Source organism: Folsomia candida, unplaced genomic scaffold (genome assembly GCF_002217175.1).
Source record: "Folsomia candida strain VU population unplaced genomic scaffold, ASM221717v1 Fcan01_Sc019, whole genome shotgun sequence".
NCBI classification, from domain to species: Eukaryota; Metazoa; Arthropoda; class Collembola; order Entomobryomorpha; family Isotomidae; genus Folsomia; species Folsomia candida.
Window position 1 is genome coordinate 84293 of NW_019091211.1, and position 135878 is coordinate 220170.

The 135878-nt window shown below is 37.8% G+C and overlaps 28 protein-coding genes and 4 long non-coding RNA genes across 37 annotated transcripts in view; 16 read left to right on the plus strand and 16 right to left on the minus strand.

The window, feature by feature from the left end:
• Nucleotides 1-6131: 6131 nt before the first annotated feature.
• LOC110857614 lies at nt 6132-7842 on the minus strand. 2 transcript variants are annotated; one of them, XM_035858190.1, is made up of 3 exons: nt 7169-7842; nt 6563-7111; nt 6132-6485 (listed from the first exon to the last, which is right to left on the minus strand). In XM_035858190.1, exons 1-3 carry the CDS (start codon nt 7442-7444, stop codon nt 6384-6386), a joined length of 927 nt encoding a protein of 308 aa, XP_035714083.1. In that variant the 5' UTR covers nt 7445-7842; the 3' UTR covers nt 6132-6383. The 2 variants fall into 2 exon arrangements, with proteins under 2 accessions (XP_035714083.1, XP_021961904.1); XM_022106212.2 differs by having other exon boundaries at nt 6563-7841.
• Nucleotides 7843-9285: 1443 nt separating this feature from the next.
• On the plus strand, nt 9286-12131 carry LOC110857548 (85/88 kDa calcium-independent phospholipase A2). The gene is made up of 9 exons (XM_022106135.2): nt 9286-9515; nt 9608-9652; nt 9711-10159; nt 10240-10359; nt 10421-10517; nt 10575-10810; nt 10893-11169; nt 11255-11410; nt 11480-12131. Exons 1-9 carry the CDS (start codon nt 9438-9440, stop codon nt 11681-11683), a joined length of 1662 nt encoding a protein of 553 aa, XP_021961827.1. The 5' UTR covers nt 9286-9437; the 3' UTR covers nt 11684-12131.
• LOC118438193 lies at nt 12107-13398 on the minus strand. The gene is made up of 4 exons (XM_035858055.1): nt 12895-13398; nt 12644-12803; nt 12493-12584; nt 12107-12403 (listed from the first exon to the last, which is right to left on the minus strand). The coding sequence occupies exons 1-4, from the start codon at nt 13147-13149 to the stop codon at nt 12140-12142; spliced, it is 771 nt and encodes a 256-aa protein (XP_035713948.1). The 5' UTR covers nt 13150-13398; the 3' UTR covers nt 12107-12139.
• Nucleotides 13399-13666: 268 nt separating this feature from the next.
• On the plus strand, nt 13667-14320 carry LOC110857697. The gene is made up of 2 exons (XR_002548698.2): nt 13667-13930; nt 13994-14320. It is a non-coding gene; the product is annotated as an uncharacterized LOC110857697 (long non-coding RNA).
• A 180-nt stretch (nt 14321-14500) lies between these two features.
• LOC110857687 lies at nt 14501-27332 on the plus strand. Its single transcript, XM_022106294.2, has 9 exons — nt 14501-14686; nt 14765-15182; nt 15258-16512; nt 16612-16794; nt 16873-16974; nt 17046-17460; nt 17530-26411; nt 26486-26691; nt 26761-27332. The coding sequence occupies exons 1-9, from the start codon at nt 14661-14663 to the stop codon at nt 26830-26832; spliced, it is 11559 nt and encodes a 3852-aa protein (XP_021961986.2). The 5' UTR covers nt 14501-14660; the 3' UTR covers nt 26833-27332.
• A 5508-nt stretch (nt 27333-32840) lies between these two features.
• On the plus strand, nt 32841-34167 carry LOC118438273 (oleosin-B6-like). The gene is made up of 3 exons (XM_035858208.1): nt 32841-32863; nt 32917-33971; nt 34054-34167. Exons 1-3 carry the CDS (start codon nt 32841-32843, stop codon nt 34098-34100), a joined length of 1125 nt encoding a protein of 374 aa, XP_035714101.1. The 3' UTR covers nt 34101-34167.
• A 2653-nt stretch (nt 34168-36820) lies between these two features.
• On the minus strand, nt 36821-38478 carry LOC118438274. Its single transcript, XM_035858209.1, has 4 exons — nt 38406-38478; nt 38204-38332; nt 37973-38119; nt 36821-37788 (listed from the first exon to the last, which is right to left on the minus strand). The coding sequence occupies exons 1-4, from the start codon at nt 38476-38478 to the stop codon at nt 37424-37426; spliced, it is 714 nt and encodes a 237-aa protein (XP_035714102.1). The 3' UTR covers nt 36821-37423.
• Nucleotides 38479-39037: 559 nt separating this feature from the next.
• Nucleotides 39038-40857, minus strand: LOC118438340. The gene is made up of 3 exons (XM_035858323.1): nt 40396-40857; nt 40118-40327; nt 39038-39948 (listed from the first exon to the last, which is right to left on the minus strand). Exons 1-3 carry the CDS (start codon nt 40651-40653, stop codon nt 39178-39180), a joined length of 1239 nt encoding a protein of 412 aa, XP_035714216.1. The 5' UTR covers nt 40654-40857; the 3' UTR covers nt 39038-39177.
• Nucleotides 40858-41570: 713 nt separating this feature from the next.
• On the plus strand, nt 41571-44432 carry LOC110857802 (sodium-coupled monocarboxylate transporter 1). The gene is made up of 13 exons (XM_035858210.1): nt 41571-41823; nt 41895-42048; nt 42113-42178; nt 42264-42315; nt 42381-42448; nt 42526-42680; nt 42744-42884; nt 42945-43053; nt 43130-43239; nt 43310-43499; nt 43584-43670; nt 43735-44002; nt 44185-44432. Exons 1-13 carry the CDS (start codon nt 41609-41611, stop codon nt 44409-44411), a joined length of 1842 nt encoding a protein of 613 aa, XP_035714103.1. The 5' UTR covers nt 41571-41608; the 3' UTR covers nt 44412-44432.
• On the minus strand, nt 44409-45907 carry LOC118438343. Its single transcript, XM_035858329.1, has 2 exons — nt 45507-45907; nt 44409-45121 (listed from the first exon to the last, which is right to left on the minus strand). The coding sequence occupies exons 1-2, from the start codon at nt 45579-45581 to the stop codon at nt 44699-44701; spliced, it is 498 nt and encodes a 165-aa protein (XP_035714222.1). The 5' UTR covers nt 45582-45907; the 3' UTR covers nt 44409-44698.
• A 682-nt stretch (nt 45908-46589) lies between these two features.
• On the minus strand, nt 46590-48416 carry LOC110857728 (bacillopeptidase F). The gene is made up of 3 exons (XM_022106339.2): nt 48048-48416; nt 47302-47976; nt 46590-47236 (listed from the first exon to the last, which is right to left on the minus strand). The coding sequence occupies exons 1-3, from the start codon at nt 48123-48125 to the stop codon at nt 46649-46651; spliced, it is 1341 nt and encodes a 446-aa protein (XP_021962031.1). The 5' UTR covers nt 48126-48416; the 3' UTR covers nt 46590-46648.
• Nucleotides 48417-49753: 1337 nt separating this feature from the next.
• On the plus strand, nt 49754-50731 carry LOC110857579 (MOXD1 homolog 1). Its single transcript, XM_022106168.2, has 3 exons — nt 49754-50233; nt 50309-50470; nt 50539-50731. Exons 1-3 carry the CDS (start codon nt 49955-49957, stop codon nt 50647-50649), a joined length of 552 nt encoding a protein of 183 aa, XP_021961860.1. The 5' UTR covers nt 49754-49954; the 3' UTR covers nt 50650-50731.
• A 1341-nt stretch (nt 50732-52072) lies between these two features.
• Nucleotides 52073-52994, plus strand: LOC110857578 (MOXD1 homolog 1). The gene is made up of 3 exons (XM_022106167.2): nt 52073-52403; nt 52480-52641; nt 52709-52994. The coding sequence occupies exons 1-3, from the start codon at nt 52125-52127 to the stop codon at nt 52817-52819; spliced, it is 552 nt and encodes a 183-aa protein (XP_021961859.1). The 5' UTR covers nt 52073-52124; the 3' UTR covers nt 52820-52994.
• Nucleotides 52995-53903: 909 nt separating this feature from the next.
• On the plus strand, nt 53904-56813 carry LOC118438327 (pancreatic lipase-related protein 2-like). The gene is made up of 2 exons (XM_035858298.1): nt 53904-54419; nt 55527-56813. The coding sequence occupies exons 1-2, from the start codon at nt 54072-54074 to the stop codon at nt 55764-55766; spliced, it is 588 nt and encodes a 195-aa protein (XP_035714191.1). The 5' UTR covers nt 53904-54071; the 3' UTR covers nt 55767-56813.
• Nucleotides 56814-56986: 173 nt separating this feature from the next.
• Nucleotides 56987-59341, plus strand: LOC110857532. Of its 2 annotated transcripts, XM_035858103.1 has the most exons (6): nt 56987-57215; nt 57314-57531; nt 57669-57963; nt 58063-58286; nt 58374-58588; nt 59073-59341. In XM_035858103.1, the coding sequence occupies exons 1-5, from the start codon at nt 57098-57100 to the stop codon at nt 58566-58568; spliced, it is 1050 nt and encodes a 349-aa protein (XP_035713996.1). In that variant the 5' UTR covers nt 56987-57097; the 3' UTR covers nt 58569-58588; nt 59073-59341. The 2 variants fall into 2 exon arrangements, with proteins under 2 accessions (XP_035713996.1, XP_021961814.1); XM_022106122.2 differs by having other exon boundaries at nt 58374-59117.
• Nucleotides 59342-59858: 517 nt separating this feature from the next.
• Nucleotides 59859-61160, minus strand: LOC110857533. Of its 3 annotated transcripts, none has more exons than XM_035858105.1 (3): nt 60754-61160; nt 60394-60677; nt 59859-60322 (listed from the first exon to the last, which is right to left on the minus strand). In XM_035858105.1, the coding sequence occupies exons 2-3, from the start codon at nt 60570-60572 to the stop codon at nt 60037-60039; spliced, it is 465 nt and encodes a 154-aa protein (XP_035713998.1). In that variant the 5' UTR covers nt 60573-60677; nt 60754-61160; the 3' UTR covers nt 59859-60036. The 3 variants fall into 3 exon arrangements, with proteins under 3 accessions (XP_035713998.1, XP_021961815.1, XP_035713997.1); XM_022106123.2 differs by having other exon boundaries at nt 60394-60647; nt 60712-61160; XM_035858104.1 differs by having other exon boundaries at nt 60394-61160.
• Nucleotides 61161-62589: 1429 nt separating this feature from the next.
• Nucleotides 62590-63078, minus strand: LOC118438270. Its single transcript, XR_004836683.1, has 3 exons — nt 63000-63078; nt 62797-62926; nt 62590-62731 (listed from the first exon to the last, which is right to left on the minus strand). It is a non-coding gene; the product is annotated as an uncharacterized LOC118438270 (long non-coding RNA).
• Nucleotides 63079-66689: 3611 nt separating this feature from the next.
• Nucleotides 66690-67149, minus strand: LOC118438338. Its single transcript, XR_004836697.1, has 2 exons — nt 67034-67149; nt 66690-66966 (listed from the first exon to the last, which is right to left on the minus strand). It is a non-coding gene; the product is annotated as an uncharacterized LOC118438338 (long non-coding RNA).
• A 1103-nt stretch (nt 67150-68252) lies between these two features.
• On the minus strand, nt 68253-70169 carry LOC110857534 (alpha-L-fucosidase). The gene is made up of 6 exons (XM_022106124.2): nt 69882-70169; nt 69513-69812; nt 69290-69447; nt 69088-69221; nt 68816-69021; nt 68253-68745 (listed from the first exon to the last, which is right to left on the minus strand). The coding sequence occupies exons 1-6, from the start codon at nt 70111-70113 to the stop codon at nt 68330-68332; spliced, it is 1446 nt and encodes a 481-aa protein (XP_021961816.1). The 5' UTR covers nt 70114-70169; the 3' UTR covers nt 68253-68329.
• A 552-nt stretch (nt 70170-70721) lies between these two features.
• On the plus strand, nt 70722-72688 carry LOC110857535. Its single transcript, XM_022106125.2, has 4 exons — nt 70722-71164; nt 71362-71633; nt 71709-71962; nt 72036-72688. Exons 1-4 carry the CDS (start codon nt 70780-70782, stop codon nt 72334-72336), a joined length of 1212 nt encoding a protein of 403 aa, XP_021961817.1. The 5' UTR covers nt 70722-70779; the 3' UTR covers nt 72337-72688.
• A 3491-nt stretch (nt 72689-76179) lies between these two features.
• Nucleotides 76180-78170, plus strand: LOC110857638 (SEC14-like protein 4). Its single transcript, XM_022106239.2, has 7 exons — nt 76180-76461; nt 76526-76601; nt 76684-76727; nt 76789-76903; nt 76981-77184; nt 77251-77331; nt 77401-78170. The coding sequence occupies exons 1-7, from the start codon at nt 76333-76335 to the stop codon at nt 77628-77630; spliced, it is 879 nt and encodes a 292-aa protein (XP_021961931.1). The 5' UTR covers nt 76180-76332; the 3' UTR covers nt 77631-78170.
• A 1373-nt stretch (nt 78171-79543) lies between these two features.
• LOC110857582 lies at nt 79544-81951 on the plus strand. 2 transcript variants are annotated; one of them, XM_022106176.2, is made up of 3 exons: nt 79544-80254; nt 80312-80860; nt 80931-81951. In XM_022106176.2, exons 1-3 carry the CDS (start codon nt 79976-79978, stop codon nt 81066-81068), a joined length of 966 nt encoding a protein of 321 aa, XP_021961868.1. In that variant the 5' UTR covers nt 79544-79975; the 3' UTR covers nt 81069-81951. The 2 variants fall into 2 exon arrangements, with proteins under 2 accessions (XP_021961868.1, XP_021961867.1); XM_022106175.2 differs by having other exon boundaries at nt 79597-80860.
• A 3302-nt stretch (nt 81952-85253) lies between these two features.
• Nucleotides 85254-90564, minus strand: LOC110857804. The gene is made up of 3 exons (XM_022106415.1): nt 88016-90564; nt 86775-87951; nt 85254-85985 (listed from the first exon to the last, which is right to left on the minus strand). The coding sequence occupies exons 1-3, from the start codon at nt 90562-90564 to the stop codon at nt 85254-85256; spliced, it is 4458 nt and encodes a 1485-aa protein (XP_021962107.1).
• A 3303-nt stretch (nt 90565-93867) lies between these two features.
• Nucleotides 93868-99754, minus strand: LOC110857524. The gene is made up of 6 exons (XM_022106113.2): nt 99091-99754; nt 98538-99020; nt 98253-98453; nt 97798-98163; nt 97407-97718; nt 93868-97319 (listed from the first exon to the last, which is right to left on the minus strand). Exons 1-6 carry the CDS (start codon nt 99579-99581, stop codon nt 94148-94150), a joined length of 5025 nt encoding a protein of 1674 aa, XP_021961805.1. The 5' UTR covers nt 99582-99754; the 3' UTR covers nt 93868-94147.
• A 2207-nt stretch (nt 99755-101961) lies between these two features.
• Nucleotides 101962-102980, minus strand: LOC110857727. Its single transcript, XM_022106338.2, has 2 exons — nt 102767-102980; nt 101962-102693 (listed from the first exon to the last, which is right to left on the minus strand). Exons 1-2 carry the CDS (start codon nt 102953-102955, stop codon nt 102010-102012), a joined length of 873 nt encoding a protein of 290 aa, XP_021962030.2. The 5' UTR covers nt 102956-102980; the 3' UTR covers nt 101962-102009.
• A 221-nt stretch (nt 102981-103201) lies between these two features.
• On the plus strand, nt 103202-103830 carry LOC110857805 (astacin-like metalloprotease toxin 1). The gene is made up of 2 exons (XM_022106416.2): nt 103202-103436; nt 103496-103830. The coding sequence occupies exons 1-2, from the start codon at nt 103235-103237 to the stop codon at nt 103795-103797; spliced, it is 504 nt and encodes a 167-aa protein (XP_021962108.1). The 5' UTR covers nt 103202-103234; the 3' UTR covers nt 103798-103830.
• Nucleotides 103831-104271: 441 nt separating this feature from the next.
• Nucleotides 104272-105840, plus strand: LOC110857742 (astacin-like metalloprotease toxin 5). Its single transcript, XM_022106353.2, has 4 exons — nt 104272-104516; nt 104610-104750; nt 105033-105326; nt 105396-105840. The coding sequence occupies exons 1-4, from the start codon at nt 104420-104422 to the stop codon at nt 105614-105616; spliced, it is 753 nt and encodes a 250-aa protein (XP_021962045.2). The 5' UTR covers nt 104272-104419; the 3' UTR covers nt 105617-105840.
• Nucleotides 105841-106082: 242 nt separating this feature from the next.
• LOC110857601 lies at nt 106083-108537 on the plus strand. The gene is made up of 7 exons (XM_022106199.2): nt 106083-106240; nt 106318-106434; nt 106508-106757; nt 106832-106902; nt 107019-107269; nt 107331-107558; nt 107632-108537. The coding sequence occupies exons 1-7, from the start codon at nt 106150-106152 to the stop codon at nt 107839-107841; spliced, it is 1218 nt and encodes a 405-aa protein (XP_021961891.1). The 5' UTR covers nt 106083-106149; the 3' UTR covers nt 107842-108537.
• Nucleotides 108538-109784: 1247 nt separating this feature from the next.
• LOC110857599 (esterase LipQ) lies at nt 109785-110935 on the minus strand. The gene is made up of 2 exons (XM_022106198.2): nt 110737-110935; nt 109785-110654 (listed from the first exon to the last, which is right to left on the minus strand). Exons 1-2 carry the CDS (start codon nt 110813-110815, stop codon nt 109888-109890), a joined length of 846 nt encoding a protein of 281 aa, XP_021961890.1. The 5' UTR covers nt 110816-110935; the 3' UTR covers nt 109785-109887.
• Nucleotides 110936-128979: 18044 nt separating this feature from the next.
• LOC118438260 lies at nt 128980-129992 on the minus strand. The gene is made up of 2 exons (XR_004836672.1): nt 129679-129992; nt 128980-129371 (listed from the first exon to the last, which is right to left on the minus strand). It is a non-coding gene; the product is annotated as an uncharacterized LOC118438260 (long non-coding RNA).
• A 163-nt stretch (nt 129993-130155) lies between these two features.
• Nucleotides 130156-132662, plus strand: LOC118438259. Its single transcript, XM_035858176.1, has 2 exons — nt 130156-131505; nt 131768-132662. Exons 1-2 carry the CDS (start codon nt 130827-130829, stop codon nt 132091-132093), a joined length of 1005 nt encoding a protein of 334 aa, XP_035714069.1. The 5' UTR covers nt 130156-130826; the 3' UTR covers nt 132094-132662.
• Nucleotides 132663-134903: 2241 nt separating this feature from the next.
• LOC118438258 overlaps nt 134904-135878 on the minus strand; it is a 2074-nt gene continuing 1099 nt past the window's right edge. The window contains exon 2 of the mRNA XM_035858175.1: nt 134904-135878. This exon is cut by the window's right edge and continues 920 nt beyond it. Within this exon, the coding sequence (XP_035714068.1) occupies nt 134928-135878 (951 nt within the window). The 3' untranslated portion in view covers nt 134904-134927.

Genomic DNA, 135878 nt, shown 5'->3' on the forward strand with positions numbered 1-135878 from the left:
TAGGTGAGGCGTTGCTAAAAGTGAAAAACAAGATTTATGGCCTTATCTTTTAAATATCTCGTCCCCTCATCATTGTAACAGGAGATGGTGGCTTTGCATCACCGTGAGGCCAGTTATTTTAGCCATATAACATATCACGCCGTTTATTACATACCGCAACGATAACAAAAATTGCATTTGCCACTAAAAAATTAATTAAAACCTTGCTAATTAAAATATATATTGATGCATAAACAGATTATTTTCGAAAGGCTTATAAACTTAAGTTTATAAGAACTATTTCGGAGGGTGAATATGATTAGATTAGCAAATAATTTATTTCACAAGCTAACCAGTACTTCAGGCAGCCAATATAATTTATGGATGGCCCGTAACAGAATTTAATTGGCTTGTACAATTTTCTGCATGTGTTATACAAACTACTTCAACCACCTTTGCTGAATTTTAAAAATGCCCCGTTCGAAAATTTAAGGGTAGAATTTTCTTCCTTAAATAATTTATAAACAATTGACCAAGCCAGCGGCGGTAGTACGTTAAAGGCTAATTGTATTTACTAGCACAACTAGTTCCCAATACGAACGAGAAAGTAACACATGATAATTTTGAGAAATTCGTGAACCTAGACTATCTTCCAGCGAGTTGCGGATTATTGTGAATATATTCTTTATTGACAGAAGCTTAGCCTAAAATGACAGGCCTCACGGTGATGCAAAGCCACCATCTCCTGTTAAAATGATGAGGGGACGAGATATTTAAAAGATAAGGCCATAAATCTTGTTTTTCACTTTTAGCAGCGCCTCACCTAAGGAAGCTTTTTTAAAGTTATTTTATTTCGTGGATTTTAGGTGATTCATATTTTCAGACAATTAATTCCACTTGTCAAAATTTTTAATCTATTCTTCAAATATTGTGAGCTCTTTGAAACAGGCTATGCGATTTGATTATTCTTTCGATGCAAAATTACTGTTCAGCCACTATTAATAGTCTCAATTCCTTGGAAATTTTTCTGAGAGGTTATTTGGTTTTCGGAAAATAATATAAATTATCTGCCAGGAAACCTTTCAGATTTTTTTCAGACTATTAATATCGGCTTAACAGTAGTTGAAAATACCTATATTAGGTAGTAATTTTTTACCAGGATTAATTAATTTTTGAGAACAACCTGGATTTGGGATTAAGATTAAATAATCTGGATTACTTTTTTTTGATTAAAGATTGGATTTTAAATTGCAAAATGACCAAATAAACATTTAAAATCAAAGTATGTGTAGGACATTCAAATATAAAATGCAAATACCCATGGTGGCGTATATAGCAATAAAACGGACAGTAAATTTGACAAAATAATCTAATTATTAAATTTAAAATTTTCAATAGAATTTACAATTATCCCTAGTCCGGATTAATAATCACCAATCTGATATTTCCTAACTTTGACCAACAAGGGCGTGTCTAAATGTTTTATACCAGAAATTTCTTAAAGACAACTACTCTTATTTTTAGTAAATTGCTATATTGGCTGCTAGTAGCAACCAGCTACATTGCAATTTTGATGAAGAATGCTTAGCAACATGAAAAGTTTCAGATGCCTCCATCAAAACTCTTTCAGTTTTGAACCGATCTCAATCGGATTTGTTTTAAATGATACATAACCGATTTTTACACAATAAAATCAGGTTTTATGCATATATTCCTTTGACACAAGTGTCTCAAATTTTGATTGTAAAGTTTCAAATTGAAATTTGGGGGCTCAAAATGCAACTTTTCCATCGGGAAAGCTGTAAAACCGCATCTCCTCAATCTCCTCTGCACGATTGCTCTTTACACCATTTGCGTAGGATTAACCGTTTAGGCTCTAGCCTTGTCGACAGTTTCAAAGGGTGTATACGAAAGCATACTTAGGCTTCGCCGTAACCATGGTGATGCTTTTTTTTGCGGGCACCCATTGTTACTTTTGCCTCACCTAAGAAAAACATTTTGTAATCTGTGCTACACATACTCCAAAATTTCCGCACGAATAATTTTAGTCGCACATAATATATGTACATAACTCTTAATATTACAACGAGAAAAACCTCTCTCCTAATCTTTATCCCTTCCATATCCCGCTGATCGTGTAAACTGCAACAAAATAATGAGATACGTCGATATTACCGAAAAGAAACTCAACATCGTCGACGTTTTGATGAACACGAAATTACCACACTTGAACCCAAACTCGACGCAACTCTTGACCCGAAGCCGCAACAATTTAAAGTATTTCTCATGTTCCACAACCAACCTTAAAGCGTCCCTCGAATACGCAAGTTCCCTCAGCCAAGCTATTTTAAACGACTTTGAAGCATCGTAAACAGACCCCATTTCGGGAAAAACGCGGCAAAATATGAAAATCACTGCTATAAAGAGAAAAACATAGCCTAACAGTCCCAGCGGGGAGGTTGAATTCCAGTAATGAATTGGCAGAAATGCGACAATGCAACACAACACGGAGTAACCCCCCATTTGCAGTGCTATCAACCATGCATATATTTTATTCGCTCCATCCATCAGTTCACCGAGTCTTTTATTGTATCCCAACGCGTCATCCATTTCCAGTAGAAGTTCGAATCCGGATTTGTCTTTATCGGGTGACACCATAAGAGTGAGACAGGATTCAAATATTCGGCAAATGTTCATACATCCTGCGACCAGTTGAACCGTGAAGAAGAGGTCGTAAACCATGATCGCGGCATGGAAAGCGACAGAGCATCCGAGCAGGACCCAGTTTTCAAAGTGTGACGGTAGCAGGGAGTAAAGGAAGACGGGCGACCTCGGTTCCTGCAAGTGCTTCATGCCGATGACAGCACTGGCAATGATGCTGAAGACGAAAATGTTTCTCCTGATGCGATGAAATTCACGGGTGTGTCGGACAACATAGGTTGACACATGGTTTCCATGGTTTCTGTATTTTTCTAGGGTTTTGAGAGAAAAGCGTAATCAATAAATTCAGCACCATTATCAAAAATATAGAAGCAATCATTTTCAAGACGAGTGTCTCAAAATTTTGGAAAAGTAACTTTTCACAATACAAATAAATAGTTCGGGACAGTAAAATACCGTAAATTTCTTCCTCCAACGCATTAATATCCGTCATCCAAGCACAAATCGAATCCCTGTCCTTGTAATGTTTAAGTGCCACGAGTAATCCAAGCATGGAAGTTCCACACCATGCCACTAAACTCATAATTGTTCCGAAATCCTCCTTTAAGATGACGAGGTTCCAGAACAATTGGAACGCTTGGAACAAAGAGTGCATGCAGTGGGTGAAAAGAACTAGTTTGCACAGAAGGACAAATTTTCCAGAAGGCTCGGCGTATATTTTACGGAGGGGAAGTACTCCATCGAAGCCTTTGGGGACTGGGTGGAATTCGAAAGAGCACGGAAAAACGCCCACATATTTGAGAAACTTGTAGAGTGGGACGCAAATACTGGTCCCTGTGGGTTGGGCCTGTTTTAACTTTTCCATTTTTACGAGCATTTTATAAGACAAAGTGTGATTTTTTTGCATGGATATCTTAACTCTTCCTTATCTGTAGCGTTCCGTTGTGCAAATGTTGTACATTTTTTGAATATTTCTACTACATTAGTATTTAGACACGTACATATATCTGTGTGCTTACATATTTCCAAAGAATCAGACAAATGTGTTTTATTTGACAAGATTTATTAAGCAATTCATTTCATGGATAAATGCAGTGAATTTATTATCAAGAAAACATAAGGCTGGATTTAATTCACCCTTAGGTTTCGTAGTTAACAGCGCATAGCTAATGGAAACCACCTTTGTGTTTTCATTGTATATAAATATGCATTTATGTATGTACGTATAAATACGCCATGCTACAAGAAAATCGATTCATCTATAAATCACTCATCCTTTATCTGATGTATGTATGTCCCACGTGTATTAAGATACTTACCTATATTAATCCATGTTAAAACACTAAGGATAAGTGTTGCAGTTAGCCGATTCAGAAAAAAATACCCTACATAGTTTATGTACATATGTACTTACAAGTTATGGACTAAATATGCAGATTATATATAATCAAAAAGCATTAAGGACCAGTACACATATATCTAATTGTGGTACAAGTATACTATGTAAATTGGCGTGTATGTATGTATGAAATTAAAATTCAGTTAAATGAATCGTTGTCGCAGAGGCAAAGGTAAAACATATGTACACAAACGTATTTAATTACATTACGGTATTATTTTTCTGATCGTTTCGTTAATTCTGGATGTAAAAGGTTACCCCCGCTTGGAAATTTAATCTATGTTTAAAATCTAGATCAAGTGACTTGTTGTTGTATACATATTACTGTAATATGTTATCATGGCAGAATATGAAACCTATTATACGTCCATAATTATTAGATATGCGTATTTATAATGCATCCAAAAAAAGCATCTATGTCAAAATGGCAAGGTAAAGCTCGCTAATTACTAGTATTGACCGCTGCTATGCAGCCCGCTTCTCTAGTCATTTATAGAATGTCGAGGGTTTATGAATTTGTTGAGTTTATTTGAGCACGCATAAACAGCTACAAATCTCACTAATGTAACTACTGCACCTTCATTACCTTGTGCTTCTTTAAGTTCTCTAAAATTGTTCTCTGGATATATTGACATTATAGTATCGACAACATGGCTACACGACAGCAATGGGTTATTGTGAACAAATTTTACACAGTGTTTTCTAAAGTTTCGTTCCTTCTAAGATTTCACGTGAACATTAAAGAACGCAGAATTCAGAAACTCCACGGACGAACTAGACTTAATAAATGTCATATAGCGGCCTCCAAATTAACTCCCATTCTCTCTTTCGCCATAGTTGCCACATTTTATTATCAAATGTGGGAAATAATTTTAGGAAAAGAATCAGTAGGTCATAATTTCTGGGATTATTTGCGAAAGGCGATTGTTATATACGCTGCAATGCAATGCTCTGCATTAATTTCGATGATGTGGATGATGGCATTTCATCCAAGGGTTCTCATAAATGCCATAAATCCGTTGGGGGCCATGGCCAAAATGGTTGAAGGTAATTGCTCAAAACCTCATGCAAAATTTGTCCTTGTGCCAAAAATATTTAAAAGAGAATATAATATTTCAGTAATTTTAGCAATCTCAGGTGACCATATAAAGAATGAAACCGTGCACTACTGGAGTACCCTGCTCGCCGAAATTGTCCTCGTCTTTCCAACCGCATTTATTCCTTTGGGGGTTATTGTCGGTGTAATTCTAGATATCGACCCTACTCGAAAATTTTGCGAACTTTCCCTGCCAAATATTGTACTAGATCATCCATGGGGTTTCGTAGTCTTGTGCATATGGAGATGTATCGTGCTATGCTGCACAGAATACCAATTCTTAGCCGTTGGACATGCGTCAGTTATATTTTTGACAATTCCGCAGCACCAAGTTTGCAAATATATTGACCTCCTAGATGCATCGATTAAAAGGGTAAAGATTACGCAAGTTAAGTCTGACCCTAGACGTAAATTGGCACTTGGACACGCCAAGATGCGATTTTACAGACAATTGCAAATCTATTTTCTCCGTGTAGACATGACGTTGAGTCAACCGGTAGTAGGACCTGGCTTATTTTTCGCCTTACTTTCACAAATTGTTGGAAATTTCTATATCGTCCGACTCTTTGGTAAAATACCGTTGTTGATTCACATTCTTGCATGTGCTTATGTGACAACCATGGCAATCATGATTACGGTCATGTTGCAATTAGCAAATGAATCGTCTCGCGTGTCAACATTGTTTTTGGGAAATATGAGAAAGGAACTGATGTCAAAATACTCGCTAAAGATATTGCGATCCATTCAACCGTTAACTGTTGGTATTGGAAACTTAACCAAAGTTCATGCAAATACTAACTTGATCATTTTAAAGATTGTGGCGGATTACACGTTCACGTTACTTCTTGCGTTTTAAAATCTTGGGCACAGTTAGTTGCTCGGATCTTGTAAAATTTGTGAATACTGAAATTGCTTTTGAATGCAAGATATGTAATTTTCATGGACAGGTTGAGAAAGCAAAATATGCATTCATTAAAGAATTTGTGTGTACATATGTGCATAGGTAGGAAAAATTGTTTACTATTTATTTTTAAAAAAATATGATTTAAGCACTTTAAAGTTCCAGTCTTAATTATGCATAATTGTTACTTAAAATTAAGTAAAATGTGTTTTTAAATGTATCTTATATTTAAAATATATATTTTAAATTATAACAAGGAATAGAAGTTGTGCACAGCTTCCCAAATTCGACAAAATCCGGTTTAAATAAATATAACGTCCGTAGCTGATTTTTTACTACGGTGTAGGTCACGAAACCTTGCCCCCACCTCTGGGAATATGCTTGTCTTCAGCTTGGAATTGTGTGAAATCAAATACAATCACGTCGAACAATTCCGTTTTACGCTCAACCTGTAATAAAATTGAGAATCATAAAATGTTACATATGTACAACCCGCAATTGAGCTTTTTCTAAATAAATCCGCTACCTGTCTACTTATCGGATCCCCAAATTTGCAATACGTTGCAAAGTGTTCACAATTATTTCTAAACAGGTGGAACTCAAACATATGTCCCAAAAATGATTCCGCCATGGCAACAACGTCACTCCTCTTCTTTGCTTTGACGCCTTTCCTCTCAACCCACTCTTCCAAATTATTTACGCGACACATATCCAAATATTTTTCAAATGCACAAATTTGTGCCAAATTTTCCCTCACGATTTTATAGTTCCAAATTGTTCGCTCCCCGACATGGATGCAGTCTCCGTCACCCACGTAAACCGCCCAGTGTCTGTAGAAACCTGAGCTTCTCTTGATTTCGATCAGGTCACCGGGCACAGCAACTTTTGCAACGTCCTCGTAATGCTGATAACCCCAGGGATTGAGGTCACAAAAGTAGTCTTCGACGCTTTGACGTCGTTCCGCATCCTCCTCATCGACGGATGACCACAGCGGTTTGTCATACTTGACGACACTCATCAGCATTTGGCGTCGTTGGCTGGGATGCTTTGGATATCGCAGGTCAAATTTTTCAACCTGCGTTAAATCATGGATCATTTCATCACTCATGTTTCTTAACTTGGCGTTGTTTACAGTGGCGAGTTTTCCCAAGTTGTTGACACGACATGGAGATTCGGAAAAGTTGAAAATATCGGTGAATTTATCCACGGAAAATTTTACTTTGTCTGAAAAATCCTCTTCAATTAAGTGCAGGACAAAGTCATCTCGAATAAATAAAACCCAATTGTTGTTGTGTGGTCGTCTCAATTTGTCTTGAATTTCGATCAAGTCGCCAAATTTTACTAGTTTTAATAACAATTCGGGATTGTGAAATGTGTGATTTTCAGAAAAATCTGTTAATCCTTCCATTTCTGATATGTTTGCTGTAGCGTTAATTACTGTTCATATTTCGCTTTATGTACGTACTTATATATGTACTTATATATGTACGTGCAAGTCACTAACAATTTGTCAATACAACACCTCCGGCGATCACTTGCGGAGACAATGATATTGCAAAATCATTACCATGCCCAACAAATTATGTATTTATTTACATAACTGTTGAACTTTGTCCAACCACTGGGTTATTTTTACTTTTACTTATTTCCCAGCTGAAAAAAACCGTTAATGCGTTGTCGTTTGAATGTGACTGGTTTGCTTGAGTGGTGTGGTTATGGTTGAACAAGGCGTACACGTCGTGGAAAAGTAGAAATTATATAAATCAATGAATGAAATCCACTCTAACTTGTCTGATTGATATTTGTAGTAAGTATGCACTCGAATTCATCAGAGTCTGATGATAAGACTCTTCAAATCGAATACAATGTATATGAAATGCATATTAGATATGTATATTATGCATAACAAACCAGTCTTTTGGGTATGTTTTGTAAATAAATTGATGTGTACATACACACCTCCGTATCGCGAGATAATATAGTCAATGAGTTGTATTGATGCGTACATAATACGCATATGCATGGATGCATTTATATACTACCAAGCTTAACATGCATAGTATTAAAACATTAAGTGATTGACACTGATTATAATTATTATGTACTTTTTGTCCGAATTTCTGCTCCGTCATACACAATCTAACCAAAACATTCAAAGTCATCTCAAGTACATGCCTATCCCCCCCACCATAGGCTGTTATTATTCACAAGTGTGTGTATATATATATAGTCAGTCGGACATATAGTTAAGATATCATACATATAGTATACATGTGGTCATGGTATCTACATCTGTACATGTAGACGCCATGATCAAACATTGCATATTTATAAAATACTGGATTTCTTCATTCTTGTGAGAAATAAGAGGATGGTCGATAGTTTTCGAAAATTACATGAAAGCCATCTGTACCACTACTGCATGTTAGTAATTCTGTATATTATAAGCTGGAAATGTTTGTCTGCAACGGAAGTGAAAGTAATTTTCCGTGACGGAAGTAAAAATGGAGAAAGTTTCACTTCCCTCGCCAACAGGCATTTCTAGCTAATTATATAGAAAAAAATCATTCGCAGGAATTTTAAACAATCCGACTTAATTTTCACGAAAATCAAATAAGCTCTCGCCCGGAGGGAGACGGGCTTATACACTTGTTCTGTATATTGAAGTACTAACACAATATTTCAAATATTGTATTATAAAATTGAATAAGTCAAATTACAAATGCAATTGTGGAGAGAAACTGCGCATATGAATATATTGTTCTAAATATATATTTACTATAAGCGAAGTAAATATGCACTTTTACTTGCATGTAATAAAATTTCACAGAGTAAAAGAAGTTTACTAACGATGATAACGCGTCGTGAATATTCTCACTACAAATTTTTGCAAAGTGATTTTTAGCCATTGAGAGAAAAAAAGTATGAAAAGTGCATTTTCCCATGTACATAAGGGATACCATGTGACTGAAGTAATTTTTTAATTAAATGCCACCTTTAATATGCCGAGATAAGTAGAAGAATAATAATTTTCATGGAAATCTGTTGTATGCAATGGAGAGAAAGTTCGTATGTACATACATCACGCGATGAGAAATGTAGCTTTGTATCCATATATAACTGATCGTGTGTATAGTACATACATAAGTATTTAATCCTCGCTTTGTACATGATGTATGTATGTATGTAAATGACGAAGGAGCACAAATGTACACATAATGCTGCTAAAAAATGTACCTTGTCAGATCAGTTAAATATATGTACATATACATATTCCACATCGCAGCTGATTCATCTGCAATGCAATCTGTCCATGATTTTACCAATAATTGCATTACATAATCTTATTCGTTAAACAAATTAAAGTATTACATAAATTACGCAAGAAATACATTTCTAAAATGGACAATCAACCCGTGGTACAAATTTCTGCAAAGTTCAAAGCAGCTATACAAACTTTTAGCTTACAAGACTTAAAGGTTCATATAATTACACAAACAATTCGATTATTGTACAAATGTATAAATATGTAGAAACGTTACAATTTGTAAATTTTCTCAAATTCTCAAAGTCCCTGCTGGAATCATACCTGCATTTTATCAAGGATGAATCTAACGTAAGTTGCTTCGATTATTACTTACAACTAGAAACTGCAACTAAAAATATATTTCCAGTGGTTTTACGACGAATCTAGTCCCCAAAACGGCGGCCCCCTACATTGGGTACTTGCGTCCCAAGAAACACGACGTCCTAACACCTTCGTTGTGAAGGAAATGCTCACCATCCTCTTGGAGAAAGGCTGTCCCACCGATTTCAGAGACCTTTACGGGTCAACTCCCCTCCACTCCGCGGTCACGAAAGGCTCCTTACCACTCGTCGTTACTCTCTTAAGTCACATGGCCGACCCGAATTTAACCACCCACCGAAAAAAGACGACCCCTCTTCACCTCGTGGCACGGTCAAATGACAGCTCTCTGGACATCTTAAAAGCTCTCATCGTCTTCAATGCCGACCTAAATCTGCGGGATGCTAAGGGAATGAGTGCGCTTCATTTGTTAGGAGAAAATACTGCACCCTGGGCAAGGGAGGGCATCGCAGTAATGCATGCTGTCAAAGCAGCTCGGTATGTAGAATGTGTGCTAATTCTGACCAAATTTTGGTGTCGGATTCAGACTAATGTATCTCTTTGTACTTGTTCTTAAGATGTCCGGAATTTAATCCCGCTCTCTGCTCAAGGGATTGCAAATATGAAGAACCTGACGAAAATGACGAAGCTGGGGACAACGTTGCCAATAATTTAGTAAAAATGCTGAAATGTGACAGGTATTTATGTACTTGCATAAATGTAAAGTTTCGTAAGTTTTAATATCAAATTTTGACTTAGGAAGTCAACCGGAAAAAGAAAGTATCATTTGTTATGCCTGGACGGGGGTGGAATACGAGGCGTTGTACTCACGCAGATGCTCACATGTTTCGAAAAGGTGTTTTAAGTTGGAACAATTATTTTGTCTCAGTTCTTTACCACAATTTAACTCCAGATCATGAACCAAACTACGCAAGAGTACTTTAACTGCATCGCTGGAACGAGTACCGGTGGCATCCTGGGTTTGGGTTTAGCGTCGGGAAAGTCTGTGATGGAATGCCAGGGTCTGTATTTCCAACTGAAGGACAGTGTTTTTAAGGGAGCGAAAGCCTACGGAGTCACCCCACTGGAAAACTTTCTTAAGAAAATGTTTGGGGAAAATAGAAGACTTGATAGTTTGACCGGAATGAGGTGCAAGTGCAAATAATACATTTTGCGACAAAATGCAGTATGTACTTAATATGTATGTGCTCACCGAGCATCTCTCATTCAGAGTAATGGTGACAGCAACGAATGTCACTCAACTGCCCCCAGAACTTCATCTCTTTCGAAATTATCCTACCACCGGACAAACAGACGCGTACGAGGAGACCGATGAAGATACGCTTATCTGGAAAGCGGCCAAGTTAACGGGCGCAGCCCCATTTTACTTTCAGATGGAACACCATTCGTTAGTTGATGGAGGTTTTGTCGCTAATAATCCGACGCTGGATGCATTAGCAGAATTGTCACGGTGTCAACGAAATTTATTCGAAGATGACCATGATTTGGTAAAAGTTATAACATTCTATGTAAATACATATAATATTTATACATAGACCATAATTTTTAAAAAATTCCATGAAAATGAAACAGCTCCCTACTGTCGTCGTGTCACTGGGAACCTCAATTTGTTTGACAGATTGTGGGAGCCAAGGGTTGGGCTTGAACCCTTCGGTATGGAACTTCTTTACTGATCCAATCGGTTTAATAACGAAAGTTCCAGGGTTTTCGAAACTACTATTGGAGCAGGTTTGGGAATATAATATTTGTGCATATTTAGCTTAAATCCTACAATAAATTCTCTATAATCTGGATTAGGTTACGGCCTCTAATGGGCCAATCATTCAGAGAGGTATGGAAATGTGCAATCTTATCGGGTCAAATTACATACGATTAAATCCACAAGTTTCGACCTTGATTGAGTTGGACGAGACTGATGATGCCAAATTAATCAATTTAATATTTGAGACAAGGGTGTACACTTTGAGCATTGCAGACCAATTGAGAACGATTTGCAGCTAATCAAAGACGTATAAGTGAACAAATTATGTTTCGAAACAAATGCATATGTTAAGTGATTAAATGTAAATATGTGATGTCAATCCTTAAACATTTCGTATTAAGTTGTAATACTTAAGTTTTCATTAATTTTTGTCCATGATAGTTTTGAATTTCGACTAAAGAAAAAATATAGGATAGGATATTTTATATTTTTCATAATTCAATTGTTATTTAATAAATCAATTATAAATTATAATCATGTCGGACGTAACTATTCAGGTACTTTAGAATCTCAAGTTTACATAATTAAGCGTCCAACTGCACGTTTCTTGGTATCTTCATAACAGAATTTTTAGAAAGTTCACAGTAATTGTGCAGAATAAGTGAATATTTAAATATGCAAAAATGTTTGCAAACTTTTGCTAAAAATAAAGCCACATTTAAATTTTTAATTGCAGCTAATAATTAATATCCTCCTTAAAGTTTGTCCTCTTCTTTCTCAACTCCAACAATCTCTTGACCACCGGCAGCATCAAGTGCATCAAGTGCAACGTCCAACTCCTTCGTGTAAAAGGCAACCACAATGACGGAGATACACCGAAAGATAAAATTTCCCCAGGTCACGAACTGCTGTTCCGCTCTGTCAACGCGAACAAGTATGGCGAGCAGGAACACTAAGAATATTGTTATCATGATCCGATAACATCTCGTCTTCTTCATTGCATCAACGGGTTCAACGCCCTAAAAATGGAGTCCATTTTATTATTTTTAATTAATTTCACGAAATTTATAAAAAAATCTTTTGAAATATCATCTCCCTACACATGTACCTCGCTCGTGGCGCCCAGAAATCTCGCCGCTGCCAAAATAGTAATCAATTCCACGAAGATGACAACTCCGTAAAATATCTGCTGCTTGGTTACTGAAAACAATTACATTTTTTGTGTCAGCTAATTTGAACTGCATTTATGAAATATGTACCTTCATCACTCTCCACTCTTTCCCAAAGGATATCCAAATCCCTTGTTGAAGGGTCCTTCGCACGCCGCTCCGCAATCTCACGTTTCATATCCTCGTCTCCATACAAGCTTAGACAAATCACTGCCAAAACGGTCACCAATAGGGAGAAAGTGCTCAATATCTTAAAAAAACAATGTAAGCATATCTTCCGTAGTATTATGTACCTATTTATGTACCATGATAGCAATGTACAATTCGATATGAAACCTTACCAAATCAACTATAGCAACAATTTTGGAGGGTTTCCTCCACTTGGAAGGAGCCAGTGGCATTTTTAATGCACCCCAAATACGAGAAATACTGAGATTTGTTACAATTTTACATGTTAATCTCGCAGTTTTCGTCTTTCTCTCTGCTGCAGCTGCATTTATTTTTATTGATCTCGGCATGTATATAGCGTCCCATAACAAAGATGCAGTCGCATTACCACATTTCACTTTCTCCTCGCTGTAGAAATCGCATATCATGGTAATAAAGCCATTGCTATACCCGGGGCGTCTGGAAGTCGGGCAGTCGGTTTCATGGCTTTTACTCAGCTCGCTACTTTCTCCGCATTGTGAGAGAAAGCCTCTGACCGCCAGGGATATTGATCTATCGACAGATGCATAATTCTAAAAATTTTCGTACTTAGCTGAAGTTTTACATTGTTTAAAGAATTTCTACATAAATTAAAATCACATTTCGCAACACGCAACGCGCAGAAAACTGAAACTTGACAAGTTTTCATGCAAGTTTGTATTTGCAAAGGACTTACACGACAAGCTAAATTCACTTGCATATGTAGAATTATATGGATGCATGGAAATCTGCAAATATGCATAAAGTAAATATTTGTTACATAGGTAGGATGTCGGTTAGCTGGATCACAAAAACAACTCGACTGGGATGCAGTTTCATCTTCTATATAGTTACTAAACTATGTTATGTTTAACAAATCACAGATATGTACGTATGTATCTTACATAATGTAAGTATTACTGAGGATGCTTTTAGCAGGACGATTCCAATCATACATATGTATGTAACTTCGCTCTCAATTTTCTATATTCATTTCACGAAATCGTACAAGTTTTCAATACATAAGAACGTAAGCGTCGATAAATACAAAAGTATTGTTTTGGGTTTTGATTAAGTAATTATTAACCCATATTTTATTCGCTGTAGTATTATTAATTTGTTAAGGACGATCTATAATCAAATAGAATATCATCATCCCCCATCGGAATCCACAACACTTGGAAACGAAAAGTATACTTCTACATGAATCTGTCCTTAAGTAGGAAACTCCTAACTTTTTCATTTCTATTTAAGGTGATAAATAATCATGCCTGATCAAGGAGGAACAGGAGGACTTATTGCACTTGCAATAGTTCTCGTCGTCAGTATTTTTACTGTTATATTTACTGGGACACGGGATGAAAACGCAGGATATGAAAATAATCAACGAAGACGTCGGGACTAATTCAAATTACTAGCCTTATTCATTTTGACGAGTCAATCAATTTGTCAGACGCCGCCCAAAATTTTTTCATCGATCGGTTACATACGTAAATATGTGGTATAAGAAGTTGTTATGGATTTATTCATGAATTTTTTCTGCTCAATAAATTACGTGAATACGTTTTCCATTAAATAAAATAGCCTGGTTATATAACATTCATTCCTTTCCTATCTTGCATGTAGAAAAGTTGTCCATATTGTTAGCACAAAAGACCATGTGCATATGAACATACTTCAGTACTGTGTATATACATACGTATATGTACATACTTACATCACATCTTCTAATACTGCACATTATACCCAGCGAAAGTTTACCATCGACCAAATGCAAATCAGACACTAAAACAAACTGAAAACATCCAAATCCCATGGAAAACGTTTACAATTAGCAATTATTAATTCGCAAGTGATACTCCATTCAGTGCAATTCCATGTAGAAAAGCTCGTATGAAAAAGTGAGAAAAGTACATAATTAATGGAAAAGAGGCGAAAATGTAACAGGTGGGTGAATTATTCATAAAAATGGGAGCAAAACTTTTGTAGCATTAAAACTAAATTAATCGTCAATTTGTTTCACAGCACGTCTTACTTGTCATCACGACAAAATCTAGGTGCTACTGATATGGATTGCAAACCGAGCACATCTGCAGCAGCCGGAAAGACAATGGACACTTTCTCCAGCCAATTGACACCATACACTCAGCGCTTTGACGACTTGGAACTAATTTTATGTCCTCAATCATGTTCCTCATGGACGGAATCTTTTTTGATTGGAATTTTTCAAAAACTATCTCGTGCATATGGAGATGATGACGTTTTGGACGTTTCGCATTTTCAGAAACTGTACAAATTATCGGATTCTGACATAAGTGAATTGGTCCAGAGTGCCGATAATTTCCTGACCACTAATAACGGCTCATCATTTCCTACTGTAATTAGTAAAATTTGTGGAACTACTCCTCCAATCAGAATCTACATCAAAACCGTGACTGAGGAAGTAATTTAAAATTAAATTCAGCACTTAACCTTTGATTTATATTCTATTTATATTTAATTTGATATTTATTTTTAGGGATTCCACATCCCGAAGGAAGTCGACAACCCAGGCGCCACGATTTTGACCAAGATAACCATCCTAGATAAAACTATCTATCGCCTCCTAATCCACAAAAGGGAAACTTTCTCTAGCGAACAATCTTACGTGGACGATCTTCTCACAAGGCTGGAAAACAAAGGATTAGAAATCCAGAGCTATTATGAAAATCATGTCAGCCATCTCACCGTTTCCGAGCTTAAAGAATTCCAGTCTAAAATGTGGCACAAGTTGGAACAAGATTCGAACAACGAACCAATTACCACCGTGATTATGAACTTAATTATCTCCCTTGACAATCAAGCGCTTCAAGAGTCAATAAAGATGCTCAAAATCCTGTCCCAATACGAAAGCCAAGGTGACTTTCGTGACCTTGTAGCAGCTCGAGTATCAGAACATTTCTCAGGAATAATTTCCAAGGCTGTGATGGACAGAAGCATTCTACTACTGCATAATTTAGCCAAAGAGAAGCATAACCTGGCCGAGCTGAGGGAATTTTGTTGCACAGAAATTGATCGGCTTGAAAACCAAGGCGGTCAAGAAGATCAATTACTCTGGCAGCGCTTAACATTGAAACTGATTGACTTTAAGCCAAGACTGAAACACGTCATCTACCAAGATAAGACACGTGATAAGATTTTATCCATCTGTGATAAGCTACGTCATCGAGACACAATTCAAACAGGAGTTGACCAACTTCTCGTGATATCGGAAATTAGAGACTCTCAACTTTCTACAAGCTTAAAGGATTCACTTTCAGAGCATGATTTGTACACTATTATTGAAATACTTGAAACCCAAGCCAACCGATTAGTAATTAACAGCCACCCAGAATCAGGCATCCTAAAAATTACCGCGACATGGTTATCGCTCTGCAACGTGGTGACCATTGTCAACAATTATTTGCAAAATAGTTCCAACCCAAAGCTGCACCGGGTTGAGGTATACGTGACAAAGGAGACGCATTTTAACGTAGATTTACCCAAGAAAGTTTTCAATGGGGTCAATCTGATTATTTGCACGAATACTTTGTCCCTCATCGGAAATCAAATTACAATCGACACTTCCGGAAAGGATGGGCTTGTTCCGACACAGGAATTTCAAAAACTTCGACCCGGAAGGGATGGAAGTCCTGGAGCCGACGGAAATCCGGGAGATAATGCAGGCAGCGTTTTCATTCAGTGCGAAAGTGCTGAAGCTGAAGTTGACTTTGTACTCTACATCCATGCAAAAGGTGGTTATTGCAAAATTAATGAAATTATTTGCAACTCGATTTTAGATAATTTATTCATTATTTAAAAAATTGTGAACTTGAATTTTGCCTTTTTTGTAGGTGGGAATGGCTCTGACGGTCTTCATGGTCAAGATGGTATGCCTGGTACGAAGGGTAAAAATGGTGTCGACGGAAATCCCAGCACCGCAAAAGCTCCCGAATGGAGGGAAGTGGAATCCGGGACGCCTGGTGAGAGGGGAATGAAGGGAGGAGATGGCGGCGATGGGGGCCTCGCAGGCGCAGGTGCGTTGATTATCATAAATCAATGATGGGGTTTGTCTAAATATCTTAAATAAATGTACATCATGATCTGTGGCGCAGGTGGAAAAGGTGGCGAGATTACTTTGAAAGGACTTGACAATATCAGAGTGATATGTGACAGCAAAGATGAGAAAAATGGTAAAGATGGCATTCCAGGAGAAGGTATGACAAGAGTTAAAGATTCGACAAGGTATTGACCACCATAAAAAATTAACAAAACATTGTAAACATAGCTGGTCGTGGTGGTGCTGGCGGTGACGGCGGCGCTGTAGATGGTGCTGAAGCTTGGCACTTTCTCAAGGCACCAGAACCAACTATGGCCATATTTCGATTTGGTGTAGGCCGAAAGCCTATCCTACAATTAGGAGAGTTAAGATTGTTCAAAGTTTTTAACGTTGTCTCAAAAGTGGCAAGAATATTCGGCACCAGTGACGGGCGACTGCTTGGATATGACGTCGAAGTGAAACGGTCCCTTCAGGAAATAAAAGCATATCAACACGGTCCTGGTGACAAAGGGAAGGATGGAAGAAAAATAAAGCAGAAAGTTCAACAATCTGAAAATATCGATAAAAAAGTCAACTTGAATCTAGTGAACGAAACATGGACTGCAATTTTAAAGTCAGAAAAGCAAGGCGAAACTTTGGATAGGTTTGTGTTAGAAATAAATATGCAAATAAATATTAACTATGTAAATTAAATGTATTTTCTCCTCAATAGAGAAGCCTTGCATAAAACCATTCACCAGTCAAGAAGTCAACGCGGAGTGCTGAAAACTATGCAGAAAAAAATCAAATTTGCAAACAATTATGTGGGCGAGTATTTCAATCGTGCAAAATCTGCAGTCTGCACCTCTCGAGTCGCTAATTTTTTTGGTGCACAAACTCCTGAGCATAATCAACTTGCTCAAATCCTTCCATCATCAATCTTGCATCGCGACAATGACAGTGATCAAATCTTGACAGAGTTTTGGAATCTGTTGACAATCAATCAAGATGAGACCAAGCTTATCAGCATGCGATCCTTATTACCACACTGGTGCGAAACTCTGTCATACTTGTCCACCAATCAGGATAAGCATCCCTCTGAATTCAATCAAATCAAGAACTACCTGCTACGTCCACTACTAAAAAAACTAGCTTCAAAATCAGACGATGTAAACTCCAAACCTGATGAAGCATATCAAATCCACTACGTCACGAGTGGACGACTCTGTGAAAACGTCAAATTTCTCTTACATCACAAACCAAAGACGTTAAAGCTTGTCGAATTATTGGGTGAAAATATAAACAAAATCGTAGGTCGCTTTTCTAACATTCCACATCTCTTCTCACTCCTTACACTGTGTGATAAGCCATGCAATTTGGATATTCCGATCGACTCGGAAGACTCACTTCTTCACGAATTGACCGAATTGACTTGGGACAAAAAATTATTTTTCCAAGTATTCAACAAACTTTTTACAACTTTTCGGAACGATGTGTCCAGCACGGTGATCGGATGTCAGAAAATGATCAATAGCCTAAACAATAACGATATCAACCTCACCCGCAAGGAATTTTACCTTTTAACTAGACTAGATAAAGGCGTTGAAACTAACTTAACTCTCGATAAGAAAACTTTCCTTGTCGTCATGGCAGCTAAGTGCGTCGATCTGGAACTCAAATATACATCCGGAACAACTGCGGAAAATGAAATGAAAGCATTTTATTTTCCTAAGAATAATAGTGGAAATGTTTACATAGGCGCAGGCGTTGAAGCAAATCGTCTCAATTTCATACTTCCCTTCGTAACCTGTTCAACTGAAGAATTGCAGGCGGTCAAAGATTGGGCGATTTCCAACCAGGAATTATTATCAACAAAGTCATGTTCAAGCTTGATAGCTACGACAGACACAATGTACACCGCACAAACTACTCAAGCTTTCATTACGACAATGCATGAATTCAACATGGATCCGGTATTTATTTCTAAAATTGTACAACTTGATGAAAATCCTCTCATCCAATTGAATTATATCCAAAAGAAAGAAATCTACAACGACTTGATTTCACAGTTTACCACGACAAATTATGACTTTTACGCCATCACATTTTCAAAAATACTTGCACAAATCGGAAGTGAGGCAGACGAGTGGGAACATATTACTAGCGAGGAGGAACACATTTCAGAACCAGTACCAATTATAAACCCTATGAAATTATCATTTGCACTTATGCAATGCAAGACTTCGCTTCAATCTGACCCACATTTTGCTCACAATTTTTTAGAAACCTCACAAAAGTACGCCACCATTATCAAGGATCTATTTGCCTCTCTCGAAACTTACGTTGTGAATGGTCAAATCAGCCTTATTCACCTCAGCTCATGCTACAACGAAATCATTATGGACTATGTTACGAAAGTGAAAACCAACAAGCTCCAAGATCTCGACAAATTCCAAGAAAAATTGAGTCTCGGGATTGATTGGTTTGCAAGCTCGGAAATTATGATGATTGGACAGCCCCCAATTTCAACCCTTCTCCCATCTCATCTACACGACGAGGCAATTCTACGTCAAAGAATTATTGAATACTTCAAATTTCACCTGTTTGCCCTAACACCAACTTTTTTGGAGGATACGCTCACAATTTTCAAAGTTCCTCAGCCCATGGATTCAAATCTTACAAGAAGTATTTCAATAAGCTCCATGGACAATTATGTCTACAACATGCTTAGGTTCGAGCTACAACCAAAATGTTGGGATTTCCTATTGAAATCGTTATCTGGATTGGAAGATAATGACGACATTTCTGCATTCATGGTCAAAATTCAAGAATTTTTCGCAACAAATGTCAATCAGCGAGATGTAAGAAGTGTCCTAGACTTCGTTGGAGTCGTCATTTCATCGCTTACTTTAAATTTTCAATTTTTGAATGAAAATTACATCGTGATACCAACCACAATTCAACTCTTGGAAATCTGCAGCACTCAACTTATCATCGAGTGGACAAGATACTCTGCGCAATTTGGCGTCATGGAGAACTCGAGCACTGACAACCTGAAAAATTTACACAAAATTGTCTCCGATAAGGGAACACAGTTATTGAAGCGGATTTACAAATTCAAGCAAACCATCAACTCATCATCGGAGTTGATAAATTTCTCTTTGCAACGATTGGAAAATATTGTCCGTCTCACCATTGATGGAAATGCGTATGAGAAAATGCAATTTTTGAAGGGTCACATTCTAATAAAAGTCAATAACTTTGGGCAACGGATTTCTAAAGAGTTTTCAAATTTGAAAAAGTTTATGAAAATCTTGCTAGAATCGTGGACAATTTTTAAAACATCAGTCAGTAATGAACACCAAGAACAGGAGGTGATTTTACTTTCAAAATTTCATGAAAAAATTTGGACATTTATTTCAACCTTTGATTCACATCTTACCCAAACTGAAGATAATTATTACATTGAGGAAAAAGTTGTTTCAAAATTCCGAGCCTTATTCGACGACCTTATTCCTAACTTGGAACATCAAAATTCATATGGAAATGAAGTTAATAAGTTTTTTGGTACGTTAGAACTCAACAGAAGGCATCCCACCATGAATGATTTCCGGAAATTCAATCATGTCCCAAACCAATTAGACCAGCTACGTATGGGAATCCGAATTATTATGAATCATTTTTCACTGCAAGATGTTGTCACGTCGTTGCCATGGGAACTGACAGATTCTTGGATTTCAGCAGAAAATCCTACGCCAAAATTGCTCTCATCACTTTTTGCCAACATGAAAAATCAAAGTCCAATTGAGACAGCCAGGAAGGAAGTCATAATTCTAAATTTGATATCAAAATTGGACCCTCGGGACGCCAGGATTTTCGAATTCTTTGAATTTATTCCAAAACTAGACTACAGGAAAACAGTTCTGGATCGCTTATTAAATTGGAAACCAATTACTGCATTGACACTGGACGATATCATAAATCAAATCTATCTGAAAAATTGTAACTTTTGGTGGGATATTTTCACTCAAATCTATTCCTCCTCGTTGATCGCAGCATACCAAAATGGCAAAATTTTGGAGGGGATAGTTTCAAAATTTCTGGAACAAACTGAACCAAATGTTGACCTGTGTAACATAAAATCTTTCCCGGAAGACGAGTTTCTTAACTTGTTACAATTTATCCTGAAACGCTTAATTCTGGATCCACTCACTGACCAGAATTTTGCAACAGTTTTTCCCATTTTGTCCGCCATATTACAGTGCAATCATCAAGATGAGAAATTCATCAATCAACTAACTCTTGCGTTAAACACTACATTTACCAAGGAATGGGTCCAAGTTTTACTTCAAGTAGCCTATGATTCATATTTGAAACGTCATGGACAACAAGAGGGCAAATATTTTAGCGATAACTTAACCGAATTAATAAAATGTTCCAAAGAAGAAAATTCCTTACTTCTCAACATTCTGGGACAAAAGGTTTTCGAAGAACTACAACTTGACGAGCGGAATACTTTAGTCACCCCACCAAAGCAGTTTAATCACATAATTATTTCGTTAACTTCGTACATCAAGGAAACATCTCAAGAAAATATTTCTCTGCTTGGAGAGGACATGATAAAAACTCCAATAACGCTTTGGCCCGAAGTCATTCAGAAATATGTCACCATGTCAAAATGGAAATGTGATAAAGAAACAGCCAAGATTATAACTGACCTAAAAAATAGTTATGATCCACAATTCATAGAAAATCGTCTCCTGCCATTGTTTTGCAAAGAAAGTTTGACTTCAGATGAATCTGAAGTGCTAAGAGACTTATTGAGCCAGGACGGGTCAGAACTTATCTTGTCCGAAGAAGGAGTTGGAAAAGCAACGGAAAAAATTAACACAGAATTGAAACTACGCGATGGACATCGCCTGCCTGACTCGAAAAGGATGGAAAGTATTCGAGATGGTTTTAAAAATGAAAATTCTACCAGTGAAATTGACGTGGAAACAGTGTTCAACATGATGGACATCTCTGTAAATAATGCAGACATCCGGGAAAAGTTACTAGACAATCACAAGCTTCTCGATATGTATAACCAAGTTACAGCTTTCCGGGAAACTTGTGATTCTTGGAATGAGCAACAAATTAAGAACTGGATTCGAGAAAATGGATTCACGTCAAATGCGGAACCACTTCCATCCATCACGGCTAAACTAACCGAGTGCGTCGCCGTTTTGTATCGCGGCGTCGAACTCGTCCTCACATGTGGATCTGCTCCCAACCACCCCATGACCCTCCGCCCCACACAGGTCCTAGCAATTCTAATCTATCTCGAACAAACCCTAAATCGTGGGAGGAGCATTATCGGTGAAATTCCCACCGGCGAAGGCAAATCCGTGGTGGGCGCCGTAATCGCAGTCATCCTAAGTTTGGCTGGTCTTAACACCGATGTCATCACGAGCAGCGCGGTCCTGGCGAAGGAAACATTGGATCAAGTTGCCAAACTTTATGAGCTTTTTGAAATCCGGGCAGCTCAAATTTGCATGGGGGACGTTAGAAATAATACAGCTTTGAGGTCTGCGTGTTACCAACATTGTCAAGTAATTTACTCCGACTTGGCCACTTTGCATAAAGACTTTCTCTCTTCGAAAGGGACAACGTCCATTCTCTGTGGTCGCACTGCAGACCGCGTCATTATCGATGAAGTCGACAGCCTTCTTTTGGACCGAGCCGAAAATGTGACCTACCTCGGACACACCATTCCCGACATGAGATACATGAATTCACTCTATATTCAAATTTACTTGGCAGTTCAGCGGGTGCTGAAGAAGGATGAAGAGTTTCTAACCCAGGAGGACAAATCTGCAAAAGTTAGCTCCATCATTAATGGGCAGTTGAGCCAAGGAATAATCCCGATGCCCAAATACATGACCGAGTTCGTTCGATTAGGTCTCCCCACCTGGATTTCGTTAGCCTTTCAATCCCTCAAACTTATCCTCAACGACAAATTCGTCTTCGCCAAGAGACCCCTTTACCGAGACAAGATCACCGTGATGGATAACAGCGTTGGGGTGGAGCAGCCAGATTTAACGTGGACTCATTTACACCAATTTTTACAACTTTGTCACGGTGAACGGCTGACCCAAACAATGCTAAAGGCCGACTTTATCTCAAATTTGGGCTACTTTGCACAATTTGAGAACCACTTAATCGGAATGACGGGAACTTTGGGGTCCCATGCGGAGCGTAATCTACTCCAGATTTGTTACAAATTGGAATTTTTCTCAATGCCGAGATCTTACCGGAGGAAGATTTCAATTCAAACTCCAATCCTCTGTGACACACGGGATTCTCAACTTGACGAAATCATCGCCGAAATTAAGAAATGTTTAGAAAACGACGGGAGCATTTTAGCCTTGTGTGACACTGTCCTTTTCACACTGGAATTGGGCAGCCGAGTCCAAGCAGAGTTTGGTTGGGACGAATCAATCCGAATTGTCCTGTACACGAGCTCCTATCAAGAACAGCTTTATCAAGATGAGCTCAAATGTGTCGAGAGGAGACGGATAATAATCGCGAGCAACATCGCTGCACGAGGGACGGACGTCGGTATCAGTGGCCAACTTCGGGAGATTGGTGGACTTTATTTGATCATGACAAATCTTCCCATGAGCAAAAGGACCCGAGTGCAGGGGGAGGGCAGAGTAGCGCGTGGGAAAGACCCCGGGAGTTTGCGGTACATTTTATTGAAGGAGAGTGAAGATTCTTCGCCAGACATGGTGACCCAGTTCATCCGACTTGTCGACCAGAAAAATATAGAGGACGCGACCCATCTGAATACTTTTAGACTTCACGTTCTGCAAAAGTTGCTAAAGGAGGAGAACCTTTACGAAAAATATGTCTCTTTCCGAACCCAAGTGAACGACGAATTGAGCCAAAAGTACAATCAGTTCCCAGAATTTGTCGATATTCAACTCGAATTCCTGAAAAATAGGTGGGCATTCTGGTTAGAAGAGATGGACTACAAACCTAACCTTACAGAGAAGCAGGTATTGGAACAGTTTTCAAAGTTCGAGACTGCAATATGTACTACAATTCGTACCGCGAGTCTTATGACGATTGGACTAGCTCAGGGACCCTCCGAGCTGTTAAGACTTGCCAACTATTATCAAAACGTACGGAGTGAGGAATCATATTCTCAAGCAATGACCTGTTTTCAAAGAATCATAAACGAGGATGGGCCAATTGCAGAGATGGCGCTCTACTACCAAGCAACATTACTTCTTCAGCCGAATCCCGACAAATTGCTGACCCGTCGGGTGGCTCTCCATTTATTAAAACAGTCCAAGGCTCTGATATCCCAGCGTGTAAAGGACTCTTGGAATCAGATCAAGTCAATGGAGCACGCGCAATCCTTAGAGTCCCAATCAGGCAGGGGGACTTACAGTAAAGATGACAATTTGAACAAGATCAGACAAGAAATGGAAGTTTGGTCGAGACTTGAACGATCAGTGGATTGCATGATCGGATTCGAGGTAGACTGGGAATATTTGAAGAATGCTACGATAGCAGGTGCGCACCTGGAAAATAACTCACTTAGTCCCGAAGACACCAAACGTCTTGAGCAATCCGTCTCCCAAGTATTTGATAAAATTAGACAAGAATTCAGATCAGACCAAATCTGTCCATTTAAACCTATCCGACTTAACCAAAAAGTCTGCATCGATTCGGAAGATTGCCTCGTTTTAAAGGGGTCACACAAATCGCTTCAACTTGACGAATGGCCAATATCCCTTTCATATTTACACACGGATTTCACAAAGTCATTTGCAAAATACTTGAGAACCCCATCACCAACAAATTCCTGTTCCACTTTGTCATCTCTGAACCTAACAGGTTTTTTCCACACGAAGGACACCTTATGGAATTTAATGAAACTTACTATTTTTGAATCAGAACAAGCTGTGACCGTCCCAATAATTTCTATAAATTTGGAGTCTGTGCAGAAATTTTCGACACTGCGGGAAAATTTATCGTCCCCCCGACAGAAAGAAATTATCCCCTCACTTCTCAAGTTTCTGACAGAAAATAATGGCAAAGTGTGTTCCAATACTTTATTTGAAAAATGCCAGCAATATGGATTCAGTAGAAGCGAATTCGGAGAAATTATGCCAATTCTTGGTCAAGTTGGTTACATTGAAGAAATTTCGACAAGATGTGCCATCCTCAAACCGACCGTTTTTTATAATTCCGAATCAGACAGTTATCTGGGGATACCTACAAAATTAGAAAAATTCCGTAAAATTTTAACCCCCTGGTTTTCTACCGACCTTCTCCTCTCCCAACTTGATCTCGCAGATACCGTACCTCTTGCAGAAATGGAATTGGAAATTTTCCTACTTGAAAAAAATATCTTAAAACCGGAACGATTTCAAATTCCTCTCGGTGATAATACCGAATTTCAGAAACGCCTAAAAAAATGTATTACCAGAAGCGTGCAATTGATCGGATCAGAATATTTCCCTGGAAAGGAAAACTATGCGAACACTTTGTTCCTCTCTATCCTCAAAAGTTTTGGACTACTACGAACTAAAGGGAAACTAAGGCTCAAAATGACCCCAACTATAACCACGCTTTTCGAAGCGGATTGGTACCGATTTGCCCACACCTTGGTACAATTCGACTCTTTCGGGGTGACCCATGTAATCAAGTGCAATATGACCGATTCCTGGTGGCAAAATCCAAGATATATTCAAGCTGCTGTGCCAGCCATCAATTTAACGGCGATGGGGATCACCTTTGCTGTGATAGGTGGCGGTGCTGCCATGGGTGCAGGACTTCTCGGGTTTCTCGTATCGGTTGCCGTTGCCAAAATTAATAATGAGTTGGCACTTTTCTCGGAACAATCATACTGGCATTCGGACACGTGGAAGGATGAAGAGAGATCCAAGTTCTACAAGAATTTGCTCTTAGAGAAGAGCGTTTTCATCTTGATCGACTTTTGCTTCTCTGGAAATTCCAAGTCTTCTCAAACTACCAATTCAAAAAGATCCCTTCCATTCAAGGTAGTGTCATCTCTTGCCCCAATAATGCCAGTGTTGTGGGAGGTCTTGGCATTAACGGGGACAATCATTGATAGCGATTGGATTCAAGAGAAAGTTGTGGGTCTAGCAGAGAAACTGATTGTTTCGCGGTTTATTAGTAAGCTATTTGCCGGATTGGAGTATTCCGAGGTTTGTGAGGTGGTACGATGTAACGTCATCCTGACAGAGGTTGACGTTCAAGAGTGCTACGACCTGGCGAGAGAGGATGTCCTGCAAAGTGCTGAGGTCAAGAGAACAATTTCTGCTGCAAGACACGCGACGGAACGTGGATTTCGAGAAGCTGTTGACAATCTGAAGGCCGAGTTGCCTCGATTTATGTCCAATTATCTCACCTCATTGATAGAAGGAGAGAGTACCGGGCTGCTTGCTGAAAGTGCGCATGGATTTTTGGAATCGAGGCTCAAATACAAACTGGGAGCAGTGATTGAACAAATTGATAAAGTTGGGATAGCTATTTTACGCAGAATGAAGACCTTGTTGCACGAAAGGGCAAGCAGTAGAACTCCACTCGATGAAATTAGTAAGTTTAACTTATATTGTAATCAAACAATGCAAATTTTTTAAGTATGCTAAAACTTTATGCAAATATTCCAGTGGATAGGAACGATGGAGAATTGGCGAGGTGGAGGACTTCATTCAAAGATAGTTTTGTGTCCTTCTTAAAAACTCCAATCATAGAAATATTACAGTCAACGACAGACTCATCAATTTTGGAGGATAATTCTTCCACAAAAAATTTTAGATTGTCCCAACAAGAGCTGACGCGGAATATTTATGCAGAACTGCAAAAACTGAATATGGTAAATAAGTGCATCTTTAATAATGTCGAAAACACGGAACTGCCAATTTTCTACATTATTTATTTACAGGGTCAAGAAAATGAATTGGACGAGGACAATAATTTAAATGAAAGCGAAGAAATTATGACCAGTGATGCTTGATTCATTGAAAGGAAAGATGTGATTTGAGAATTTATTATTATGTACACAAGTGTGTTAGTGCCATTTAAAAACTATAATTGCATTTGCTTATACTATACTACGTCAACTTTATTATATACGCTTAAATCTTAATACACATATTGAATCATTTATTACCTCCTAAATACGTATAAATAAATAATTTTCTAATAATATTCATCTTTATACTTCTAACCAAATATGCAAAACAACCCCCTTTTTCAATTCTAATCTGTGAATGACTGATTTGTTTATATTGTGTTGTTATTTCAAATTTTTATGTTTATGCTTGATGAAGCTGACTGGGTAATTGAAGGCTATCAATTTTCAAATAAATCACTTATATTGTCCCCGAATACCGCAGACTGACTATAAATATTAATAAATAAATCCATTTATTTAGCACAAAAGCACTAGAAAAAGTGTAGGACATATGTATGTACACATGTATATGAAAGAATAACAGAATTATGCAATTCGTTTTACGACTTTGCTTGTTCATTTTATTCCCATCTTTAATTTATGAACATGTATAAATATATGTGGATACTATTATTTGAAAATTGGCGTTTCTATGTATTTATATAAATTAAAACTAAACATGTAGGAAAATCAGTTTTGAACTTAATTAACGCTTGGAGTTATCCCATTTAACAAAAAGCGGATAATTACAACGCAACTCAGACCTGTCAAACACGAGTAAATTTGGGCATTTAAACGAATTTTTGACCCCATTCATGCAGCCGAAGAAAGTGTCACATTTCGTTGAATTCGGGTCTGCATAGATTCCATTCGGTTTATTTTTGTAGGTGAAATTGCAGACGACCAAGTGAGGAAAGTTGCACTTTAATTTAACCGGATCAAATAAGAGTTCTTTTGGACAAAGATAATCCGACCCCTTCCCAGCCAAGCAGCCAAAAAATGCTTTGCAAACATCTGGATCTGGATAGAATCCGTCCGGCTTTTTGGCACAATCCGCACTTATCGGTATGGAAGTCGTGGGTGTTGTCGGTGTGTCGGTGGTGGGTGCGGTCGTCGTCTCAGTTTCATCCTTCCGAAGCAAATCAATATAATATATGTCATCCAGCACAGTAGTGGATTCCACCAGATTTGTGGTTGTATTAAACCGTGTCAGTGCTCCTCCCAGGATGTAGATGCGATCCAATTTGGGAACAAAAATGGTCGCAGGTCGGTCAAGTATGGTCCCATTTTCTACTCCGGGAAGATTTTGTACCGAGATATTACCAACTTGACGTGTGGTATAGTCAACTTGCAAAATGCTTCCATTTGAATTAAACCCGCCAATAATGTAGCCTGCTCCTCTCTTGTCATCCGTTGCGGATGCTCGCATGAACCGCGTTATCCCGGGAAAATTTGAAAAGTATACAATCCTCGAAGTATCCGTGCTTGGATTATACTCGAGAATCGGGGCTCCTTCTAATGTGGGGGCAGCAGTATTGTTTGACGGGCGTGGTTCAGTACCAAATATGTAGGCGACTTCCCGATTTTTATCGTAAAGGGCTGTCCCCGTACTGTAAGAGATTGACAGGTCGCGCAGTGTGGTCACCGTGGCCATGCGAGGGTTAAAGCTAATAAATACAAAGACGTTTCAGAAAGCATGTGAACGGCTTCAGGATGAGGGACCTATATCTATCTCTATGTCTAAAAATAACCGATTTATTTAAAATTTATTAATGGCCACTAGTCCATTCACGTAAAATTGCTAAAATAAATTTACAATTTGGTACCATATGATCGAAAAAATCAATTTTTCTTTCAGCTAATAAAGCGAAATTGCTCTAAAAATGGCATGAAAAAATTACAGAGCAGTAAAGTTTCACATACATGCACATAAATACACATTAATTAATATTTCAAATACAGATGAAACCCACTCCGATGGTACATTGAGACTTGGGTCAAAATCTTTAAAAATATTCTTTAAGTACCTCACCTGAAGAAAGACTTCTCCAGTCTTCAGTTTATTAAATTAGTTTGGTTTGGAATTATTATTGTATGAATTTATTTTAAGTGCAGATTTTACGTGGGAATAAATGGGTACATTTACTTAAATTTATAGGAATAGAAAAAATGCTGACAAAATTGCAAATATCGGTATTTGTAAGATAGCATATACATTAGTTAATATATAAGTTTTTCCTACAGTATCTATCATGTCGACACGTGTGTCCTACTTAAACAACGACCAAGTCTACTCTATGTTTTCTCCCTCCGAGAGGATTCGAGAGATGTTTGAACAGGATTAAGGGTCAAGACGACCCAGAAAAGCTTGCCAACATTAACCCTGTCGGATATGCACACGCACGTAACATCGAATCTTTCTGGACAAATAAAATAACAAGTAGATATGATGTTCTTGTGAAAGAGAGGTGTTCGTTTTATTAAAGATTTTACATTGAGTGAACCTAAGTTAACAAATTCGAATTATTGAAGGTATCTTTCATAAATGCCACAGTTACTACTTATGATAATCAAACATTCAAATCAAACTTTTCCTATGTATGTACATACATAAAGAATCATTAAATAAAGTACGCATTAAGTATGCGAGATATAGGTAGGTTGATGTACGCTCACAATGGGACCTTTTTTCAAGCTACACCGGGATTGACTAACGAATTATATCAAAAAATCAAGCCAAAAATTAGGAATCACATGGCGCTTATCGTTCCGCCGAATGGTCCCTCTGAAAGAAAATTATTAGGGGTCAAAGTTCGCACGAGCGCCTTGGTTTTCGCCCCGTGGAGGAAAAAGCAAGGGAAAATTTGCTCAAAAATTGAACTTAACCGCCAATATTTTTCTTCAAAGGGGCCATTCAACGGAAAGATAAGTGTCACGTGACTCCTAATTTTTGGCTTGATTTTTTGACATACCTCCTTAGTCGATCCCGGTGTAGCTTGAAAAAAGGTTCCATTGTCAGTGTTATGTAATGTTATGTATATGTTTTTGTAACTTCTTTTCGAGCAAGTAAAGTAATCAGAAAAGTTGAGACAATGTAGTGTACTTTTTCACATTTCGTAGATCCATACCTCGAATATAAGTACATCCAAATGGCAGTATATTTATTTAAATATGTCAATAATATTTATAGCACATAGAAGAGCAAATTCATGCATAGAACGCCTACAAGCGACTACTCACCATTACGCCCAAGTGAAATTACTTGTTTCATACATTTAGATCCAAACAATTTAAGTATCCACCTTCAAACTTAAATGCAAATGCATCCTGTCATAATTCACCCCCGAATCGACACATTCTCGACCACATCCTCCCGTGTACGCGGTAGAATTGCCACACGTACTCTGAAGAGATCCAACAATTTCTCCTTGAGGAGAGGGTCGACCACCCACATGGCGAGCATGGGTCCGAATGCGATGTACACGTAATATAAGACAAATCCTCCTCTGATCAAAATGTCTCGCAGATACATTGCAGTCGATGGTTCCTCATAATGATCCAGCCAAATTGGGTCCACCAACATCCGATCGAAGGTAAGCAGCAGCCCCATCGGTACCCAAATGAAGATGAGCACAATGCAATAATTGCAAAAGTACCGAACTCGTCGCAATTTCTCGTCCATCATGTTGTGTCCGATTTCGGAGACCTTAAACAGAGAATATGCAGATATGTAAGTTTCATTAACTTAGAAACAGTTAAAATGACATGATAAGTTATTAAATAGGAGTGGACCACCTCTAATAATTTTGATGAACACAAACCTCAGCGTCTTTACCTGTTGTAATTTGATCTTCAACAACTTATCGCAATACTCGAGCAATACTGAAATAAATATGAGGATCTTTTATTAGAAAATTTGTTAGAAAATTAATCTTAGCAAAAAATATTGGCTGGGTTACACAAAATTCGCGATTGTACTTATATTTTCTACAGTCCAAATTCATGTGTCTATCTTATGCATATTTTTATATTTTATTATCATTTCATAAAGCAAATTTCACCATAAGCAAATACGTGAATGAAATAATGAATTTATGCCTGATGATGATCCGCTGTAAGCGATCGAAAGCTCGCAATAATCAATAAAATCAAGTCAAAATGTCCTCAAATAGTACCGTCCAAACCAATTTAAATAAGCAAATACGTTAATGTATCCCCTTACCGACCAAGGTATGACAAGGAGCAACACCCAGGAACAAAAATCCCCTCATAAATTCCGCCAATGTCAGCAAAATGTTCCCTCGAATTGGTACCTGTCCTCCCAATTAATAATTAATACACAACCATACATATTTATTAATCAATTTTAAATGCATCGAATTAATGTAACTATACAAGTGTCCGACCTCTGCACAGTGCTCAATCACATATTCATCATACTCGGTCTGGGTGAAGTATGTCAAAAAAACCTCGTAGCTTGCCCAAGATACATATATAAATACAAAGTATGTAATTCCAATTTGTGAACGTTGAGTGGACTCAAAAGACTGGGTTTTTATTTTCAATTTCAGCACAGCAAAGCTCCAATCCAATACACATTATTATTCAAAGGGGGAAAACCTTTCCGTAGTTCCGTGGTAACGGCACGAAACCACTTTCAGTTCTTAAACCAACCCATGTGCTTAAGTAAATAGGTATGAAATTCATACATAGTGGCGTTATTGAACTACAAAAGTAAAATATTTCAAAACATCTCAATGTTTTCTAACGTATTTTGTATTTACATGTTGATGTTATTAGAAAAGCACCCTTATCAGGTAGTATTTGCAGTGTATTGATGAAAGTAGGTGGAAATGTGTATAGGTGTAAGATGTCCAAATTGACAAAATTCGTAATGCTATTTGTTGTTAAAATTTCGAAAAATATAACACTAAATTACATATTTCTAATTAATTCTAATGCAAATTGTATCCAATAATTAGCCAGAAGTGAATATTGCAACGAATTCCGTTATATTAGTGCGTATAAATAAAAGGTTTTTGCACTTGGGGGGCTGCTTGGTGATCAATTTTTGATGTTAATACAATACCCATTTTCGCTCAGAAAAGAACTTAACCATACCGAAATACATAAAATTGAACAATGTCTATAATTATTTTTAAGACAAAGCACTTCCTCTAGTTATAACCTGGCATATGACCCATTGTTTGCTCGACCCTGTGTTGCATGCGTCAGATGCATTTCCACAGCTGAAGAATTCAAACGCTTGCAATGAAGGGAAGTCACACCCTTGCCAAAAGGGTTATCTTAATCCTTCTCGTGGCAGGATTTTTCCAAAGGGGATCTACAACTTCGCATGAGGATACTAAGGTCGTCCCTAAGGGTAGGTCAAAAAAGCATAATTTGCATATTAAAAAAATATAAAAATCTCGGCAGGATGTGTGAATAAGACAGGATGCATAAAATCTGAAAATGTGCACATACTTATGTCCATACATATGTATGTATTTACGTCACTAAATATGTACATATGTCCCTTGTGGGGGTGTTCACGACGACTTTGCAGCACAATTTTTGTGTAACTTAGAAAAGATTTCAATCAATTTTTAAACTTCTTCTTAGATTTTGACACATTTACGAACTTTGTATTAGCAATGATAACTCGTCGTGATTGCCCACAGCGCGCTGCAGCGTACTTACAGGCATGCAATTACTGGATACAGAATTTTCTTAGATTATGGCACTCCTTCAGTATAAAATTTTCAATAATACTTATCAATACTCTTTTATTTTAGAAATTATCAGCACATGCACATTTAGGAAATAAATGCATAAATTATTGTTTTTAGCTTCAGAGGAAGACGCTTCATGCAGTAGTAGCGAGGAGACAGATAAAATAACGAGTGAATCAAATGAAGAAAATACAGAGGAGGACTTTGTTGATTCTTCTGAAGAACGACGGCCCAAACGGAGACGTAAATTCTATGACGTTTCAGAATCATCCTCAGTCAGTAAAAGTTCTAGTTACGAAGACCCGAAATTTAGGCGACCACGACGGGGACGGAAGGATGACCGGAAAACGGAAGTCAACGTGAATGTCAAAGTCTCTGCTCCAGAGCATCATTATCATCATTATCATGACAGGAGAAAGAGGCCGCGCTATGGTGGGGGTTGGGGGGCTGGTGGCAAAAGACGTAAGGATGGCGGTGGTAAAAGAAGGACAGATGCTGATCGAAAGCGTAAAAATCGTGGTGGAAATAAGCACCACAAAGGAGGAAATGGAGTTGGAAGGGCGTTTGGCCCCAGAAAGGATGATAAAGGAAAAAATGGGACAACAGTTCCCGATGTACCGATAAACGAAAAAGCACCGGAAGTACTGACAAATGAAAAAGCACCGGAAGTACCGACAAATGAAAAAGCACCGGAAGTACCGACAAATGAAAAAGCACCGGAAGTGCCAACCAACGAAAAAGCACCGGAAGTGCCGATAAATGAAAAAGCACCGGAAGTGCCGACAAATGAAAAAGCGCCAGATGCATCAATCACCGAAAAAGCACCCGAAATGCCGATCACCGAAAAAGCACCGGAAGCACCAATCACCGAGAAACCACCTGATGCTTCAAACCCTAACCCTACCACCCCTTCATCCACCGGAAATGTCACTCCTCCTCCTCCCACAGACAACCAAGCCGTCACGCCTCCGTCCGACTATGACGGAGGAAATTCGACCCTTGACTATCCCGACTTTGGTGACAACAGTACCGTCGACTATCCCAATTACGACCCCAACGCGACAGAAGACCCCACGATGGCTAACAGCACCATGCCACCAGATTACTACGTTGACGACGGAAATGATGGGAACGGAACTTCCAACTCAACCGGCGGAGGGGGAAAGAAACGTAAAGGGAAGCGATGGTGGCGCTGGTGGCGTAGATACCGTTGGAAAAGTGGCAAAGGAAAGAAAAAGGGGTTTAAATTCGGCGGCGGGAAATTTAAAAACCAAGGAAAAGGAGGCTGGAAGCACAATAATGGGAACGGGGTCAGCGTCGGACATAAGGTTGCAGAGGGCGCAAACAAAGGTAATAAAGGTCCGGAGTCTCCACCGGGGAAGCGTAATTTCTTTAAAGACGCCAAATATGCGGCGAAGGAGTCCGCAGCGATTGGACGGGCAATGATGATGGGTCCACCAAAGATAGGTTTGTGATACTTCTTTAAATATTTTAGTTTTTTTTATTTCTTGCAACCTATGTATGTAAATAATGCTAAACTTTTATCCAGGAATGCCATTTGGTCATTTTGGGGGAGGTAAGAAGGGAAAAGGATAAAGACGCGGAGTCCATAAGTTGACGAATCAGAATTAGTATCTGGATCAAAAATAATGCAATGTAAACCATGATAATTAAAATTTAACAAATACATATGTGGTATATTTAAATAAATGAATTTTCCAAAATTTAATTTATTGATCAACTCAAAACTAAATATAGCTTAATATCCATTCATAAATACCTAATTCAATCTGAGACCAAGAATGTATCCGCCGAATACATATTATGCAACAAAATACGTAATCATTTCCTAATGCAATTATACTGTAAATTGTTTAATTCCATATGCACAATGGATCATTTTAAATAATTCATTCATACCTAAAAATTTTATTAACTGAATGGCGTTGTGTACCAAAGAGCCAAATACAACGCCAATTTGATCGGCAAAATATAAATTCATACGAATCCATAATTTTAATTTCAATAAGTAAACAAGTATGTACATATGTGCTCAGTGGTTTCAACATAAAAAGCAGATACCTAAAACATAAACTTTGGCATAATATATGTACTTCAAACAAATCCCTAAATGTGCTACACTTAATTAATAATCTCAAGAAATTTTAAGAATTAAATTAATGAAGTATGCTTGTAACTCTCATCAAAAAACTTTCCGGCTGGAGAAGTTATCAACCTTGAGCGTACAGGAACTTATCAATATGACGAATACTTTGTCAACACTATTTTCGATCTCTATATCTCTCCAAATACACATTGTCATTGGACTTGACCTTGGGACGAGTATCGAACCTGTGAGTGAGTACTTCTTATGTATATACTTCTGAACAAATTGTACCAAATTTCCTGTATCCACATTTCCAGTTGGAAGATTTGACCCACAATCAACAAATTCCGGCATTAAGAAAGATAATTAAAACAAGTAATGGCAGCGACTTGCTACTCGAACCTCAAAATGCTTTAAATGTGGACCATCTTTCGGGTATAATTAAAAACCGAGGTAATTCCACAGTCAGTGAAAAACTTTTTTCTGTATATTTTAAACGAATTTCGAAAATTCAGTTTTTCATGAAATATTAATAAATTCTCCTTCTTTTTTATAGATGTTTCCAACTTGAAGCTCCTTCAATCTCTACGTCCTCCTAAAACTGAGCCCTATTTATCCACAACTTCCAAATCTACTTCTAAGGATTACTCCGACAGCAGTGAGGAATTGGTGACGACGACAAGAAAACCAGCCCCAAGAAAATCAAGCAAAACAAATCAAATCATAAGAAACGATTATAAAATACATCCTGAAAAGAAAAGGGAAAATGAGACAAGTTCTCAAACGAAGGGCAAGCATAGTAACACAAACGTCCCTACGAGAACTACGATGAAAAGAACGACTGCATCGTCATTAAATGTTTCACATCATCAAGTAGGAAGAATGATACTCAGGCACGAACCTACAAATGAACCTGCATATACCAAAAAAGTCTATGGAACCACCCCCCGTCCAAGTAATGGTGTTACCCAGAGTTTAAACTATACTCTGTCACCACAAGGATATTTTACATCAACCACACCAGGCAGCACCAAAGGGTCACAATTGTTACGTCCCAATGCATCAATAATGCGAGATTCTGGCACAGAAAAATTGTCAGAATTGCGTAAAGCGTCAACACTCAGGATTGAATCCTCGCCAATTTATGAGACTGCATGGCCATTGATACTAAAATTGAAGCCTACATCAATTCCAGCAGTTGTTACCTCCTCGACGCCGCAAATTGTGACATTTGTGACCCACTCAACGCCGAAAAGCGTTACCAACTCAGGATCACAAATTATCACTCCGTCAATCCCACAAGTTGGTACTTTAATTTCGACAACAGAAATGATAAACAATAGTGAATTTGAAATACGCCAACCATCCGAATCCTTTAACCCTTCTCAATTCGAAACTGCGTCTACAATTCCAATCGTGCCTTCCACTTACCCCCCAGCGAGTAAACCTCCTACATCGTGGCGTACATCCCCTATATTTTATCTTGTGACTGCCAACCTTCTTTCTCAACTACAGTTTCCACTGTCAAACCTTATACGTCAATTTATTCACCGGCTGAAAATTACACAAATCCAGTGACATTCGCTGGAAATTTGGAATCTAAATTTACTCCGCCTCCACCAACTCCACCTCCAAATAATATCCCAATTATCACCATGAATCCAACTGTAAAATACAACGGGAGAACATGGCAAAGGACGGGAGTAGCTTTAAATGATACGAGTCGTGTGAACCCTTACATCATAAATTTAAGTGATAAGAGGCCGGTAGAAATTCCGTTAATTTCTACGACAATAGCGAACATTAACAAGTCTCATTCACATTCAGGACTTCGGTGCCACAACAAACGGAAGAGCAAGTTTCACTATAATTTTCCCCTGTCAACTCCTAAATGTCGTAATTGCAGAAAAATATATAATCCAAGATACCATAACAAGCAAAAGCAGAGATCAAAACATCGAAGAGGTCGGCGTCATCAAGAACGACGTCATGTATGGAAGAAACGCTTTTTATACTTATCACATCCAAATGCAAATCTGGGCAGAATTAGGACCGATGTAAAAGTTTCTGTTAAAAATTATTGATTCTAAAATTAAAACGCAATCAAAACTGATGCGTGAATTATACGGGATATTTATATAAAAAAGTAGAATAAATATTCTGAAGCAGGGATCTTATGTATAAAAAAACTATGCTATGAACAAGTGAGTATAAAATAGGATAATATTTATTAATATGTATTGTTAAATTTCTAACCGATCTCAAAGTCACTGAATTTCATAGTTTATGGCAAATCATTCTACATAGTGCACCCACAGGTAATCAATACTTCTTCCTTCTTAAATTACTCTCAGAACACAAAAAGCAAAACATTAACAAATAGTAATACTTAAGTCAGTGATAAATGTATCTACATTACAAAAACTTTCACGCACGAAGGATTTAGTCAGTAATTTAGACATACACATATATTTTACTTACCTAAAAATATCATGGAAATTCATATTTATAAATTAGTATACTATCTGTAACAGTCTCTGGATAAACTACATACATGTGTAACTAACTAACTAAATACGAATAGGAACAGTGCTTTCGTCTACCCACGTATTGCCGGTAAGGTGGTGAATTTAGTAAAATTATTTATTTTCGAAGTATACAAACAAACGATGTCCTATATTTACTACTTATGAATAGGCGTAACGATTTGGTTTATCTGTCAACTTGATACTTTTGCAGAATATACACAGTTCCTCACATAAATTTCCTCAACACATTAATCCAAAATTGAAGCTTTAGTCGCAACTTCCTCCTATGGCATATTTTCAGTCGTTACTTCCTCTTCTGCGACTGGAAGTTCACCAACTGGCCCCTCTTGCCCCCCAGTTTCCACTGCGGCTTCCGACACCTCACCTGCATAACCGGGTTCTTCAGTGGCGACATAACCACTTTCCGTTGTGACATATTCACTATCGCCACTTGCACCCGTGGTAACGCCCTCCCCTCCTCCTATCCCGTTACTCCTGCACCCACGTAAGAGGCACACGACCGATCCAAATGCCCCTTTCGCAATTGTGTACACCTTCGTCGCTGCGCCATTAACTTTATTTAGAATATTGTTCCAAAAGTCAATCTTTCCGCCTTGAGCGTTATGAAAACTTGGGACGTCTTGTCCGTCTGTGGATTAACAGCGTTATCAGATTTACGCAAAAATTAATTCTACGTACATACAGTTCGGGCTCGCCATTTTGAGCATGTTAAACTCATCATCATAAGAAAACGCGAATTTCTCATGGAACTAGATTTACCTAGATAACTTAATGTGTCCATAATAGTAATATTTTTTTAGAAAATGACGTACCCTGGCCCTGTCCTGGAGGGAAGACGTCTTCCACAGAACTTATTTGTTCGACGGATTTCTCTTCGTCTGATGCAAGAGAATCGCCCCTCGTATCACTTCCATCGTCCTTCCCCTCAGCTTCGCCACTCACTTGCTTACTTTGCCCACCTGACGTGAAAATGTCAAAATTTTGGTCAGCAAAATTCACGAGTATGGCATTTTCAAAATTTTTAAAAATTATTTTTGAATTACCTTCACTGCTATCCAGCACATTCCCACTTATAGGTCTGGAATGCTGTTCTGACTCATTGGGCGCATCTACTGCAGAACGTGATCGCCTATATTCAGGTCTCCGGTAAAGCCAAGACGATCTCCCGTCCACTAATTTTTAACAAGATAAGATCTTTCACTTCGGCAGGGTTTTTAAATAAATTCAAATCATGCCACGACCTACCTGACCCCATAACACCCAAAGCTGCTAATAGCATTGCAATTAGAAAGCACTTTCTGCTTGAAATGACCCACATTATTAATCTATGAAAGTAACAAATGCTAACGTATAAACTTTCCCCTGCAAAACAAAGGACTGTGTATGTAAATATGTCAAGTGTTGGCTATCATTCAATATTTAGAGAACAAATCGATGCGATTGCCCTTTAAATGTAATTTACCACATGACAAACAACGTTTAAATTCAGGGTTCTAGTTCCGCATTGGGTTTTCAATCAATTAACAATTGTCAAGTTTGGATCAATTGAGGTCGAGCAATTTTAAATGAATCGAGAGGTAAATAAATACTAAATATATGTATAACCAAAATGCATTTTTAAACAGGTAGACAATGTGTATGGAGAAAGTGGTGTCGATTTTAGCGTTACAATCATAATGTACATATGTATGCTAAAAAATACCCTTGAAATTTTCAAAATCATAATTTTGCAAGTTGAGAATAAATTGCAATTTATATTTTGCAATGCCTTAAAGTAATCTTGAAAATGCACTCAACAGTGGGTTAGTCATGGATTGGAAATAAATTGTCTCGTTGTTCGAAACACTTGCTATGATTGATAAATACTTTTACTTTTCGAATTTTTTCTGAACTCATACAAATGCATTTTCAAAATATCTAAATAGGTCGAAACTGTATATTTCACATCAATTTAATAACTACAAAACACAGAATCCAAAAATCTGTTTATGCAACAAATATATAAGTACAAAAAAATTTACGTTATAAATGAAACATATCTCATCTTCGTTTGGATATTTACCTCGCCATGAAACTGATTCTTTTCTGGTTTTAATTTAACAAATTTGTATCGTAAAGACCCCAACCTCGCTTTCAAATCATCAATATCGTTTTCCATCATGATTTTCAAATCCAAAAATTCATCTACTCGAGGCGTATGAGTGAGCATATTTTCATACTGCCATATTTTGATAAACCCTTCTGTCACGTAAGAACTACTATTTTTCATAATTTCATCTTGGTCATTTAACTTTTGTCTGTCCTTTACAAAATCATCCCACGGTTTTCTAGCACGTTTTCCATCCTCAGACGCTGTCAGGGCTTCGTAAAAGGTGGGATCTTGCGTTTTTATATTGTCTAAAAATACGCGATCGTCAATATCGCTTTCGTCCACGAGTAAAATTTCCCCACCGCCTTGTTCCTGCTTCATCTCGAGAACTGTGTTGTACTCCGAGAGATAGAAGAGGTTCATGTCTTCTCTGGTTTTAAATCCGTTCGTGTAAAATATTAGCAAGTCGCGCAAATTAATTAAATCTCGGAGTAAAAGGTCAGTATTTTCATTCGGATTGGACACGTGGTTGTATTGGTGGTCGATTAGATATAAAGCAGAGTTCCACGTGGTAACATCAATTCCTTCGGATCGGAGCGAATCTATGGCTTCAGTATTTTGAAGAATCTGGACAAAATCGTACAGTGCTTCTTCTAACTCGTCGGTTTGGTTGCGTTGGGCGACTATAAATCCGGAAAGCTGAAAGTGTACATTTAAAATGTCATGATTTTTTTACTTTCACAATATATAAGGTGGAATTAGTTTTACTTTGTGAGACCAAATTTCAAATTTTGTAGGAAATTTTAAAATTGGATTGATATATTTTGACTAATAGAATGGACAAGAATTATTTTATTTTTCTCATTACCACAGATTCTAGACCTTCTAATTCCTCCTGCACTTCATCCAGTTGGGCGAATGATGTTGCAATGAAATTTTCTGGTCCGCCTGGTATCTTGTCATGCATTTTTTCATACTGTTGTAATTGTGCTCGCAAACTGCTCAGCCGATCCTGAATTGGGGTAAGCCCCGATTTGATAAATATCCTGAACGGATCGTTTTCATAAGCCATTTGTAGCTAAAAATATAAATTGTAAAATATTTAAAGCGTTAATTGTCATGCTTTTTTTTGTCACAATAACTTACAATTATAATTTCTGTCACCAGAGCGTCCACCACTTTAAATTGGGACTCAAAAATGTGGCTCGCCTTAATTTTATATGGTCCTTGTTCTTCATTAGTACTTGCAAAATGTGTTACAAAATGTCCACCCAACAATAAAATTACAATGAGGAAGGCGCCGACAAGGGCGAATTCACAACTTGTGGGTTTTTTGCCAATTTTTCCTTGGTTCCTACCCTCCCTTAATATCTGTTTTCTCTTAAAATTTTTATTTCTTTGCATTGCAAATTAGTGTTCAATTATTCAGCGTCTATTTACTTAAATCTGTAAAAATGTAAGTGTTGATACATAATAGTGATTAAATTTTAAATTTGTACTGAATTTTCTGAATTCTATGTAAAAGTTCATCACTAATTCTCAGCTGTGGTGAATGTTGAATGTTTTAATAGGATTTTAGGAAGGAGGAAAGAGAAAGCACGGATATGAGAGAAAGAATTTGTACGTGTGGCCAGTATTGATCTTTTCGAATCAGTTGCTTGGGTGAAAGCAACAAGTACATATTGATTTTTTGTAGATTCAGCTATGCAGAACTTGACGGGTACTGTTATGAACAGAAATTTCATGAATGCTTACTTAAATAAATCATATATAGCGCATATGATGTAAATACCGAAGTTAAATTAAAGATTATAACTTGAAACGGGTATACATATTTCACACGCTTTGTTAATAACGTCACATCTAAATAAATACTTTAGTGGCTTTGTTTATTTTATGTATCTTTACGATTTGTGGAATTAATCCCCTCATTGACAATTAATTGCTGATAAACCAACCGAGCGAATAATAATGATGACTCGTAATTACAAGTAGCATCATCTGAATTTCATACTAAATTGCATACTAAATATTTACATATATTGCATTACATAATAATCTCATTGAATGCTTAATTGACGGATTTGTTCAAATCTATATATCCACTTCATTTAGATTATACATAATCTTCACTTTTTTAAGTATTTCTGGGTATTCTTTATCTTTCACGATCCATCACTTGATTAATTACTGTCCACTTCAAAGACAATTGAATTCCTAAACATAAAGCACATATGCAAGTATATACGTCAACCCTGTGACATATACAGCATGTATGCATTTTATTGATGTTTGGTAAAAACGCCCAGTTTGAAATTCATCTCCCTGTCAGCGTCTTCTCCCTTCTTTTCAGATAATAATGTCGCTACCGGATGGGATACGAATTACAACCACAAATTTCACAGAAACGCTTCCCTGGTCAGAATATCTTGTTATTGGAACAGTTATCTTGTCCTCGTTAAGCATCGGAGTTTATTATGGCTGTTTTGTTCCTGGGAATACAAAAAATGACCAATTTCTCATGGCCGGGAGGTCCATGTCCATTTTACCGGTGACGCTGTCTTTAGTGTGCAGGTCTGACCAATTCAATTATTTAAGATTTGTGTTCTGATTTTAATTTTAAGCTCGTGTTTCTCAATGAACAGCTTCGTCTCAGCCGTGACCCTGTTGGGAAATCCTGTCGAAGTTTACTATTACGGCCAACAATGGACATTCCTTTGTTTTATTCCGATGGGGATCACAATCTGGTATTTGTACCTCCCAGTATTCCATGAGTTGAAATTAACGTCAGCCTATCAGGCAAGCTTTAAAAAATTGTCAATGAAAATTTCGAACAAGAATTTACGATTGACCATACTTTTAGTATTTCGAATGGAGATTCAGCCGAACAGTGAGGACAATGTGTTCAATATTTGCAATCGTACATTTGGTCAGTTAATATGTATTTAAGTATTTCCCATACTTTTTCCAAAAGTTTTACCATTGTTGACAGACTACATTTCATAATTCGCTAGATGACATACATGCCGATAACAACTTTGGGTCCTTCCTTGGCGCTTGGACAGGGTAAAAAATCATGGAAAACAATCCTAATGATTTTCAATTTTTTTTAGTTTTCTTGAAATATATAGTGGCTGGATTGGACTACAGAATTTCTGCAGCTACGATTTTCGTCGTGTGTGTAGCTTATTCGTCAATGGTACAAACATAAAAATTCATTAAACTGGATTTTAAAATAGTCTATGTGCTAAATTACATGTAAATTAATTTACCAAGGGGGGGCTCAAAGCTGTACTTTGGACTGATTCACTCCAAGCCATCGTAATGATCGTCTCTCTTGTAGCTCTTGGTATTTGTGGTATAATTGAAGTTGGTGGTTTCTCGCTAGCATGGGAACGAAATGTGGACACTGGGCGACAATTTAATAATAGGTGCAAATTTAATCCATTTCCCTAATTTTCAAATTTGCACATCACATGTAATATCTTTCCCAGCCTGGACCCAGACCCACGCAGAAGACATACCGTATGGACCTCTCTCATCGGTGGGTACTTACTCTGGATGCCATTCTTTGCTGCCACACAGGCACAAATTCAGCGCTATAATTCTGTCGCCACGCTTCGACAAGCACGAATGTTGGTACACATGTAAAATACTAGATTTTATGACACAAATTTTAATTTTTTCAACTACAGGTGCTTGCTCTTTAACACCGTCGGCATGATGGGCTTCTATTTACTCTGTGCACTCTTAGGCATGCTGATATTTGCACAGTTTTACAATTGTGACCCAGTACATGCGAAGGTGGATACTATGCAAATTAATTACAAATTCATGTCTAATTCATTAATTGACTGGCTGCATTTGTTTTCCTAATAAGCTCGTCACTTCACCAGATCAATTATTACCATTATTTGTCATTGACGTGTTAAGAGGATACCCGACTTTGCCGGGGTTACTCATCGCTGGCATCACTTCGGGTAGCATGAGGTAAATACTCAAATATGTCGTCACAAACTTTTAATTTGCTACATTTTAAGCAATTAATTTCTTTGTACAGTACTGTCTCCAGTGCTCTCAACTCTTTGTCTGCCCTCATCACGGAGGATTTTGTAAAACGATATTGGCCAGGAAAAAGTGACATCGTGTTGGGAAACATGTCCAAAATTATTTCTGTTGCCACCGGACTCATCGCATTTCTTCTCGTGTTTGTTATGAAAACTGTTAACGAAACTATTCAGATTGCACCGGTATGGGAATCATCGTATTTGGCATATTAATTTAAATTACTAATTTGTGTATATGAATCTAATATGCACGTCATTGCTTAATAGTTTACCACGTTAATTACTGGAAGTTTATTGGGCCCAATTTTGGGAGTTTTCACGCTAGGAATGTTTTCACCTTGGGCAAACAATTTGGTAAGTTTTATTAAATGTAGTAAAATTAATTTTGTTGCTAATCGTCGCTTAAAATTTTGAGTAGGGCGTCCTATGTGGCATGATAATTTCGATAGCAATCTCAGGATTTGTCGGACTCGGAAATATTCTCGCTGGGAGGAAAAATCTTTTACCGAATATGAGACTACCGCTGACGATAAGAGGATGCCCTTGTGCAAATATGACCGGATTTGAAGCAGCTTGTGAAGATTTGGTGGATGAGGATGATCAAGATCGACTCGATCTGCCAGACACGAGTGGATGGAAAAATTTAGAATATTCTGGCTGGGTTAAAATATGGTCGGCGTCATACAGTAAGTACCAACACATGCGTTTATACGTTTGAAAAAATTTGCACAGCATTGAATTGCATTCAAGAAACATTGCTAAAGTTCGAGTCAAGATTAGAAATTTTAAACTTTGCAAAGGTCTCAACTTTCACATATTAAATATTTCCATTGATATAATTTTCACTTTCATCGTTTCTTTCGCACAGTGTGGCAACCTGGAATTGGCATCGTCTCAACTCTCATATTTGGAATTTTGTTTAGCTCTCTAGTCAGCGCTTTGTTTCCTCAAAGGTATCCTAAAGTTAAGTCCAATCTCTTAAGCAGGCCCTTCGTCAGACTTTGGAATAAAATGTTTGGGGTAAAATGTATGCAACAATTTATAGATTATGGAGAGCATAGCGATAATAATAATAACGCTGATACAAAATTCTGAAAATACAAGAAGTTTTTTACACTTCAAGCCAAGTTGAGATTTATTTATTTATGTAATCATTTTACACAAATGAGGACACTTTCATTTAAACTATAATGCACACTTCTTTTACAAATTCATAATATTTTAATACTCGTACGTTTGTTTGCTATACAACCCTCGATGTCATCACTCTTATTACTAATAGCATTGGAATGATGACGTCGACATTGAATTACTTCCAAAATATACATGTGTACTACAAAATTAATATACTAGAAAAATTACCCATTCAATTTGTTTTCAATTTATTCTAAAGTGCCTTTTATACATGCACACGCTTTACGCCAATTAGAAGTAGCTGCTTCTCTCAGAGCATCGGTTTTATACACAAAATAATAAATGCTGTCGGTTGTGGTTACTGCTTGGAACAGAATGCTTCCAACGCCGCTATTTTCAATTCTTGGATGTGTTCCGGATTTTTCAGAGTCGAGGATCGTTTCGACATGCGAGTTGTTTCTCTCATTGTCGTCCTTTAATTGAACTCTGACAGTGTACTTGTTGACATGACGGCCTTTTCTAGGAGAGTTCTTTGATGGGGAGGGAGATCGCTCCTTGAAAAAAAAGTTGAGGGTAACATCACCCTTAAATTCGTTTATTGGAGGTCCTTTCCCGTGAGTGACAACTGTGCATCCGACTTTGCAGGCGTATGTTGGCTCCATACTAGAGATCTGCAAAAAGTAGAGTTTGTTGTCATACATGTGAGTGATCAGAAAAATAATACAAAACATCTTAAGTACATTTAAATAGAAAGCAAAAAAACACCGTTTGAAAGAACTCACCAAAGTAAAAACGAGGAAATAACGGAGGAGAGGCGAAAATTGATGAAAGTTTAAAACTTCAGTTTTAATAGCACGTTTGATATTAAAAATTAACTTGCTTTTCTGTCTAGAACGGTGGATGGAATGAATGTGAAAAAAGCTAGGATTTTTTTTTGTATTGTCAACACTGTGACCAGCAAAGAGTATGCTACCAGTGAGAAGAGTTTTGATAAGCCAATTGGTGTAGTTACTCTTATTTTGTACATAATAAGTTCATAAACAACTTTTATCTTACCTTTTTGTCTTTGTACTCATCATTTTCTTCACCTTTCTCAAGTTTTAAGGTGTCCGATGATGAAACAGGCTCCATTATTAGCTGATTTGAATATCTTTCTTGGGAATGAATTATTCTCGTTAGTTGCTGACTATGCAATGACCCTCAGCCTTTCACTTCATCGTGTATACATATGTACATATTTGTACCATTTTTGATGCATTTCATCTAACTCGCATTTCTATTTTTATAAAAAGGTTGGAAATGCTGTACGTATGTACGTAGTTCTCTTAAAATAGGGCCCGTTAGGTTGTGCTTATTTTCAATTTTCTTAACAGCAAGGCATCTAGCCGTGCCTTGGTATATAGGTAGTTTTGACTTAGTTTCAGAATTAAGCATACTTATCTATTTGATGACCAAAAGTGCAAAACATGGAGACCATTTATATATGCGCCAGGACAGAAATATTGCATAGTCTAAATCCGGCATATGACAAAGAAAATACTATTATTTTTCATTGTATGTATTATTGTAAAAAGTCTTAATAAAATCAAATTAAAATGTACAACCGAACTATACCTTCACCTATACGATTTCTTGTATAATGATTAAACTTGCAACTCTCAAATATCATCTAAGACTTATCATCTAAGACTCAAATATCATCACGGCTACAATTATATTTACAATGCTTATCATATAAATACATACTTATTTTATAGCTCTGTAAAACGCCAGATGCTAAAGCAACAAATTGCTATCCACTTTTTGCACCATCAAAAAATTCAGTAAATAATAAATATGTAAATAATAACTAGTATATAATAAATGATAGATATGCATATACCACGGGTTTTAAAAGCATCAGAATTAAATGAAACAATGACAAATGAAATTCAAGAGCTCCCATGCTACGCAAGGCGAGCTAATAATTTCATAAAATTCACAAATTTATTTGCGCTTTTTCTAGAAGAGGTTTGAATTTTATTTTGTAAATATGTATGAATTTAAGTGTTTGATAATTTTGTATGATCATGGATTTTATAAAAAATGAATATATAAAACACATATGAATATATGAAGCAGTAATATATTGAACGAAACTGTTTCCAAATTTATTTATTAACACAATATTCCAATTACAAACCAATTCATTTCACTTTTTAAGCCCTAAGTACCGACGCAGCAGCAATAGCCGCCCCCACATCGATTCTACCATGCCCATAAACATTATTTGGATAGTCTTCAGTCCCCGAAATCCCACACCTCCTATCAAACGGTCTCAACGGTTGTTGGGTCGTCGTGGATTGGAGAAGTGACAATACCTGGTCAAACGTGTACGTAGGATTAGCCGCCAGGATGAGTGCTATTGCCCCCGCCGTGTGTGGACAGGCCATTGATGTGCCCGACATGGTGACATAATTATCTGCCAAAGTTCCGGCAGAGACGATCATCTGACCTGGTGCGGAAACCTCAGGCTTTTTAACCGCCAAGTCTGGATCTCCTCGCGACGAGTAGCAAGAAATGACATCTTCATCCGTAGTGGACCCTACAGAGATGAGATTTGGCTGATCTCCCGGTGATCCTGCTGTGCGACAGGTGCATCCGCTATTTCCTATCGCGAATACCGGAATGATCCCAGCCGCTCGCCAAGCAGAGATTTGAGCATTGTACCAAGACGAGCCACCCGCTCCGCCCCACGAATTGCTGACCACATTTGGTATTGGGTTGGACGTAAGCATGAATTGAGCCTATTTATGTCAATATTAAAGGTAAGATCAAGTTTGCTAAGTTTATAAAACATTTATGTGCATACGCAAGTTGTTAGAGCTGCTTCACTCCCGCTTCCTAAGTGGTTAAGACCGCGACAAGCTATCCATTTGGCTGCAGGGGCGACACCAATTCCGTTCGTGGTACCAAGAATCGAACCCGCACAGTGGGACCCGTGTCCGTGTTGGTCTGTGGGGCCTGGCGTATTGTAGTACGGGTCCCTCCAAGCCCCTGCGTAGTTCGTGGACAACGCCTCGTGTCCCAAATTGACCCCGGTATCCATAATAGCGACGACGATGCCTTCGCCTTGCGTGGTTGTCCAAGCATCCGGAGCACGAATCATGTCAACCCCCCACTGGTTGCCCTGACGCTCGGATACATTCGTATTGACGGAATGGACGATGGGATCTACCATGGCGGTGTACTCTTCTCGGAGTTCAAAGCTTCCCACAGCTGTGGACGCGAAGGCAGACAACTGGTCGACAGTGATGTTTTCCAGAAGGACAATGTTAGAGGCCCAGAATTGCTCGTATTTGATGCCGAGTTGCTGAGCGAGGGTGATGTAGGGAGCTTGTGACGTAGAGGTCAAGTCGGTCAGCATGTTGACAAGGGCGACAGCTTTGGCCTGTCTGGACAGGCCGGATAATACGGGGGACGATTCGGCGATTCCGATGACTTGGGGAAGTTCGAGAATGACGTTGAGTCTTCCTGCTGAGCTCACCTTTAAAATAGATACAAATGGAGAATTTTTAAAATTAAACGAAGCCAGGGGCGTTTCGAAAACAATTTTACCTTTGTGTAAAGTGAGGGTTGGACCGTTCCTGCGGCTGCGAGTGCTAACACCGCAGATAAGAGGATAAAAGTCTTCATGGTGCTGGGGTAATAGGTGGATCTCTTCTTGGGAAAAGGCAATGGCGACTTATGTTTTAAAACTGGCTGAGATCTCGCTTTTATATGAATTTTCGTTATGCAAATTACAGTGACACGTATGCAAAATATGATGGATTATTATTACATGACTTTGGTAATTTCCAATAAAATATGTAATGCTGTACAGGATCAATTCTCTCATTTCTTGGGGATTTCAGGAGTTATGAGAACATTTTTGATAAAGGACAATGAGGAAATTTCCTAATCCGTGAAGCAACTGATCCAGCACAGATATAGTGAGAAGATAAAGTATTTATGCATGCAGCTAATGGATAAATACATACGTAGTGAACACGGTTTGCCTAAGTAGTTATCTTGGTCCAATTGTAATTTGTATTGGTTGGTTAACCGATCTGTAAATTTTGGTTCTTATCAATATATCTATCATTACCGGATTTTCTGATGATGCCAAAGTACATATTTGTTATTTTGGTATTTGGGGTTTCACAGAGTTATAAAATAAGTATTTGTAAACGTTGTATAATTCCAACAATGGTGGATTAGTGTTATTTCTGTGTTGGAGAATCGCAAAGTTAATCGCAATGAAAGAAACCCCAGAGATGAAAGTCGTAGTCAGTAAACTTCTAATTGTGGTACATTTTATTTTGATTTATTATGACATTTTGCAATGATAAATATAATGACTAATAGAACAATGATATTACACTTGTATTCTTTTTTTAACATTGAAAATGCCACAGTTCTGAGCAGAAGTACATGCACTGCAATTAGATATATATTTTCTTCTGTAATTTTTACTCAGAGTGACGATAAGGTTCCATTGGACTTTCGGTGACCAACACAGCCGATCAAGTATGGGGCCAAAATATTAGGGAAGCATGTTGTGTATGCATATATGTAGAAATTTTGCAAGGTACAATTTTTATGAATCCATACTCCCTCGTTTTACCTCCGATAAAGATAATTTCTCTGGGCAAATAAATCTGTAATAAATACTTGACTTCAGTCGGGTGCAAATTCGAGAGTCCCGGATTCAAAGAAATATCCATGTAAGCAAAGAAAGATTTGTAAGTAATTAAATAGTTAATGTTTCATTCTCTATTGCATGCCATTTGGCCATCTGTAATTATGCACTCGTTTAGAGTCAATTGATTGATTTATTTTGTCTGTGAGATACGTACATAATTGACTCAACTTATAACTATATTTATTAATATCTACGAATATATAGTGACACACATGTTCTGGTAGGTGGATGAGAATGCAAGGGCACTTGACTGACTTCATTTTAGCGATAATTACGATATTTTTATACACGCATGTAAATTAAATTCATATTTATTTACTTAGCGTTACAGCGTTAGCGTACACATTAACTAAGTACAATAAGGTCTTAATGTAACGAAAACAGTGATCGAGTACCATTAATTTTAATTTTGTTTGGGGGGGACATGGAATTTGATTTTGAACTTTCAATGACATTGGAATGATTCAGGCACACACACATTTATTGATAAGAAATCCACATGTCAAATGCATGCATCAAAATGACACTATTATTTGCAAACTCTCTTAAATTTTGCACACAATGCTAACCTATTTATTTCTATAGCATGTATCGGCTTATCTCTTGTTTACATTGAATACTTAATTTGCCCTGCTATTGTCCAGTGTCCTGATAAACTGGACACTTCATTCCCAGAAGATAATTAGCTGAAGCAGTTAATTATTGATCAATCCTTTATTAACACCCGTTCTCCACATTGTTGACCAATATTCTGTAAATTCGTCCCACGAAGACATCAACCATGATCTCGAAAATTTTTACGACGATTTTGTCCATGTGGGCATTCTTTTCTTTTGCATTGGTAACTGGTCAAGAGGTAACCATAATCCCGACGGGGAATGACTTGCTCAACATTTCCTACGTCCTCGGCCAGCTAGATGGTCAGCCAGCCGTATATTTCGAAATCAGGGCCCAAACGAGGGGTTACATCGGCTTCGGATTTTCCAACCAGACCTGCATGACAAATTCTGACGCTATGGTGACCTGGATGGATTGGGTCACCTTTGAACTCGTCGTGCAGGTACTTATCTATCAATCTGCATATTAATGCGAATAATTGCACCCATAGAACTTTCATGGCCGATTTTTTCTGCAGGATTGGACCTTTTATACGACCGGGACTCCTTACGAAAGGGAGTTGGATCAACAACAGGACTGGCAGGTTGAGTCCTTGGTTTGGAATGAAGACGGCGTTTCTACCACGTTGCGTTTTGTCCGTCTGTACAATACTGGAGATCCGGTGGACATAATTATTGAAGTGAGTGAAAAAAGATAAGCGTACCAATTTATAAATATGTTGCTCATTATTCACTCTTTTACTTATAGGACAAGACCATGAATCTAATATTCTCTGTGGGTGAGTGGCCTGCTCTTCATTCTCATCAGCTTGGAAGGAGTGGAAACATTCCATTTAACCTTATCCAGGGTACGAAGTAACCCTTAAAGATATAAATATATGTACAAGTCTACTTACATTGTAATTAAAGGATTAAATTAAACAGCGAGAAATCAAAATTTGCCATATTCCTCTCTAAATTATTAATCACATGGAGTCTATGCACATAGGTATTTAAGTCAATGAGCAAACTTGATTGAAATTGAATAAGTAATATGAGACTAATAGATAAGTCGTACAAAATTGTGCACACGATGGAGATTCCATGCTTTGAGTAAATAAATAAGTACGTGTGCAAACGCGTAACAAACAAATATGATGTGACAATGCATTATGCAATGATGCATCATGCGAATGTCATGTCATGTTATAGATAATCATACTTGTAAATATATATCGAAGACTAGCAGCAGATAATGACGGTTGATGCAGATCGCTAGTTTATTCTACGAGCTGTCTCATCTTCAGATATGTAAGCAGGCATAAATTAGTATATACATATGCATCTGAATAGCCATCTGAATGTACCTATATTCTGTATGTACATACACATTCATGAATGAGCTAAAGGGTGCATGTCAACGTAATGAACTTTCTTAACACTAGTGATATTATTAATATACGTAATATACTCTAACTTAAGTATCTGCGTAATTTTGCGTATACTGACAAATTATGTTTGCTATGGACAGTTCTAGTTAGGAAAATTAATCCTACAAGGCTACAATCAATATCATTTATAAACCTTTATAATACATGTTTAGGAGTAAACTGCAAATACGCTATGATCAAAATTATATTCATTTGTTTTAATTTATTTGCGATTCCATACATCTGTATTTAATTCAGAAACTAATGTTTATCTGTAAACATTTATATTTTAAAAATATATTAAATACGTACTTAACGCGACTGATTCTTATCAATGTACTTAATTTTTGTGGTGGGGAAAGCGAAATTGCAAGGGCATTCGGATAATTCCTCACTTCAGTTTGACATACAGCGATAATTACAACACACATGCATGCAAATGCACATGTGGTGCTTACTATTAATGTTACAGCGTTAGCCTACAGATAAAATGTACAATAAGAATGTAACGGTAACAGTGATTGAGTACCACTTAATTTTAATTTTTTTCGGGGTATGGAATTTTATCTCGAACTTATTGCTCGATGATTCAGGGACACTAGCAACATATAGTAATTGTACACATGTATGATAAGAAATCCACATGTCTACTGCATGCATCAAAATGATACTCTTCGCATATTTGACAATCCCTTAAATTTTGCTTGCAATCCTAACCTATTTATTGCAATAGCACGTATCGGCTTACATATCTTTTCGTTACATTGAATTCTTAATTACTTCTGCTGTTATCAAGTGTCCTGATAAACTGGACAATTCGTTTCCAAAAGATAATTAATTGAGGCAGGTAATAATCCTTCATAAACACCCGTTCTCCATATTTTTGATCAATATTCTGTAAATTCGTCCCACGAAGACATCAACCATGATCTCCAAAAATTTTACGACGGTTTTGTCCCTATGGGCATTCCTTTCGTTTGCATTTGTAACGGGTCAAGAGGTAACCATAATCCCGACGGGGAATGACTTGATCAACATTTCCTACGTCCTTGGCCAGCTGGAAGGTCAACCAGCAGTATATTTCGAAATCAGAGCCGAAACGAGGGGCTACATCGGCTTCGGATTTTCCAACCAGACCTGCATGACAAATTCTGACGCTATGGTGACCTGGATGGATTGGGTCACCTTTGAACTCGTCGTGCAGGTACTTATCTATCAATCTGCATATTAATGCGAATAATTGCTCTCATATAACTTTCATGGCTGATTTTTCTGTGCAGGATTGGACCTTTTATACGACGGGGACTCCCTACGAAAGGGAGTTGGATCAACAACAGGACTGGCGAGTTGAGTCGTTGGTATGGAATGAAGACGGCGTTTCGACCACTTTGAGTTTTGTCCGTCTGTACAATACTGGAGATCCGGTGGACATAATTATTGAAGTGAGTGAAAAAATATAAGCATACCAATTAATAAAAATGTTGCACATTATTCACTCTTTTCTTATAGGACAAGACCATGAACCTAATATTCTCTGTGGGTGAGTGGCCTGCCCTTCATCATCATCCGATCGGAAGGAGTGGAAACATTCTGTTTAATCTTATCCAGGGGACGAAGTAACAGTTGATGATATAAATTAATGTAAAAATGTACTTCTATACCTTGTATTTATATAAAGGATCGATCAATCAATCAACAAGAGCTAAAAATGTGTCAAATTCCTCTCTAAATTATTAATTATACAAAGTATATATGTATGTATGCATAACAATAAGCAAACTTATTGAAATAATGATTTTAGATTAGTAAGTCGTACAAAATTATACAAAATTGGTTCCTAGCATCATTACGTCAGATGACAGATTGCATGCAAACACGTCAAGTACGTCTGCAAACACGTAAAAAACAAGTGCATACATAAATGACATGTTATAAATAGATAAATAATCATACTTGCTAATATATCTCGAAGACCAGCAGCAGTTGCCGATGATTGATAAGGATCACTAGTTTATGCTCTTTATTACGAGCTGTCTCATCTACAGTTATGTGACCATGCACAAATTAATATGTACATCTGAATGTACATACATATAGTACATACACATTTATGAATGAATTAGAGAGTGCATGTCCACATTTATTTTCCTATTCTTTTTTGATTTACATCGGACTATTGTTACGTACGGCGCTCAATCCACTTATCCAAGTAGGATAAGGGCTAGGATTTGATAACATAGAAGTCCTGCCAGAAGGTGCAATGCAGTTTTGTCATGCAACTTAAAACACAGATACAATTAATTGAGTTGTAGGCATTATCTGCAAGTATCAGTAGGTTTTAACAGTTCGCAATGCTTAATTTTGCATCAATTTTGTTCATTCCAGTTATGTCCAAATCCCATTTACTTCACAAATGCATTGGTTACTTTTTAAAGAAAATAAATGATAAATACTCTTCATCGTAGCAGGAGAGTAAGGACCTAAGCAGAAATACAGACAGTTGACCATGGATCAGTTGACAGTGTCAAATTGCACATGAAATCACTCCATCCATCCAGCTTCTTGTTGACTTACATAACCCAATGTTAAATGCCTATGATTCTTATGTATACTCATTGGACAGACTGCCATCCGTCCCATGCAATTTGCTCATTATTGTCATGGTTCCACGATATTTATAATCTTCTCAGCAAGACAAGTGCAATCTTCCTCTTGCTAACCTAACTTATTAAAAAACTTGTTGTATTTGTGTAGACACGTTAACTCTTTATGTTCAGCCAGTATTAATTACTAAGGCACATTTTAAACTTATTGCAACTTATTCTGAATTGCAAATTAAACAACATTTACTAGCAAATTGGAATTTTCATAAATGTGCAGCAAGAAAACGCTCAAAATCCTTCTTCTTGTCCTTATCGTGGCAACTGTTGCCATATTTGTGTCCTGTTTGGAATGGGATACATCAAGCCAAGAACCACCTTCAAGACCTTTTGAGCCTACCCGTTTCCACTACTTTTTATGTGACCAGCCAAACCTGGACTTAACCAGAGAACAAGTTCTTAATAAATCAGGAAAGCAATTGACCACAGCGTACTTTTACATCATGAATGTAAATACTATAGTATTTACATTCATGTTTTACATACACGGATTTGACAGTGAAAGTCTAGAGAAAGCAGAGTCTTACAAAGTGAAGGATGCAATTTTTAAAGCACACCAGGTACATTCTTTCGATTTACCTATACGGTATGTTTACGCTGGTAAATTTGGTGTACGGAAATTTGGGTATGGAAATTTGGGTCTCGGAAATTTGGGTATGGAAATTTGGGTCTCGGAAATTTGGGTATGGAAATTTGGGTATAAGGAAATATGGGTATTGGAAGTTTCGGTCTGTAGAAACTTTGGTCTCGGAAATATGAGTAGCGGTATATTTGGGTATGCAGAATTTTAGGTATGGGAAATTTGGGTACGACAAAAAATAATTTTCAACTATTGCTCTTCGGAAAATGTGGTGGCCCTTAAAAGGGCCGATTATTTACAAAGTAATTACATGAGCTACAGTATGTAACAAAATTGTAGATGCAACCCCATATTTTTTATTTCGATATGATCCCACAATTTTTAAATTGTTTATGAAATAAAAGTTTATAAAATTCCGAACTTCGGGAACAAATGTCAAGAGTATCTACGGACAAAATTATTTTTTGTCGTACCCAAATTTCCCATACCTAAAATTCTGCATACCCAAATATACCGCTACCCATATTTCCGAGACCAAAATTTCTGCAGACCGAAACTTCCAATACCCATATTTCCTTATACCCAAATTTCCGAGACCCAAGTTTCCATACCCAAATTTCCGGGAATCGGTAAAGATTCCCGGAAATTTGGGTACATATACATATGTACTTTCTGGGTGTAGACATGAAAATTTATAAATATATTTAATTATTTACTATACCCTTTCATGCTTCAAAATTTTTCGTGCTTTGTAAAATCATATGTACATATTTTCATATGTTTTATAATTATATTTTCAAGCCATGATAATCAAAGTAAATACTTGAATTTCGCTATCAAATACTTTGACAAAAATAAAGATGCATGTAAATAACTCTGAATACGTATTCCGAGAATAAACTTGTATGTATGTACCTCTAATAAAACCAAATTGCATATATGTACATACATGTATCAATTTCCAACGAAACGTTTCAAGTTTAACATTCCAGTTCCGTGTTATTATGCAGTAACACTAACAATTTATTACGAGGGGACTTTTACCAATACAAGCTTAAAACTAATATGCATTTCTCTCATCTTTTAGAACACTGACCTCGTCGTGGTCGTCGATTGGTCCAAGGAGAGCAGCCGAGGTCAGTTTCAATACCCAATTGTTGTCAAATACACCGTTCCTGCCGTAGCCCTCAACGTGAGCTTGGAAATACTCTGGATTTCTTCTAATCTTGGAATACCTCCGAATCAAATTAAAATGGCGGGCCACAGCCTCGGCGCACACGTGATGGGCATTGCAGGAGAAAGAACTGTTACAAAAAGATGGAAGTAATAACTCTCTCATCGCCAATATGACCGGTCTGGATCCTGCTGGACCCTTATTTGACGAAGTTCCCGACCTCGGCGACAGTCGCCTCTCTTCTGGTGACGCCACATTCGTCACGTGCATCTACACGGACGACACATTGGGCACAATCGAGCGGAACTGTGATCTCAATCTTTTCCCCAGAACACCATCTAGCGCTAATTGTAGCGTGATGGACTTTCTCTGTCGCCATAGTATTGTAAAAAGTTGGTTTATTCTGCGCATGATGGGAAGCGTTACTTTGTCTCAACGAGAGCCTCCAATGAGTCAGTTAGACTCGGAAATACGAGGCATCCTTGAAACATCGCTACGAAAGGCGGTCATAATTTTAATGTATTCAAAATTCGCGTTGGCATCGTTTATAGTGTTGTACGTAATTTTTGCTTGTATTGTTCCCCTACTCTTGTTGGACTTGAAAATTAGCTGGTTTTTGTTATTGAATATTGTTATATTGGACGCTATCCCAGTGGGGTATTATTTTGGCATGGTTCGGTTTGTGCCATGGATGCTTTCGAACTTTTTACAGTTGGGTTTGGTCGTAATGTACTTGATTTTTAGGGGGATTGGGTATTGTTGTAAAAAATCTGACTACAACGTAGGTCTTATGTACAAACTACGGGATTATAATGGATACCAAGAGCTGTGAAGAGCCTTAAGTAATGAGATGATTAGTAGAATTAGTGTTTAGAAAAATCACCATTAGATTTAATCTTGTCTCTTATGATCTCTTCAAAATTTGTGATCCATGACTTGGAATTCTGTGAATGTAAGTGTTACCGTGTGTTAGCTTTAATGCAAAGAAAATTATAAATAACATTTAATTCATTGACAAATCTTCTGATTTTTATCAAGTACTCATGTAAACTAATGTAAAGTCTTGTTTAAGTCGTTATCGAAATTTATAATGCTCCATGCAGAATTGCATTCATCAACTTTTATGAATTTTTTTAAACTAAAATAAAAGACTTAACTAATGTAATATTAACTATACTTAATTAATAAAATTAAATGAACGAATGAATTTTATTTTATTCAAATCCGTAACTTGTCACATATTCACGTTCAACGTTACGCAATATATGTACATGATTTTATCGTGTTCCTTGTATTTCACATGAGATGAATCATCAGCCGAGCATATGCGGGATTTGCATATGTACATAATACTACATATATGCATATGTACGTATCTATCTACTTGCACATAAGTTATGTAATGAGTTCAACAAAGTTCACTTTCGTGGAAAATTACAAATATATTTCAAGTCTTTACGCTGAAATTTAGAATTTTTTAGAACATGAAAACATTGATAATTCGACCACTCCTTGAATCCGACTACGGTCAAGTTTTCCAATTAATTAAAGAACTGTCTACCTCACCGGGAGAACAGAATATCGTAAAATTCAATGAAAAAGGTTACACTTTCAATAATTTTTCTGACACGTTTCATGGTTTAAATGATTTATTGTGTATATATGTAAATATGTATATTGACTTTTATAATGTTCCTCAGACTTCCTTTTTGCCAACCCAAAAAAGAACTCATCGTCCTATTTCTCAGGAATTGTCGCAATTGATAAAATTGACAAAATTGTCGGCGTGCTGCTGTACCACACGAAATACTCCACGTGGGAAGGTGAAGGTCCTGGAATTCAGATCAATACTTTCTTCGTTACAGAATGTTATCGCAGACGCGGTGTAGGATATCTGCTTCTGCAAAATATATGCATGGTAACCATTCCTTAAAGAATTATTCTCACAATTATGATATATAATAAAATAATCATAATTACACACGTAACGTAGCGTGTGACGTAATTATTTATAATTATGAAATCTTCCAAATAAATACTTTGGTGTTTAAATAGTCTGCTGAGGAGAAAGGGCAACAAATTTCTATCCCAATCCGGAAGCATGACGTCGCAGGGATGGAATTCTTTATGAAACACCACGCCACAAATCTCACGAGTACTGAAGGCTGGCTAAATTATCATCTGAATAAAACTGCTGTAGAGAACTTATTGAACTTTAATGACAAGAAGGGAAAAAATGTTATTTTGAGACCTGCGGAAGCCAAGGATTGTAACCACATTGAAAAAATGATTCAAGATCTTAATGAATTCGAAAATATAGGAGACCAGGATAATAAATTAGATGCAAAAAGTAAATAATTTGTATTTTTGCAAATTTTCTGAAAACCTAGATTTACATAAGATGTAAAATTTTATTAAATTTTCACATTGTCTAAATATTACATTGCAGCTTTACAACGTGACGGGTTCCAAAAAACCAGTCCTGATTTTTACTCGTTTGTCGCAGAATTGAATGATGGTGAAAATGGACTTGTAAAAATAGTTGGCTATAATTTAATGTTCTTTGAATTTAATCCCATCCATGGGAAATTGGTACATTTGGAGGACATCTATGTCAAAGAAGAGCACAGAGGTGAAGGAATCGGTGTGAAATTGTTCAAGCAAGTTGCTCGTGTACGTAAATTCCTCATAAATACTTAATTTTAATAAGCCTTAAGATTAATTTGGTCAAATTCAAATGTCGATAATCTGCATTTACAGTTTGCTCTGGACAATGGTTGCCAAGGATTTACTCTCGAAGTGCTTGACTCGAATACGAAGGCTATCAAGTTTTATGAGGCGTTTGGTGGTGTGAATTTATCAATTGGGGAGAATGGGGTACAATCCGTCAAATTAAAGAAAGCAGCTATACATAGGATTTTTAATACGGATAAAATATCAAATTCTAATAAATAAATTTTTAAAAACAAACTTAGGTGAAGGACGCGCTTAAAATATTAAAACAAGAAGCATTAAAAAATGTCATAAATCGTTTAATATTTATTAACTTTTACTTCACCGTGGGCCCAACTATTAAATTTTCAAAGCAATGATAATCAACAATAAATGTAGCTGAACCAATGACTTGATTAAATATTAAATGCAGCATTACAGAGGGAGTTATTAAAATACGCCAGAACATGAACAAATTTCCTTTGTAAGAAGTGTCGCGATTTATTGAAAGATAACCATTCAAATCTTGCAAGTTTAATATACAAATAGATATTACGTATTTCGTATAATTGTTCCAAATGCTTGAAAGTATAGCTTTTTTCCTGTGTTAGTTGGGCCCCCGGTAAAGTAAAAGTTAATAAATATTAAACGATTTATGACATTTTTTAATGCTTCTTGTTTTAATATTTTAAGCGCGTCCTTCACCTAAGTTTGTTTTTTAAAATTTATTTATTTAATTATTTTTAGTGATTTGTGAATTTATATGCATAAAATCAGATGCAATTATAAAACCTTAAACGTTGTTAATTCTCCTGTGGGTGGATGCGCGGTAAACCAATTTATTCCCCCAGTTTCTGAATTTTAAGGATTGCTCTGTTGCAACATGCGTTGACACTTAGCGATCTAATAATAACGTAATTCGATTGTCTAGCAACATTGGTTATGTTGAGTATTGAATATCGATGCTAAATAAACTATTAGCGCACGTTAGCAACCAGGAGGTTGCTTAATGGAAATATTTCAAAAAGCTATAATTCCGTGAGTTTTCATCCGATTAAGTCGAATAAAGGCTTAAAATTTGCGTATTATCCTGGAGAATAATAAAAATGGCAAGCCCCCGGTCGGAAACACTTCCTTGATGCCAAGAAATGGATTTGAAATTTTAGGCATCGGACTTTCTACCTGAAGGAATTAGAATTTTTGAAAAAATAAAAAAAACGTATCTGTAAAACAGAATTCTCTGGTTTTTTTGTTTCAACATGTTTTTCATGCAATGCACGGTTCGGGCGAAATCTCAGTGCGACCTTTTCAAAGTTGCAGCTGAATGCATACTTAGGCTTCGCCGTAACCATGGTGATCTTTTAATATGATCACCTTATGCTTACTTTTCCTTCACCTAAGAAAAATGATATATAAATCAAAAAATTAGAGTCTTTGAATATGTACTGTAGATTAGTTATTGATGCAACGGCGTTGGGTTACCTCGCCATTAGGATTTATGAAACTGATTATACTGAGAAAAATTTGTGTGTATAGAGTGTGAAGGATTTCAGTCCAATTTTTTATTTCACTTTGGTTGAGATGGCACAAATTTTGTAAGGCGTTTGGAATTTGGAAAATAAAAATGTACGATAAGGGCGTTGCCATATTCTTACACCTTAATTTATTTTTAATATTCTTTAATAATTAATTCCTGCGTCTTAAATTAATTCTATGCTGGCCAAGGGACAGTTGGCCTTTGCTCCGTGAGAGGAGCCTCATTCTTCAACATCCGTCCCCCGTCACGAGTAAGGCGAAGGTAATAATCGGCCGAACAACGGACGCCGTCCTCATCCAAAGGTAAAAACGGGGACCCCACTGGAATCTGGCTGTTATCTTCTGCCGTCTTGGCAATCTGGTTTCCTTCATTGTATTCGTCCCACATGGAAATGTAAATCCCCTCCACTCCGATCCTCTTCATGTTGTAAAATTGTCTCCACATGAAATCTCCGTGTTGCCTAGAAATAGTTTATCGATTATTTCGTCAGACTTTAAGAAAAAATCCGATTCCAGACTTGTATGTACATACCTTTGTCTCTCGAAGAGGTCACCGGGTAGGACGCAGGGTTGATAATCGATCCCAAGGGTACGTAGAAGGTCATGATCAGGTGTCTGCACGTTGTTGTAAAAGTTATCGACGTCAGGAATACTTCCAATGCGACCCACCATCCAGGGAGAAATCATGTGAAATGCTGTGTAGACTTCCATGAAACCTGGTCTCGAGTCCTCGTTCCCGTTTCGCCAATGTGTGGGCACTCCTCCGATAACGTAAAGACCTTGATCCTTTGAGTTAATTCATGGTAGTATTAATTACTAGAAAAATCATTATTTGATATGAGAGTCTCACCTTGAACCAATTAATGATCCTCAATTACACGTGATAGCTAACCTTCACCACCGAATGGATTAAACCGTTGTAGGGCGACCGTGTCAATCTCGTGCTCTCTCATCCAGCGGAACTGGACGTCGAGGGTTTGGTCATTAAAAGACGAGAAAATTCGAGCCGGTTGGCCGTTCCCAAGGGCTGGGAAATCAGTGGCAAAATACTCGGTGTATTCCCGCATGTCTGGGTAGGACTTGATGACATGGTTGGTGAGGGATGGGGGTTGACCCCAATTTTGACTCCAGTGCCAGTACTCGTTTATTGGGGATCCATCACCCCGCGCAGCAAACCACCCTTGGAAACCTATCGTGATTTTACCTACGACGTCAGACTGTGCAGTGGAAAGGTCCACAAGTTTTAAAATTCCTAAAATGACTATAATCAACTTCATGATTTCGCTTGGCGTTTATTGATGACTGAGGAAAGACTGTGAAGAATTGTGTTTGCAGATCCCCTTTTGTACTTTGGGGATTTTTTTATCTGGTAGTATGAACAGACTGGACAATTATATAATAAATATCTATTTAAAAATGATTTCATGATGGCATCACATGATGATAAAGTGATCTCAGGATATGTATTCGCACTTTTGATGGATTGAGGTCATTTTCACTGTTTATATTTGCGCTAGAATTACTTATTAAAGTGATTGATCATGTTTTTAAGCAAGGCAATAAAACCCTTGAAATTCCTGGTTAATATGTAAATGTGTCCAATATTGTAATGTCCCTCATGGCCTAACCCTTTTTGATTGGGTGTACATAAACCAGATTGGCGTGGTGTGAAGCTCGTACCGTATAAATTTCGTATCAAAAATATGTATTGATATTTTTAGTGATTATCGTGACAGTGATCACTCAACGTCAGTCTTCACGTGGATAACTGATGGCTAAATAATATAGGCTTATCTGACTTGAGAGGTGTGTATATAAAGGGAACGCTTTTGTTATTTGGGTTATGTTTCTGTAAGCACATTGACCAGGAAAGTAATAAATATGTGTATATTGGACCCTATCCCAATTGGGTATTATTATGGGATGTCTCGGTTTTGTTGTGGATGCTTTCGAACTTTTTACCGTTTGGGTTCGTCATAATGTACTTAATTTTTTGTGGGCTGGGTGGCGTGAACTGGCGTGACCAAACATCCAGCTTTGTTCAACTTATGAGATTATAGATTATGGTTAAAAAGAGTTATGAGGAACATTGCTTAATGCGAAATATAGATACATAAACATACAAATTATATGTATTTATTGGTTAAAAAACTTAAAAAATTGGCTTTGATACATTAAATTAATTCTTAGATAAGGTTTTGTACTACTTACTTAATTTAAGGGGACTTTACTATCGTTTCAATAATTATAATCCATCATTAACATTGCGTTATATATCGTTGTTGCCAGTGCATGCAAATATTGGGACAACTGCAGGAAGCAAGAGGACCGCTTCCTCCCCTCAAAGAGGTCCATCTGCATTAGCGGTGGGTCAAGAATCAACGTCCGTTTTTTCGATACTCAATAGTGCCATCAAAATGAGTAGAATGACTAAAGCACCAGCACAGCGTTACGCAAGGACGAGATTTGCCCAAGGCACTATTACAATACCGACGACTGGGTCGGATTGAACAATGTAAATACAGCCTGGCCTTGATAACCAAACCAACGGAGAAATGTGCCCTCCCAAATGGTTCATGTTCATATATGAATGATTTTCCTAAATTTTGAAATGATTAAACAGGACATTGTAAACTAACTCAATAATTTATTTTCCTCTTAAAATTGACAAATAAAATAATTAGTCGTGGCACATGCATCAGAAACCCATCCATAACTGGATAGCTCCCCAACGACACACAAACACCTTCCGGCACCGACGATAGGAGGTTCGGCCCAATTTTCATAGGTGATTCCTACTCCAGTCGATGCCCACTCCCACTTTGATGTTTGAACATTATATTTCCCAGAAGACCAGACATTTTCGTATTCTTGAATTAAATTATCAGTAGAATAATGTTTAATTTAGTAATTAGTATTATAATTCTTCCCTCACCTGACCCTAACCCTTCTGCTTGTAACCTTAACCTTATCCGTATAAATTCATCCTCGTCTCGGTTATAAATTGTGAGGAGGCGTCCCTGAAAATTTACGAGACATTCTCCCAACGCACCAGACCAAGAGACCTGGACAATAAAAATATGTCTAATGCATGTAGCTGAACAGACAAATTAAATCAAGCTATATGGCCATCCCTACCTGCACTGTGCTAATGTAATAGCTCCAAAACGGTTGTTGGGACAAATTGGATGGGATAGTCCCAAGAAAGTTGAAACCTGCCGAAAAAATTTAAATAGTTATGAAAAACAATATAGGTCTATCTAATTTATCTTTCTTTCTTAAGCTTGCCTGCGACATTCGTCCTGTTCACGTGGTTTTGTAGCGTTTGTGGAACGCGTGGACTCTGTGGCGCTCCGAAAACGGTAGCTATTAAGAATAGAGTGATGGTAAGTGCAAAAAATTTAGGGATCATTGTGGTGGAAAAATATAATTTAAAAAAGTAACTACAAAAAGTCAGCCTGGTTAGGAACCCGGGCAGATGTTATTTGTCACCCGTGGAAGGACATAACACAGTTATGTAAAATATTTTTTATCAACGTGTGATAATTTGGACTGGTGTAAATAAATATCTTGATTTAAGCAGTTATATTGCAGATAGAAAATATGTAACGATGATTAAGTTCCAATGAATTGTGTCAATTATTCTATCTACTTGCGTAAATAATAGATACATGGGGCAGCCATGGACATATAACTTATAACTTAAAATTATGACGTATAACTTATTTTATAAGTTATAAGTCATAGAAACACCATAAGGCGACGTATATTTATAACTATAAGTTAAGTTATACGTCATAATTTTAAGTTATAAGTTATATGTCCATGGCTGCCCCATGTATCTAGTATCTCAAACTTGACACTTATGTATCTCCGTAAAATTAATTACGACTGAAGTATATATATTTATACCCTTCAAATTGCTGAAAATTCCACAGCTAAAAATATAAATATGTAAGTGCTCACCCTTCAATCACTTGTCATGCAAACTATGTATGTAAATACTTGATTCAATTTTTACACAGGAATAAGTTTTATTCCAGTAATTATTATGTATCACCTGTCAATCAAAGTCTTTCAAGTACCGAGTTTGAACTAATTTTTCGTTGAAACTTTTGAAGTTAAGCAATAATGCGCATACATCCGTTATGCAAAATATGGACTTTACTCCAATCAAGTTGGATCCATATTATATTATATTTGTCACCATTGCCATAATATCCAATGACACCACCAAAGAATTAACAAATAAAAATAACTACACCTACAACTATAATTTTTATTTCCTTTTAAACCAATTATCTTAAAAAATAGGGTAGATTCACGTTCGACAGCTCTGCACATAAGGTCAATAACTTTGCCTTCAAGTTTCTAAAAATCTTCGCGGATTCCAATTATTTTGACATGTATTTTCTTTGAAGAAAAATGCATGGATTCTGAGGACATGATATTTTTTGTAAAATTGATACTAGCTAAATCATAAATTAATTGAAATACATGACACGTATTTATTAGAATTAACAAATGACAATGATTTCCAACCATGTGGCTATGTACATATGTACAAAAGGTGGCTATGCAATGAAATAAACTTAATATATACACACATACTCATAATACGAATGCCGATGCAATTTTTAATGTATGCTGTAAAACGCATATTCTTTCAGTAATTATTAAAGTCTTTTATTTTAAACTGATTCATCTTAAAATGCTTTTAAGCAATGATAGAAATATTGAAGGTATGCACCTTCCTGGATCCACTGCTGCATGTAAAAGATACCGTCGAAGTCATAGATCTCAACCCCGTCTCAGCAAAATATTGGGAGAATCTCGCTCTGGCCAAAATTTTGAAAGTAGTTCCATCAATTTGTTGCCTTACGTAGATTGAGTTCAGCACGGACGACGGATCACTTAAGAGCCCCTCGTACCAGTACAATTCTGCCTCCCTGCAAATTTAAATTTTTTTGTAACGCCGATTTAGAGAGGATTTATACGCTCTTACCAAATCACGTATCCTTCCGCGGTACTCGAGGGAACCGGATTAGTCACAATATACTCTAAGCTATTCCCGATAAAACCGCATGCTGTAAAAAAATATTGCAACTTTTTTTTACAGGAGTATGTATTTTGCAAATTTGCATAAATTTAGCATAAACCTCGCCATACCTTCTTCGAGTTCATTATCAATCTTAAAAACCCATATCCCAGGACTTTCAACGTTCGTGGTTTGCGGCAAATTTGTAACTTGGGATGAACAAGAGCCTTCGATCGTGTAAAAAGTTCGGCCATCTCCATAATCAAATCCTGCCTTTGCTGGCGTTCCCCCCAGCCCGCATGAATCACCCCCTGACGCCGTCCCAGTCGTCCAGGTTACAGTGTTGTAGTAGAAAATGGCGAATGAATATAACCCATCTGAAACTAAAGCCAGCTGGAACGTGTTCCGCTTATTGAGCCCGTCGCAACTGGATGATGAGCCATAGAAGGCGACGTTGCTCCAAGTTGTGACGAAAATCCAGTTGAATCGAATGTTAGGCAGGTTGGGGTATGCAAGATCGATGTCACGCTTCGCTTTGTCGAGGAGGGAGGCATCCGTAGCCTCCCGGTAGTACACAAAGCCACCTTTCCGGGTGTCAATGTCAGCCCAGAATGGGACAATCATTGGGACAGATAGTGCTCCGCAAGTGGGGGTGTATGCACTAACACCTACAATTTTAATTAGTTAGAGATTGGTAATACTAATAAAACTTTGGCAAAAATGCATATTTTTTTTAATATACTTATATTTGTTTAGACCCTGGGAAAATGAGATTCCCCCGTTGTTGTTGACAAATAGGGTGGAGTAGGTCACATTGAAGAATTTAAATTCGGAAGTCATTGTCAATTGCTTTGTCGCGAAGCCGTCATCATTTGCTGGGAAAGATACGTCACCTGAGGACGTTCCGAACGGGAAGAAATCGCTAATTTCTACCTTTCCTTCTACTCTGGATAAAAATATGAGAAGAATTAAACAAAAGGTGGGAAATTGAGACATAATTTTGTCCAAGATTTGGTAAACTGGTCGTGCTGAATACAGAGAATACAGAATCTGTAGTCCATGCGAGTTAGGACCGACAAATGTTATGACCTAAACCTAGGTTGGAGTGCAGCTATATTGTAAATTTCGATGTGAAGTTGACATAGAATTGTCATGGGATATTTATGAGATCTTATCTGACACGAATTTTCTGCACTTTTATATACAAACATATGTATGCGTGTTGCGATTAAATCCTCAATTTAGTTAAAATGTACTGCCTGTTATGTATCAGTCCTCAATTGAAGCAGGTACATACTTATGTTACCGAATTAAAAAATAATGATCACGGGTGTCAGACTCAACTTTGCGAATTTATTTGGTCAAATTTAAATCATATATGATTTGAATTTGACCTATGTGTACCTATGTAGGTACATAAGTAGATATATATTTGATAAATATGCACTTCATTTACGTATCTATATTGATTAATACATATAAATGTATTACGTATGCTGCACCCAGTAAGTATTGGGCCGTACATATGCATAAAAACAAGTAAATAATTTTACTTCAAAATTTCCAAAAGATATCTACCAGGGAAATTTATAATCAGTAAAAGCATTTACTTATTATTTTTATGCATAATATGCACATTGTACTAATCGCTAGTAGTCTAAAATAATAAAATAGGTTGAGGTGTAGGTGCGCATTTCATGAAAGCGTGCAAAATTGTGCAAAATATTAGACAACGATGTCGTACTTTAAAATTAATGTATAGATCTCAATATTATTTTATTATGGCTTTGCATTATTATGTAGTTTGCCACTCAATTGAAATTTACATATCAAGTTAAAGGACTCGGTTTTATTAAATTACAACCTCACAAATATACACGCCCCTCTCGCTGTCACAATTGTATGCAAACCATTGGTAATTTTGTGTAGCGGAGATAGATTTAAAACAACACATTCCTTCAGCATCTAACTGATTTGCGAAATTTCGATACGTCAACTCCTCCCCTGTGGTCATCCATTCCCATTGAAATTTTCGAATATTGAATTTCCCCGCGGTGATAATTTTGCCTGTGTCGATTAAAAGTGTGCTGGTCAATTTAACTTAATCAAAGAGCAATTATTATTGTTGTGAAACCTTGTAAAGGTGTTGTTGAAATGATTTCCGTAATCACGGCCTCTTGAACGGCGCTATAAATTGTGACAAGTCGTCCTAAATAGATATTTTCACATCGTAGTAGCGCGTCATAAGGTAGGACCTGGAAAGGGTATAGGAATATTATGATTTATGAGATTTTCAAAATTTTGTCAAATTTTCATATGTAGTTTGAATAATCTGTATATTTATTTGGGACAATTTCGATTACTCAAGACGATACCATTTACACACATATTAATTAATTGAAATTAAAATCTAATTAAAATTAAAATTCCAAATTATTTACCAATTCATTGATAAGCAGATGTGTTATCTCCAGAGTTCCATTCCCTTAAATTTTGCACAGCATTTTATTAAATTTACATAACACTATTTTTAGTTTCCATTACTTCTTGCTACAAAGTTCGTACCAATTTTGAACGGAATTACTTTTCCATTCGTCTTAACAGGGGATCCATTCACCGAAAAAAATATGCAAACAATTGAAAATAGCAGTGCCAAAATTCCAGTGATTTTTGCCATTTCAAAATATCTGCTGTATTGAAAAGTCGCATAGAGATGCTTGCGGTTAGCTGACTTTAGACCAAGTGTTGTTAATTTGCTGCTTGATTGAAGATTTATAAAAATAAATTAAAATCAGTAGTAATATGTAGATTACAATCCTGACATATCATGAACTTATCGCTCACCAATCAAGTAATTTCTGTATATAACCGATGTCGGCTTGTTATTGATTAAAGATAATAGTCATGCATGATTCTAATACGGCGTCAATTCTGGGAGCTGTGTTTTTTAATACATATTTTTTTAGCAATAATATACAAAAGTATGAAATTATAGGTGTGAATTTGCCAGTTAGGGAACACGGGTTCAGTTGTCAAAAAACAAGCAGCTACATATATGTATGTATGTAAGATTTTTGGTATATGTACGTAGAGAAAACACTAATTGAATTTTATAATTCATGACATTCACAATAGCTAGAATAGTCTACGATTGATTTGATTTTGTGACATACTTTGGATATCTTAATTTTAAAAATATATGTTTCGAAAGATGTTTCCAATTTGGAGTGGCCATGCATTTGAACAAGCTGACTTTCGGTCAATTTAGGCGTGGTAGGATGCAGTCAGCAGTGTGAGAAAATCGAATATTTTTCAAAATACGTACATAAGCAAATAATGTTTGCTATCTAATGGTATTTGGTGATATAAAATTTTATTATACTGACATCAGTCCATCGTAATTTATTTAGGATATTATGCTCGATTATATCTAGCGTGTGATGACCAACGTCCATGCGTACTTGGACCGAATTTGATTCTGCGGGGGCAATACGACAGTAATTCCAGGGTTATCATTGCACGGTATTCTGCACGAGTACTCCAAATTTCCTTGATTTCCGAGTAGTTGAATCGTCATCCCTGCTGCGTAGGGAATCGAGCCAAGCTGGATACGTGGAGTGTCCTCCGTGGGCAATCTGGTGACAATTGCGTAAGTTACAGTTTCTAGTGCGTTGCTTGTGTACCACACGCCATCCGTCGTGACATCTTCCTGCACCTCGTACGGGACGCTGCTGTAAATCGCGTCTCCATTGATACCCAACCACTCACCCAGCTCGCCAAGGAGTTGCTGTTCGATAAGCGGAATCGAGCCATTCCTTGTCGGGGCAACGTTGATAAGAACATTTCCTGAGTAAATTCTCATTATTCGCGATATTTCAATTATTGGCAAGAAAATCATATCATTGGCAATTATTACCTCCACAAGACACACTCTCAACCATAGTAGAGATAATCTCCTCTGGTCTCATGTAGTCCTCAAAACGGTTGTCGGTTCGGAATCCCCAAGAATATCTGTCAAGTGTGAAGCAATTTTCCCACTTGTGTGGCTGGAGTACTCCAGGGTTCCATCGATCTTGACCGGAATAGAAGCCACCGTGTGTGTTTGTAGTGTCCCAGCCCCACCTAAAATTATAATTATTCATGTTAGGGATGGACTCAGCAAGTTCGGTAGTGACATTAATTATTTACCTGTCGTTGACCACAACTGAATCTTTGACTGGGCTCTCGTTATACAGCCAAGCAAGAAATGTTGTAGAATTCCAGTACCAATCATGCGACCACTCACCATCTGACCATACTACGTCAGGTTGATATTGGTTAACCTGTACCAAAGTTTAATATTTGAAGCCATATTTCAACGATTTTTCACTTTATTCACTCACTCACTTACCACTTCATAAAGCTTGGGCATTGTTACTTCCTCCACAAATCTGTTACTTGAGAAGCCACTCCTCTTATCTTGTAGCCACAACGGATGCAACCACTCACAGAGAGAATAATAGAGTCCGAAACGAAGTCCACCACGTCGCGTAGCAGCAGCCAAGTCACCTACGAGCAGAAATTAGTCCTTCGTACCTTCTAATAAACTCAAAAAAATTATGTGCTCCACCCACCCACGAGATCTCTATGTGGCCCATTGTCCACCGAGTTCCAATTGGGGTCAGAGTAAGCGGACGGCCACAACGTAAATCCTTCGTGATGCTTCGACGTCAAGACGACATACTTGGCACCAGCATTCTGGAAAAGTGTCACCCACTCGTCAGGATTCCAACTTTCCGCAGTTAAGTCTTGAGCCAGATCCCGGTACGTGGTTCCAGGTGGGTAATTGTTTTGCATAAACTCAATCAACGCTGGACTTCCAGGTCCGGGTGGGTCCCCAGGGGTGCCGCCATCACCAGGATAATTTTGTCCGGCTGTTGGCAAAAAATAACACCATGATATATAACCAAATAGAAAAAAATACCCAAATTTTCTCCACTTACAAATATACGCCCATTCAAACCACTCCGCACCGAACCATTCGTTGGATTTTGCTGGGGCCGAGTAAACCCCCCAGTGGATGAATATCCCAATTTTCGCTTGATCGTACCAGGCAGGTAGCGGCCGGGCATCAATGCTCGGCCAGTCTGGCGTATATTGTGACTTAATTGGATTCAAAACTGCAAAAATTATCAGCAGCAAGAACTCTGCTCGAGTCTTGAGACGCGCCGCCATCTTATCATTTATTGGACAATGTCCTGGGCACCGTGCTTGCAAAAACACAACCCAAATAAACAAGAGATTTCCCTTTATATACACACCTCTCAAGTCAAATAAGCCTGCATTATCCAGCCATCAATTATTATTTAGCCATCAGTTATCCACGTGAAGACTGACTTTGAGTGATCACTGTTGATAATCACTAAAAATATCAATATACATATATTTTTTAGGCAAATAAACTTCAACGGTACGAGCTTCACATCAAGCCAATCTGGTTTATGCACACGAATCAAAAAAGGGTTAGGCCAGCAGGAACATTGTTGTGTACACACAACACAATTGACCACACATTTTATTCCAGATATTTATCAACCTGGAATTTCAAGGGGTTTATTGTCTTAATCAAAAAATGTGATTAATCACTTCAACAATTCTCCACCCATTCTAGCGCAAATTAATATAAATAGTACGGCTAACCTCAATCCATCAAAAATGTAAATAATTGAGATCACCTCATCATGTGATGTCGTCATGAAATCATTCTACAGATATGTATCATTTCCAAATATATCATTGCTCAATCACTGTCCGATAAAAAAATCCTCAGAGTACAAAAGGGAATAGGCAAATGCAACTCTTCACAGTCTGTTACTCGGTCAAATCCAACAAAAATTAACCATGAAGTTAATTATAGTCATTTTAGGAATTTTAAAACTTGTGGACCTTTCCACTGCACAGTCCGACGTCGTGGGTAAAATCACGATAGGTTTTCAAGGCTGGTTTGCTGCACGGGGTGATGGATCACCTATCGATGCTTACTGGCACTGGAGTCGGGATTGGGGTCAGCCCCCCTCCCTCACGAATCACGCCCTCGAGTCCTATCCGGACATGAGAGAATATACAGAATATTTCGCCACTGATTTCCCACCGCTTGGAAATGGGCAACCGGCTCGAATTTTCTCATCGTTTAATAACCAAACCCTCGACGTCCAGTTCCGATGGATGAGAGAGCACGACATTGACACCGTCGCCTTACAACGGTTTAACCCATTCGGTGGTGAAGGTAAACATATTTTTCCCCAGAAATAAATAGATAGCTAACTATTACCCACGACCATTTAAATCTCCACTATTAAATTACCACTTTTGTGGTACTCTTGTGCTGAACTTCGCGTATTCCCCTGGTCATTTTCTAGCTGTCACTTGTACAAATAGTTCTGTGAATGCGTTGAACTCAAATTTTTTGGCTTATGATTAAAGGTCCTACCCGTGACGCGATGGCAGAAAAGGTCAAAGTATTCTCAGAACTCCACGGACGCAAGTTTTACATTATGTACGACGTGAGTGACTGGCTTGCCGTGGAAGAGCAAATAAAGGAGGACTGGACTCAGAAAATGTCACAGTACATTTCATCCCCAGCCTACGCTATGCAAAATGGTATGCCCGTAGTTTGCATTTGGGGATTTGGGTTTAACGACGGTCAACGGCCCTTCACCCCTGAACAAGCGTTGAACGTCATTAATTGGTTCAAGGTGAGATTTGGTGCAAAATAATGACCATTCTGATGATTAATATGACCAATTATACGAATGTAAATTAATTGATAGGATCAAAATCTGTACGTGATCGGAGGGGTCCCCACACATTGGCGAAATGAGAACGAGGACTCGAGACCAGGTTTCATGGAAGTCTACACATCGTTCCACATGATTTCTCCCTGGATGGTGGGTCGCATTACAAATCTTCCTGACGTCGATCACTACTATGAAAATGTGCAGACGCCTGATCATGACCTTCTGCGTACTCTTGGAATCGACTACCAACCCTGCGTCATACCCGGCAATAATACGGCTCGTCACAGGTACAAATCTCGCTAAATTTGGTACCTAATTTTTTATTAAATCTCAAAAAATAATCGATAAAACTACTTGTAGGCAACACGGAGATTTCATGTGGAGACAATTCTACAACATGAAGAGGATCGGAGTGGAGGGGATTTACATTTCCATGTGGGACGAATACAACGAAGCGAACCAGATCGCCAAGACGGCAGAAGACGACAGTCAGATTCCAGTAGGGTCCCCGTTTTTGCCTTTGGATGAGGACGGAGTCCGTTGTACTTCAGATTATTATCTAAGGCTGACTCAAGACGGGGGAAGGATGTTGAAGAACGAGGCTCCACTCACGGAGGTCAGGCCAACCATCCCTTGGCCAGAATCATACAATACGAAATGATTCAATCAAAGTTGACATAAAATTGATCATTAAGTCGAGTGAATGCCCTTACACTTATTTTGCATGGTGTATTGATTAGTATCCTTAAAACAATTATTTGTAGAATAATGATTTTTTTAGTACCGAAGTAAGTAATATAATTGTGTCAAATACATAATTGTATCTATGTGGGTAGAATGTAGCACAATTTGTGTTCAAAAAATCTTAAATTTGACTACATTTGCCTTGTTTGCAGTGATTCCAGACTCAAGTTTTATTCATATTATGATTGTCATCGACAAAAAATTGTATGACTAGTCTAAAATTATAGACAATTTTAAAAATAAATAAATTATGAATTTAACTAATTTAATTTGTATCGTACATAAAGTCGAACTTACGAAATTCATATGACAATCTTGTCATCCTTATATATTAATAGCATGCAAATCACCATTCTACGGATCGCATTAAAACGACGATACGTATGAAACGTGTCTCCATACCTGGACCATCAAATGCAATTTCAATGACTCAATATCACTAACAGAGTAATTCAATTATCTGATAACAAATATCATTAATCGGTGTTCGCTGTTTCCTTCGTAAGGAATTGTACATTTGCATAATTTTTTTGTGTCTCTGCACGTGTGACACTTTTGGAAACCTCATTTCCTTTGATATCTACGTCAATCCAAAAGCGAACAGATACTTAAAAAATCAGTTAAATACATTACTTCAATTGTTGGTTTCCTCACTTGTTAATCTCAACTCAACCACTCCACACATTCGACTGACTTATCTGCCATAAATTGGCATCTGCATTACACCACCATTGTCCATTCTCATACCGCAAAATAATAATTCCTCAAAATTTCTCTCCTGCAGACCTTCACCATGCACCTCTCCATTTCCTTAATAGCCATCTTAATCGCCACAATCCTCAACTCTCATACGACACACGCACAACAACTCGTCGCAACTCAAAGTAGAGCAAGGTTTCCAAGGACGATAAGTGGAACCTCCGCCATATTACGTGACCCTGACACGGTCTACATCTTGGGCGGATATGGTGCCGATTATTACACAAATTCCAGCGACATTTTCAAGTTCGACATCACCTCCGACACTATCCAACTAGTGGCCACACTTCCGGTCAACATTCGCCTCGGATCCGCATCAATTGACGCATTCGGAAATATCTACTACATTGGGGGCGACGATCGTCAGTACAACTCACGCCATGAAATTTACAAATTCGACCCGTCCACAAACACGGTCGAGGAGGTGGCCTCGCTCCCATCCAGCAATCAGTACAGTGCTCTCGTGACTTCCCCTGAGGACCTGAACGTTGCCTTTATTCTCGGTGGTAAAAACGACAGACAAGGAATCGTCGCTTTTAATATGGTCACCTTGACAACGGAAAGAGTAGGCGACCTGGTCGTAAATCATTCTAGTCTCATCGCCGTATCTGACGGGTCTGGGTCGGCATTCATTTTTGGGAACAATGGATCCGCCACTAATCCGACTAATCCCGTTACAAAACTGGACTTGTCTTCATTTACTGAGACGTATGGACCACCAACTTTCCCCAAATTAGTTGGTGGGTGGGGTTCCGCCTCTGCGTGGGATGGGCGGTATGCCTACATTATCGGGAACTATGCTGACCAGGAGTTGGGCTTCTACACCGATTCAATCCTCCGATTCGACCCGGAAACGATGGAAACCGCGGTTCTGCGGGTGTCCAACTTCCCAGTGTCGGGGAGCAGACAATATTCCGGAGCGAGCGCCGTATTCGTGGAAAGTTTGAATAGGATATACATTTTTGCGGGGACGTGGTGCCCGATTGGGGGAAGTATTTGCGAGTCATTCGACAGAATTTGGTACATTGACCTTCCCGAACGTCCCACGGTGCCTACGACAGAAGAACCAACGAGCACTACGCCGAGCGAAGAACCTATTTTGTCTACTACGACGACACAGCTGCCCATTTCTACGACAATTAATCCCGATATTTTTACATGTACTGACAAACCTGATGGGATGTACCCGCATCCATACGACTGCGAAAAATTTATTAATTGCAATGCTGGAAATTTGACGGAGTTCAGGTGTCCAGCCCCGCTTATTTTTGATCCCGTAACGCGAAGATGTGAACTGCCAGAGTTGGTTGACTGTGAAATTTCCTGTCTTGGGAAACCCAACGAGATGTTTCCTCATCCTCATGACTGCGCCTTGTTCATCTACTGCCTCCAGGAACAGGTGAATGTATTCCGATGTCCTCCACCACTCCTCTTTGACGGTGTAAATAGACGATGCGATATTCCGGAAAATGTTGAATGTTTAGTAGTTTAGATAATACAAAGTTTACACAAATTATGTTACAATTTGCGTAATCATTGTCAAATTTTGTACATAAATGTGCGTATCTTTGCGAATAAATTTGTGCTGCCTTATCAAAACTTAAGAGAGTCCTGCGTTAAATATTCTATTTTCGTATTTATGCAGTTATATATCTATATACATAAGTATGTATGCACACAAATATCTGTAATCGTACATAAATATGCACAAACATATGTACCAGAGTATAAAGCCAGGTCGAACCGGAATAGGCTGGGTTCGACCTGGATGCCATAAGACTTTTCAGCATTGAGAACTGCATAATGGTAGTTGGAGGGGGCAAACACAGATCATGACGTTATTTATTTAAAATACAATTGTACCAAATTTTAAAATAAGTTGTAGTGTAATTGTAATTTGTGATGAGCATAATTACTAATATAATTGGTTAAGATAGTGTTGGTATTACAGTCACTCAAAACGACTTAATCAGTCCAAATACAACTGTGAAATTATTTTGAAGTTGACAAATTTTTTAAAGTGAAAAAACAATTTCTACCGCCTTTAATTAGCGAGATAATTACTTAAAGATAGTGCTGGTATTACAGTCACTCAAAACAGCTTAAACAATTCAAGATTGAAATTACGCAATCACTTTGACGTTAACACACTTTGTAAGGTATTGAACAGGAATTTTTCGCACCAATTACCGATAATTGGTAAAATATAGTGCTGGTACTACAGTCACAAACTACTACATTGAACAAAGTTTTGTACCAAAAATATGTGTGCGCTCCCTTCCATTCATTTTTAAATCTTAAAAGTTATCCGGCAACCTCAGATATCGAAATAGGAAAAGTTCGACCTGGCTTTATACTCTGATATGTACATATATGTGTACATGCATATAATATTTACATAAGCGTCTTATGTCCATGCATCTGAATTATTTCTCCTGGCTGTGTTGTGAACAGTTCACCTGCACATGTATGAAAGTAATAAAACTTACTTTTCTTTTGCACCATATCGAAAAATTTAGTTTAATTAAATTAAAATTAATTAGTTTAAACTAATTATATTAACAAGAAAGGTAAAAAAAGTTCATCAACTTAGCAAAACATCCGTCCTTCACAACCACATAAATAAATAGATAGTTGACCATATTGTATCACAGCTACGACATAAACCCTCATACTATATTTATCTAATGCAAGATATAAATAAAAATCTCCTCACCTAAAGTCTGATTTATTGACGTATGAGTCATTCCAAAGATCTGAAGTCTGCACCTATTGGATAAATAACTGGATATTCAAGTTTATATATAAATAGTAGATGACATCAAAAGATAACGAAGTTGCTTTAATTAACAAGATACAACTACAACAATTTATACAATTCCATGAGATAAAGTCTTTTTCGTAATCGGGATGTCTTGCTATCTAATTAACATTTACTTACTTTCACGTGCAATGTACCCTGCAATGAATTTTCTCACGTTTTGCTATATTACTCATGGCATCACAATAAAACAAAGAAAACCTGAACCTGCGTCCGTATTTAGCAATAATCCTGCACCAAACGAGTGCAAGGTTTGCATAGTTCCAGTCTTACATTATTTCACAGCATTTCTTGAAACTATTCATTACATATTTCAATAAATTGTACAAAACAATGATTTATTCACGTAAGGCTGGTTCTGTAATCATACTCATAATTTCAGTTTTTACCAAGTTTTCAGCGCAAATCTCTTTAAATGAATTTCTTACACTTACCGAGGAGCAGAAAATTAAACTGGATATTGTAAGTAGTCAGTTAAAAAATTACCTTTGATTTTTAACAATTATCGTTAACTTTGGTATTAAAGTTTAGAGAATTAATCATTTCCCGTCTGCCGGAAGATTATATGAAAGAAGATGTCTACATTATTCGCTGGCTGAGAGGTACACACGATTATTGGCACAATTACGGCTGAAATTAAAGTACATACTAAAGTACATAATTTTGCAAACTTTATCAATTTAGACAGTAATTTTGATATTCCTACGGCTGAAAAACGTCTAATGAATGTGAGATATTTTTATTTATTTTCGACTAATTTTTTCACTTACTTAACCCTTAACGCATCAGATGGTATCGTGGAGACAAGAGAACCAAATGGACACAATTTTACAAGAAGACTGGGCTAAGTCTGATTACGAATTTAAAATTTACATAGAAGGTTGTGATCGGGATAAGAAACCAGGTACATAAATGAATAAATAGTGTATTCTTATTCGTGTCAAAAATTATCTTACAAAATTTAAAAATTCGTCTCATTAGTCATATCAGTGTCGGTCGATTGGGACATACGCCGCATGGTCATAAGCGGCGAATCCAAAAAATTGATGCGATATATTGACCGAACGTTTGAAGAAGCAGAGCAGATGGCGAGGAGAATGATTGCTGATGGGCAAAATGTGACCCAACTGACCATGATGTTCGACCTGAGCAACTTTAACCTAATTGAGCAAGCCTGTGGACGATGTAAATGGACCACGTAATTGTTTTCCAATTGTTATAGCGTAAACATTACTACTTAATTTTTAATAGGTCTCCCCATCTACTTTCATCTTATCACGACGTATCAGGATCATTTTGCTGGTTTGCTCCATAAAATCATTATCATAAACGGTACGAATTTCATTGATTTTATGGTCAAATTCTGGAATATGGTTTGCATTTTGGGTATTTTATGTGTAGCACCTGAAGTATTCGTTCCATTGTACGACGCCTTGAAACCCGCCCTGTTCAAGAATACACGTGATCTAATTACCGTTTTGGGCCGGGACAAGGCACACTCGTTGCGTTTCCTTATGAAGGAAATGGACAAAGATCAGCTATCTCGAAAGTACTTGGGATCAAAGAAGGAATCCTTAGATTTTCAAGAGTTGCGGGACTCAGGAGAGGTTTATAGATGTACAAATGTGTAGAAATTTGAATTTGCTATAGTAAAGTAACTCATTAAGTACTATCGGATTGAATAAAGAGGTACCGAAATATGAGAAAGATTGTAAATAGATTATATAAATTGTAATTAATCGCTGGGAAATTTATCATGGAGTAAAACAAATAAATATACAAATACGAGTACTTCCGACTACCTAAAACAGCAGAAAATTAATAGTACTTGAAGTTTAATTTATGGGGATTTTTATTTAAAACAACTTGGGTTTACACCACGTTGCAACTTTGTAACATTGTTTGCTCAGGTATGCAAAAGTTACAGTTATCAAAGTACATAATTGTAATCTGAATAATGCATATATAGTTTGTATGCTTTGCAAATTTTACAAATTCCATGCAGTTACAAAAACTTTGTATAAATTTCCCAGAGTACCTCCGTAACACAACTAAAGTTTTATATCCGTGACCTACGACAATTGGTTTTGTAATCAAGGAGTTTTATAGATACTTATATATGTACCATATTATGAATAAAAGAAGCATGTAGTATATCTGTAAAAAGTGTTTATTATGGTCGAGAGTGCATAGTATTAAATCATGATCAGTTACACATTCCCACTTAACTTAATACCTTTTTAAGTACATAACTACATTATGTAGTCTACATATGTACATAATTTCATAGTTACGTATCGATGGGAATTCTGAGTGGATTAAAAAACAGCTCTTTCTCGAATAATTCATGAGCAGAGGTGTCTTGAAAATTAGACAATTTAAAAAGAAAGTTGAGATTACTACTCGATATGATCACACAAGTATCTGGGATCACAAAAATGTAAATTTTATCAAAATCCTAGTAACATTTGATTTTTTATGGATTTTGAAGTTACTAATTTTTGTGGGTTTTATCCCTTTGAGTGGGTGTGGCGGGCGTAAATGTGGCCATGGAGTAAAATCATTTCAGGGTTATGAATCACACAACACATCAGGTACCTATGGACTTTAGAAATTCCGGATATTTTAAACCACTTCTCATCACAGGATGATCATCCCGTGTTTCTGTTGCACTCATCGTGATACATAAATATGAGGATCACGCTTGCATAAAAAATACATCAGTCTCGCCTCAGAGTTTTATTTCACATAGACGAAAACCTATATTTCTACATATACCGTAAAACCTCTATTTATAGCCCTCTTCTAATTATAGCCGGTCTCCAAATATAGCCGGGTCTAGAGACCAAGATTTCAAAATTTTAGCCGGGTCTCTAATTATAGCCGGGTCCCCAATTATGGCCGGGTCTCTAATTATGGCCTGTCTTGTCCGCTGTGTCCCTGTTCATAGTCTATTAAAGAAAAATGTTGCACATTATGCCAATCAACGAATAAGTTGAACTACTATTTTTTTTCTATTAATTTCAGGTTAATAATGGATATAATTATGACATAAAATTTAAAAACCTGCTAAACTTCGTTTCAAGATGTAGATTAAAAGTGAATGGGTTACTTATGGCTTATCTTGCTAAATTAGAAAAGTCAAATTGAGTCAACATGAATTATATTTGGTTTTGTAACATCTAAAATTTTTGGAGCAACAACATTTGGCCGGGTCTCTAATTATAGCCGGTCTCTAATTTTAGCCGGGTCCGTGACCCTCAGTTTTGGATTTTAGCCCCGGCTATAAATAGAGGTTTTACGGTATATTTATTTATCATCTTTAATACTTTCTTAATTTGTATCCTTCCATACGACTTCCCCCAGTTTCTCTAAAATTTCATAGACGGTTTAACAATTTTACGTATTTGTATAGTCAATTCAACACAATTACAGATTGTTCTACGCATTTGGATGGACTTTGGATCTTTGGTGGTGTGGTGTGGTATGTGTCTGGGGTAAGAAAATGCCGACAAACTGATAAACTTGTCCAGCCTGTATGTACCTACATATGCATATTTACATTATATGAATGTAATAATGATTAATCCTCCCCTGATGTTTTTAGTCTTGCCAAATTGTCTCCCCATTTACATATTTACATCCTCTGCCAGATTACGAGTTCGTTATTATCTGTAGCACTATATGTACATATACATAAGTATCTCCAGTAGATCTACTGTTGCGTTTTTTAACATCCTTCGTGCAAGTTGGGTTAGGTTGTGCATATTGTGTATACATATTTATTATGTCGATCTTTCAGACAAAACCACAAAAAAACTAAACCTTCAGAAAAACAAGAGAGAAGTACATATTTATCTCTATATATTAATATACAAATAAAATGATTAGATCTGCTCACTCATCAGTAGCATTTAAGCAATCCTTCACTCCAGACAGATTCAGATCCTCAATTACCTAATAAAATAACGGGTCAATGGAAGGAAACCAATCTCCAAAAAAATTACGCGATAATTTTCACAACGCCGAGTTGGTATTAAAACTAGCAAAATTTGGCGACTTGATCGAAATTCAGGACAAATTGAGACGACCACACAACAACAATTGGGTTTTATTTGTGCGAGATGAGTTTGTCCTGCACTTAATTGAAGAAGATTTTTCAGACAAAGTAAAATTTTCCGTGGATAAATTCACCGATATTTTCAGCTTTTCGGAATCTCCATGTCGGGTCAACAACTTGGGAAAACTCGCCACTGTAAACAACGCCAAGTTAAGAAACATGAGTGATGAAATGATCCATGATTTAACGCAGGTTGAAAAATTTGACCTGCGATATCCAAAACATCCCAGCCAACGACGCCAAATGCTGATGAGTGTCGTCAAGTATGACAAACCGCTGTGGTCATCCGTCGATGAGGAGGATGCAGAACGACGCCAAAGTGTCGAAGACTACTTTTGTGACCTCAATCCCTGGGGTTATCAGCATTACGAGGAAGTCATAAAAATTGCTATGCCCGGTGACCTCATCGAGATCAAGAGAAGCTCAGGTTTCTACAGACATTGGACGGTTTACGTGGGTGACGGGGATTGCATACATGTCGGGGAGAGGACGATTTGGAATTATAAAATCGTGAGGGAAAGTTTGGCACAAATTTGCTCCTCGCAAAAATTTCAGAGTACTTGTCGCATAAATAATTTACAAGAGTGGGCTGAGCGCAAAGGGGTCAAGGCAAGAGAAGGGTGTGACGTGGTTGCAATCGCGGAATCATTTTTGGGACAAATGTTTGATTTCGAAATTTACAAAAATAACTGCGAGCATTTTGCAACATTGTGTAGATTTGGGGATCCAGTTAGTCGACAGGTATCAATAATTTGATAATGTTATTCGATTGTATGCATTTTACTGAAATCTTACTTCTTACATATTTCAGGTTGATCGAAAAACTGAGCTGTTCGATGTTATTGTATTTGATCTCATAGAACTCCATAACGCAAAACCTGCAATTACTAAGACTGAAATCGTACAATTTTCCGAGGAACCAGTGGACAAACGCAGGAGACTTAATTAAAACTATCTCAATAATAGTATTCTTTCTCACTAAAATTCTGGTATTTCAACCAATTCTGATATTAAAATATTTCAACATGACCGTAAAAATTACTAATAAAATTACTTTTGGAGCCGCTAAGAAATTGTTAAACAAATTGTCACTATGTTTTTTTAAATGGTAAATTTATACCGGTATCAAATGACATTTTGTTCAAAATATAATGTTTTCTATCACAGCAACTTAAAAACCCCAATGTTCATTTAGACAAGTCAGGTCATTTTCCGGTTTATTTTTATCAGAGATACTTCTTTGCGGTCCTTAATTAGTTGATACCACATTTACTTTACATGTATTTGTGAAATGTTTGGAAACTAGACAATTTCTTGTTGAAATACACAATAGTAAAAGTTTAGACCTGTAAAGATATGTAAAGGAGGCGAAATTCCACTTATACATGCATACCTACATACATACGTATGCATAGACCGTAATAAAAGTAGGCAGTGATTATTACGTCTTGTTTTGTTAAATGATAATTTATTTGATATACTTGCAAATCAATATGACTCATACTCATTACTTATCTATCGTAAATTTCTGCTAATGATTACACTTCAGTGACCTTTGGATAGGCATGTATGTACATTTACTAATTAAAATTTACAAAATATGCCTAATCAACAGTTGTCTCAAAAACAGTGATATTAATCGCGTAACGTATTTATATGCAACCCAGGCAAAAAATACGTCATATTACCAGATGGGTTTTCCAATAAATTTTTTTAGTGTTAACCAATTACTAAAAATTGGCATGTCGATAGTTACATTTCTTATCACTGTTCAGACCTCATGCTGGGAATGTTCTCTAAAAGCTTAAACAATAAATTTAGTATGACGAGCACTTATTTACTACTCGGTTTTGTCTTAATTGTCATTCTGAATTGCATCAATTGCCTTCCAAGACGCGAAGAGGACTTCAACGGTAACGGTCAGTCACAACGAGTTCTCTCTGAAACTGTACGTGCGGTTGCTGAAGTTGTGGAGGATGCGGGGGGTAAGTGCAGTATAAAATAGCTTAATTGCTTAAATCAAATTATAAGGTGTGTATTTATTTAAGATGTTAAATAAATATTTTTTGAAGGCGAAAGCTTGGATGAACTGTATTTCACTCTTGGAAAGTTAATGGAGGACCTGGGCTTTGTTGCGTGGGGTGGGTATCATTGAACACTGGGGTATTAGCTATTAACCATTAAATACAGAGGGGTGGGACAGAAGAAGGAGCCACTTTGCCTAAATTTATTGCGGCCTTATTATTCGTTTGTGAAGTTTGGTAATTGGTTCAGTGTGAAGCCCTTTAGTTTATCTAACGAGCCTCAGTCGCTTTTTCCAACCAGTCATGACCTTTGACACCATTTTCAGAGTGATTCTGCACCACTCGTCCTGAACACTTTTCCAAAGTGCATCAAAACGTGCGCGTTTTCCTTTCAAGAAGGCTCCGTTTTAAGTACCCGAATCCAAAAAAAAACATCGGATTGATATCAGAGGAACTAACGAGAGTTTATATAGTAGGAATAATTGTTATACCCAAACTTTTTTAAAAATCGTTCGCGTAGGCTGCTATTTTGTGAGAAATAAGTTGGGTTGAGAGCATGATCTCGGGATTTCCTACGAGTCACTTGCTGTAGGTCATTGTGACTGACTCTAGAAATGTTCTCCTACTAACGTTTAACATTTTCGCCATGCAACTTTTAGTTGGTGGATTTACCGTTTTGGCGAAAAATTGATTTTCCGGATAAACTTTTTGGTTCAAGCGGATCTTGGGTATCCTTTCCGTGGGGGTGGAGCTCTAACCGCTTTTTCCCTTCGCTTGATTCCAACGTTTTTAAGTACATTAGAAACGTACTTTCGATCGACGATAAATCCATTTGCAGCAAATTTTCTAACAATCGCTCTCTGGCTCAATATGTCGTTGGAAAACACTTTTATGCGTGCCTCGCACTCTGGGGGGTGCTGTAGGGGCATTTTTAACCGTAGGGAAAATCTGAATAGTGCTAAATTTTCGTTAACTATCTGGGTATGACATATGCAAATTTTGAAAATGCCGCGACTGTGCATCACACGCCACCCCTAAAATTCTAGTGGCTCCTTCTTCTGTCCCACCCCTGTATATAGGTGGATTTAAGTTATTTGTTAACTATAATCTTAAGCTTTGGATAAGTAAAATAAAATGTAAATGGGTTCACCTCAGGTTGAGTCAAATTTAAGCGTATACGTATTTATATACATCTCCCCGTTGTTATAATTTTCTTAAAAAGTTAACAATAACGTGAATGTATAATCAGCCACTAATTTGCACACAATCAACGCCGTATTTTTCTCCATAACGGTAAACTTGCCAATACTAACTTTTAGCTTGGGCAAAGAAGCAAACACTTTCATCCCGAATTTTGTCGGCTTGTCAATCATTAAAACGTGCCAAAATTCTTTTGACATCTCCGTCGGGCGTGAAGCCTTGTGCAGGACAACACTTATTAAACCCGCCATCTCCAATATGACGCTACCCATCACTACACTACTCGCCAATTGTAACCTCCCCCATGACCGAAGTACTCCATAATTTCCCACAATTTGCGTCAAGCAAGAAAAAAGGAGTCCGAGTGGGGCAATTATCTGACAGAAATTAGCATCCAGATAATTCCAGTAGATTACAACCCTACGATAAATCTTCACCTTTGTCTGCCGGATTTGAAGGCGTTTCGTCCACCCACGAAATTTCAGACAACGCGGAAGTGTGCCAATCTTTACGTTGAGGATACTGAATAAATATTCTATCCTGGAAATTATTGTGCACCCGAATAATACGAGAAATATGCAGCGTATGCAAGTACTTATGTACATATATTAAATTTTAAGTCAAGTTATGATCCAAATTAGCCTTATGCATATCGTCAACTTAACCCTTGCCATACCATATTCATATAGGTACTATATTCATACTTATACAGCAGCATATTTACATACGTATGAATATGCTTGATATTTTGTAGCATTTGTTTTCGTTGAAATGAAAATAATTTATTCATAAAGTTGAGGAAATTGACATTCTTATTGAACCTTTGAGGAATATAAATATTTAAAACATGTATTATCCTGGATTAAGATTGCATCTAGTAGTTTGCTCAGGAAGTTTTCATCGCTTTACGGAATCAATCTGAAGTAATGAAAAATTTAACGATGAATTCTCTGCAATGCAATTTTCCAATAATTTGTCCCTACACTTAGTTAGGCATGTGTGTATTAATATGCATATCTCGGTCTACAAATAAGTACCTGGATTAATATACATAAATATATTTTTTATGACAAATATACATACAAGTATAGTACACAATACATCAGAGTCAACTATTTAACTTGTTTTTAGCACACATTGTTGAGATCCGACCAATCTACCCGATTTAGCTTTCACTCTCAAAAGAAACAGGATTTCGAAGCACAGTGAAAAGAACGTAGGAGATGTAAAGTTATAAAAATCTATTTCTCTGATTCCAAATAGCTTGAAATCCGCAAATAAACTGACGATAACCCTTTGGCTTTACTCTCAAATCAATTTATTTCAACGAGAAATCAACTATATGGACTAAACAATTATTAATCAAATATTTTTAATTAAGTTTTTGCGGAAGAGGAATCTTAGCTCTCCTTAACTTCTACACACCGACCACTAAAAAATACTTCCCACTTCTCTCAACAGAACCCACGCGTCCCTTTTTCCTCACTATCCCACTTACACTCTTATTTCCGCATCCCTCACCCGCTCGATATTGAACATACCATTTTTCATGGGCATCTTATGTTCCATGAAAATGCTATTCTATAATGGCATATTATTAATTTTATAATTAAAATTACAGCATACTAATAACTCTACATATCATTTGACAACTCCTAACTGCTATTAAATTCAAAATGTATCGAGAAAATTACTCAACGAGTAATTTGATAACTCCCACACATGCCAATTCCGTTTTCATACTGATCATAAATTAATGAGTAAAAATTTAACAATATTATTATGCTATGCTTTTAACATTCCTCCCACCATCTTTTGAGAGCAGAACTCAAAAGATCAACCACATACAAGTCTAAGAATCTGTAACTAATTATCATATAACCAAGAACAAGAAATTGTACACTGCACATTCACTTTGAAGCACTAAATCTGGACGGCTCGTTCAGTAGTCGTCCAAAGCGCGACGTCTTAATCGGCACGTTAACTTTCACCGACTTCTTGAAAGCTCCGGCTTGCTCGTTCTTCTGAATCTTCGTAACAGGCGTAATTTTCTCTACTTCTTGAGTCACCACTGGAACTTCGATTGGATTGGAGATTTCCAATGGGAATAATCGCTGCAGTGGTCGGATAAGATGTCCATGCATGGTCTTCACTTTGGCCACCCGACTTTCTCCATCACGCCCCACCATCAGCTCGATGACTCGTCCCATATCCCACATGAGTCTTTTCTTGTTGTCGTCGCCTATGAGGACCAAGTCACCAACTTGGAATGGATGGACTTTCTCCTGTTTTCCTCGCTGTACCAATTGACTGAGGTATTCTTTTCGAAAACGGACACGAAACTCTTCCCTCAGACTCTTCTTTGCTTTATTGTCTTCGCTAGGTTGATGACCGCTCAACTCTTCAACTTCTGGGCACTCTACGTCTTGAATCTCTCGTAGAAACATAGAAGGGGTGAGAGGAATCAGGTCTTCTTGATCCTCAGTTACATAGGTAAGTGGCCGGTCGTTAATCACGGCTTCGATTTGACACAGGGAAGTGTGAAGTTGATCCTGAGTTAACTTGCGATTTTGAGAACTCTTTTCAACAAGTCTTTGATGCTCCCAATCAGCCGCTCCCACCAGCCACCCCACCAAGCTGCACTAGGGGGATTGAATTGCCACTGGATTCTGTGCACTTGAGTCTGATTTTCAATCTTCTCCCAGTTTAAACTCCTGAACAAATTGTCGGCGCCCACAAAGTTGGTGCCGTTGTCACTGTAAATCTTTGTTGGTCGCCCCCGTCTGCTGATGAATCGCCACAATGCCATCAGGAAGTCTTCGGTGCTAAGCGAAGTGACGAGTTCCAAATGTACACATCGATAGACAGCACATGTGAACAATACCATCCAGCATTTGGTCTGGTTTCTCAAAATTATAGGTCCAGCCAGATCCACTCCCGTAATTTGAAACGCTTGAGCTGTCTTGACACGGTCTTCTGGCAAAGATGCGGGAGGTACACAGGGTTTCTTGGTTGTGAAACGACGACAGGTTACACATGCTGACACCACCTTTTTGATGGCACGTCTTCCCTGTAAAATCCAGCACTTTTCCCTTATTCTTCCCATCAAAAATTGCACCCCTGCATGTTGATTCAGGATGTGCTCTTCTCTAATTAGTTGCTCCACCAATGGATGTGAACTCGGCAATAACACCGGATATCTGAAGCCAACTGAATCCTGACGGTTTTGCAACTTGGTTTTCACACAAATCAGTCCATCTTTAATTTCAACACGTAGTCCGCCAATCATACTGTCTCTCGCTTGCAAGGTTTCCGATTGCACAAATCTAAACATGGTCTTTTCAGCCTGGATCAGCTCCCACCGTTTGAGCACTCCAGTTTCGCTATTCTGTTTGGCAAAGAGCTTGACAATTCTCGTCCACAAGTCGCACATTCATGTAATAAGACGAGTATCTTCTCAAATACCACGGAGCCTCTTGAGATGTCGAGACGAGTTTGACTGTTGTCATATTTTTCTTCTTTTCTTTTAATACTTCATCTTCATTCACCTCTGCTTGTCCTGATGGCCAGGTTTCAGATGATCCTCGTAACCAAGTTGGTCCCTCCCACCATCGAGACTTGAGAAGTTGGGCAGGGTTGCAGCCCCTGGAAGGGAGATCTGCAGGATTCATAACGCCTGGGACGTGTCTACAATTTTCCACTTTGGTTAGCGAACAGATCTCCTTTACCCTGTTGCCTACAAAGGTTCCCCACTCATTATTCCTTTGAATCCAAGATAAGGCTGTCATAGAATCCGTCCAAAAGTATGTCTCTACTCCATCCATGGATAAGGCTTCCACCACCGAACTGTGGAGTCTGGCCGCTATTGTGCATCCCAACAGTTCCAATCGCGGAATGGTCATCTTTTTAAGCGGAGCAACTCTCGCCTTGGCTTGGAGGAGTTGTACGGTAACCCCTTTCTGATCTTCAACTCTCACGAAGACTGCAGCAGCATAGGCAGCCCCACTGGCGTCTGAGAACACATGAAACTGTACTGATTTAACCAGTTCTGAACGAAATGCCCATCTTGGTATCTTGACCTCAGCTAGCATTGACGTCTGCCTCCACCATTCTCCAAATTCACTCTTTATGTCCAAAGTGTCGTCCAAATCTTCATCCCAGGTTTTCTTGCTTTCCCAAGTCTTCTGTAGCATCAACTTTGGCACTAGCGTAGCCGGACTCAAATATCCCATCGGGTCAAATATTTGTTGTACCAAGGACAGAATGACTCGCTTGGTCAATTTTCCTTGAAGTTGAAGTTCTACTTTTGGGATGTCAACAAAGAGTTCGTCTTGAACTTTATCCCACTTTAATCCGAGAACACGGGTTAATTGCTGCTTTGCATCCGGAACATCTACTGCCGTTCTTTCCCACTGGCGGAGCTCCATTTTTGCATCAGCCATTATTGATGTTGCATGAGTCCTGAATTCTTCATATTCTTCAATCGAATCCAGCGACGTCACACAATTATCCACATAAAGAGATTTCAAAAGAACTGTTGCTATTGGCCGTAACTCTTCTTTTACTGACTCAAGATGAAGTTCAATTACAGCTCCAAGTAGGAAGGGGCTGCAATTTGCACCAAACATCACTCTCCGCATGGCGGAAAAGTTTGATCACATCTTCTTTCCACCACAGGAATCTCAAGAAGTCCCGATCGGCTTCTGCCACTTCAATCATCTGGAACGCCTTCCTGACATCGGATATCACGCCCAGTTTTCTTTCTCGGAACCGTAGTAGTAACGATGGAATCAGCTCCAATAAATTGGGGCCTTTCTCCAGACAGTCATTGAGAGAGGGATTTCTTCCAACCTTGCAAGAAGCGTCAAAAACCGGTCGCACTGGGGTTGTAAGGCTCTCTTCTTTGATTACTGCTCGGTGTGGAAGATAGTGACACAAGGTTGAATTGTCTTCTTCAGATACCGCCTCAATGATCCCCTCCTTTTCCCAATCGACAAAGATCTGATCATAAAATTTGTAGTTTCCATTGGCTTTTAATTTTGCTGTTGTTCCGATTAGTCTCTTCTCCGCAACCAGCTTGTTGTCGGGAATTTTCTGAGCTCCATCTATCCATGGTAATGTGACAGTATATCTCCCTTCTTTATTTCTGGAAACAGTACTCAAGAAATGTCGTTTCGTTTCTTCTTCATTCTCTCGCTTCGACTTATGCTCTTCCGGATCTTTAATTCCGATCGAGTCCAGATTCCACAAGCACTGAACGGATGCTTCGCCGTGGAACAAAGAAATACACGACATAGCCACGGTGTCATTTGTGTTGATATTGGGAACAGGTCCACTAAGAGTCCATCCGAATATGGTCTCGACTGCGATTAACCCACATCTCAACTTCACTTGCTTCCCGGTAACGAGCTGTCCCCAGTAGTCAATGAGAACCTCGATCTCCGGGTTATCAACATAAGAATCTTGGTAGTCACTCAACCAGATATTCTTTTTACGCAAGGCTTGAATCCATGGTCCCGCTGGTACTCTTGGAATACTTCCGCAAATCTTTGCAGCTTCCCGAAGTACAAGAGTCTTCTTAACATGGCCATCCAAGGACTTCAGGTCAACAGCATATTTATTGATCTTCTTCACATCGGTCACTCCTCCGCCAAACAACACATTTCTCCCCCATTCATGTCCAATACACTTGCTTCCAATCAGGCTGATGGTTGCAGCTCCACAATTGCTGAGTTGGCTCCCTTCATCATAGATAAGTCGAACACTGGTGACGGCTTTGGGGCCACATGCTTTCACAACAAGAGTCTTTAACAACACATCCCCTCGGCAGGCCACGTTGAAATTGGCAGCGGAGGTTCTAGTGGCACTTGACGATGCCTCAAGCTCACTTGATTTATCCACGACTGACCGGAGCGGACACATCGCCTTGCAATGTTTGACTTCGCAAGCAACACAGTTCCATTGGCATGTGCAATCACGAGCGAAATGTCCTGGCTTGAGACACACCAAGCACAATTTATTCTTCTTGACCACTTCTTTCTTCTCATTTAGCGTCATATTCCCGGCCTTATGACACACGCTACTTTGATGGCCAGATTTCTTACAAAATACACATTGTGACGTTGAGTGACCACTGAATAGCCCCGCACCAGTAGGATAATCTGATTCATATTCTGGTTTGGGAAATCTAGAAAATGTCTTCTTCTGCTTGACAGCTTCCTTTTTCTTTTCATCTGTTTCAAATCCACTCTTGGCCAAAGATCGCTGCCCCTCGTTTTCAACTTCTTTCTTGAGAAACTTAAGGAGGAAGTCCAATTCACTTTGGGGTGGATTTGACTGGGATCCGTCATGTCCGTAGAACAAACTTCTTTGCCACGCCACAAGGAGGTCCTCGGGAAGGCTTGACTCCACCATAGGATATAAAAAGTCTGCCATTTGTTCGTGGGACACATTGAGGGACTCCAAAGCCTTAAGATGAGATTCCAGTTTGTCATACATTTTGCACAACTGGAAGTCTTCTTTGCTCTTTGCGTTTTGAATCACCATCTTCAATAATTCTCGAACGTACAATTGTTTCAATAACTTTGGTTGTCCAAATCGCTCTTGAAGTGCCGCTATCGCCTTCGGATAATTTTCTTCAGTGTGTGGATAAACGTCCACCACATCTCTTGCTCTGGATCCGATGACCATTCCCTGCACCAAATAGTCGAACTTATCACTATCAGCCAGTGTGTCATCTTCGTGGATCTTCTTAAACTGCGACCACCAACTCAACCAGTCCTTCATATCACCGTTGAATTTGCGTAATTGGATCTTCGGCAGTTTAAAGTTTCTTCGTTTTGACTCTCCGTTGAGCGATGTGCCCACCGAGTCGTACCACGCAGCACTATTCGTTGGACTTTGAGAACCTCCAGGCAGCTGGAAGGATGGCACAAACATTTCTTCAGCCTTCACCTTCGTGTTCCTTATCTTGTCCTCATATTCTTCAATGCTGAGACTTTCTTCTTCGTATTCTTTTTCGGAACAACCGTCGGCTCGCATTGAACTCAAAATCTTGATATCTACTTCGTTGATCCTTGTCAGCAACACCTCCAACTTCTCTAATTGACATCGAAGGGTGTGACGATCCGGAGTTTCTTTCGTCAGCTCTGACTCTATCAGGTTGATGGTTCGAGTCACCGACGACCGGATGGGTTTCCTCTCAAACTTGAGCTGCTCCATGGCCAAACCTCAAGAATAGTAAATCCAAAAGACAAAATATATTAGAAGCAATTCGCGTGAATGAACCAAATTGGTCAACAAGACCTCAATCACTCCCGAATGCACGGGATAGGGCCCACAAAGTGGCAATACAGGTAAATTTCCACAAGAATTAACTGCTGCTTCCTTCCGCCAAAGGTCGTCTCTGCTCCCAGTGCGGCTAGTTCAGGTCGTTACAATCAAAAGGAAAATTATCACCTCGTACACCCCCGAATACTCAGGGTGGGGTCCTCAAAGAGGCAATTCCAATGAATCCTCTCCAAGCGACACGGTCCCACCTACTCGAACACAAAATATCCTCCACGTCCAATGGCACCAACAACGACAATCCTGGCAAGGTCGCCAAAATGTTGAGATCCGACCAATCTACCCGATTTAGCTTTCACTCTCAAAAGAAACAGGATTTCGAAGCACAGTGAAAAGAACGTAGGAGATGTAAAGTTATAAAAATCTATTTCTCTGATTCCAAATAGCTTGAAATCCGCAAATAAACTGACGATAACCCTTTGGCTTTACTCTCAAATCAATTTATTTCAACGAGAAATCAACTATATGGACTAAACAATTATTAATCAAATATTTTTAATTAAGTTTTTGCGGAAGAGGAATCTTAGCTCTCCTTAACTTCTACACACCGACCACTAAAAAATACTTCCCACTTCTCTCAACAGAACCCACGCGTCCCTTTTTCCTCACTATCCCACTTACACTCTTATTTCCGCATCCCTCACCCGCTCGATATTGAACATACCATTTTTCATGGGCATCTTATGTTCCATGAAAATGCTATTCTATAATGGCATATTATTAATTTTATAATTAAAATTACAGCATACTAATAACTCTACATATCATTTGACAACTCCTAACTGCTATTAAATTCAAAATGTATCGAGAAAATTACTCAACGAGTAATTTGATAACTCCCACACATGCCAATTCCGTTTTCATACTGATCATAAATTAATGAGTAAAAATTTAACAATATTATTATGCTATGCTTTTAACACACATCATAAATTAGAATAATGTACACCCCACAAATTCTTCACAAAGTCAGTAATAACATAAATGTATAATCAGCCACCAATTTGCACACAATCAGCGCCGTATTTTTCTCCATAACGGCAAACTTCCCAATACTAACTTTTAGCTTGGGCAAGGAAGCAAACAATTTCATCCCGAACTTTGTCGGCTTGTCCATTCTTAAAATCTACCGAAATTTTTTCGACAGTTCCGTTGGGAACGATGCCGTCCCAATTGCCACACTTATCAGGCCTGCCAGCTCTACCATCAGACCTGACCACAAGATTCCAATCGGCAATGCTACCCTCGCACAAAACCGAATAACTCCATAATTTCCCACAATTTGTGTCAGACAGGCAAACATTATTCCAGGTGGGGTAATAATCTGGCAGAAATTAGCATCCACATAATTCCAGTAGATTGTAATCCTACGATAAATCTTCACCTTTGTCTGCCGGATTTGAAGCCGTTTTGTCCACCTCCGAGATTTCTTGCAACGCGAAAGTGTTCCAATCTTTGCGTTGAGGATAGTGAATAAATGTTCAAACCTGGCAATTATTATGCACCCAAATTGCATCGGGATATTGACAGCGGTCACACCTTGCATTAATAACCAATACAAAAATGCGACCCTGTAAATGAATTGCGCCCAAGGAGGTCCAGGAATATGCAGCCATTGCAATAATGCACTCGTCACGTCAAAATTCATGGCGACGGCCAAAAGAGAAGCAAACGGCATGCTGATAAGGGGAAAAATTAGACAGGATTGTGCAGCCACTTGAAGAACCTTATACTCCGGGGGTTTATAGATAAGCTCCACCTGGGCGCATATGACGCAGTATTCTGTTAGTCAAAAGCAAGATTTTATTTATTAATCCCGTATTTTAAACATGCAAAGTAAATCCGTTTTTTTAAATCGTTCTCACCTTTGCACATATCTTTCAAATCGTCCAACGGATTTAACACATTGCACAAAACTTTCGGGAAGTGAACCATTAACACCATTACGGTTATAACTGAGGACAAGCCTAGAGTAACAAACACTGACATGACCGCTTTCAGGGGATCTATTTCACTGGTGGAGTTTCGAAAGTTTCCAATCGTGTGCCAAAGTTGTATGTAAAACGTGGAAATTGTCGGAATACATAAATATAAGGTTATTTTACTCAAGATGGTTCTCAGTTTTGACTGAGATTGGTTGTAGACAATTTTATGGTGCCTCAGATCAACTTTGATTAACCACAAGGCAGATATTTTGGAATAGAATTTGGCGTAATTGCCAAGAAAAGTCCAAAATTTGTGAGGTCCCATGATGTTTATCCTGTTAGTCTTTAAAATTAATTGGTGATTCGCATTCAAACAAGAGTTATTTCTTGCGCTTGTGTAGCTGGTTAAGTTAAATAAATTAATACATTTTTAGTTGACCGTCAGTACGACTTATCCTTCATTTCTGGGTAATCGATACAATTATTTTAAACCTTACATCCGAAGAGGGGAAATAATTTTATTAGTACTCTACGTCACAAATACATATTTACAGAAATGTATATGTGTATAACATGTAAATATATAAAGTAACTTTGTGGAAGATATGAATAAATATTTTAAATAGTCCACAGACTAACAATAAGTACATATATAGATTTTTGCTGTATAGCAAAAATCCGAAATTTAATACCTTTTAATAAATTTGTTTTGTATATCTACAATTGGAGCTGGGACCCAATTATTCCATCCCTCACTTTAATTTACTTCAGAGGTTGAGGCCGACTAATTAAATATTTATGTACAGATAAATACTAACAATCGTATACATACATGCAAAGTTTCCGTAGTTTAAAATATATGTATGGTAAATTTTGAGTTCTCAAGAGTTGCATACTTTTGATAAAGATATGTGTAAATATCTATCTACATACCTGTAAAGGGAAATATATCTGTATAAATCATATAAATTTAAAAACCCAGTCAACAATCAAAATGACACTGAATGTGCCTGCTACTGAGGATGTGTAAATCGGATCTTATCCCTCAGATAACCTCTCCCACCCATTTTTTACGACTATCAAATATGCATCACATATATTTATTCAAAGTGGCTGTACAACTCTCGAATCACTCTTGACAAAATGAGGAATTAAAACTAAAAATGCAGTATGTACAGCAAATACATACATACTCGTATGTATTTTTATTTAGGTATATCATGCTTAAGAAATTGACGAGGTTATTATCACATTCAACGGATCAATTTGTTTTAATTCATATAATGTGAACTTACATAGTGAAACCTGAACTCATCTAGCATTATGAATGCACTATCAGTAAATTATTACAGCGATACTAAATACGTAGCACAAACTATTTGTACACGATATAAATGTGTCGGAATGTGATGCTATCATAATGTAAATTAGGGACCATGTGTACCAGTGGTGTTTCTCAAAATACTAAAACCTTTAACTCTCCCAAAACTTGTAATTAAACATAATTGAAGTGATGGTATGCAAGACCCGGTTTACAAATATTGTGAATAACGTATGTTTGATTTAGGTTCATTATTAGTGCAATCTTCTTTAATCTCTTGTCTTCTTCCACGTGTCGAATGTTCCTTCATCACATGTGTCATTTTCTCTTGTGCCGACGTAAACCATTCATCACAAAATGCACATTTTTCTTCAAGTAGAATTTCGTTTGGATCTTCTAAAATAATTGGAGGATCAAGAAGTTGAGACTCTTCATTCGTGGTGTTAAGGTCCAAAGGGGTCGAGTTGGCTGCCCTTCCTAATGATGGATGTACCTCCTCCTCCTCTTCTACTTCTGCCGTATTCAATGTTGCAGGGTCAATCTCTTCGCCAGATGAGCAGGAATCTGTATCTGAAGGACTCGGTGATGATGCTTTATGATTGTGTTTGCAATGGAGTCCAAGAGCTCGAGGTGAACTAAACTGTTTGGCGCAGAGGGTGCAGAACGATGTCTTGGCTCCTTCTTTGCCAAGACGAGATTCTTCTCTTTGACGTGCCCTGCACCATCGAATATGTGATCGGAGTGAAGTGACCCTGTCGAATCTTTTGAAACAGACAGCACACGGATATGTGACATCAGCGGCCTCGGGTTCCTCTTCATCCGCTTCATTGTCCAACTCCATGCCAATTGTGGAATCACCATCGTCGTCATCATCACTCTCTGCTGCTGAGGATATGTCAGACTCGTGGGGATGGTTCAAATTATCAGGAATCTCCTCTTCGCCAGATGATAGATCTCGATATTTTGGTCTGGATAGAGTTGTCCTTCGTTTGCGACGTTTTGATCGATCACGCTTTGGCTGAGAGACAGGTTTAATTTCCTCCTCAGTGTTCGGCAGCGGTGAAGGAGTAAATATTTTAGACGGATCCGTCTCCGATCGTTGTTTTGATGCAGAGTGGATACGATTTAGGTGGCGTAATAAATACTGGAACGATGGATAAACGTGCTTCTCCTTGTCGGGGACGTCCGGGCAGTAAATGCACTCGAGTCTTGAAACGTCCATTAAATGCAGTATGTGAGACACTTGGGCTTTTGCTTTTGCTTCTGATTTGATGAACCAAGGTTGGTTATAGTATGCAGGTCTCTCAGAGGACGTCAAACCAGTCTCTTTAGTGGCAGGTGGGTTACTTGGAACATCTAATTTGGCACGTTTACTCGGAGTTCCTTGCGTGCCGTTGGTAGAAGTAGAATTGTCACTTGGTGTTTTTCCGGGATGATTTTTCTCTATGTGGCGTGACAATGTCCAAGAACTGAGGTACTTGTTCTGCTCTGATCCAGGAGGACAAAATGGACATTCAAAACTTTTAATAGTATCTGGTTCCGTTTTTGGCTTGCTTTCTGTCAGTTTGGTTTCCTTAATGATTTTACGTTTGATTATAGGTTTTGTTTTCTTGGATGATTTATTAGGGGACAAAAGAGATGAACCTGGGTGACAATCGCTAAGATGTCGTAATAGCTCGAAAGGTCGTGAGTAATATGGTGGAGATGATGGACCAGTATTACATTCAGGGCAGTAGTATTTGCCATTGGACAATTTAAATGCACGGAGGGGATTTCCAAGAGTGGTGCATGATGGTGACGATGTCCCCCCAGGTTCTATTTTGGGCTTCACATCGTTCGCCATAATATTAGCAGCATCCTCGAGTTCATCATCCTCTTCACCAGGTTTTCGGGGTGGTGCTACCTCCTCTTCACTCTCCTCATCTTCTTCTTCGACCGTTTTTGACGACGAAGTCCCTCCACCGCCACCAATATTCTCGACTACATCGTCATAGTCATCGCCTTCCTCCTCTTCCTCGGATGAAGTAATGTTCTTTTTTCGCCCCCTTGAAGACGCTGGAAACTTTTTCTTCATATTGGCAAAGAAACGACTCTGACCACCAGTTTTTCGTCCTCCTCGACCACGAGAATAATAGCGAAGCTGTGTTTTACTGATTGGCCTCGTCACAGATTGTAATAATTTATTCTTTTCTGCTTTTGACATTTTCGTTTCATCCAGTTTCGCCTTGATCAATACCTGCAATTTTGACACTCTCAGGTAGTCAGTACCTTTATGCTGGACGAGAAAGTGTCGTTGAAGATTGTGCAGGTTGGAGAACTGCTTTTGAGGGCATAAAGGGCAGTTCGCAGCTTGCTTATTGGGTCCGACTCTGTAAAACTGGAACCAACTTCGAAGAATGGTGAGTCCTTCAACAGATGACCGTGTGATTATGTCAGAATATGGGGGTTCCTCTTCTTGAACTTCTTCTTTTATCTTCTTGACTTTGTCTACTTCCTCTTTGATTTCTTTTTCCTCTTCCTCCCTGATTTTTACGTTTTCCACTTCCTCTTTGATTTTTTCCTCTGCGATGTTGTGAGCATTCTTAATATGATTCTCATAAGCATCTTTTTCCACTTCTTCTTCACTGGAACTTTCATCATTATTTTGTACTCGTGCTTGTTCTTCTGCTTCTGCCGCTTCTTCTTCTCTGTGCTTATTTTTCATAGCTTCGATATTAACCGAGCTAGGACATGAGAGAAACGTTGAAGTTGGATGCAGAACTCCAATATGTCGATGAACATTCCATGTGGTTGAGAGAGACCTTCGTTTCGAGGCTGGACATTCTGGGCAATAGAAACCACCATCTATTGTAAAGTTTGCCAACACTTCGCGAATACGGATAGCATTTGGACCAGGACGCCATTGCCATCGTATGCGGCACGGGGAAAGACCAATTGTGGTGCGTTTAACTGGGCGGCGAACACCGGAAGTAGATGAAGGCTGAAATTTCCTCTTGGTCGGTTTTGCGATCTTGCTTACTAGCTTTGGTTTTTTAGGAACTACTTCGACCTCTTCATCGTCAGATAAGTCTTCTTCCGGTTCAACTTTTACAGTATTTTTATGGTTGCTCATATTGTTGCCATTATCTTCATCAGAGGGTAAATCTGAAGAATTTATGGTTGAAGGGTTTGCTGCCTCAGCTAATTTATCCTCTTCTATACTACGCAGAAATAGTTCTTCGTCGACGGAAGGTGGATGGTAACGACGGATGTGTCCGAGTAACGAACGTCCATTAACATGGTCCCTTTTATCGCAATCAGTCACAGGGCAAATGAAGGGTTTTTCTAGAGTGAGATCAAAGTGATGTGTGGAACCCACATGGGCATCGCGATCTGCGCCAGTTCTGCGAAAAATAATAAATGCAACGTTTAGTAATTACTATTCATAAACTTAACATGAATTTAATTAATTAATTAATTCAATTAATTACCGGAATGCTCGACTGCAGAAGGAACACATAAATGTGAAATTTCTGTTTGAAGGAAGTCTCCTACGTCTGTCGTCGAAAGCAAGACCTGGTCTTGGCGGCATGGAGGAATAATTGTAATGAGGAGTCTTGAAACGTCGATCTAAAAAGCCCTTTCTGACGGGTTTCATTTTTGGCACGTCTATAGAGGTTCGTCTCCCTTGTCGAGGAAATGGTTTGTTAATTCCAAATTTATTTGACTCATTATATGAGTGCTGTTTTTGCGAGGGCAGTGGGGTGCGTGGTGTTAACATGGACGTGGATTTTTGTCTCGGTCTAAGAATTCAGTAAATTTTGATACAAGTTAAAAAAGCAAAAATCAACTTTTAGTGTGTACACTTTAGACAATTTTTACCCATAAAATCTATTTTTCCTGATGAGAAGGTCTCGCATTTTCTCCAATTCTGCTTTCCTCTTCCTCCAGAACGTTTGAGGTGTTTTGTGTCGGACAATAATTTCTGGTGGCAAAGGGTTGGCGACAACATTGCTCTTGTCGTCGTCGTCCGCATCGTTATTGGCGTTGTCGTCTGACTCAGTCTTCTTAACAATTTTGTTGTTTGGTTGTCCGATATTGCTTGTAAAGTATTTTTCTTTTTCTTCGACGCTATGAGTATGAGTCACGTGGGTTGCAATTCCACGACGATTTGGAAACGACTTGTCGCACCCTGGAACTGGGCAGGACAGGAGACGTTTCTCATAATTATGGACGCGTTGTATATGCCTGAAACGAAAATGTCATAGTTTGCATGAAAAATAATTTACTGATTGGGATTAAAAAGAAAATATATGAATTATTCAATTACAACTCACTTTCTCATGTCAGAGTACAGAATGTAAACTTTCTCGCAAGTTGGGCATCGGTGATAATGATCGTGAGTGTTTGTCCGATGGAAAAGTAGACATTTTCGGTTAGCAAAAATCTCACCACAACCAGAATCAGGACAAGAATGAGTCTCATGGAGGAGATCTTCAGCTTCAAATGGGGACATTGTTGAAGGAACGGTGGGAACGCTAAGTAGACATTTAATAATTAATTAGCTTGCACAATGAATAACTCAAATAGAATACTGTTAATCATTCATAATAACCGCTCACCTCAAATCTTCCAAATGTTTCTCCAAGTAATAATCATATAAAAAGCTCATTCCACAAAATTGACACAATATAAACTCCCCATCTGTATGTTGCCTCTTATGTTCTACTCGTAGAGGGTGATGTTTGTCAGTCACCAGTTGCTCAATCCAGCAAGTATTACACTGTGTGTACTTGGTCTGATTGTTCCCAAGTTTCACGAACAATTTTTTAACTCGATCTTGTGATCTTGCTTCCTGTCGCATCATTCTTTTCGTGAGACTTGTTTTTAGTTTCAAATAAGACTCCTCCGTCGAGACTTGTGATTCTGCTGGATTTGATTCTTGCTCTTGGTCATCAGAATCGGAATCATCCGAAGATTCGGAATCATCGGATGACTCATCGTCGTCATCATCATCAGAATCAGAGAGGACTACCGTGGTGCGGGGGGCGTTCTCTGCACGTCGTAACGCATCTGATGCATTCTTCATCGTCAACTCGTTGTCACTATAGAGAAATAGATCGGGTTATTAGATATAAAACTAAGCTATAATTATTATAGCATATGTTCTCTTACCAATCATCACTATCAACGATGCGAGGGGGCCCTTTGACCTGGATGTTGTGTTCTCGATCCAAGTGGATCCTGAATTTCGAGACGGATGGTATTTGAGCGTAGCAAAGTTGGCAAAAAATAATCCTTGTTATTTTGGTTACTACTTCGACGCGAGTACGCCCGTAATTTTTTAGCTTATTTTTTGTCGTAGATTTTTCAGTTTTGATTTCGACGTCAGTGTCCGGTTCCTTTTTGACATCGATGTTAGTAGAATTGACAACTACCAAGTTTGGTAGTTTTTCTCCACTGCCAACCTCGGGAGGTTCAGTCTTTATAGTTTGAGATGGATCGGGCATGTGATAATCACTAAGTTCAGTCTTTGCATTGGACGTGGTGTCGTCGTCATGTTCTTCTTCCTCCACAGGTTCAGTTTTTATTACGAAATTGTCCACCTCAGAAGACACTGTGGAGTCTAATATTTTTAAGGGGACATTGTCCCCACTTTCCTCCATTTTAACCGTGGCCGTGGCCACCAAGCCACAAGAACGTCACCCCCACTTGGTATAAAAGATACCAATTTTTTAAAACGGTTACTAGTTAATTCTTATTTATTTTAATCGAAATGGAGGTAAATGCTAATTGCAAAAGCACGATAAACTTTAGCGCATGTACTCACACCACGTACTATATTTTGAGTAGTGAGAGATTGCCTCGTCCGGTAGTGGTTGGCTTTTATTGTCTCATTTGCCCCCGTTTTTGTCTTTGTTGCATGGAAGCCAATCATTTCCATGTGATTTTGTCCAAATTCATACGGTTAATTTGTAATTAAAGACAATTAGTTAAATGTAAATTCAGCATCGTAGTTATTATGGATAATATTTCAGATTTCAAATGCAGCAATTAAATATGGGAATGCTGTGTGACATATTTAATCATGTACTTATGTATGATTTAAATTGTATGCATTTCATTTAAAAAAAACATGAAGAATTTACACTTACTTATGGTATAGTTGTATGCTAATGCTTATCATGAGAGGTGTAGATAACCAAATAAGTAATTGAAAGGGTTTTAGTTCAAAATTTGCAATATTCTCTGTACAATTTGAAATGCATGTCGATTTAAATATGTATATACTCGTAGGCTTAAACTTTTTCGAATCTAAAATTTTATTGCCAACTACCAGAATTTTTGACATAGATGGAAAAGATTCTTATAATTTATAAATCCAGTAACTGTGTGAAAGTAAGTGTCAACTAATAACATAATTAATTTGTATAAACTATTTCTACCGATAAATTTGTTACAATTTTTTTCTTGATGTTCCGATCAGTATTCGACAATTCTGGTCACACTAGGTTGGCATTATTGCAAATAAATAAATAGTATTATTTATTAGATGCAGTGACGATGAGACCAGTGAAGAGTTATCGAATAAGAGCAATAAGACAAATTTTTATCATACATACTTAAATATATTTAAATAGGTATAACTTTATGACACACTTTTGCAGTGGATGAAATTGAAAACAATTGTGACATGGAGAGATGCTAATTGTTTTCTATTAAATTTTCTATTCAAAATAATACGTGCATGGTTCGAATTTTGAAACCAATGCACGTCTACGTTCATAAGGATGCACTTTGTTTAACTACTTATGTAAATATACCTACATATAAATACTTGAAATACGGACGTCTTTTTTTCACGGAGGAATTGGATTTCCTATAATTATACATTTGCATACAAACTATTTACGTGTATTTATGTACACGCGTCTTGAGTAATGGTTACATGCATATTCCTAATTATGTATTAACCTACATACTTGTTGATGGGTGTGGGCTGATTTCAATTTACGCAGGTTCTTGTAGAATTTTAGGCAAATTAGTTGTAAACTCGAAACAATGCATGTTATTTACCTGTGGTTTAAAAAAATACATGAATCATTAAATGGCATTCGTTCATATGTTATTTAGCTGCTTCTTGAAAAAAACTTACATCCTTAAAGTCCCAAAATTCTTGGCTGGTTGTAATATTCTCGAATGTTGTTTAGTTGGATGATTATATTGTTCCGTTCCACGGTTTCTAAGAACTTGAAATCAAGTCCCACCATATCGTCGGGTTTCCCAAACCTCACCATCAGTTCAAAGTCGCCGTGAAAGCTCATGTCCATTTGCGGACTGGAGTTGATGGTAAAACCGTAGGTAACCGTTTCCGTCGAGTTTTTAATGGTGATTTTTCTTCCTGCTAAATTCACATCTACAGATCCACCGTCTGAATGAGAATGCTCGAATTGCTCTTTAGTCGCCATCACCCTGAAACATTTCAATCCCGACTTTTGCAAAATGCAAATGGTCATTCTTTAAAAAATATGGGAAAATTGCAAAAAACAGTCGTATTTTATAAAATAACTGAAAAATGTAGTTGTTTAACAACCTTTCTCTTCTATTATTAATGTATCAGCTAAAAATATATTTAGTGCAGGTAGATACATAAAGATGTACATTGTACATAACATTAAGCGCATGTACGCACATGTATCAAATATCTTACAATGTTACAGTCCCTACGCTATTTTCATGGTTGTGCAGCCCTTGTCTGAAGGGAAATCAGAAAAGGGTTACATTTATTGAATTGCGGTATCATTTATGTGCATATGAACCTCTAGTTATGCATGTATAATTATTTGAGGCAGGATGCTTTATATGGTGCAATTTAATAAAAAGCAGGGCCATACCTGACTGATTTTGACATTTTTAACATAAAAAAATCCGGCTGCTGGACGACAAACTAATATTTTTTTTTACTTTTTAGATACTTATACTTTGATACTGCCGACCCCGTATGAACTATGATGGCGTTAGAAATTAAAATAATTTGTTTCCATATTTACATAATACAGATAAACCAGGCTCATAATAATTTTATTCATGTATTCAATTATTATAGTCTCCTAAATAATTCTGTCTCGCAAACCACCCTTCCCCAAAGCCATGACCCTTCATAACCTCCCAAACTTCCTCAATCGGTCCCCTCCCTTGTTGCTGGACGGTCGACAAAGTCCCCCAGCTCGGCGCACCAGCTTCCCCATCTTTCCCGACACATCCCACCAACGACATCGCGCTCGCGTCGGCCGTAGCATTTGAAATATGATCCGTCCATCGAAGAACCCATTTCGCCTCTTCCAAAGCCCCCGGATCAGACCCCTTGGAACAAAATGGGAAATCCTTGCTAGATCCGGACTGACAAAGTGGGTGTGGTCTGCACCGCAATCGACCCATTTCTCCGACAACGTCTTCCAAATGTGGATTTTTTTCGGCAAGCGAGGTCAAATTTGCCTCTATCCCTGCCCAGTTCATTGAGTAGGTGGGAATTCTTTTGAGTCGCGACGTCACCAAGGACCACACGCCTTGAACCCCTCTCGAATTTGGGATGCACGTGAGATGAATAAATTTAGAGCCGGAGGAGAGGGTCAGATCACCAAAAGCGTACGATGCCATAAGTCGCATTCCCTCCAAGGAGGCCGAATCAGGGGCGCAAGTGGAATGTAGGGCTTGATAAATGGAGGCGTAGGTAAACGTGTTGGCCGCGGTTAGGAAATAGGTTCGTGGTGTAAGAATCTAGTAGTAAAATTTCAAAAAAATGATGACTTAGACTTCGAAATTGAAATTTTTAAAGTCGACAAAATTTTACCCAGGCCAAATCTCGGATCGTGTTGAGACGATGGGTCGTTTTGGGGAGACGTGGACATAATTGTGGCGTTGTCTCGATGGCGTCTTGAGGGCATATTTTGCTCCCCCAAGATACAGCCAGCATCGATGCGAAGATTAGTCCCGTTGACAAGTGCATTTTGAGCCTGATAAAAATAAACTGATTATACATAGAATTTGGGATGAATATTCTCACCAATTATTTTGGCACAAAAATCTGCACAGCGTTCTTGGAAATGCTCAAATTATTAGTTATTGTCCCATTATCGTAGAATGCATAATGATATTAATTAAGTAACAAATCTACTGAATTAATTTTGCCAGGCTGCACCCTGGAGTGCTTCACTAATGTCACCAGCCTTACGTAGTAATTCTGGATAGTATGTTACCGACTGTGTACATAGTTCAAAATACGAAGAAATTTTCATAAAATACCAACGTTTCCTTAAAAATGAAATTTTTTGCCATAACTTTCTTCATGGTAGTTATAACAGGAGGTGAGGTACAAGTTCCGCCTGGATATCGACGCTACGATGACATGATTCTACCCGAAAACTTCTTCGCAAACTCATCCGACAACAGGAATGCGGTCCCCAGTAAAAGTTTAACTTGGCCTGGAGGAAAAATTCCTTACGTGATTGACACCTCACCTGGTACACAATTAATTAATCACTAAAAACCAATTATAATATATATTATCCAAATTTCTTAGCACAAAACAAGCAACAAATTTTGCAAGCTATGCAACACTACCACGCAAATACCTGCGTCCGTTTCATACCTCGAACGAATCAGTACAATTATGTAAAAATTTTTGCTGGTGAGGGATGTTACTCTCTTGTGGGCGTGTCTAACGGGGGCCAGCAACCGCTAAGTTTAGGAACGGGTTGTACCGATCATGGCACCATCGTGCATGAACTAGGCCACGCACTGGGATTTTATCACGAACAGAATCGCAGTGATCAGAGTATTGGCCACAATTTGAAAAGCTCGAACCTCACCAAAATTGGCTAATTAATGGATTTGACGTATCGAGTATAATGTTGTACGGTGCGACATCATTTTCCAGTGATGGCTACAGCATAACACTGCAGCATTCAGGTGGACCATTGCTCGAAGTGTACCAAAAGTCTGGGATGAGTTATTCGGATGTGCAACGAGTTAATAAGTTGTATGGTTGCTGAGTATGAGTCAAAAATAATTGAATAAAGAAACAAGGATTTGTAACAGACTTTTAACAAATAGTTCATAATTTAATTTCTTGGGTGCATGTGTGTAATTGACGACAAAATTGTCTGATCCATAAAATATAATCGCACATAATAATGAATATTTATCCGACGTGCTAATGCGAAAACGCCACGGGTGGGATCAAGTAAACTCTTTACGACGTACATATTTACATATCTTTCCATATATCGACAAACAATACACCTCTGACCTCCCATGACATTTTTTCGGAATAATATTTTTAGCACATTATCGGAATTTGTACACACATGGATGTACATATAAACATTTACACAAAACCATTAGGGTGAGCAAATGCATATTGCAAATTGTATGGCAAAAAAATAAAACTCATTTTTTAGTGAGAAAAATCTTACATTAACCAAATTTTTGTACTCCCATTAACATGAACGCACTTTGGGTCTTTACAATTGTGGTCTTGAGCTTTGTTGGACCTGTCCTTGGAACAGGTCCAATTTTATTTACAGAGTTAAATTACTCAAGTAAGTTCCATTTCATAGTTCCATGTCGGAATTATTTAACTACTTTGAATATTTGTAACAAGTACATAAATAATTTCTACTTAAACACATTAGTACCAAACGGTTATCGAAGATTGGATGACATGATTCTACCTGAAACTTTCTTCCATCCTAACTCCACTCGAAATGCGGTTAACAGCGCCGACCTAATCTGGCCGAAGGGTCGCATTCCTTACGTGATTGACAATTCACTTTGTAAGAAACACGTAAAATCTCACTAATCTAGTTTACAATAAAATTCTTATAGATATGCAACTTATAGAATTTTGTATGTAACCAATATGCATTTTTTCTTTTTCATAAAATGCGACTTTGAACGCGTACCTAAGAATTATAAATTGTTTTCGAACCAGTTTTTTACACTGCATCTTTTCAAATTTTTCCGATATATTTTCAAAATTTTAGAAAATAATCAGAAAAAATTTATAAAAATTTAATTAAATCGACTATTAATGAATAATTTGACCCTCAATGTAGCCCAGCACTCGCAAAGAATTTACAACGCTATGGGAGACTACCATTCCAAGACGTGCATCCGTTTCGTCCCCCGGACCAACGAGTACAACTACGTCAACATATTCTCAGGTCAAGGATGCTACTCTTTGATCGGGTTAGCCAAACAGGGTCAGCAACCATTAAGTTTGGGAAATGGTTGCCTAGACCATGGGACCATCGTGCATGAATTAGGTCACGCTGCAGGATTTTTTCACGAACAGAATCGCAGTGATCGCGACAATCACTTAATAATCAACTGGGCGAACATCCAGCAGGGTGCAAATTATACACCTATTTTTACAGATTTTAATAATTTGTATCTAAAATTCCTAAATTTCTTGTCAGGTTATGCGTCCCAATTTTACAAATTAGATCCCTCCCAAAACTGGCTGATAAATGGATTTGATGTCTCCAGTATCATGTTATACGGTGAACTTTCATTCTCCAAGGATGGCTACAGTCGCACCATGACGAATCGTGGGGGTCAGAAATTGCTGGAAGTTTATCAAAAGAGAGGCCTAAGTTATGCAGATGTTCAACGAGTCAATAAATTGTATGGGTGCTGATTACACAAAAATATTTGCACATCTGTATTTGCACACCAATAATAAATTTGTAACGCAGTATCCAAATCACAAGTGGAATTCCCAAGTATTTAGAATGCACTTAAAGTGTACACTCTGTTACCGAATGGTACTTGATTGATTGAGCTTGTATAACTGAATTATTTTTCATGCAATCAGGCCACACACCAGGATGAATATTAAATAAAGCAGTTTAACCAATGTCACCACGACAGAAATGAGTCAATTCCCGATTGGGTCGTATCCATCAGAAATTAATTAAGAATCAATTGCGATCATGTCACATGCATCAAACAATAAAACGTTCCATCATCACATTGCATAAACTGTCTGACAGGCTCAACAACCACTGTTCTCAATACACAATATTGACCATTCCGACACGGGCTGAAACCTGTCAGATAAATGCAAATAATTACAGTTCAGGATGAGAACAAATAGATCTGGGTACGAAAATATGCTCACACTTTGCTCTTGACATCGGACACGAACAAACCTCCAAATTAGTACATACGATGGCATCTAGGAAATTATTAATGGGTGTGGTCACCGCACTTGTTCTATTACAAGGAGGGGAATCTCGCAGATTATCTCCAAGAGCTTCAGGTAACACACTAAATAAATATTAGCAAATTATGATTTGCAGACAAATTTTCAAGCCTAAAAAATGGAATTAAATACAGGTCCAGGATTCGCCCCGTACTTCGATGTAACGTTGGATCGCCCAAATCTCTACGAATATATGCAACTGACTGGTCAAAAAGATTTTACGTTAGCATTTGCTTTGGGTGGTAGTCAAGGTGACGAATATTTCATAACGTTGACCTTCCTGATTTAATAATCAATCTCAGAATGTCTAAATCTTATACATAGGTTGTTATCCTATGTGGGGTGCCCAATTAAATATTGACGACCCTGCCGTGCTAGATCCAATTAAACAAGTTATGGCTGCTGGAGGGCAAATGGTCATCGCTACAGGTGGTGCAGTTGGCCCTTATCTGGAGCATGTTTGCTCAACCTCTGAAGCTCTCGCTACTGCGTACAAGGTTGCTCTTGATGTCGTGGGGACGACACATTTGGACATCGATATTGAGGCTCCGATCAATAATGATTTGGTTAACAGGTGGGTGTCGAACTTAAGTCAAATCTTAGACCAACATGTAAATGTTTACTTAAATTTATAAAATATTCACGTAGAGCTCTTGCCCAAGTGCAAAGGGAAAGACCATCCACCACGGTCTCATACACGGTTATGATTCAAGGAGAAGGTAAGCAAAGCCTTACTTTAAAACCAATCTAACTATCGACAACCTGGAACCAATTTTGGTCAGGATATATAAATTAAATCTAAAAAATCCATCTTCTAAATTTTAACGCCCACCAGATTACGGGATGACGCCAGAGTTAGGGGTGAACGTGCTCATAAATGCAAAAGCTAACGGAGTCAGGGTCGACTTGGTCAACGCGATGACGATGGAGTTTCCTGGAACAAGTCCTGAATGGGGGGATTCCGTAATTAATGCGACCAAGGCGACGCTCCGACAAATGGCGGCCATTTGGCCGGAGAAGAGCGAAGTCGAACTGAAAGAAATGGTCGGCGTTACGCCAATGATTGGCCGAAATTTTAATGGAAAGGTGTGCTGAATTTGATAATTAAGCTAACAAATTTTTCGTATTACATTGGAAATTGTATCAGGTTTTTGAGACACGTCACGGTCGTCAACTCGTGGAATGGGGAAACTCTGAGAAGATTGCACATTTAAGTTTCTGGTCGATCGGTCGTGACAATGGGGACTGTCCTGATGGCACACTTTCTCCTTATTGCTCCGGAACCACGCAAGGACCTCAGGAATTTACTTCGATCTTTAAAGGATTCAATCCTGGTCCACCCGTTCCAACCACAACGCGAGACCCGACAGCTCCAGTAAATAAATCAAATATCTGCAATTAAATTATTAGAATAATATGTATTAATTAATGTGTGCATGCATATACAGCCACCCACCACAACGAGGCCACCATCCACGACCCCACCAAACCGAGAGTGTACGCATGAAGGAATTGATGGCATTAAATGTGAAACAACTTTCTGGACGTGTATCATACAGGATGGACAGTTAGTCAAAATTGAGATGAGGTGTGCAATTGGACTTGTGTATGACCCCACGATTTTGGCTTGTAATTATCCCGAAGCTATCGGTTGCTAAACAAAGACTTAAATGTTATCAGACTTTAATATTTGCCTATTTATATATTATAATATAAACTAAACCCTAAAAAGGATTGCTTAGGTGAGACTCGGGTATATGCGATTAAAAGGATGAAATAACCCTCTCCCTCCTCCCACACTGGAGAGCAAGTGTTGGTAAAATGAACATCACCTCCCTGGGAATAATTTCCTAACTGTGCAAATTCTTCCAAAATAATTGGAAGAACTATGTACTGTCATTTAAAAAAAAGCAAATTCAAGAAATGACTGATTAATTATTTCTTGGTTGTGCATTCAAAACAAGCCTTAGCCCACTTCCAGAGAAAGTTTCCGTATTATTTGTATATGTATTACCGAATGCACTTATCTTAAATATGCAGTGCAACATTAACGAGGAATCAACAGGCACCAATGGCCATTATAACGATAAAGTCAGGATGTGCAAACTGAATTCAGATCAATTCCGTCATATTTGGACGCAAAATTATTTCCCCGTGACGAAATTATTCCCAAGGCGGTGATGCTCATTTTACCAACACTTGCTCTCCAGTGTGGGAGGAGGGAGGGGGTTATTTCATCCTTTTAATCGCATATACCCGAGTCTCACCTAAGCAATCCTTTTTAGGGTTTAGTTTATTTGTAACTTTTGATTGTTAATATTCGTAATAAACTAGTAACGAAATCAATTAACGAACTATATTCGCAATAGTTATTTTTAGTAAGTCAAGTTAGTTCTTAATAAGTAAGTTTTAGCGAATTAGTGGACATGAAACTCAGTGGCGGCGGAAGTATGGGGACATGGTCCCCCCGGAAATTGGGCACAAATCTGCCCATGTTAATGAGCTTCTCCGCCTCCAATGCTAATGTCCCCCTAATTTCAGCAGCTACTGATGAAACCCCAAGTGTTTTGATCGTGATACTTGCATCCGCTACACCCACTCAAATGAGCCAAAAATTAAGAAAATCAACGTCTTCAAATGCTTGCCAAAAATTCAGTTTCAACTTTTTAAAATTTTAAAATTTAAAATTTTTTCGAAGCACGGCCACCAGATTTTTTCAAAATTTTTTTAAATTAAAAAAATTGAGTCTAATACGAGTATGATAAAACCACTATCTTGCTTGGAATACAAGATGCTCGAATTTTCACATTCCGAAACAAAATTTGATTTTTGTAAGCCACTTGATTGATTTCTTTTTTTGCCATTTTGAGTGGGTGTGGGTACTACGGCATATCCAAATAGCATCAAAATATTTGAGGGACAGTTGGTGAAGTTTTCTTGGGTGAAAATTGTCATGCGACCAATCCCCCCTAAGTTATTGCCTCCTACCACATGCAGCATGACTTTTTAAGTCGAAACACTTTTTCATTTCTCAACCGATTTTGTTCATTCTAATTTTAAATAAGACATACATGTGTATATCACATTTTGTAAGAAAAGGATTTTCAATATAATCCTTAACTTGGTTAGTATGGACGATACTTCCCCAAAAAGTCGCCTCAGAAACTGTTTTCTGCGAATAGGCCAGAAAGGGTGTACAAATCTTGACTGGCAGTTGCGAATTCTGATTGCACACCACCATAAATGACTCTGGGTTTTTATTTGATCAAAATCGGTTGAGAAATTGCAAAGTTATGGGCGATGGTCACTTTTCAAACCGTTGTGGAATGCTTACTTAGGTATTTTTTTGTAACCATGGCCTCACCTAAGAAAAATGAGACATCGCACATCTCAAGGAGAAATTACAATTTTTCGAAAATTCTAAAATTCTACATGTGCATCAATTATTTAAGTCAAAACTCGCTAATGTAATTATCCAACCGTTTAAACTCTATGGTTTTTATGCTACTGGTAAACATCCAAATGAAATGTCTTTGAATAATTTAGAGCAGAAGTTACGAATTTTATGAGTATGGATGTAAGTAAACGAACAAGTAATTGATTTCATATGATTAAGTCAAACTATATATTTATTGAAATTTTTTTATCTCAGTCACCATGAAATCACAAAACATCTACAATTCTTAAGAGAATTTTACCCTGGCTTAAAAATACTTAGCCAAGAAAACCACAATCTTATCCTTCATATCCTGCACGTCTGTCGGACTCCAGTCGAAATGACCCCCGCTGTACACCGTCACCTCATTCACGACCCCCAAATTGTTTAACTTATCTCCTAATATTTTATGCTGACTGTTCGGGACGAGGGGATCCTTGTCGCCATAGAAACCGATGGTTTTCGGAGAGTTTGGAGTCGCCCAAGTTAGCGGGCTCGTCTCATTATAAATACCCGGATTTAAAAAGTAAAAGTTAGGTCCAATGAAGGCAAAGAAGATCCAATTGTACACCAGATTCCAAGCGTAGGCAGGATCCGTAAAATCCGCCGGGCCAACGACATCGATCACGACGCTGACATCTCGATTGATGGCGTCGTATCGGTAGCCATACAGAAGGGAGAGATGCGCCCCAGCGGAACCCCCGAAAAGAGCGAAGGTCAACTTTTGCCCGGGTAGTTTCGATTTGATGAAGGAAATCACCGCGCCAATGTCTTCTGTTTGTTTGGGATACCCGGGTGAGGACCAAGTGCCCAGTCGGTACTCCATGTTTGCCACGAGGTAACCAGGGAAAGCAGATAAGATGAACGGGACAAATGGGGACATGTCGGATTTTGAGCCCCCTCCCCACGCCCCGCCGTGGATCAGAATGACAACATGTGTCACAGAGGTGAGGGAATTATTTGGTGCGATGTAGTAGTCCACGATTTGTGCGGGGTCGTCCCCATAGGAAACGTTTGCATAGGTTGGGGCAAGAACTGAAAGTATTAAAAAAGTTGGTATTTACATAGTTTTCAGAATTTTTGAACAGCAAAAAATATAAGTTCAGAAATTTCTAACCTTGACAGTTTACACTGGTATTATGGACCATGAAAAATATTAACAAAACGAAGGCCCCGAAATTCTTTAAAGTTTCCATTTTTTTAAGCAATCAAAACCTCACTTTTATTCTATTGGTAGGATTGTTACCCAAATATTGAATTGAATTCGGTATCAGTGAAGCATCTCTTTTTAAAGGATTTGATCTCAACACGTACCACGAACCGTTTTAATAATCCGTAAACATTTTACTTAATTTGTTATTCGGTGAAGCAGGAACTGGAATTTACAGATATAAACCTAAACGTGGTTGTTGTTGAAGTTTGTCAATAATCGGATACAAAAGTGGCAGATTTATCGATTGATTTATTATTTAATCCTGTTATAAAATACCTAAAAGTTATTTGCTATGCGTCATAATTGATTAATTTGTGCGAACATTTTCTAGAGAAAAATATATATTTATGTATGTATGTAGGGATAGGTAAGGTATATGTAGTTACTAAATATGTATTTACGTGACCGTAAACCACATCCGCTAATTTACATGCAATAATGCGTGATCACGCGAGTTTACCATCCTGAAATTTATTGCCAAAAATCCGCATTTCAGTGTATCACCAGACCAGACATTGTTATTGTAAAGTATTTATTGTGATGCAGGATTAGCAGGTGACATGTCATGGCATCGTACATAGAAAAGATCAAAATGATTAATGCCTTGGATTTATGCTTCATTGTGGTAAAAATATGAATGTTGTACAGCATATTAAATTAACTGCTTTGTTAAATTTTGGATTTATAGCTCCAAAATAAGAAAGATGTTCTAAATAATTACCTAATTATTTAGAACGAATTCTCCAATTAAGTAGAGTTTTTTGCATGTAATTGAATGGCATTCGAATCCGAAAATCATTTATGACAAGCACATTATTATACGTCTTCTAAATTCTGTAAGACGTACATATTTAAAACGTACAAAAAGACAAGCAAGTAATTTCTGATTTGTTACTAAACATTGTTCATCAAACTTTTTAGCTCATCCTTGTCAGTTATGTATGTACATCTGTATATTCTTACATTACAAGTACTGCACCATTCCGGAATTGTTTTCAACCTTTATCCAATTTCCAATTGCAAATCACGATTGCTACTCCGATATCAACCTAATTGGAATCTGAGTAAATACTTTCATCACAACTGCCTGGAAACTTTATACTTTACTAAATATGTATGTAGTATGTACATTCGGACTAGTCATGAGGATTAGTTACATACATTTCGCTTCACAATTATGTATTAGTCATTGAAGACATTTTTCGGAAAGAAGATACATTATTGATTACAATTTTATGAAACTTGCCCTTTTAAATATTAGAAGCTTCTAACCACGATTGCATATTCGGAATGAAATTACCTATACGATCGACCAAATCAAATTACATATTTAAATTAAATTATGCAAATTTTCGAGCGAATCAACTTATCCGTGTAAGCATGCACATATCTAATATATGTATATGCACATGAAAAAAAACTTTACATTATGCGTACTAAATATTTCGTTGAATATTTCTTCACCAAAAATACGAAATTACCTAGTTTGATCAACTTCGATCCCTCCAGTAGTACGTGGACAAAGCATGTGATCGATTTTCAGAGAATTTTGATCCCTTGTGACCTGTGTCATAATTAACATGAGAGGGATAGGATATCTACATATCTTAATAGTTGACCCCTACCCTCCCTCAAATCGATCACATGCTTTCTGCACAGTCCCTCAGTTGATTTAATTTTCTTTAAGAATACAAAAATACTAAATAAATAAATAAGTATGCATACATTTGTTAAGTCGTAGACTTCTATATACATATTAATCTTCAAATATCGATAAAACTACGACGTGCGTCAGACTCGGGAGAAATTTCATTTCCCATTCCTCACAATTGAGTAAAACCTTTCATATTTGCCACAAACTTCAACATGGCTTCAAAGCAGCACTGGAACTTGATTGAAGCATTTCACCAAATATTTTCGAAACTGACATTCCTCGTTGGATTCAGAATCGACCGGAAATATCGCAAACTAGTCAAGCCGAAAAAATATTCAAAATTTGTACTTTTCTTCAGCAGACTGACACAAATATTATGCACAGTTGCAATCCTATCATTTTATGCAGATATTTGGGATCACTTATTTGCGAAACAAGTATCAAGCCAAGATCGACACTCAACTTTATACATGTTGAGATCAATTTCGATTCTCTTTACGACGCTACTAACGTCCGCATTATTTCCAGCGATGTGGATTCTAGTCCACTCTCCAGAAGTTCTTGTTAACATGATTAATCCGCTCAAAGATATCTACCAATCGATGAAAGGTAAGGAATTGAAATTAGTAATCAAACATTGTTAGTGGACTCATGCAAATTAGGCCTTAAATCTTGTAGACTTATGTATATATGTATGCATGTATGTACGCTATTATGGCAGCTTTATTTTTCAACCAATCTCTTCCCATTTTTAAATTGGGCGTGCTCACGACAAATTTTTATTCACCAAATTTGGGAACCTCGAAAAGTTTGCGTCGTGAGAGGGTTCTCAAAACATGGTTTAACAAATTTCGTAAAACCACAAGTTGCAGTTATTATCTTATTTTGATTTAGCTTTCGTGGGTTATAAATATGTAATTCCTACAGCTTGTGTTAGAGAGGATGAATTTGCGAAATAATTTAGAGAAATATCTATAGACATTCCAGTTGCTGTGAAAGTTTGTCCAAAAATCCCAGCAAAAGTTTAGTTACGAAACTTCAAAGTACTTAAAGAGTATTCAAAATATTCTAAATAATCACGACGATTATAAATTCACAGATTTATTGCCCTCCAGCTTATCTCGGAATCAATCCGTAAATTTTACCACTGTGATCGCCCGAGCACTCCTAATCCTCCCCGTACTCGTCACGCCATTCGCCTGCATTATTGCCGTCCTTTTAGAAATTGACCCGTCTCAAAAACTTGCCGAATTACTGCTACCAAACATGTTCAAATTTAAGCGAGGCATAGGTCAATTAATTCCGCCACTTTGGCGGATCACTCTCTGTACTTGGATAGCCCTTCAATTTCTAGCCGCTGGAAATTTCGTCGCACAATTTGGCGTAGCTGTTATCAACACGGTCACCGATTTGCTGACTGCTCTCGTCGACATGAGCGACGCTGAAATTCTGCACGACGAGGACAAACTTTGGGCGAAACTGGGTAACCTAAGAACGAGGCGGATTAAGATTTGGTTATACAAGTACATCCAAATTTACTGGGATTATATCGATGCCAATGTAAACGCCAGGATTAGCAGTGTCGGGCTGAGTTTTGGCGGATTATCGCAGGTTGTAGGGAATTATTTCATCGTACGATTTTGGGATGAACTACCCGCAATAATTTATGGCACTGTAACCATGTTTTTGCTATTGATGGGGGTTACGCTCCAAGTCGGAGTGGACAGCGTGAGAAATCCGTATAAATTGTCTAACCGATTTTTACACTGGGTGAAGATGGGAAGACCGACAAAGTATAATTTGAAAGTGATAAATTCCTTGAGACCGTTGGAAGTTAGTATCGGTGTTTTCATAAAGGTGAGAATGAATACTGGACTGATCGTGTGTAAAGTGATTGCTGATGGCACTTTTACTGTTTTATTAGCCGTATGAATTTATCGTAGTGAAGGATGTCAATGTAAATGTAAAAATAAGTGTGTAAAAAATTCAAAAGATGCAAAATAAATTAATACGCATGCATTTATGACGTGATTAAAATTTTATAAAAAATTATTCAAAACTTAATTTACGTACTTCTGTACTAAATATTTAATTTAAAAATTGTATTTAATTTAGGTTTCTGTAAAAACCTGATGCATCTTTATAATCCGATTCAAGTCACTTTCTAGAAAAGAAAAAAATAAAATCATCAATTACCCACAAGAAAATCCCCTTCGCATTTAAGAACGCATCCTTATTTACACAAGGCAAGATTAGCACATGATAATTAAGCCATTATCTGACTGTGTGTATTATAATTTTCGGCTTCACGTGCAGCAGGACCTTATCATCTTCATCCTCCAACTATCTTACTCGGCCACTTACATAGGTATTTATAAACATATGTACATGCACATCACGAACCCAAAATTTACTTATCCAGCAGACCGTTCAGCAACAAGAGTATGCAAATTTACAATCTGACACTTGCCCTTTCCACAGGAAAATTGAAGCGTCACGTCTCTCATTTTTTGACAAAAACTCAGTCAACACTAGTCATCTCACCACGCTCCCCTAAAATTTTAAGCAAATTTTCCGAACAAATGTGGATTTTGAAATTAAATTAGTTAGTTGGTTCTCCGAATTGCCTTCTGTGTCATTAAACAATTTCTTCATCGTGCAAGGGCTCCAGTTTTACTTTGGAAAGTCCAACACAAAAAAACTATAAATTATCATCATGTTCCATTCTAAAACAACGATTATTTCATGGAAATCTCTCTTCATAAGTTTTCTCCTTCAAGAAATTTTAATCTCCTCATCCCCTCAAGAAACATCCATCTCTTTGTCTCAACTGATCTCATCTCTGCCCTCGCTCCAACTTCCGCCACCCAAACCCACCACGGACCCCACTCCTAAACCAATCATAACGGTCGAATCCCTCGCCAACCTGCTCAACGGGCCTTATCCCCCCGATTACGATGGAGGTCGAAAGGTTGCCATCACTCCGAAGCGTAAATGTCGCACCCGGCTGCGACCCCGATTTCGTCCCAAGGGGAAGATACATTTCGTCAAGAAGTTATGGTCGCTCATCCTCCCGACGAAAAAACCACCCGGATTTTGTGTCGAAGATATTCTCGCCGCTTTCGCCAAGGGGGGTGAAGGGGGAAGTTCAAAATCTCAAAGCCAGGCCCTCGACAATATCAACATTCATATCAACAACGTCCCTCAAACGATAAGTCATGCCGCCGAGACCACGACGACGACGATTCCACCCCCGCCATCGTGGGGATGGGGGGATGACGAGCTACCCGAATGGGAAGAGAGTCCACAGAAAAATGAGAAAACCAAAAACGTTGGAAATGCACAGAAAAATGAGAAAACTAAAAAATTCGGAAATATGTCAGATTCCTCACCAATCGATGAATACATTGACAAGGCGATGACAAAGTTGAAGATCATGCGGCTTTGGCACCTTTTAGGACAACGAATATCCCAACTAAGGGAAAAACATGAGAAATTGGAAAACTTTCACAGTCCGGGGAACAAATCGCAAAATGGGCTGCCCAAAGTTTTCCCAAATGGTCAAGAACAGTTTCACAAAAACCGTGAAATTCATGAAATTAATAAGAGCACTTTTTATCCTGCGTCACATTTCAGACTCCCATTAGTGCGAAATGGAAAAGAATTAAGAAACAATTTTCCAAATCATAACTTTGGAATAAATTCAAATCCGACCGAATTTATCCCAATGCCTGCAAATATTCCTGTCTTAAACAAACTTGTGGATCGTGTGAACAGAAACTCGGAGGAAATGACAATGTCCTCATCAAATTTGCATAGATCTGAACACCCTCCTCCAGATTTCGTGCATAACGATGATGACGACATGATTTTCAATTTGCGAAATCATCACTGGCAGAAAAATCAAGAAAAGCTTAAAGAGGAATTTATTCGTAATCATGAACAGTACCAACCCGTGGAGCAAATGCAAAGTAATCAACCCGTCGTGCACAAATTTAATCATCCGATACATTCTTCACCTTTGTATAGATTATTGAAATACATTCCCACCATTTCGATATCCCATGCACCACCGGCCCCACCATGTGAGGGTCCCCCATTGGTCTGCAGTGTCAAAAATTTTATCGGTTCGCTCAAATTCACGGCTAATTTAAGAATTAAAATGTAATTAGAATTGTAATAAATACTTTAATTTATTCGTGATTATTTAATAAATTGCAAGTAAAAAAGTGACATGGTTGATGATCCGGTTAAAGCCGGCTGCTGTAATTATTAAGTAGCTTCAGCTACTTTATGTGAAGACTTTGTCTGTCTGTCTGTCTGTCTGTCTGTCCGTCTGTCTGTCAGCAGGATAACGGGAGAACGGATAAAGATAATCGAAATCGGTTTTCGCCATCATACATAATACCCCAGGGGGAGGATCCTATCAACTTTTGGGTGCAACCGGACCACACCCCCGGTCGCCAGGGGGTGTGGTCGGGGCAAAATGAGATTTTTAGTGCAATTGAATCTATGGATGAAATGGAGTGAAATTTTGAGTTCCCCCGTTGTGCCACACCCCCCGGGCGCCAGGGGGTGTGGTCGGGGCAAAATGAGATTTTTGAAAAAATTGAATGCATAGATGAAATACAGTAGAATAAAGTGCTCCCGAGTTGTGCCACACCCCCTCGTCACTAGGGGGTGTGGTCGGGGCAAAATGAGATTTTTGAAAAAATTGAATGTATAGATGAAATACAGTAAAATCAAGTGTTCCCGCGATGTCGTGGGAGTGCTTGGGGTGAAGTAGTCTGAAGCTACTTCCGTATGCGCGTTTGCGACGGTTTATTTAAATTTGTCCTCAGCGAATAAGGCGTCTGAAATATATCTTTTAGTTGCATTATTCATCCTCCAATATTTTCAAATGACACGCATACGCACAAAATTTGCATAAATTGCTGAAAAACTAATGCAGATTGCTTCAACATTGCAAAATTATTTCGTTTTAAATATCAGTACATACATATAAATCACTATGTTTGATTTCATTCCATAAATCGATAATCAAATGTCACCATTCAATCCCCCCCCCCAAAAAAAATATTCTGAAAGTAAAAGTGAAATTGTGTGTCTGAATGACTGCGACGAATTGAAGTCAACTGAAGTCAACTGGGTGGATGAGATCTACTTAGTCCTTAATTACACGAAATCATCTCACCTGCACTCCATCATTTTATGCATCACGTCGAGTTTGTAGTGTCAGCAGACCTGATGACCCCATCATTAAGTCATCAGCATACTATATTTTGTCGCTATGCATCCTTCAATTTATGAGATATTTCTACAACCACCGTAATCATGGAATGCATAATAACTCAATTTATGTGGATGCAGAAAGTTGATGTCTTTACTTACTTGAGTCAGCTACTTAAGTGCACCAGGTACCCAAATCCATTCATTCTTTCGTTAGAATCGCCATAAATAATTAGACTATGTACATCCTTACATACTTACGCGTTACTATTAAAATTCAGTCTATTAAAGTAATAAGAACCATTATTGCTATGTACTAAAAGTTAATGCAAATTTACAAATTTCATTCACATTTGATATTTTCAACTATACATATTTACAACAATTTTTTAGTAAATTAATTTACACGAGCAGTCACTTAATTAATTTCGAAGTTGATTATTGATTATCCCGACGGGTTATCACAAAATTAGCCGCGATAAAACTTATGCCATTGTACTTTCAATTCAATACAATTCAATCATACGTACTTTCAGTTCAATAATGCAAATTCTGGCAACTATCATTAAAAAAAATATCATGAAAAAAATAGTATTTTGGTGAATTACTAAGTTTGCATGAATTCTATTCTTGTCACACTATGATCTTTTTTTCACAAATTTTGCAACTTTCCTAAACACTCTACACCAATAACAACCACGCTAATAAGAATACCTATTAAATACAAGTAGAATATTATTTGAATGTGATACTGCAAACTTATCGGGTACACATCGTCACTCTGATAATTTTCATACTCATATCTCATGTGCTGACCAAAGTCTTGCATTTTTCTCCAATTTGTCACTCTGTGCCAATATTCCATGATCCCCGTTTGCGAAAGGGATGAAAAGAACTTTGCAATTTCGTGACTAAAATAAAACTGAAAAATGATGAACGGTTTGAGCACGATGGTTTCATCTTTGTCCAGCACGTACCACTTGTACGTTCCCAAAGGAAATTCCCTCTTTCCTCTGACACCGGACTGCTTCTCGTACAGGTTGTGGACGTACATCGTATAAATTTTATTCCTGGTGTGGAAGTCGATCACGACGCGGTTTTCCGTGGGGAACGGCTTAACCATGAGAAACTCGTCAAGTGATAAGTTCCTGCCGATCTTTTCCTCCACGGAATTCTTGAAGACAAGGATCATCGGAAGATCTGATAAATCTCCGAGGCGCTGGCGATACCTGAATTGTAGGAATTAGGCAATAACCATCATTTTATCTTAAGTTTAATTGTTTTCGAAACTAACTAATCAACGGTATGATGTATGCAAAACAGAATTCTTTAAAAGCGTACAAAAAATTGGTCTTATTTATTTTAATGCACAATAAAACTCATATGTAAATGGCTCATGGAAAACAGTGCAGCAGTTGAACAAAACAATTGCATGGATAGTATACAATTTTGAAAAAGCGATAAGTCATTGAATTAAAAAAAAAACTCAAATGCTCAATATGTACTTTCATGCTTAATCTTAATTTGTAGACGTATTGTTTGATTGCAATTTTAAAAAATATTGCAAAAATAAATAAAAGCCAAATATGTAGCATCAAGCTTTATCAACCCGCAAAAATCTGGAAAAACGTGGAAAAATATAATAAATTATTTACAAGACACCAATCCAACGTGTGCACATACCCTTCATTGACTAATTGTTTCAAAGTTGTAATCCTCCTATCCGGCGGTTTCGAAATGGACATACTGGTAAAAGTACCTAAATAATAGTTCACAAGTACAACGGACAGCAATGACGTCAAGCAAATTAATTTCACCAATTTTTTTGAAACTTTCTTAAATTCCGACACTCCCATTATGCAACTGTAAAATATTGAGAGGAACAGCCAAATCATCTTAGGAAGCAATATTTTCACCGATCTCCGTTTTCCCTTCATCCCCAGAAATCCCAATCCCGTTAAAATGACATACGCGAAAACTAGAAAGATCCACACTTCAAATTCAAACGGGAGGAAAAATATGCTCCACTCCCCTTCGAAACCTCCCCGTCTGGCGAATTCAATATACATCAAGTCTCTCTTGTAATGCTCGAGCATAAAAAGAATTCCATTGTTTTGAACAAAATTTCCAATAATTTCCCTCTCCATGATTCTGCTAGAAGTCGTCAGTACGGTGTAAATTCCCCTTTTCAAGTTTATTTGGTCCTCGTCGCTGTAAGTCTGATCCAAGGTGACGTCGCTATATTGGTGTGATGCGTTGTAAGTATTTAAGTACAGATTAACCACGGGCGAACCATGGTCGCAATGTTTAAATTCGTAGAGAACATCTGAAATGCAGTTATCTCGCATAATGTGGGGCACCATTTGATACACTTTGTCTGGCTTGAACAATTTTTTGTTGTACAAGATGTGACTTTTCCAAATATAGGTGAGATGATTCTCAACGGCAATTAGTTTCGTGACCTGGCAGAAGTAACAGTAGATGAAAGCGGAATTTGGAATATGAGGTGAGACGAAAACTAGCGGAGCATAGATGAATGAGGGGTCAACATGGCTTTTAGCGTAGGAGTACAGGTCATCTTGTCCTTTGTTCTGGATGACGATAAAAAGACTGTTGTCCGTAAACAAATAGCCTGACGTTTGCATCACTTGTAACGTTCGGGACCACTCCGTAGTCGAAATCAGGTAAATGTCAAATATAATCGAGAATCGGGAAAATTTCCGGGATAAAATATTATCCAAATTAGTAAAGGATTTGAGTAACGTGTTTGTCAAATTAATTTCGTTTCCTACATATCGCACTCTCTGGTACGTTTTAAGATGAAGCGTACTTTCATGCAGATTATGAAGATTCAAACGAACGCTAATTTCGTGTACCGCGTCACAATGACGAAGATTATCACACACTGCGTTGATATTGATCATGGAGCGGGTCAAAATATCGGCATTTCTATTTGCAAATGGAGCTTCTGCCACCGTTTTATGTAGTGTTAAGACTAACATAATTTTGAAAATGATACGGATAAATACAAACCAGTTATAAATCGGATGTTTATAAGATTGCATTGTTTGCATCAATTATTGAATCTGCAGTTCACTGCGGATTTACATTTAGTGCCTAGAAAAATGATATGTCTAACAGAAAATTAGGTGGTCATTGATGTTAATAAACTGCAGAAAATGCTTAGAACGCAGTTTAAATAAACAACGTCCCGACTGAAGTAGTTGGTTTCCATTTAATTTCAGTAATTGATCACTTGTATAAAGCCATGCAAACTCAAAGTAATCAACTAAAGTGTTGTTCAAGCAAACCTTACGTCTATGCCCGTGCAGGTGCCTCCGATTAATCAAGCTAGACAAATAATTTAATACGTAGCTTCGTGTTTTAGATAATTCAAATATTTAACTTGAATGTGTATCGCCCCTGTTGTGCAAAAGTTGTCGCCTGTTTAAACCTAGTTGTTGGAAACATGGAAACAAAAGTTATGGGCTTACTTTTGTTTCCTAGGGTTTAAAGGTGACAACTATGTAACGAGCAGCAATATGTAAATATGTAATGCATTTACAATATTGTTGTTAGACTTACCTTGTTACAGGTACATACATATCATAAATATCTAAATGCCATTATTTAGATGCATGTAATATAAATTTATATATGCATATATAATATTATTCAATATAAATTTATGTATGTACTTATCCGTGTAGTTTATTAGGACTTTAAAAGTATTAAAACTATCCCCAAGTTTTATTGGTATACAAACTTAAAATTTAATTGCTATTATATGTATGTATTTATTGAAATCCAGTTTGTGTACGTGCTCTAATACTTAAACACAATGCTTACTAAATAGTACTTACTTACTACTACTTTTTTAGTACATATAATGCGTATGTATGTATGTATGTGCTGCAAGGAAGGGAATTTACACGCTTCTGTAAGAAGAAAGCTTACAAGGAGGTCTGCAATGCCAGATTTTAATGTTTTTTTTAGTATTTTGTCATATCTTATGAGAACCCCTGTCGCTAATCAGAACCTCCATGGGCCAAATTTCGCATGTCACACTAGCATGCGTGGGAAATAGTTAACCCTTGTCTGACATATTACAAAATTTTATCCACTGGCTGCAGAACATGACATCAGCGTGGGGACATTTGCACTGAAGGACAGAGAGATTTCGGATCAGTGGGTAGCAAATGTCCCTGAGCTGACATCATGTTCCGTAGCCCATGATTTTATCGCTGGCATGTAAGTATACACATGCCAGCTATAAAAGAAATCTTTTCATGTTTCCTGTTGCATGAGATGATGAACAAATTTAATTCGGATGCAGGAGGGCAATTTTAATCGTTTCCGACGGACTGAAGTTAATCAAATACGTATGTAAATATATAGAGAGCGGATGAGTGAAATTGAACAATTTTGATCCTAAATAACACATGTAGATACGATGTAGTCCTCGGGTATTTTTGTGTGGTAGACGATAATTCCATACTAGATATCCGGTTGATACAGCTCATCGTCTTATGGTAAAGATTTGAGATACATAAAATAGCAAACCAAAAGTTATTTTCTACCACAATCTTTAAAATTTTTCAGTTCATCCTCGGTATAAATTGGAGTTGTTATACATATAACAGATATCATCATATTATATATCTTTGATATGAATCATCAATCATCACAGCTGAGCCATAAAATTTAGTTTAGTGTAATTTATTGTAAAATATTTATAGTAGTTTCTAACCGATGTTTGATAACATAAATTTTATTTGAAGTTGTATTTTGCACACACATTCAAGTCTATAATAGCCAGAACGTGGAGGATATTGGTTGGTCATGTGGATCAAGGCACTTAATATGGTGCTGACATTACGAGGAGCGTGAAGGAAGTAGGATACACTTTTTTCCGTACAGCGTAAGTTTGTACCCATTGATGTAACCTAAAAAAGCTAATTACATAATTCTGCCATGCATCAAAATCCGGGTGGGTGCATAGGATTAGCATAAAATGTCCTATATATACCTCGACCCTCTCGCATAGGGAATATCATATCTCACAAGTCTGAAACCCTCTCACAATAAAGAATTTCAGCTTTGAAATACAGGTAAGAGAAAAAATTCAAATCAACTAACTTAAATTTCCCATTCCAGTTTTATATTTTTGACACAGCTTCAAAATGTCTACCTTTCTGACCTACAAACCAATCTTCGACTCCATCATGAAACGGATGGAGGATCCATCCCCACAAGTCCGAGGGGTTGCAGCTCCGAAGAACTCGAAAGTGGAGAACGACGGCGCCTGGGCAATGTCATGGTTAAGCGAAGGCTTTGCTGAGGTGGACCGCGAAATACGCGCCATAAAACTGCACCCCGACAACGACTTCGAGTACGGACCTGACCCTTACATCCCGTACCGTGAGGCCCACATACCTCGAAATCCGGAAGATATGGCCGCGGCGAGCACCCTTCTGCAAACCGCCTTCGCCCGCAAGGATTACTTCGACGGGACACGAGTCGATCAAAACATACGCCGCATTATAAAAGACTTTGTCGACGAAAAGAATGAAAACGACCCGAAAAAATTCAAATTTTACGCGTATCCTCTCCGACTTCCAAAGGGATCAGAGGGCTTAGAGATTGCCGACTACTACAAAAAGAATGGAATTGCTGAAGGCGAGGATTTCAATGCACGTGCAGTTCGTGACTTTTATTTCTCCATTCATGCATGGATGATGATTCGAAACTTCAGCCTTGTCAGTCTCTCTGTGGCGGCGGGAACTTTGTCTCACAACCGGTGCGGATTACGTGGGATCGATCGACGACCCGTGCACTGGGGGCAACGAAGCCTATTCGGCGGCTGCGATTGACACCATAAAATTGATGGGGTCCCGAATGCCCGCCGAACTGAATGAAGTTGTCACTCTGGCGGGATTCATATATCACAAGACCGACTTATTAGCGAGGTGTGAAGCGGGAACAATGGAGATTTCCGTTCCCACGGATAAAAATCCTACCCCTTGCGAGTTTTTCGAATGTCGATGGTGGGACGCTGCGATGCCGGTTTACTTCAAATTAGCAATCGCGTTCAATAATGGCGTTGGAGTTCCTGTCGACGAAAAATGGATCCCACTTGGAACCCGAATTTGTCCCTCGATCCGAAAAGCGATCGAAATTATTATCCGGTACGACGAGATCATTGACGTTTTCCAGGATGTCACTTCAAACGAACCAATGAACGAGGTCCACCTTGCGTTGAGATATGGCGGAGTTGAGGCTGTCAAGGATTATGCCATCGCATGCGCCGCAACTGTCGATGAGGTCGCGACTTGTCAATGTATCGCGGGAGATGCTGGTCACGACTATGCGACGGACATAGCGACCGGCTCGTGTGCATGGTATGCCCACGTCCCGCATTATCGGGGATACACCCAGCTTGCGGAAACGAGGCATTTGACCCATGAAAAATATGCGACGCTTGTAGCGAAATCGAATCACGGGCCTTTCATAACGTGCGAATTAGCTCACTCAGGAGAACTTGGAACGCTGCATGACGACCAGTGGAAACCCATGGCGACGATAACGCATCTTGAGCCGTACGTGGCGGGAGAATGTGAGCACTGTGAGGCCATTTGCGCTTGGGTGGTCAATCGCTGCTTGTATCGAGACGATCGGAGAGGAAAGGAGGCCGCTCTGAGAAAATTAGTGAAGAAAGCGGTACATTTGAATGGCGACAAGACGATGGATGGGTTTTTTGGAGAGATTGTGTCTATCTGCGCAGGCGACAAGGTACCAGAATACATGATCAAGCAGTGCGTCACAGCGGTGGAGGCGGCATGGAAGACGCTTCGTGCTGCGGGAGGTGACATGCCACCAACAATGGTGGCGAAACAGCTTGTCGAAAATCACGTCCGGTTGGATAAGGCCTACATTGACTCACATTACTATCCTGAGGCATATGCTCTCAGAAGGGGGATGACTGGGGCGATAAGTATTATGTACGATCGGACGGATATGGCACCTTATCCCAGGATTTTGGATGCTGCCATCATCCATTCTACTCAAATGGAGAAAAAGATGAGAGTAAGTTATCAGGCATAATACATGGAAGAAAAGTCATGCCTGAATTGTGTCTTGTAAAATTTCTCCCTAACTTTCATTTACTCAATACCTTAAACATCTCGAACACGTTTATTACTATTTTCCGAGCTTGTTATGTACATATTTATTTAGTATCATAAATGAAAAATTCAACGTCGATTGGCGTAGCAATTTAAACCAGGATAATTCGAAATTATGGATAAATGGCGGATTTGTATTCTGTGTACTCATCGAGTTTAGGCATGTAATGTAACAGTGTATCTGACTATTTGAGAATAAACAATTGGGATTATTACAAGGTTTATTTACGCACAACATTCGTGGGTATAATTAGTAAAATTTTCTCTGTTGTTTGCGACAAGTACAATGATATTTACGTATTCCTATCAAATATTTTTCATTTCCTCAATTTCCACAAAATTCTCCAGGATTACAAATGCACACCTTAAACATTTCAATTTATCAATTTACTAATTCATCACGTCGCTTTTAAAAATTCATTTTTCATATGGTTTGTATAAAATCAGAGTTATGAATTACCTACTAAACCACGAGTACATACACAAAGCAATTGATTGTACGCCATGCTTGGTTATCAATGGGATAGCTGAATACCACCCGTTCCTTAAATACTTTCAGCTCTCACAAATGAAAACCTAAATTACATACGTACCATATCTATCCTGTAAATGTGAGGTACACGCCAAAATATTTTGGATATTCCCAACTTGCACCAAAATTATAGATAATTCACGCAGCATATAAACCTTGCACTCGGCCAAGATGAACAAATCAATAATAATAATTAAAAATCACGACTACATAATCGACCCTTGGAACTGGATGCATATTGTCTCGCCTAAATTTCCTCATCGCTCTGACTAAACGGGACTTTCCTCTTATCAACTGGAAATACAGATCATGCTCGCACCTCGTGTGAAATATGCACCCTTTCTGCAAAATCATGATTTAACTGGTTTTTCCGCATGGAAGGAGTGAATCAAAGTTAGGACGGAACCATGTCAAGTGGATTTGTCCCATTGTGTGTAAATAAATATTGAGATACGTCATGATGACATTATTTTAAAATTTTTTTATTTAAGGCGACCTAAAATGGAAGCGATATTCAGTCAGTCGCCCAGTTTTAAATCAACTAATTGTGGCAAGAAAAATTCGCATTTTATCACAAAAAATCCTCGATTTTCAATTCTTAGAGAAATAAAATTTAAAAATGAAGAACTATTTACTATTTGTTTTCACAGTTGTCCAACCTTTCTTGTGGGTTTATATAACATAAGCTAAAAAATTGTTTCCATTTTAAATACGTGTAATTTACTGATCTATATTTAAAGGGGCAATCTGATCCTGGCACAGGAATCAGTCACAATTCCAGACGTTGGAACAATTACGGGCAAGATAGAAGAACTGCCTCATTTCGGCGTGGAAATGGCGTCCTTTTATGGAATTCCGTATGCCCAACAACCACTTCGATTTGCACCGATAACTTCCTGGCCGAGAACGTTAGGAAATTTTAGCGCGGACGAGAAGATTGCCTGCATCCAAAGAGATAGCACAATGGTCCCTGCAGCCATGCAAAGGGAGGATTGTCTCGTGCTAAATATTTTTAAGAGGGCGGTTAGTGGTTTTATATGAATGAAAAATTAATTATTTGTATGTAATTTGGTATTCACGTCGAATATTTATTTTAGGGATCTCGCCCACACCCTGTCCCAGTTCTGGTTGCTATTCACGGTAGACATTTTTTTAAATTATGAACGTATCATAATTAATTAAGAAAGTCATAACCTTGAGATTTACAAAGTGTACAAATTTCGTAGAATAATATTCAAATTTTAACCCTTTAAAAGATACGTACTTTTAGTTGACCTACATACAAGCAAATTTTATCATTTTAGAAATCAATTTCGTGCTGAAATATGTCGAGACACTATTTTACTAGTTTCAAAGAAATTATGAAACCAAAATTTGTCTTTTTAAAGGAGGATCATTTATCTGGTGGCATGGCGCAATGTTATCAGGTCATCGTCTCCTAGAGCATGACATCGTCCTTGTCTCGATTAATTATAGGCTCAACGTATTTGGTATTAATTCATTCCACTAAATAATAACTATGCTTTCTCAAAACCAATAAAATTGAAAACTTTAAGGTTTCTTCACCCTCGAGTCGGACCAGGCACCCGGAAACCTGGGCCTTTTAGATCAAATCACGGCCATTAAATGGGTGCAAAAATACATTTCCAATTTTGGTGGGGATCCAAACCTCATTACCATTTATGGAGGTTCTGCAGGTGGTTCTTCGGTTGGGTTACTTACAGATTACGTCGACCCGATTGATGAGCCTTTCAAGCTCAACTTTCATCGCAGCATTGGTGCCAGTGGTACGGGTACATGTAAATGTTAACCTATTTGTTTCGACAAAAGTATTGAATTTTCCCGCTAATTAATTTAAGGCGACAACTTAGCCGGTTGGACTCTAAACAAAAATGCATTCTATGAAAGCAAACAATTCACTCAGCGACTGCACTGTAATCAATCTGACGAATCAGAGTTACTCGCCTGTCTTAGAACCCGGACCACCTCCCAAATTTATGACGGAATCGGTGCAAATTTCTATGTAATTACCTCTTCCGCCGTTATTTTTTAATATGCCCACTTAGGACAAACCTAAATATTAAACATTTTCAGTCAGCCCCAAGTATTCAATCTCGTGCTAAAATTTCACCAAAGTACATCGTAGTCCCGGACGATCCGAGTAATGTGCTTCCCAAAAATCGGCGTCAAGTTCCTTATCTTCTAGGAAGTAATTTACACGATGGGAGTTTCCTCCTCTCACGATACCTGAAAACAGCTCTGAAACCAAAAAAAGCTCATCTCGATGGCACTTATTTGCAGAACGAATTTGTCCAAAGGCTTCTTCAGTCGGTTCACTTTGGTATGGACGATATATATGCAAATGCATCCAATACGGCCGTCTTTTAATAAATGAAAATGTGTCCACAGGTGAAATGAAGGACACACCGGTGGGCTCGATTGATTCGCTAATAACCTTGTATCTGGGTGATAGTAGATGGTCGCAGAATTTCACGCAAATTGCACCCCACGTGGTTGATGTAAGTCATCTTTTACACAAATAATAATGACCTTTTACAGTGATTTAGTTATGAATTATCTAATTTGGAATCCATAGTTATATTCCGCCTTCTACTTCAAAATTCCGACCTTGTTAAAGGCAAAATCGGTCGCTACTACGTCCACACCGTCGTACCTCTACTCATTCGACTACCATACCGAGTTAGTCTTATCAATTAATGTTTATTTAACATTTAACTCAGTCCTCGGTATTTTTCAATTTTGCTTATCTTTTGATTTTAAGGCGTCGAACTTTCTATGAAGAAATGGGCGGAGATCACCTAGTCCCAAAAGGTGTTTGATCTTAACTTTATTTTGTTACCCTGCATAAATATGTACTTATATATAACACTTTTTTAATTGCAAGGTGTGACCCATACGGACGAATTACATTTTCTCTTCGACTTTGGAGCAGAATACGGTGGCGAATTTACTAAGGAAGAACACAACGTGAGCAGAATCTTGTGCGGCATTTTCTACAATTTTATGCTTTCAGGGTATGTCAAACGTGACCCATGACCCACAACATATTTTATTCATTTAATGAGAGATCTATGTACCTTCAATATTAGAAATCCTAACGGTGACGGGGAACAGAACGCACTTCTTGGTCATGATGTTCCTCCGCATTGGCCCAAAGTGGACCATTTAAACGACGCATACTGGAGTTTAACTAGTCAGGCAAAATTGGTTCCACATTACGCCATGGGATACCATCCAGCCCAGAATCAAGCAAAACCAGTGAAGTACGAAAATAAAAGGGGTTTGGTTAGGTAGAATTCTAATTTAAAATTTCTATCCTTAAGTGCAATGAGGTATGTATGTATTTACGTCTGATAAATATTTTAGCCAAATGCATGATAAAACTTCTCGGTGTGATAATTCCACGGCAACACATTCATGGATGACTTGCGACAAAATTTCTGAACGCTGAGTTCTGAACATTTAAATACCAATATTTTTGTATGAAATATTCTTTAATAAATAGCAGATTTAATGACAGTAAAAAGTTAGATTACAAATTTTCTTTTATTTCTCAAATTATATTACAAAATTTTGTTAGGCCTAATTAAGATTATACCAATTCGTCCAATACGGGTTTTTATGATAACCATACATACATAATCAAAGCTGAAATTTAGCGAATGTAATGACAGTCTGAGTGGCAGTTACAATCGTACTCTTCGCATGTATAGCATGGATATTTTGCGCACCTACACCTATATCTGCAGTTTGCTTTAGTATATCCCCCACAATAGACGCACTCATAAAGCCGCATATTCGTACCGTTGACCACGGCGGGGTGCATCTGAAGCTCGTCTTCATCCACCAAATCTGAATCTGTATCATTTAGAAATGTCTCCCCATCCCCACCAATTACACCTTGGCCACGTGTATCTCCCTGAAATTTAGGTTATTTTTTATATAATTTATTTTCAAACAAAGAACACGTTAAAAATTGTAACCTAATGTTCATTCATTGTTATTAATCGCAAAAGTCTGATAATGTTTCTGAGAAGTTATTTGGCCATATATTCAATTTAAAATTACTTTCGTCAATAATTTCGCCACTGAGAACAATAGCGAAAATGTTGTAGAATTTCGAATCTTAATTTTATTTTACCTGCCAGGTAACCTTTCAGAATTTTTTGCGACTAATAATACTAGACAAACAGTAAAAAAAATGTTAACTTAAAATTTATAATTACCAGCACCATGGCGAAAACGAAAATCAAGGAGGGTAGGAGAAGCTTCATTTTCCTTCAAATTTAGGTATCCACGAATTTTTGAGAATTTTTGATTTATGGAAAGTTCAGCTTTAAAATAGGAACCAAAACCGGAGTTCTATGTTCTTCGCTTATCCTTAGTGCTACTAAAGCCCGGTTTTATACTGTGGTGAAATAAAAGGTTCACCTGTGACGCAAATCATTTGCAAAAATTCTGATTGCATAAAAGAACAAGAGAACCACATGCTTTCACCATGTGAGTTTTTAACTGATGGGTTTTGATGTTTGATATGAAATGGATTCGAAATTAATTCGTAACCCCGGCTGCAAAAATTATTTATTCATGAAAATTAAAAATGGCATAATTTAACACTTTAATAATTATATAATTTAAAATTGTATGATTTAATTTCATCTCATGAACTGGTCTCATGAATTCGATGAAGGAAAGGCTCGAAAAGTAGATATTTATTTTCTACATACTTGGCTTGTTCTCATTGGCTAAGAATACGTACCGTCAATTGCATAGCATGCCACCCAAAGTTATTTGTGCGATAAACTGAGGGTAATCATTATTGCTTCGTATTTTTATCCGTAGTATCGTAAAACAGTTTCAAAGGAAAAATAAAGGGTCAAGCTCCATTAAAATCGAAAGATAAGTAGCATGTAATTTTTTATGGCAAATCCTTACGACGCTTACAAAATCTCGTATATGTCGTAACAAGTTTTATCTGTGATACGTAGAATGCTAACAGTACATACAATTATGTACGAAGGAATAATGAATACCCTCATTACGTACATACGTATATAATTACAATGTGTTTTAGTATTAACTATGTCAAAAAATGTGACACGTAAGAATGTTATGCAACATGCAACCCAGTTCGTTGGTTCATAAAAAGACATGAAATCCTATACCAATTTGAATATCAAAACCAATTTTTTAAAAATTTATTTGAATCTCATGAGATTTATTATTTACATGCAAAATGATTTGTACATATGTACAATTGTTCACATTTCCATGCTTTTCGAATTATCATTTCACCTTGGACTTTAATGTAAAAAAATCATATAAAAACCTGTCATTTTTTAGAAGATTTATCATAAATTCAAGTATTTGAATCATGAAGCAGCTCAACCTACTAACACTATCTCTTGTATTTTTCTTGCAGCTTCACCTACTCCAGGAGACGCTTGCCTACCAAGACTACGGGCAACCTTGTCGCCCCTCAAATTATTACAACTTCAACCTCCAGCCCTGCAGGGACTGGCTTGGTCTCACCTGCACCTCTGGAACTTGTCAGTGCAGATTGACGAACAGCAGTTTCGACACAACCCGTCATTCTTGCGTCGCCTCGCTCGGGTCCGAATGCGACGGCGCAACCGAATGTGCAACCGGATATTGTAACAGAAGAAGAAGGTGCCAATGCCACCCTGGCCAACGTCTCGCTTCCGATGGACGGTCATGTTTGAAAAGATTTGGTGAAATTTGCTCAAATGATTCCAACTGCGATACTATCTCCCGGCTAAGATGCGTCTCCGGCGTCTGCGCATGTCCGAACCAGACCGAAACCTATTATCATCATGACACATCGCTGTGTCGAGTTCGTATCGGGTCGGTGTGTCAGCAGGCTAATGATGGACTGCAGTGTCCAACTGATGCAAACTGCGTTCCAATTCCTAATCCAGAATTGCAAAATTTTTCTTGGTGTCAGTGCAATTCGACGTATCCGACCCCATCAGACAGTTTTTTCGGGTATAAATCTTCTAGTTCTCGTAACAGTTATCCAACTTGTTTGAGAGGTAATGCATTATTTTTGTCGCATGTTGCTTGCTACACTGTTGAAATTTGATATTAAAATTGCTACCGCTTGGTACAAGAATTATACTGGTCTGTAAAAATGTCTTACGGATATGGCAAAACTTTAATACCGAGCTACTTATTACTGCATGGTATCATTTACCAATGCCACTTTGGTAGAATCATTTATTGATACCGTGTGGTAATATTTTAGTACTGGATTTCTAAATGCATGTATATTACACACCATTCCATTTTTTTTAGTTCACACACACAATGACTCATGTCACGACGGATTGAGCCCTAGTCGGATCAGAAACGTGTGCAATTCGACCTCCCTCTTGACATGCGTGGCGGGGAGATGTTCTTGCGACGTAGATCGTGACCACAAATGGGATTCGGTCAACGAACGATGTGCCGTGGAAAAGGGGCGAACCTGTTTCATGAGAAGTAATAATATTTTACCGGAAAGTATAAATATAAATGTTGCCGTCCCCACTGATCGTGAAGTCCATTGCATGGCAGGACTTAAATGTGTCATCCTAACCAATACGGAATACTTGAGCAAAGGCATTTGTACAGATGAATAGGTGGCTGGTTTTCTGAATAAAAATCATGAACCAGTAAATTATTCGCTTTGTCCATATTTAAATTCTTTGCTTTATTTACATATTTCGATACACCCAGTATTTACAGATATAAGATTAATATTTATTTGTCCTCAAGGAATGAAATTTACGCTTTAAAACCATGCAGCTTGTCTCATTCATTATGATTGATCGTTGGTTAGAAGAGTCATTATACATATGTATATTTACATCAGTATTATAGATATTATGCATGTCAGTAAACATGATTCTATTCGATTTGATGATTCGATTTACAATTTGGTCGACATGTAGAAATGCGAATATTGCAGAATGAAATAAGCATTTGCTAATTGCAATGCATGTAAAATTTGTTAGTTCGTACAGCCATGTTAATTGTACAAATGCCATTAAATTTAATAATATAATAATAATAGTAATAGCCTTTATTACCCTCATTTACTAGTACTAGGGAATGCACAAAATGAAATTTTAGCATAGCACACTAGCCTATTTTCGTGAGCTTACAAACAGAAATAACTTACTTTAAATGATTAAATAACAATAACTAAGGGCTAAATTACTATATTTAACTTAACAATATATATGTACGTAAGATATTATCTACTCTTAGTTTGTATAAAGTTAGCTATAATCTATCAAATTTGTTAGAGCTTCAAATGACAAGCCAAAAACCGTGGATTTTGATTTCCATTCGTCATTAATTTTGCTGATTATCATATTAATGGGGGAATTTTTAAATTTTGACGACTTAATTACCGGTTGAAATAGTAAATCCTTGTTTGACCTCAATGACACACCACTGCACGAAGCACGCTGGAATTGCGGCAAAAAGTGCCTATACCTACCAAAAACTAACTTGTAAGCAAATTTATTAAGAGCCAATTCTCTCCTTTCATTTAAAGTTATCAACTCAGCTTCCTGCATGCATTCAACATAATTTAAATGATCAACTCGTTTTCGGAAAATTATACTTAAAGCTTTTTTCTGAACACTTTCAATTTTGTAAACTAATTTCTGGTTCAAGCCAGAGCCAAACACAACTGAACAATACTCAAGATTACACCGAATATATGCACCGTAAGCTATTAATAATTCTTTACTGGAGAAGCCAGCATTGAATAATTTTCTTAACTGAAATAATTTAGAGTTTGCTTTCGCAACAATGTTTTTTATATGACTATCCCAACTAAAATTTGGGCAAAAAGTCACCCCTAAAATTTTTAAGCTCAACAACGGGTATAGGAACTGAATCAATACAAAAGGACTTAGTAGGAAAATTAACTCTTCTTCCACCAAAATTAACTACCAATATTTCACATTTACGAGGATTGGGCGTTATTTTAACTGCCTTACACTCTTCACTCAAAATATTGAGTGCAGATTGCAATTTGGGTGCATTACCAATAACTCTTTCAGCAATAACCAAATCATCAATGTATCCAGCTATACAAAAATTGGGGTTAATATCAAGTAATTTGATTTTTAATGCATTCAGAATCGGATTAATTAAGATAATAAACAGAAGAGCAGCTAGTTTGGTACCGGCTGGTGTACCGCATGTTAATCTCTTGGGATTTGAAAACGACTTTTCAAACTTAACAATCTGCTTACGAAATTTTAAGAAGGATAATAACCATAAAATATCAATGTCGTGTACACCAAGATCAACAAGAAGTGCGGCCAACAACGAGTGGTCAACTAAATCGAATGCTTTGAGACTATCAATAGCAGCAATTAAAACTGTAGCGCCAGGAATTTCGATTGATTTTAAAATAAAATGGTTAATTTGAATTAAATAATGCGCAGTAGACGATTTTTTTAAAGCACCAAATTGGTTAACGTTGATTTTATCAATTATTTGAGAATAAATCCTGTCAAACATAAAACTCTCTGCAATTTTTGAAAATACGTCAGTTTGAGTTATCGCACGGACGTCATCAAGTGATGAACAAGTTACTTTCTTGAGTAAGGGGGTGACGAAACCGATTTTCCAACAATCAGGGACAGTAAAAGTTGCAAAAGATTCATTGAGGATAATGGCTATTAAAGGGCCCAAGAAATTCGAAGCGTACTTTATAAGCTCAGTAGGGACTAAATTCGGACAGTTAGACTTTTTCTTATTTAGTTTTCTAATTACTCTCGCTACCTCATGAGCACTGACTTTAATAGGGGAAGAGTCTAGAGGGAGTGGACACAGCGAAATAGATTCACATTCATCAAAAGTGTTACAAATTAGTGAGAAATGTGAATTTACAACATCGGCTAGCTCTTTATCAGTTAGCTGACTAAATTTCAGATCTATTAATTTAATTTTGTCGATGGCAGACACGGGATTTAGACCACAAACTTTACGAATTAAATGATACCATTCGGATGAATTCATACCAGGTATCTTATCTTTGAATTTTTTACGCACTTCAGACTGAGCAAAGGAAATTTGCGTTTTAATTTCGCTTTGTAACTCGAAAACTAGCTTGACATTATTACTCTTTTTTGCTTTGCGCTTAGCTTCGAATAACCTTTTCAATGTAATATTCATCCAAATGGGTTCACCATCGTCCTTGTCATAAGGACACGATACTTTAGTTTGTATTGAGAGTAATAAAGAATTTAACTCATTGACTTTGGTATTGATTGGTAACCATTCAAATTTTTGGATATCAATATCTAAATTATTTAATTCTTCGACAAAGGGAATAGCTAATTGATTAAGTTGGGGTTTACATTTAATGATTTTTAAAGGCTTACGTAATTCAAACCATGGACAAGGTGAAAAGGTGATACAAGCATGTACTCTATTTCTTGCCGTTCCTTTAACAGGGGGGCAGTGGAACAGGCTCGCAATAATATGATTTTAAATTAGTAAAAATTAAGTCAAGGTTACTCATACTATGTGATCTAGAATTAAAAAACGTAGGGAAACGTACTACTAAATCTAATTTAGAAGTTTCGACAAATTGGCCATAATCCCACCGGTTAAAATCGCCAAACAAAAATATACCAGGCTTAGAAAATTTGGTTTTTACATTGGTTACCACATTACTTAAAAACTCGTTAAGCTCTTGACTTAGTTCCGTTACATATTGGGGCGGAATATAAATTAATATAATAATTACATTTGAAAGTGAGTAAGGCAACAAATCAAGTTTAACAGATATTACAAGAAACTCAATACGTTCGTCGACTTTGACATTAGGATTATATATTCTACCTCTAAATGTGTCCCTGAGAAAGATAGCTAATCCACCACCCTTTTTTATACGCCCCTTAATATCAGTATAATTTCTGTTCCTAGCGAAAGTATTAAAATGCGGGATATTTTTAACCTGGTCATTTTTCCACCATGTCTCACAGAAAAGCCCTAAATCATGGTCAACCAGTAAACCTTCAAAAATGTCCAATTTTGCTACGGATAGAGACGTTGGGTTTGTGTAAAAAAATCTGGGTAAATTAAATTTGAGAGGGGACGATTTTTTACACTCCGATATTCCAATATTAATTAAATTATTCAAAACTAGACCACGAGGGATGTTATTTAAATATTTAGTAAAAGATTTCTTCGCTTCAAACCGTCTTCCTCGTTTAGCGCCTTTCTTTTTCTTCTTCTTTTTTGAACGATAAGTGGAGGTGGAGTAATAATAATTGAAGTCCTCAATTTGGTTCCATAATGATGACGAAATCCCAGAAGAATGATTTTCCAGCTGCCTGAATAAGTTAATCCTTTGTGAGATATCATTGAACTTATGACACGCAATTTTCTCTTT

Excerpts from the sequence above, each read along its gene's own strand:
- LOC110857614 (XM_022106212.2), bottom strand. The coding sequence starts at position 7,444 with ATGGAAGGATTAACAGATTTTTCTGAAAATCACACATTTCACAATCCC. Across the intron at positions 6,486-6,562 it reads GGGATCCGATAAGTAGACAG|GTTGAGCGTAAAACGGAATT; the intron begins GTAGCGGATTTA and ends ATTTTATTACAG.
- LOC110857548 (XM_022106135.2), top strand. The coding sequence starts at position 9,438 with ATGGACAATCAACCCGTGGTACAAATTTCTGCAAAGTTCAAAGCAGCT. Across the intron at positions 9,516-9,607 it reads TTAGCTTACAAGACTTAAAG|TCCCTGCTGGAATCATACCT; the intron begins GTTCATATAATT and ends AAATTCTCAAAG. Across the intron at positions 10,360-10,420 it reads AAAATGCTGAAATGTGACAG|GAAGTCAACCGGAAAAAGAA; the intron begins GTATTTATGTAC and ends ATTTTGACTTAG.
- LOC118438193 (XM_035858055.1), bottom strand. The coding sequence starts at position 13,149 with ATGATATGCGATTTCTACAGCGAGGAGAAAGTGAAATGTGGTAATGCG. Across the intron at positions 12,804-12,894 it reads TTGTTGCTATAGTTGATTTG|ATATTGAGCACTTTCTCCCT; the intron begins GTAAGGTTTCAT and ends TGTTTTTTTAAG. Across the intron at positions 12,404-12,492 it reads TTCTGGGCGCCACGAGCGAG|GGCGTTGAACCCGTTGATGC; the intron begins GTACATGTGTAG and ends CTCCATTTTTAG.
- LOC110857687 (XM_022106294.2), top strand. The coding sequence starts at position 14,661 with ATGGAAAAGAGGCGAAAATGTAACAG. Across the intron at positions 15,183-15,257 it reads TCAAAACCGTGACTGAGGAA|GGATTCCACATCCCGAAGGA; the intron begins GTAATTTAAAAT and ends ATTTATTTTTAG. Across the intron at positions 16,975-17,045 it reads AGATGGCATTCCAGGAGAAG|CTGGTCGTGGTGGTGCTGGC; the intron begins GTATGACAAGAG and ends TTGTAAACATAG.
- LOC118438273 (XM_035858208.1), top strand. The coding sequence starts at position 32,841 with ATGACCGGAAAACGGAAGTCAAC. Across the intron at positions 32,864-32,916 it reads ACCGGAAAACGGAAGTCAAC|GAGAAAGAGGCCGCGCTATG; the intron begins GTGAATGTCAAA and ends TTATCATGACAG. Across the intron at positions 33,972-34,053 it reads GATGGGTCCACCAAAGATAG|GAATGCCATTTGGTCATTTT; the intron begins GTTTGTGATACT and ends ACTTTTATCCAG.
- LOC118438274 (XM_035858209.1), bottom strand. The coding sequence starts at position 38,478 with ATGTGGGTCATTTCAAGCAGAAAGTGCTTTCTAATTGCAATGCTATTA. Across the intron at positions 38,120-38,203 it reads TGTGCTGGATAGCAGTGAAG|GTGGGCAAAGTAAGCAAGTG; the intron begins GTAATTCAAAAA and ends TTTTCACGTCAG. Across the intron at positions 37,789-37,972 it reads CCCTCCAGGACAGGGCCAGG|ACGGACAAGACGTCCCAAGT; the intron begins GTACGTCATTTT and ends GTTAATCCACAG.
- LOC118438340 (XM_035858323.1), bottom strand. The coding sequence starts at position 40,653 with ATGCAAAGAAATAAAAATTTTAAGAGAAAACAGATATTAAGGGAGGGT. Across the intron at positions 40,328-40,395 it reads TGGTGACAGAAATTATAATT|CTACAAATGGCTTATGAAAA; the intron begins GTAAGTTATTGT and ends TTATATTTTTAG. Across the intron at positions 39,949-40,117 it reads TAGAAGGTCTAGAATCTGTG|CTTTCCGGATTTATAGTCGC; the intron begins GTAATGAGAAAA and ends GTACACTTTCAG.
- LOC110857802 (XM_035858210.1), top strand. The coding sequence starts at position 41,609 with ATGTCGCTACCGGATGGGATACGAATTACAACCACAAATTTCACAGAA. Across the intron at positions 42,179-42,263 it reads TATTTGCAATCGTACATTTG|ATGACATACATGCCGATAAC; the intron begins GTCAGTTAATAT and ends ATAATTCGCTAG. Across the intron at positions 42,449-42,525 it reads GTGTAGCTTATTCGTCAATG|GGGGGGCTCAAAGCTGTACT; the intron begins GTACAAACATAA and ends TAATTTACCAAG.
- LOC118438343 (XM_035858329.1), bottom strand. The coding sequence starts at position 45,581 with ATGGAGCCTGTTTCATCATCGGACACCTTAAAACTTGAGAAAGGTGAA. Across the intron at positions 45,122-45,506 it reads ATGAGTACAAAGACAAAAAG|ATCTCTAGTATGGAGCCAAC; the intron begins GTAAGATAAAAG and ends TACTTTTTGCAG.
- LOC110857728 (XM_022106339.2), bottom strand. The coding sequence starts at position 48,125 with ATGAAGACTTTTATCCTCTTATCTGCGGTGTTAGCACTCGCAGCCGCA. Across the intron at positions 47,977-48,047 it reads AACCCTCACTTTACACAAAG|GTGAGCTCAGCAGGAAGACT; the intron begins GTAAAATTGTTT and ends TCTATTTTAAAG. Across the intron at positions 47,237-47,301 it reads AAGCAGCTCTAACAACTTGC|GCTCAATTCATGCTTACGTC; the intron begins GTATGCACATAA and ends TGACATAAATAG.
- LOC110857579 (XM_022106168.2), top strand. The coding sequence starts at position 49,955 with ATGATCTCGAAAATTTTTACGACGATTTTGTCCATGTGGGCATTCTTT. Across the intron at positions 50,234-50,308 it reads CCTTTGAACTCGTCGTGCAG|GATTGGACCTTTTATACGAC; the intron begins GTACTTATCTAT and ends TTTTTTCTGCAG. Across the intron at positions 50,471-50,538 it reads CGGTGGACATAATTATTGAA|GACAAGACCATGAATCTAAT; the intron begins GTGAGTGAAAAA and ends TTTTACTTATAG.
- LOC110857578 (XM_022106167.2), top strand. The coding sequence starts at position 52,125 with ATGATCTCCAAAAATTTTACGACGGTTTTGTCCCTATGGGCATTCCTT. Across the intron at positions 52,404-52,479 it reads CCTTTGAACTCGTCGTGCAG|GATTGGACCTTTTATACGAC; the intron begins GTACTTATCTAT and ends TTTTCTGTGCAG. Across the intron at positions 52,642-52,708 it reads CGGTGGACATAATTATTGAA|GACAAGACCATGAACCTAAT; the intron begins GTGAGTGAAAAA and ends CTTTTCTTATAG.
- LOC118438327 (XM_035858298.1), top strand. The coding sequence starts at position 54,072 with ATGTGCAGCAAGAAAACGCTCAAAATCCTTCTTCTTGTCCTTATCGTG. Across the intron at positions 54,420-55,526 it reads CAATTTTTAAAGCACACCAG|AACACTGACCTCGTCGTGGT; the intron begins GTACATTCTTTC and ends CTCATCTTTTAG.
- LOC110857532 (XM_035858103.1), top strand. The coding sequence starts at position 57,098 with ATGAAAACATTGATAATTCGACCACTCCTTGAATCCGACTACGGTCAA. Across the intron at positions 57,216-57,313 it reads CGTAAAATTCAATGAAAAAG|ACTTCCTTTTTGCCAACCCA; the intron begins GTTACACTTTCA and ends AATGTTCCTCAG. Across the intron at positions 57,532-57,668 it reads TTCTGCAAAATATATGCATG|TCTGCTGAGGAGAAAGGGCA; the intron begins GTAACCATTCCT and ends GTGTTTAAATAG.
- LOC110857533 (XM_035858105.1), bottom strand. The coding sequence starts at position 60,572 with ATGGAAGTCTACACAGCATTTCACATGATTTCTCCCTGGATGGTGGGT. Across the intron at positions 60,323-60,393 it reads GACCTCTTCGAGAGACAAAG|GCAACACGGAGATTTCATGT; the intron begins GTATGTACATAC and ends AACTATTTCTAG.
- LOC110857534 (XM_022106124.2), bottom strand. The coding sequence starts at position 70,113 with ATGGCGGCGCGTCTCAAGACTCGAGCAGAGTTCTTGCTGCTGATAATT. Across the intron at positions 69,813-69,881 it reads GTTTGAATGGGCGTATATTT|CCGGACAAAATTATCCTGGT; the intron begins GTAAGTGGAGAA and ends TTTTGCCAACAG. Across the intron at positions 69,222-69,289 it reads TGCCCAAGCTTTATGAAGTG|GTTAACCAATATCAACCTGA; the intron begins GTAAGTGAGTGA and ends ACTTTGGTACAG.
- LOC110857535 (XM_022106125.2), top strand. The coding sequence starts at position 70,780 with ATGAAGTTAATTATAGTCATTTTAGGAATTTTAAAACTTGTGGACCTT. Across the intron at positions 71,165-71,361 it reads TAACCCATTCGGTGGTGAAG|GTCCTACCCGTGACGCGATG; the intron begins GTAAACATATTT and ends TTATGATTAAAG. Across the intron at positions 71,963-72,035 it reads AATAATACGGCTCGTCACAG|GCAACACGGAGATTTCATGT; the intron begins GTACAAATCTCG and ends AACTACTTGTAG.
- LOC110857638 (XM_022106239.2), top strand. The coding sequence starts at position 76,333 with ATGATTTATTCACGTAAGGCTGGTTCTGTAATCATACTCATAATTTCA. Across the intron at positions 76,904-76,980 it reads TGATCGGGATAAGAAACCAG|TCATATCAGTGTCGGTCGAT; the intron begins GTACATAAATGA and ends TCGTCTCATTAG. Across the intron at positions 77,185-77,250 it reads TGAGCAAGCCTGTGGACGAT|GTCTCCCCATCTACTTTCAT; the intron begins GTAAATGGACCA and ends AATTTTTAATAG.
- LOC110857582 (XM_022106175.2), top strand. The coding sequence starts at position 79,976 with ATGGAAGGAAACCAATCTCCAAAAAAATTACGCGATAATTTTCACAAC. Across the intron at positions 80,861-80,930 it reads GGGATCCAGTTAGTCGACAG|GTTGATCGAAAAACTGAGCT; the intron begins GTATCAATAATT and ends TACATATTTCAG.
- LOC110857804 (XM_022106415.1), bottom strand. The coding sequence starts at position 90,564 with ATGGAGCAGCTCAAGTTTGAGAGGAAACCCATCCGGTCGTCGGTGACT. Across the intron at positions 87,952-88,015 it reads GACTTCTTGAGATTCCTGTG|CCCCTTCCTACTTGGAGCTG; the intron begins GTGGAAAGAAGA and ends TGCAAATTGCAG. Across the intron at positions 85,986-86,774 it reads ACTCGTCTTATTACATGAAT|TGCAGCTTGGTGGGGTGGCT; the intron begins GTGCGACTTGTG and ends CAATCCCCCTAG.
- LOC110857524 (XM_022106113.2), bottom strand. The coding sequence starts at position 99,581 with ATGGAGGAAAGTGGGGACAATGTCCCCTTAAAAATATTAGACTCCACA. Across the intron at positions 98,454-98,537 it reads AAACATTTGGAAGATTTGAG|CGTTCCCACCGTTCCTTCAA; the intron begins GTGAGCGGTTAT and ends ATGTCTACTTAG. Across the intron at positions 98,164-98,252 it reads CTGTACTCTGACATGAGAAA|GCATATACAACGCGTCCATA; the intron begins GTGAGTTGTAAT and ends TTTTCGTTTCAG.
- LOC110857727 (XM_022106338.2), bottom strand. The coding sequence starts at position 102,955 with ATGTATAATCAGTTTATTTTTATCAGGCTCAAAATGCACTTGTCAACG. Across the intron at positions 102,694-102,766 it reads CGATCCGAGATTTGGCCTGG|ATTCTTACACCACGAACCTA; the intron begins GTAAAATTTTGT and ends TTTTACTACTAG.
- LOC110857805 (XM_022106416.2), top strand. The coding sequence starts at position 103,235 with ATGAAATTTTTTGCCATAACTTTCTTCATGGTAGTTATAACAGGAGGT. Across the intron at positions 103,437-103,495 it reads CGTGATTGACACCTCACCTG|CACAAAACAAGCAACAAATT; the intron begins GTACACAATTAA and ends CAAATTTCTTAG.
- LOC110857742 (XM_022106353.2), top strand. The coding sequence starts at position 104,420 with ATGAACGCACTTTGGGTCTTTACAATTGTGGTCTTGAGCTTTGTTGGA. Across the intron at positions 104,751-105,032 it reads CGTGATTGACAATTCACTTT|CCCAGCACTCGCAAAGAATT; the intron begins GTAAGAAACACG and ends CCCTCAATGTAG. Across the intron at positions 105,327-105,395 it reads CTGGGCGAACATCCAGCAGG|GTTATGCGTCCCAATTTTAC; the intron begins GTGCAAATTATA and ends ATTTCTTGTCAG.
- LOC110857601 (XM_022106199.2), top strand. The coding sequence starts at position 106,150 with ATGGCATCTAGGAAATTATTAATGGGTGTGGTCACCGCACTTGTTCTA. Across the intron at positions 106,758-106,831 it reads AATAATGATTTGGTTAACAG|AGCTCTTGCCCAAGTGCAAA; the intron begins GTGGGTGTCGAA and ends ATATTCACGTAG. Across the intron at positions 107,270-107,330 it reads GCCGAAATTTTAATGGAAAG|GTTTTTGAGACACGTCACGG; the intron begins GTGTGCTGAATT and ends AAATTGTATCAG.
- LOC110857599 (XM_022106198.2), bottom strand. The coding sequence starts at position 110,815 with ATGGAAACTTTAAAGAATTTCGGGGCCTTCGTTTTGTTAATATTTTTC. Across the intron at positions 110,655-110,736 it reads TACCAGTGTAAACTGTCAAG|TTCTTGCCCCAACCTATGCA; the intron begins GTTAGAAATTTC and ends TAATACTTTCAG.
- LOC118438259 (XM_035858176.1), top strand. The coding sequence starts at position 130,827 with ATGAAGCAGCTCAACCTACTAACACTATCTCTTGTATTTTTCTTGCAG. Across the intron at positions 131,506-131,767 it reads TTATCCAACTTGTTTGAGAG|TTCACACACACAATGACTCA; the intron begins GTAATGCATTAT and ends CATTTTTTTTAG.